The sequence below is a fragment of the Achroia grisella genome, unplaced genomic scaffold, assembly GCF_030625045.1.
Source record: "Achroia grisella isolate CSIRO2021 unplaced genomic scaffold, CSIRO_AGI_Agris_v1 utg1240, whole genome shotgun sequence".
Taxonomy (NCBI): domain Eukaryota; kingdom Metazoa; phylum Arthropoda; class Insecta; order Lepidoptera; family Pyralidae; genus Achroia; species Achroia grisella.
This window is the reverse complement of record NW_026712603.1, coordinates 813,086-957,264: the sequence shown is the minus strand read 5'-3', so window position 1 is coordinate 957,264 and position 144,179 is coordinate 813,086. Positions and strand designations below refer to the sequence as shown.

Below are 144,179 nucleotides of genomic sequence, written 5' to 3'. Positions count from 1 at the left end.
ACTTCTGTCACTGCGCTCTGCTATAATAAACGTCTCTACAAGCATCTCTCTTATTTTCATTCATTACTTAACTAACACTGTGATACGAAAATTTTGTATACATATATATATAGATTAAATATCTAACATCAGTTATCGTCATTTTAAATACAGTGCATAGTTATAAGAACAATATTAAACATTCAACTGGAACATAATAGGCGAAACGTTGCAGCTATTTCGGCTGAAACTCTCGTGGGAGAGATAAAGCAGCGTTTAACTAAATCACTAGATCCCGCTGCGATTTACGACGTTGTGAGTGGAAGCGGTATCATGTTGTTATTGGATTATACAAAATGTATTTGTACACGATTTTAAAATAGGATTTTTTATATTAAACTCATTTCTAAATATAAATATAAAATTTAAAAATATATCTAATATGAACATAAGATAAACTGCGGGAAGCCATAATACATATTATGCGCGGAGCAATAAAAGCGAGAAAAAAAACAATTAATGAAAATAATGGAAAAAGGGCATGGATCATCAGTATAGTGACGCCCTTACTGCCATAAGGGCGTCACTATAAAAAAATAACCATAAATATGCTGTGGTCGATGCACTTGGCACAGGATAGAGATGCCTGGAGAGATTTGGAAACATATACGTCGTTTGGCGATCCACTTGGATAGAGGTGACTGAAGAACATTGGTTGGGAGAAGCATTCCTGATGGTCACGATCCTGAACCTTGAGGAATCGACAAAGAAGATAGAGAAAACAAATATAATATAAATACAATATCTACACAATTGCTATTTCAGATGGGGTGGTCAGAAGTAGACTTGAAACACCCACATTTCGCTGGATATACTCGTTATAAGTCCAGGTTTCTTAAATAACATAGTGTTATTGTCAACGTTACCTACCCGAGGTAGATAAACTACTACCTCGGGTATATAAAAACAAAGAATCTCGCCGCTGTGTTTGACGTCCCATATTCAAAACGAGTAATTTTATTTTTAAGAAATATGTAATGGCTATTTGCAATTACACACAAGCATGAGTGATTGAAATATTTAAAAGCAAAGGAAGGGTACATTATTGTTTTAAAATGGCCTCAGTAAAACCAATTTAAATGTCTACAAAATACCGTTACAGTGCAAAAGATACCGATGTCCGAAATGCGATGTCTAAGGAATTTATATTAGACACTATATTGTTAAGATTATCCTTGTTTCAGTCTAAAATTGTGTTAATTTTATCCATGACTGTGAATTCGCTACCTACACAGTCATGATGCGTAATTTGTTGTAAAACCGGAATTAGTTCGTTAATTTTCTTCTTTTCCTCTAGAATACTAGGAGGGCTCAATAACTTAGTCTAGATTCTCATAACTTTGTAAATTTTACTCTTGTAAAAAAAACTTTTATTTAATAAAACTAGAATTAAATGTTTTTTAAATAGTTTTAAAGTAGACCAGTCCCTACAGGCAGCACTCGTTCCCGAGTATGATCAGTTTATTCCAGTGTTGTTTCTATAGAAATTTATAAGGATTTTTAGTCATTTTATAATATTGTTGTGAATATAAATATGAATAATGTGCAAAAGGAGTTTGTTTACTTCGCCGCGAAGCTTCATTTATCAATACAAACACGTTTCGGTATGCTAATAATATTTGAGTAAACACCACGAGACATCATCAATATTTATGTAAATGAGTTCCCCATACATAGTGAGTGGGTACCTAAAAAGCAATAACGTGTAGACAATGTCTGCTTGTGTAGTCAAAGTCAACTCCGTGTAAAGTGACTTGCCCTATGTGTAGTGAGGTAAATATCTCGACAAAGGCTTTCATGTTGCTCTATACCTACCTACTTTACATATCGACATTTCCCTACTTAAATGGGAAACATGTCTCATAAGATAAAGCCTGATTTGTATCGTATAGCCTAGAGTTCACTATGTATTCAGTATGACGTCCAGTGTCATAACGACTAGATTTTACGTATCCGAGTTTGAAGATTCTTTTTTTATTGTGTAATTATTTCTTAAAATTTGTTTCATGTGAAATTAAAAATATAACGGTTATGTTAAAATAATAAATGTGACTTAGGCTATTTTCCATGTAGTTTTAATATAAATCCACGCAGACGAAATCGCCGGTAACCAATAGTTAATCCTAATAATATAAAAAATGTGAAAGTTTGTAAGAATGTATGTTTCTTACTCTTTCACGCAAAAACTACTGAACGGATTATGATATAAACGTTACAGTAATGTAGCTTATTCGTCAGAATAACATATAAGCTATATTTTGAAACCGCAGATACAGCTGGTATTAACTAATCATTTTGAAAACCAATTGTATAATAAAATAATTACAGTAGCCTCTCTTGGATCAATAAATTTCATTTCGATTCAAATTAATAGTGAAATAAAAAGAAATCGAAAATGACTTACATTGATAAGATATCATTTACTCTTTCAATGTTATTGGATACAACACTAATGCTTCTCCCAACGTTAATTGTATGAAAAGAAAGTAACTCGTTCCACTCAGAACGATATACGTCAGAGTCGTAGTGTATTGTTCATTGCTATCTCTACGTTCAAACTCCAACCTTTTGTCTTACAACTAAGTACTTCTTGCCAACATTTGATAACTTAAATACAAGTTAATGTATATACCTCACACATCGCAACATACCCTTCCATTTAATTCTTTCTGGAGACACGCCAACTCTTATCTAGCAAAAGTTAAATGACATCCGAACAATTATTCCGCGTCCTTTCATTTTCTCTGCGTGGAACGTAGAAATTACAGTAAATCCCAGCGAGACGATTTCTGTAACTATAAACGAAATACCTATACCAAAACAGCGACGTGAAGTTTATACAGAGGAAGAAAATTTGGTAGAGATTCAAGTTATGTTACTACTACATCAATTGATTCAATAGGGGGAAGGATTGTTAGTAATGTGGACTGATGACCCCATTGCTAGCAATATATCTAGGGCAACCAGACACACGCGGTTCTCGTTGGAAACCATCGTGATAAATTCTTAGTGAATTTTTGACGATGGGCTAACTGACCTAACCTCATTCATCTTATTATCTTCCACTGGTGCCCCGCCAGAGTAAACCGTTAGTGTAGACGAGGATGTTATTCCATTACCACCCTTAAAAAAAATAAAGCAATAGGCTAAGCATAGCTTGTGTTGTGGATACTAGACAACTGACATACATAGTAGTCAAAGGTAATTCAAAGGTACTGTATCTGGTGCAATGAAGAACATAAATAAAATGTGTATCTATAAAAAAATTCATATTAATACAAGCTCTGCTTAATTTGGAACTAGGTGGCGCTGTGTGTGTTGTATTAACAAATTTTTAGAAAGTTATTTTTATTCCTGAAAGATAGACATTAAAAAGAAAAGATATATAAGTAGGATAGAAGTAGTTCCACTAGTTTCAATGTAATTTTACCCGAGTCCTTCAGCGCAGCGTCTCAGACAGCGTTTTTATCAAACCTAGTGAAACCAAAGAAGAGTCTTTGTTTTTATTAATGTGGGTCACAATAATTACACGTCAGGCAGAGCCCGTCACAAGGCGTCCCCTTGAAACAATACCGTCTCAGAATAGCATACTCCAGCCGGGCGAGGTTTGTTTATTTTGCGGACGCAATTTCAGCTTTGTGCTTTATCAATGGTACAAAAGTCTGTTAAACGGACAAAGACATTAAAAGACCCTTTTAAGCTCCCCATATTTACCAAGAACAAATAGTAGAATTCAGTTGTAATTTTGATTTCATGACCGCAGAAGGCTTTATTAGCTTAGCTTACACGGAACTGTGCAAATTGTTTTATTTCGTTGCAAAGAATAAATATGTTGTATTTTTTATTTGAAGTTTCTAAAAAAATATTATGGTACTCTACTTTTTTGATACCATAGGTGTAAACAAACTTGCGACTTACCTGATAGTGTTTCTTTTTTTTAGTGTATGGTAATGGAATGGTGTTCCCGTGCGCGTTAAAAGTTTAGGATTGGAGAGTTGGAGGATGATAAGATGAGCATGAGATCAGGTCAGTTTGCACATTGCCCAAGTTCACAAAAAAATTGTCACAATGGTTTTCAGCGACATAACGCTTGTAGCGTAACTGCATACCTAAAAGTCTATTTTCAGGGTAAACAAAATTAGTATATAATTAGGATATCTGTGGTTTGCTAGAATTGGCACCCTTGAAAGTTTTTGCCTCATAAGAAGACAAGAATCTTTAAACATTTGTTCTCCAACCTCTTACCTGATTAGAGTGATGATGCGAAACGATACACAATACACTTAAAAATAATACATATAAATTTTACTCATACACTGTAGGTCAAAATCTCGTACAAAATAATAATAATAACCATGGACAATTCACACAGCGCCATGTAGTCCCAAGCTAAGCTGCTCCTCTGTTATGGCTACTAGACAACTGATAGACTTACTTAGATACATTTACTATACATAGATTTTGGCTTTCATGGCACAAGTTTACCCATTTCGAAAGACAGGGCTGAATGTATTGATTTGTACTGTATAGCCACAGATAATATAATATTACATAGCATAGCTATCTTAAAAAAAGATTATTATTATTATTATAGACACCCACCAATATAAAAAATGATACTCATGAATACTAATGTTTGTACCGTGCGTGGAATGGAACCCGCGACCATCGGAAATAAAGCGCCGTTCTAAACCGCTACTCCAGTGGGGCCGTCAAAATTGTACGAGGGTAAAGATAACCATGTATAAAAGACTAAAAATCATATTAATAAAAACGCTGTTTGCGCTAAACCGTCAAATCACCAAGGCCGTCAGAATATGGAGGTAAAGATAAACTTGTACCTTGGATAAAAGACTAAAAATCATTATTCCCATACAGTTGGCATCCCTGATCTGTGATCTACAAGAGAAGACGTATTGTACCAACTAAGACAATAATTCCCTTATGTTGTAACAGAACTAATCTGGCTGAAACAACAAACTAGCTTACAGTTTCACGTCTTCAACAACTTTGAATCAGGTTAAATTGCTATTCTGAAACGTTATACCTAGAGTATAACGTGTTGTATGGGACAGATATAATGTTGCATTAAACTCTGACGAAATATATTACGAATGTATTTGTAGATGGGGTAATCAGAGAAAATATTAAGTATTACAAAACTACTACATTTCAAATCAAATATAATCGAAATATCTTTATTCATGTAGGTCTCTTACAGACTCTTATGATTTGTCAAATCTACAGTCAGATCGAAATGAACAAGAAACTCAGCTCTTACATTTTTCTTTCTGACAAAAAAATTCAGCTTTTCTTTGTTATACATTAAAAGGACCAATGCCTTGTAGTAGGTACACAATTACATTTTTTATAACCTAACTAGCTGACTCACGCAATTTCGTCGCATCACGTATTCTTCTGTTTTTGTAACATTTTTCATTACAGCTGCGCTCCTATTGGTCGTAGTGTGATATTATATAGCCTATAGCCTTCTTAGAGAACATTCAAACTCACAAACTTACTTCAATATAATAATTGTATAGTGAATGTGTCAGTTTTTGCGAAGATGGTTAGAAAGCCACTACAGTTTATTGCGAGACTAAGAAACATTGTCATATTTGCGGAAACAAACAACATACACTTATTTTGAAGTTGCTTAAGCTATTCTTTAGTGAGATTGACATAGCAGAAATCAGTATAGTCTAGAATTCGGAGTAAAATGTATGTGCGATTGTAGTCTTGGTATCCAGTGGCAGGATATTTCGCAGTCGATTGAGACGAAGATAAAGTATAGAGAATGTAGAGAAAACAATCATAGCACAATAATTCTTATTTAGAAAACATAACTGCATTAAACGAGTTTGTTTTTATTCTTTACTAGCTACTCGCCCCGACTTCGCACAGGTGTCCATTTATTATTATATATATAAACCTTCCTCTTGAATCACTCTATCTATTAAAAACCCGCTTCTAAATTGGTTGCGTAGTTTTAAAGATTTAAGCATACATAGGGACGGACAGACAGTGACAGCGACTTTGTTTTATACTATGTAATGACAAACAATTTCACACAAACGGTTTCTAATTAAATGCCCAGTAAGCCGAACAGTTTAGACAAATTCATTCTAATTAAGTAGTTAGCATTTTTATTCAGCGTCTCCGTGGTTTTATTACAGCGGCCACGACGGTAGAGGAATTTAAATTTTATTTTACTTTCGCTTATTGACTTACAGAACTTACAACTTTGTAGATTTCATTAAAGATATTATTCAATCTCTTTTGACGCTTGATGTAAGCGCTCGCTACCGCTACACTTATTATGTGCTGCTTTGTTAAGATTGCAAATATTCTTCTAACTTCTTCTTTGCGAGTTAGTCTAGTTATAATATTTTCTGCGCTATTTCTAACTAGACCAAGGTTTAGTTAGAAGTGGCGCAGAATTCAACAACTTTTGACTCCTTTTTGACTAATCTTAAGTCTGCAACTCGTCTTAATCAATTACATAAAAACAGTAAAATTGAGTATAGACAAATTATCATAATAATAATTATATCTCAGGATAATTCACACTGCGCCATCTAGTCCCAAGCTAAGCAAAGCTTGTGTTATAAGTTGTGGACAAGTGATATAAATACATAATTACATGTTTTTAAATACTTACATAATAAACATAGAAAACATCCAGATCGATACAAAAAAAAACTCAAGAATACAAAGGTTTTTATCGTGCGGATCGAACCCACAACCATCGGAAGCTAGACGTTGTGCTGAACCGCTAAACCATCGAGACCGTCAAATTTTAGCACTCATCATCATCAATCCGGTATTTTAAATACAAAATTACATAATCGGAATCGAACCTGTCAATCTGAAGACTCTTCACATTATTGTACAAGTAATTGCTCTCGAATTTCATCGTTTCTCCCACAATGTAAACAACATTAACACTTACTGAACTCTAGTTAAGCCTCAAGCAATATTTCAGGAAATCGAAACTTACCATGACACGGGTAGCCTCCCGTGCTCGGCCTTGCCTATAAACAAGACAATCGGACAGGGATGCCAACCGTCAGATGATTCTCATACAAATACATTTTTATATTCGTTGAGAGGTCGTCTATACCTATGTACTTATATTCATCTGAGTTTGTATGTGTGTTGTGTATAGGTTTTTTATTTTAATAAAAATAAATTGCAGGCATTTAATTATGTATAACAACATACAATAATTAATAATGAAGAGTACAACAATTAATTAGTATATCTGCAGAAGAGGCCATTTTGTTGTTTTTTTTTCATTTTCCCGTGCAAACGTGATGCGCCACAGATGCAGAATATTGCATCACAGATGTAGAATGACGAGCCGTATATGGCTATGTTAATACTATTGTGAGTATTATCAATAAGATTATGACCTTGGGAAAGTTTTCATTTTTTCACTTCCGTGAACATAAGATTCTAGTAACAAATACGAGATATTTGGTAATCATTAAAAATACCTGTTCTTTACCTATACTCCTCTAATTTTGTATGACTGTGAAGGAAGGAGATCAAGACTAGGCGAGCAAAAGAAAACGGCACCAGTTATGTCACATTTGTAAAAACAATATAGTGTTTATAAAATATATAAAAAATAAAAAAGATTTATAAAACAGTTTCCAACAATGACATTTTAACCTTAGAAATTTCAGTGGAAATATACATTTTTATGATATTTTGGATTAGCTTATTTAATTACAGCAAAAACCACGACCACGGCAACCCTCCTCAACAACTCCTGTCCCTTAACCTTTTTTTACTTTCGTAAGTAGCAAAAAAATAATGTTGCAACCCTACAATCAGATCAGGGTTCACTAACTCATCATTAATTATAATGAATGTATAGAAATGTACAGAAACCGATACCTAGGTATAAACCAATTAGCAGTTAATTTTCGAACCTAAGTAGGAGTTAATTTTCGAAGGTTCAGTTGAGGGCAAACGTTCTCGGGGTCGATCACCAACGTCATGGCTATATGGCAGTCCATTGTACAATGTTCTCGTACAGCCAAGCACCGGACCAGATGGAGGCAAAGCGAGGAGCTCTGTTGCCAAAAAGGACAACGAAGAGATATCATCATGACAGGATCATTATCACGACCATTCTGTCAAGAGTGTACGACTAAAAAAGAACCAGTTTTTATTATTTCGCTTGATTTCAAATTTTAAAAGTAACTATCCAAAAGTAGACTCAGGTTCAGCCCGTAGTTTATGAGTTAATCTATTACAAACAATCATGTTGTTATGTCAAGTTTTGCATTCACCACGGCAATACTGACTATTCCATTTGCGATAACAGTCGTGAAGGCACATTATTATTATTACTGTTATTATCTAACCTCTTACTAATACCACAGATAACATAATGTAATATTATAAACTCGGAAGTTTGTGAGTATGGATGAATGGATATTTGTTACTCTTTCACGCAAAAACTCCTGCACAAATTTTAATGAATATACAGTAATAGCTTATACATTAGAATAGTACACAGGCTATAAATTTCACATGCAGCTAGTTATTAAATAAAACATAGATTATATTTTTTTAAAGGATGATAATGGAATGGTACACTCGCCTGCGCTAACGGTGTACGCTGGCGGGGCACCAGTGGAGGATGATAATATGAACATGAAGTCAGATCAGTTAGCCCAACGTGACAAATTCACCGGGAATATATCACGATGGTCTCCAGGGGGAACCGCGTGGAGGTCGATCTGATATAGTACATTGCTAGCAATGAGATCATTAGTCCACATTACTAACAATCCCCTTCTCCCCATAAATTATATTATATTCACACACACCTAGTTACTTAATAAAACATAGATTATGTTGCAATATTTAGATTATGACAAAAAAGCTATCTATTAATTAAAAAATCCTACTTTTTATACAGATTGTCACATCACTACACCACACGCTTTTCATTTCCGTTAAGACATATAGACGTAGAGATTAAAAGAATGTGTCGCTACTTAACTAATTGAACGTCAGACTGTTCTTAAGAGGTGACATCTGAAAGCAGCTACTTACGATGTATGTTTCACGTTTTATTTTTAGACTGTGCTTGATTGTCGCTTTTAAAAAGGATTTAAAAAGCTATTTGTTAAATCCTTTTGACGGCTTCAGTGCTCTAGCGGATTAGCACGCCACCTTACTTCCGATGGTTGCGGGTTTGATTCCTCGCACGGCACAAACATTTGAATTCATTGTTTGTATCGGTCTAGGTGTTTTCTATGTATAATATGCATGTATTTACGAAAAACAATATCTGTATATTTGTATCATTTATCTAGCACCCATAACACAAGCTTTAGCTAGGTTAACTTGGGTCTAGATGGCGTTGTGTGAATCATCCTGAGATAATTATTATTATTAAATTATTATAAAAATAAGCAAACGTCACAAGTAACGGCTAGCCATCTCTATAATTAATCTCTGGATATATATACTTGTTTAAAAAATACAGTCTATTAGTATGGGCAGTATTAATTAATTTATATTATATTATATGCTCGCCCCGGCTTCGCACGGGTGTACATGTATTATATATATAAACCTTCCTCTTGAATCACTCTATCTATTAAAAAAACCGCTTCAAAATCCGTTGCGTAGTTGTAAAGATTTAAGCATACATAGGTACGGACAGACAGCGACAGCGAATTTGTTTTAATCTATGTAGTGATGTATATTATATTATATATTACTTATTATTATAGGGTTGTATTATGTAGGTAGTACATTATATTAGAAGATGGTTACATATATAGAAAGGTATAATAGAATAGAAAATTATTTATTCAAATAAACTTCCGCTCATTCGGAAAGCTTACACAAAAATATAAACAAAACTTATCATGCTCATATAAGAGTTTACGGTCTTCTCTGATTTATATATAGCTGTTGCTGCGGGTCGCTGCTCATGGAAATCTTAAATCGTCACTATAAAGCAAGATTGTGTAAAAGGAAAGTTCACAAACCGTGAAAATTTACTTCACTGAAGTAACGTCACGCATTACGTCGAGATCCCTGGACCGTTAAATTTATATAAGCAGGCGACATTTAGCAGCCAATATTGCAATTTATCATTACACTAGCACTGATGAGAGTATAATAGAATGGAATAGAAAATCATTTATTCAAATAAACTTAATTTAAGCACTTGTGAATGGACGTGACAATGTTTTTTTTAATCTACCGCTCATTCAGAAAGCTGTCTCATCACAAGAAGAGCGAACAATAAACTTGTGTGTTGCTCTTTTAAACAATCCTTGTAAGTTCACGTTATACAATTCGAAACGTCTGAACACAAACTACCAACCAGCACTAATTTATTAGGATTAAATATGAGCACACAATAAGATTAAATCAGTCGTAGTGATAAGAGCAGACCAAGCAGCACTCGTTCACGAATATGACGGATGAGCCAGCCATCACTGCGCTCGACCATATTTTAGGGAGCCCAATGACCCGGCCCACCACGCCGCCACATGACTGGACATTTTAGTGAGCATGACTACTCAATACGTATATGGTAATAATAGTACGGTAATATTGTAATCAACAAACTTGTAAAGTACATCTAAATTTACAAGTTTTCGATATATAAAGCAGCTCATACAACAGGCGTGAGTTACATACGCAAATAGTGAAGTTTATATTCCATAACTGCACTATTTACTACTTTTTTTTTTCAAATTTCGAACTGACCGCTGCGCGGCACTAGCCAGTAGGCAGGGTTCAGATTTAAAAAAGTAAAACGGCGGGAAAGCAACAGTATTACAGTTGAGTTTATTTAAAATAAAAAAAACTGTTTCAATTATTGATAATGAACAAAATATTATACATTACATAATTTGTTATTTGTATATATTATCATTATCTTTACATAGTATGAAATAAAGTCACTGTCGCTGTCTGTCCGTCCCTATGTATGCTTAAATCTTTAAAACTACGAAACGGATTTTGAAGCGGTTTTTTTTAATAAATAGAGTGATTCTAAAGGAAGGTTTATATATACATGTACATATATGTATAATACATGTACACCCGGACGAAGTCGGGGCGAGTAGCTAGTATTTTATATATTATATCATGATTTGTGTTTCTTCTGTTTTCTTCTGTTTTGAAAAGTTTATTTCAATATTACAAACACTTACAAACACTCCAATTTTATTTATATGTATATAAGTATAGATAATTTTTCTACCTAATCTGCTAAATCTACAACCGAAACACAGCTTACGGAGCAAGCTATTTTGCAAGAACTAGGTAAGACTCAAGCAGACGGCTTTTTACAGCCCAATTCTGTTGAATCTTATTTATTGTAATTTAAAATATAAACAGGCAACTATCTATAGGTAAAAGTATTAATAGCAGTTTGGAAGTCGCCATTAGCCGTAATATAAAAAAACCATTAATAAAGATTTATACATTACAATGAAGACTGATAATTAATTTATTCATTTACAATGTCAATATATCATTAAAGCTACATTTACGAACATTTTATTAAGGAAGACATCCTGCTACCTTATTTCATTTATTTATTACTTACTCAACATTAAACCGATACTTAACTATACCTTTCTGTACATGAATAAACTAAATCCCATAAATCTTCAATACAAGTTTTAATGGATAGCGTACGGATACGTTCACGAAAAGTATATATAAAAAGTCTACTTATACGAAAATAAAATATAGCCCTCATAAATCTATGTTGAATATAAGAAAAGATTTACTATTACATTCCGCTTGAATCCTCGAATCCCTGACACTAAACAGAAATATGCTATACAGAACTTTTATTTGGTAAGATATCTTATTATGGTATAGATAATAACGAATCTATAAGTGGAACACAAAAAAACAGGTAAAAAAAAACTGTCAACAATCATTTATCAACCAACTTCTAATAAGTCGGTTTTCTTTTCATTTCATGTGATATCCACTAAGTAAATATTTTTTAATCGAAAAGACTTACTTCAATATTGATAGCCAGTTTTTTTACAACGTTCTGCAAACTGTTTAAAAGAACAACGTGCAAGTTTTTGTCTCCTTCTTGTTTGAAAATACATTCCGAATGAATCGCAGATTAAAAAAAAATACTATTGAAAGGTGCTTAAATATAACTTTATTTAAATGAAGATTGTTTATATTATTTTAAGTAAATATAAAAGTTTTGTTTTAATACATATTTGCGTATTCTATAGTAGCTAATAAATGTAATACGAACAAGTAAACGAAGTCAAAGAAACAAGTTAGTTAGCTATAAATACAGTTCGTAGATTATTCATAAAGGCTGCAAACTAGTGTGCTACAATCAGACAGAATAATCTGATACATGACTAATAGTATCCGGCATTTGTAGAAACTACTAAAACGTGTAGATCTGTCTAAGAATCTAATGAATTAAGACTCAAGAACAGTCCTCTACCGATAGATAATACAAAGATTTACTGTACAAAACACCGTTTTTATTTTCACTAATCATATAATTTAGTGTATAATGCCGACGATACAGTGACCCCTCATTCTTGAAAGCATAACCTCTGGCTCACTTGTTTCAGTCATCCAGCAACTTGCTTTGTAAGCTATGTTTCAGTTGCAGGGTGAGATACTGCACTGAACTAATATGGATTATATTATCTATATTATGTACATGATAGTGTATTATATGTATGATAATAACTAAATATTTGAGATATATACACTAGTCCTTCAGAATAGCCACACATGAGGGTTTTTTAAACAAATGATAATTGTGCACTCGTCTGCGCTAACGGTAGGTTTATGGCGGGGAACCAGTGGATGATAGGATGAGCCTGAAGTCAGGTCAGTTAGCCTATCATGGCAGACTCATCAACTTATTTATCTTGATGATTTTCAGGGAGAACTGCGTAGAGTTCAACCTGACATGATTACTGGCAATGGAGTTATTAGTCCACATTACTAACAATCCCTTTCTCCCCCCACACATGAAGGATACTATGTATACTTAATGATGATGTGACTTCCTTGGTACTGTTCCAGTGTACAGGTAATAGCTACCACTTAACATCGGGTGGGCTGTCAGCTTATTTGCCATAACAGTTAAATTACATTAAAAGGTTTTTTTTATGGATGATAATGGAATGGTGCACCCGCCTGCGCTAACGGTTTATGCTGGCGGAGCACCAGTGGAGGATGATTAGATTAATATGAGGTCAGGTCAGTTTGCCCATCGTGACAAATTCACTAGGAATTTATCACGATGGTTTCCAGGGGGAACCGCGTGCAGGCCAATCTGACATGATACATTGCTAGCAATGAGATCATCAGTCCACATTACTAACAATCCCCTTTCCCCCCACATTAAAAGGGTATAAGGATAACTCTACGCACAGATTAGACAAAAATACATAGTCTACGCCATTTAGCGTTAAAATATAGACATATGGTTTAGGGTTAACATTTATCATATAAAATATAACCATTTTCTCTTCACACTTAAATATTTCCTCAATTCCCGAAGATATATCTTCTATTTCAGTGAGTTTCATAACCAATACTCCGTGTCAAAGTGGATGCTCCATCATGTGAATTTATGCGGATTATTAAGAAAAACTATATATAAGTACGTTATTTCATGTACTATTTATAACCATATATATAGTTACTTTATATACATGGTTATACATATATATAAAGTATCTTATCTAACTTACCCAGACGCATTCTATTACTCTACGTGTTTTAATACAAATAGACAATTCATAGTCAACAATAACACTATAAAAGTATTTATTTCGGATATTTATGATATATATATATATTGAAGCTTTCTTTTATATATTTAATTAAAAAGTAAATTTATTAAAGAAGTTCAAATTGAAACTGCAACAATACTTCTCAATTGTAGGTATTCCATTTACTTTATAAGTAAGGTGTACACGAAACTTCAGAAACTAGCCTTCTCAATTACAGGTATTGCACCTGACTGGACTATTTTGATAAAAACGTATGAAAAGTATTATAAAATTCCAGAGAATGTAGATGTTTCATAATTCAAACCAGATAGATATATTCCTCTTAAAAAAACTTAAGACTGTAATACTGTTAGAGCTATAGACCAACTATATATAAGAGACCATGGAAAACAGAAATTTCTATATGCCATGCAATAAAAACAAATATTACGAACTAATAAACAAATTAACTTAAAATAACTACGTGGTTAATTTATATGCAGTCGAAGTAAGAGCGAGAGGTACACCAGCGAATTCTTTTCTACAATCTTATAAAAGATCTTGGCTTGTCTACAACTGCACTAGGTTCTATATTAGAACATGTGTCTAAAGTTGCACTATCAAGCTCCCACTAGGTTTACCTGCGTAGGAAGAAAACACGAGCATTAAAGTTGCGTACGTCATCAAGGGGCCTCTTAAACTTACCACTCGAGTCACATGTCTCTATATTTAATTTTGTATTCCAAATGCTATTCACTAATTTGTAACTATTTAATATCACACTACAACCTTAAGAAGCGGACCAAAGAAGTAGAATGTATGCTAAGCAAAAAAGCACATAAGAGTGCCATGGAATTATGGTTGGACGGTACCGTGGTCAGCAATTCTTTTACAAATTATACAGAATACAGGTGAAATTTCAGTGTACAATGTATATATGTATTATACGCTATCGTACTATGTAGTTTATTGAAATTATTCTATAAATGTATTAATATTCTCATTACTTCTCATAGAAATTGAATATTCAAGAGAAAATAAGGTACTAAGACTAGACCATATTAATTGGCTGATTAATATAGGCTCGTTGTTTTTTTTTTTGCCTAAAATAATGGTAATCTGTACCCCAATAAGCGTTCAAAGCCATGAATACATTATGGTAATTACTCTTTAATTGACTGGCCCGTTTAATTCACGACAGTTTGGTTTATCTGAGCGTGACTAATTTGCACAATTTTGTAAATAAATTTCTATTCAGAAATTTAAAGATGAAAAATAAAATATTATTCCCTCAACTCTGATTTATTTTTTATTTAACGCGAAAGTCAGGTATAATTACAGGTGGTAAAGATGCTTATATGTATAAATTACAGGGAAAATAAAACGATTTTTCTGAACAACAGTTTTTCCTGTTTCTATAATGGAAAATTAAGTTTATTGAACGAAGCGCAAAATTACTGATATCCTCATCCACCTGCGTGAAATTTATAGCCTATGTGTTAGTCTGGTGTATAAGCTCTATGACTATGAAGTTTCATTAAAATACGTTTAATACTTTTTGCGTGAAGAAGTAACAAACATCCATCTAAACAACCATAGTTACGAACTTAAAATATTGATGACTCTATCTAATCTCAATTCATTTTCAACAGAGAAGTGTTTGCAAGAAACTCATCTGTTACGTACAAGTAGTGTGTACAATAATATAATACTTTGTTTGTACTAATTATACATGCACAAAAGAGAAAATTCGAAAAAAAAACCAAGAGTGACCACCATGCTATAAATAAACTAACCATACACGTACATAGCTGTAAACAGAGTTGCCAACCTAACCCATTATTCCACGTATGAAGAAATCAAAAATGATATAATAATAATAATATTATGAGATTATTGTTTATATATATATATAAATTATATATCTCCATTATTCCACCAAACAATGACAGTAAATTATGAATGAATAATTTTTAAGTGGAAGACAAAAATTTGCGGACTATTCTACAAGTGTTTAATATTACAGCTTATTATATAATAATAATAATAATAATAATCTCAGGACAATTCACACAGCGCCATCTAGACCCAAGTTAAGCTAGCTAAAGCTTGTGTTATGGGTACTCGATAACTGATACAAATACACAGTTTTTTTTTCGTAAATACATATTTTACATAGAAAATACCCAGACCGATACAAACAATCATACTCATGAATACAAATGTTTGTGCCGTGCGAGGAATTGAACCCGCGACCATCGGACGTAAAGCGGTGTGCTAGACCGCTAGACCACCGAAGCCGGCAAAAAATAATAATATCTCAACACAATTTCACACAGCGCCATCTAACCCCAAGCTAAGCACAACTGATTTAATTTAGAATCCCCTCCAAAGGAACACATTAAACAATTAATTAGTCATATCAAATCGTGACTGAAGTAGTAAATTCATCCAAAAAAGAAAGTAATGAGAAATTAAACACAACAGAGAAACAAAATTAATAAAAAAAACCACAACTGATACAAGTACATAGATATTTTTGTATTTATTAAATAGATACACAATATGTATAGAAAACACCCAGACCAATATGATTCATGAATACAAAAGTTTGTGCCGTGCGAGGAATAGAACACGCGACCTTTGAAAATAAATCGGTGTGCTAAACCGCTAGACCAACAAGACCGTCAATGATTCAACGTGGCTCTGCAACGTTGTACAATATCGTCACTTACCAATTCTAAGCGATTTGTAAGTGAATATCTCGTATCCAAGTGCAAAAATCTGGTACCTGTACGAAGATTCTTATACGGCTGGCAACCCCGATTGCGAGACTACCTTTATGTTGATGCCATTATATAAATAACCGTGGTAAACTTTGTACTAAGTCATCTGCGTGGGCAGAGACCTTTGTTTAACGTATTTCATCCGACAAGCACTTTCTAAACTGTGTTTTCATTTAAAAGATGAGACAGGGTAGGGAGTCATGACGATGTAAGGTACGTTATTGTACGTGCGCATTGCCCAATTAAAGATAATGACTTAATTATATCATGCAACACTTAATATAAGAAATATAAGAAGAAACAGTTGCAATGGACATATATTATGTTGGACATTGACTTTCAATTTTGCTGTATTGTAAATCTTCGAGTTAGTATACTTATTAAGTTGGGCTAAAAACGACTTCCACCCAGAGCCGTAAAACATATGAATAAAAAAATATATAAGTTATTTACCTTAAAGTCAACCAAGCAACTAACAAATCACTACTATCTAAAGGTTTCTTTTGAATCACATGACTTGCATATCTAGTTTGTGGTTCTCCGTAATATAATAAATGTGCTTTATTGACAATAAATATTATGTTTATATAAGTTCCTGACCTGTCTAGAACTGTCAAATAAAGCTGCACAAGCAGGCTCCTAGGTTTGGCTAGGCAGGGAGAGAAACACGAGCGGTGAAAGTTAGGTGTTGACGTCCACCAGCAAAGGTCCCTTAAACCAGGTAAACATCCAGGTTATAAGTCCCGGGAACTGCTCAGTGTTGACCTCTCTGCCGGTACCTGGACGGTGAATCCATGGAATGCTAAGTCCGTCTCATATAATAAAAAATATTAATAAGCACAGACTATATTAAAATGGAGCGTTAAATTGAAAATATTCATCAAAGGATTCCACAGCAGAGCAATGCATCGGCGAGTTTTAAAAGATAAATAATTTCCTTTGAACGGGGAAAATAAATATTCCATATTGAAGGTTTACGACTGCTTCACAACCCAACTTTGAAATAACATATAAATATGCAAATCGTTAAATTCAGTCACAAGCGAATTTTTCTATAAAATGTTAGTTAACTTTACCGATTTTTTTATGGACTTAACTCGAATGACAGGACCAGCTGACGGCCCTTAGTATGTTCGTTCTTCTAAACATAAAATAAATTAAATAATACTGAATTATTCTATTCTATTCTACATATATATGTATAGGTAGTAACAAAGTCAATAATTATTTATATAAAATTAAGTTTATCTCCTGAATATTGACCTCATTGGTGTTTAGAAAGCCACTTTATTTCCGATGGGTGCGAGTTCTATTTCTCGCACGGTACAAACATTTTTATTTATCAGTATGCATTATATTGTTAACCAGGTCTGAAGACGAATATAATATAGTAAAAAAGGTTTATGGGAGTCAGTATTAGTAAAAACTGCATAAGTATTTATATCTGTTGTCTGCCACGCATTAGATAACGCTATTTGAATTATCCTGAGGTGTTATTACGACATTATAAAGATGTACTGATGTAGTTTAGAAGTTAAGAAATTTTCAGTAATTTCCAGTACTATTGATCCGATTTTGATATTCTTATAGTCATATCAATATACCTCTTCTAAGAAGAAGGGTGTGATATATATATAACTTCAAACTACAACCAATAAGGATAATGAATGACCAATAGGAATGTTGCACATTTTTCCTATTTTGGTAGAATTTTTAGTTACTGGCTAGAACTATTACTCCAAACTTCTTAACGCTCAATTTCAAGTTTAATTTTTGAAGATAATTCTTTCTGAGTACAGCCAATGTCAAGTTTTCATCCAAATTATTCAACGAAGAAGGCTACATTCTACATAACATCAAGCTACACCAATAAGAATAATGAAAAAAAATTACCAAAACAGGCAAAATTTGCAAATGAAGTTGCGCGGTTCAACTAGTCATTCAATCACATATCTAAGGTTCTTTTTTGAAGATAACCCCATCCGAAAGCAGCCATAACACTTAATAAATGTCAAAATATCGTATCTCTAATGCGAATTTTCCATCCATCTTGACATATTTTTTCATATTTAAATTTATTTACTTGCGTAGCTCTGTTAATCGGTAAATATAATATGAAGCTTACAAATTGAAAGATCCGTCGTACTTACTAATGGCCAATTTATGTTAACGTCATCTCCCGTCAACTGAAATACTGAAGATGGCGCGACTAAGAAATAAATATAATAACAAGTGCTAATAAAACTGGCATTTCAGAGTTCCGTAGACGATTGCCAGTAAATAACCAGTTGTATCCCGACGGCGCAAAGGTACTCCAACAAAAGCATATTAGAATATTAGCTTCAAATTTTCTGTAACAATCCCAATGGCACAGAGGTATATTAAAACAAACATTTAAATATAAACAAGAAAAGTATATTCGCAGAAATAGTTAGGTAATCTGTCTGTAGTCAATCGTCTAAAAAAATATCTAACGACTGTTATCTTAGGTGGAGTAGTCATATTAATAATCAAACATCCAAATATCGATGACAACAGTAATTTATAGAAATTTTATTACATATTTAATTTATATTTGATCCTTGTACAATGTATTCTATTAGAAGACATTACAATTAGAATTTTATGTTTACAAAGATATGTAGTATAACTTGCACCTTCTGTTTCGTTGATTTTATTGACTTGTCTTAGTATTTTACCAAATATATATATACTAGCTACATGCCCCGGCTTCGCTCAGTTGTACATGTATTATATATACCTTTCTCTTGAATCACTCTATCTATTAAAAATCCCGCTTCAATATCCGTTGCGTAGTTTTAAAGATTTAAGCATACATAGGGACGGACAGACAGCGACAGCGACTTTGTTTTATACTATACTAGCTGCGCCCGCGATTTCATCCGCGTAAAATGACGATACTTACATAACTGCTGCTACACCGACCACGACAATGTACCTGTCCCGTCTACATTACGCTACTAAGGAGCAGGACATTGTCGATTATATTCGTACCAAGAGTAACCTGACATTGAGGGTGACGCTGGAGTCGAGTCACAACGCGAGTTTCAAAGCGTTTGTACTACTGGCCGAAAGGTATGTATCGATACCGTGGCAGATTGCCGTCTTCACACACAGACAATATTATTGTATTAGTTTTTAAATATTATATTATATGTATGTTAGTCTATAAGGTATTTATAATATGGGCCTAGTTGCCTGAAATAAATGAATAAATAAATAAATAACTAACTACTGACCTTTCATCTCCCCTATCAACCCCTTACAACCCTTTTTTGCATTAAAAAATAGCCTATGTTCTTTGTCTAGGGTCTAGACTATCTGCGTACTATTTTTATTTATTTAATTTCACTGAACGTATTTAATTTCATTTAAATGGGTTCAGTGGTTTCGTCGTGAAAGCTAGACAGACAGACAGACAGAGCTACTTTTGGATTTATAATATTAGTAAGGATTTTACTTTTAAAATTCAATTTATTTATTTACACTGCGGATTAAAACCCTACACAATTGATATACCAAAATAGTAAAGCACTATATTATAGAAATATATTATGGGTATTTGTTGTCATCCATGTTTGTGAGGAGAAATAAATTATTATATTTATAGGCATATCTATATTTACACCAGTAATACCCAAAAACACAGATAATAAACCAAATCATGTACCTACATGAGACAGCGGTAGACTTGCCATCTACCATGTTGGTTTCTTCATTCAAATATTCACAGCAAAATCTGGCTAAATGAAGTTTTGCGACTGTCAGAGTAATTTTTAACTGTCTGTACATTAACGATGTAGGCAGTTAAAAATGACTCTGACTGTCCCGCTATATATTTATTTGATACCTGAATAAATAGTCTTCAATAAAATATCGCTGTAAATAAATTGAATTAATTACACAAAGCTTTTCCCATTTACTTATTTGTAAAAGTTTTATAGGTAAATGCGAAATTAATTTTCCTTTGTTAGAAAGCACTTGAGTGTAAACAGATAAATTCATATATTTGAAACTGCCGAAGTTCGGTGGAGTCGTTTTTATTCGAAACTCTTAAGCTTTCTTCGACAAGGTAGAAATATTTCTAGCAATGTTTATTTGTGAGCAGATTCGATACAATTAAATTTTGTATATCGAATGAGTGCGGAAAATATAAACGTAATAGGACCATGACAATGTGTATTATCACACATGTGTATTAAAATTAAAAAAATCCTACTATGTACCGTTACGATTCTACAGTTTTTATCTAGAATAAGAACACGTACCTATTGTTACTACTTAAAATTGAAATTACATATTATTTTTAAAACAATATTTTTTCTAAAATTATATTGAGTCGCTCACATTCTATATCTGTCAAAATGTTTTTAACAAATTATTAGTCCTTTTGATTGCAAATATGAAAGTTATGAACAAGATCAATAGTTAATATCCGCTGAATTAAATTGTTTGTAAAATCAACTATTTACGTATATTGAAGTTTCTTTATGTAGTTGGAATGATAAAGAAACCGACGGCCCACCTGATCCGTGGGCCGTCGGTTACAGCACTATGGACTTTGCATTATCACGTGACGCCCATGAAACACTCTTAAGTTGCCATTCCTTTGAACTAAGATGTCTATCTATGTCTTATCCTGCCATTGCTTGGTCATTGGAATAAATATCAAATATCAAAATATCTTTATTCCTGTAGATTTATTACAGACTCTCATGATTTGCCAAATCCACCGTCAGTTCGGAGTACTTTCATGCTAAGAACTGACAAGAACACAGCTCCTATTTTTCTAATTATAATTAAAAAAGTTACTCTCTTTACGATTTTACAATTTTATTATATTTGTTCATGTAGGTCTATTACAGGTTCTCATGATTTGTCAAAAATACCGTCCATTCGGAGTGCTTTCGAGCTAAGAAGACCTGACGAGAATGTCAGCTCTAATTCAATTGGAATGTGCTCGTGCTTAAAAAATACAGATTCACTGTTAAAATCAATTACGGAGCATGTAATGACCACTAGCATATGTTATTGCATTTTTAGCTACGTAGACATCATACAGAGTCTACTTAGTGATTTCTGAAAGTTTAATGATACAGATGGATGACGAATAATAATGGATGTCTACTGAAATTCTAATATATTCATTGAAGATAAAGTTAAATAGAAAAATTCTTTATTAAAATACGCCAACTAAATAAAATACCGCGAAACGAAGCCTATTTTAGGTTCAAAAGAATATTTTTTTACTAAAAAAAATACGACTGTCAACAAAGCCTTAATAGACTAAAACTCACAGAGTACTCGATCACGCACTAATAACCGAATCGAAATAAAAAATTCTATACATAGTTGAATTTATTTTTTTGTAAGGCCGCTGATATAAAGTCGGTTAATCATCAGGTTGTAGGAATGTGAGTCGTCTGATTGGCACATTTGGTTTCGTCCTTCCCTTTTCGGAAATACATTAGTGGCATTCTGAGAACGTAACAACTAACGGACTGTATATCAGCGATCTAAGAATATATTTTTGTTCTATGTGTGTTTGGCTTAGCATTTGCATTCATCAGTATGATTGTTTGTTATTTACAAAAAAAAGTGATTATGTATTTATATCAGTTATATATGCTGTGTGAATTGTCCAGGGATATTATTGTAAAGCGCTAGAACATTTTATTTATTGTTTTTTTCTGTGGGAATGGGTTTCCCTATGGTTTAGATTTATAATTGGACTCGATAAGTGTGACCTACACACTCTAAGTATGCCCGCTACGACACCGTCTGTCAGATCCGCTTTATAAAATTACACTAAATAGTAATAAAAAGTTTTTATTCGTCATAAAATTTATACTCTTAATTTCGGTGTCGGCCGCTTTTCCGCTAAATATTTTTTTTCATTTAAACGTTTTTGTAGCGTTGTTATCTGCCAACTGCAGCTGTATTATGTAACAAATCTCCTTTAAAACAGATTGAAATTGCACATACGAGCGTTTGTGTCGACATTTGTCAGTTGCAGTTAAATAAATATTTATTTTGAAAGGGAAAGATTTTATTTTATATTGCATATGTTTAGAATTAAAACTACACTTGACCTTTCAGTTGAATATATATACATTCAAATATAGGAAATATATTAAAAGAGTAAGGTACACTTTAATACACGAGGTACACTTTAATAAAGTGTAGGTTGGTAGGGTGTAAGTGTACCTTAGACTTTGGGAAGCTTTAAGGCTAGCTTAGTTTGATGTCAATAAATAAATAAATAATTAATTTAGTCACATAATACAGCCGTCATTTTCATTACTCTCCCCCATTTCCTATGAATTAAATACAGGCTTCATCCTTGTACCTACACGGAATCTATCTCAGAATAACTAAGTATCTAATAATAGTACCTACTTACTACGTCACGTACGACCTTCCAGGAGAAACGTTATGCCGTCAAACTTCTCAAATACCGGCACGCGCCACCTCTTACAATAGACATAGTATATTCTGATAATTGACGACGCTTCATTTCATAAGTAGGCATAAACGTGCTGAAAACAATATATTAGGGAGGGCTCACATCGTCGGTTCAGACTGAACGGCCTATACCGGATGTTATCTTCAATTGTGTATATATAGTTATAAATTTAGAGTAATCATTTATGTAATTTGTAATGTTACGAATTGTCGGTGGCGCCACCGTCGTGCCGTTATACGCATAGGGTATTTAAATGGGAAGGAGAAAGGCCGATTGATCTCCCGTCCAAATCAAGAGGGATCGAAATTATGATGTTCTGAACCGACGTTCGAATCCCTAGCGGTGCCCTCAGTCTTACCGTTATGCGGGAGTTGGCCTTCAGCCGCTTCATAAGTCCTTCCAAGGGTTTGGAGTGGCATCTGCACTCGCCCCCTATCGTTCGGTAAAGCTGTAAAGGCTAACTGCGGCCAACATCATTAGAGTAGTCCGACAAAAAAGGTAAAAGGTAGGTAAGACGTGGAATATAGCTACACAATTTATGTGAAGTGTAATTTGAAAGAGAAATAAAAATACATCGACGTATCGTTTCTGATACTTCCCAATGCGATGATTCAATTCGATTGGTGTATTAGTTGGGCAATGTGCCAATTGAACAGCTATGTCTGCGCCAGCCGTCGGGTCTTAACCAAATAGTGTGAGACTACTTTTAATAGAGTGACAAACAAATTGACGGCTCAACTCCCCATGAGTGGTAAGCATCGCCTATATAAATAAATAGCACCATGGATATCACTTGACTTGTGTAACCTTTATTTCAATGCCATGTGACGTTCTCGATGGTGTAGCGCTTTAGCAAACCGCTTTACGTTCGATAGTCTTGGGTTCGATTCCACACTCGGTGCAAACATTCATGAATCTGGGTGTTTTCTATGTATATTATGTAATGTAAGTATTTCTATCACTTATCTTATACCCGCAACACAAATTCTGCTTATCGTAGAACAAGATGGCATTATGTGGATTGACCAAATAAAAAAAAAAAATATTACTCACCCTTCACAACGGCACAACTATGCAGATGCACTATTGGACAGCACAAATAGGGAAAAGAATTTACAATGTCATAAAAAATCTGCTATCACTGTATGTAATATAATGTAATTTTGACTCTGGTCTCCGCTTTTTGTCTTTCCGTCGTTAATAAACCTTGTATTTATTAAATATGATGGCAAAATGATTTAATCCTGATTCATATGAGGCAATAATCTACCAGTTAGTAGCACTCGTATATGTAGTACATTAAAGCAGAAACAAATTGCTCTTCATTGATTTATACTTAGACATATATGTGTATATATAATATGTATAAATTAAATTAATAAATAAATAACACTGGACATTTAACGCAGCGCCATCTAGTCCCACAGTAAGTAGAACTTGTGTTATGAGTACTAGACAACTGATATAAATGTTAGATATTTTGTTTTTTTTAATACATACATAATACACAGACCGATACAAACAATCATACTCATCAATACAAATGTAATTTTACTCAGACATATATATATGTAGCTATATATAATATGTATTGACATACATATTATATATACCAATATATTCGATATACGTGTTGAATTACGGCTTCTCGATATCTTGTTCACTGGTTGATTGGGGAACTAATGAAAATGGCGGACGGGAGGGCGGAAATTGGAAATTTCACCGTGTAATAGAAAACTCACTATTCTGCCTGTATGCATACATTTTATACCTATCTACCTACAGTTTGGAATGATTAAATGTTTTGATTAAACCACTATTGGATATCTGTGCAATATTGAAGTAAATAGATTTTGTTCCATAAATACATAACTGCGTACAGAACTTCAGTGCAGAATTTTCTATTTGGTTCAATGTATACTTAACAGTCAGTGTTAAGTATACATTGAACCAAATAGACAATTCTGTACTAAAGTAAACTTAAATTTAAGCACTTTTGAACAGTCATAATTATCACATTATTAGCAAAAAATGATCAAATTCAATTCACTTATTTATGTGATGACATAGAGAAAAAGAGCTCAGAGTACTTTATTACAGTAGAGTAGTTAGTAGTTATTATTATATACTACTTAAATATATTAAGGACGATTTGACAAAGACAATTCCGCAGTTGCAAATAGAATAATGTCAGCGACTGCGGAAATGTCTTTGTTAAATCGTCCTACAATCTAAGTCCTAAGAAACAATCCGCTCATATTCACTTTGAACGTCACACAAGACTAACATTAGTAGGTAAACGTGTGCTAAGGTATTTACATATTAAAGTCCGGACAAACTTACACGAAACAATCTTGGAATTTGAATAGTTCCATACTGATGCATCTCATCCTTGTTAACAGAAGTTGGACTAAGTTGCTCAGTCACCAAGTTTGTAGTGAGAGGTTATCATTCGATGTTCATGTTTCATAAATTGTTTAAAGTAACATACAACAGCTATACCTGTTTATGTAAATGAATAAGCAGTTTTCAATGTACCTTTTTTTAATAATTGCTGTTTGTTGTTTATATTGTATTTTTTACATTGTACTGAATAAAATATTTTTCTTTCTTTCTTTCTGTTATTAACCGCAGATAAGATAATCTGTAACTGTATAAATTTCCAAATAGAATTTCTCGAAATGATACTAAAAACCGTATCAAATTACAGCGGATAAACAGACGAAAAAACTTTGTCTTTACTTTATTATATACTATCTGTTAAACGCAAATTCATCTTCTTTTTAACCGACTCCAGAAAAGGATGAGGATTTCAATTCAGCTATATTTTTATATTATATAACCGTCCTTCTGACACAGTCTATCTTCACGTCAAATACCATTAAGACCCGTTCAGATATAGTAGTGACAAAATAACAAACAGGCAGACAAATACTATACATATGTTATGTATGAATATAGATACTCTTCCCATTTTTTTCTTTAAACTCAGGAACAATCATAAAACTCCATTTATTTCCATCCTGACACACCTATCTGCTCTCTGCTACCGTACAAAATGTATGTAGTGCTTGACGTCATTAATCTTCACAAAAGCATTACGCAAGAAAACCAGTGCACATACAAATATTCTTTCGCAGACTGCCACACCCCTTTTTGTTGTCGCGAACCGTGATTGATGGTAGGTAGGTAAGTATAAAAATGTCTAAGCAATCTACGTGTAGGTACGCTTTATTTGTTGTATCTAATATTTATCGATATTTTTTATGGTTGATAATGGAATGGTGCACCCGCCTGCGCTTTCGGTTTGCGCTGGCGGGAGACCAGAAGAGTAAGATGAGCAAGAGGCTGGTCAGTCAGCCCATCGTGGTAAATGTACCAGGAATATATCACGATCTTTTCCAGGAACATCGTGAAGGTGAACCGAATATGGTACATGGCAATGAAGTTATTAGTACCAATTACTAACAATCACCTCCCTGTCGATCGATATTGAATACTTACAATATATATTTTTTGATGAATGAGAATGGATCAACCAATCACTTTATTTTGCTGAATACAAGTTTATAGGAGTGGTAAATGGAATTATGCACTCGCCTCCACTAATGGTATATGTTAAAGTCAGGACAGTCAGTCCAGCTTGGCGAACTCACTAGGACCTACCCTTCCTCAACTGCCAAGGTTTACAAGAGCCTCTCTCTTGGAAACCTTGGTAGTTGAAGTGGAAATCGATCTAATATATTACTAATAATATGGTCATTATTATCCATTACTAATAATCCCTTCTTAATTGCTCAATATATTTGTTATTACTATCTAGCAAGATGGCGCCATAATTGAAGCAAAGCTTTAATTATGGCGGGAATCACAGAGCAATTAACACCACATTTTATAGGAGTTGACGCCGCTTTCACTAGATGAGAACAAAAGTTGATATGATGCAACCACCTGTGAAGGCTGTAAAAACTAAGTGATTCCACAGATTCAAACAAAAAGAAATATCTAGTGAGGTATACTTGCCATACGAGCAAAAACTTCAAAATGTATTTATGCAAATAATTACCATGCTAAAAAAAGTATTTATTGTTTCATTTTGTTTTGTTCATAATGACGCAGTCCTAAGTAGGAATACGTTATTGTGCATGGAAAACAAAAAGGTTTTTTTTTTAATCTAACCTAAATAGATTTCAAAATAACACTTTTTTGGATCGTTAACAACTTATATTTAAAGATATTATAAAAAACTGTGTTGCAGTTATTTGCACCATCTCCAGAGCTAATGTATACCACATTTCGACAAAAATAAGTTAAATAACAAATTAATGAATACTACCATTAACTAAAGGTAATTGAATTATCACTTGGTATTATTATTATATTATATCATATAAATCTTGTAAAATTGTACTTGAAACAGTCACAGCTGAATTCCTTTTAGCTGAATCTGTATTATGAATGAGATGGTAGAATAATAAATAAGATCTACTAAAAAAAGCTTAGGTAATATACTAGTTGGTATTAAGTTTAATTGTATGAAGATTCTCTATAAATAATATTATAATATAAGTAGTGGTTATTAAACATCATTATAACAACTTAATGATGATTGTAGCTTGTAGTATCAGAATACATGCTTATTAATTACTTATATTTACTTAATTGCTAGCGGCCCGCCAGCGTATACCGTTAACACAAACGTGTATAATTCTGTTATCATTCATGATGGAAAAAGAAACAGTTTTTTATGAGTAAAATATAAAAATGATGGCAATTCTAGCTCTGCCACATTGGCGCCACACGTTCTGCGCCAATACAGCAGGGCTAGATCGAGTTGTCTATTAAAAGTTCCCGGACGTACGCTGATGTGTGTCCAGAAACTAGTGGCCATGCTGGCCATAAATATATTACACAATTGGCGACATATTAAAAGTGTATCTAGTTTTTAATTACAGCCCTTGACCCCGAGACAGACTTTACACGTTTGAATAGAAAGCTTTGATGCTTAATTACTTAATATGTATATTTCATTTATGCATAGAACTTTATGCAAACACACGGTATCTCAGTAGAAAAGTTGTTGGAAACTTTTATTTGTTATGTTTAAATTTTACACCAAGCTGTGGCACACCCGTGGTTTAGAACCGGCGAACCGTAAAATTTAGGAGCAACTCAGGATATGCAGGGAGTACCTTAACGATAAATTACGTAGCGTAATTTATCGTTAAGGTAGTCCCGTTTACACAGTAATATTTTACTACCACGATGAAATATTACTAGTTACAGATATAGGTAAACGGTATGGTAATCTTATATTATCTGTGGTAAACGGTAATATGGTAGTATTTAATAATATTCTTCTATAATTGAAATTAAATATTCTATTTGCCAGTGACCGGCAGTGTACAAAAATGGTGCGAAAATGTATTACACGCTATAGATTAAGAATGTTCTTTTATCTATTGTCAAAATACATAAAAGAAAGAAATTTAACAAGTTCTTTTTTTAAATGTATTGTAAAAGAACCTTTTTGTATTATATATTTATGTACCTTTTCATTATGAATGTACCGAAATCCAACTATGAATCAAAGGCCCATTGTTTTCTTTATTTTCAATTGTGTACCGTCTTGTGATCAATTTTTAGATTATCCTTATGTCTATACAACCAATATAATAGTGTATGGACTATACGATTTTGCCTGAACAGTAGTCTCTCCGATCTTACGATTTTCGCAAACATTGTATCCAACCGCCTACCTAATTTCAGATCGGCTTGTGGCAATACCTTTTTTTTTTATGTAAATGGAATTCCAAAAAGACCGTCGCCTAAATCTGTCTATATGTACACGTTCACGTTATTATGTGATACTCGTGATACCGCTCATGAGTGCCAATTCCAGAGGACTAAAGATGTAATGCCTCCTATTCTATAGTTTTACTGCCTCATGTCACATTTAGAAACACTAAATAACAATGCAAGCTGCTTGGCGGCTGAAATAGGTAGGTAAACTTATGTATCCACGCAGACGACTTTTTACATAGTCTATTTAGTTTAGTTGCTTTAATAGTCGATAAATAATGTTTTTTTTTTTGGTGGCCTTTGTTCAGAAGTGTACGTCTTCCGGGCGGAAATTATAATAATGATATAGTAATATTAGGTCATATTCTGGGTTGGATTGATCCACAGAAGATAGAACAGATAAGTACAAATAGCATGTTATGAATATTATAAAATCACTAAAAATAATAATAATAACGTAGGGCAAATCACACAGCGCCATCTAGTCTCAAGCTAAGCAGAACTTGTGTTATGTGTACTAAATGACTGAAATAACTACTTATAATAATACTATTCTACACAGGAAACATCCAGACTATTACAAGCAATCATACTTATAAATACAAATTATTATACTTCGACGAATCGAACCTGCGTCTATCGGATGTAAAGCGCTGTGATTTTTTTATTAGTTGAAAAATATAAATAATTTATATTTTTCAACTAATAAAAAATCCACTTAGCAAAGAACTCTTCGTCTGATAAAAACATAGAGAGGAATGAGGATTGTTAGTAATGTAATGACTCATAATCCCATTGCTAGCCATTGCTAGCGTAGTACATTACCATATCAGGTTAATCTCCACGTGGTTACCCCTGGAAACTATCGTGATAAATTCAATAATTTACCACGATGATCTGGCCTCATACTCATCTCATCATCCTCCACTGGTGCCCGGCCAGCGTAAATTGTTACTGCAGGCGGATGCACCATTCCGTTATCATCCAGTAGACACAGACCACCGAAGCCGCCTGTATGTATCACATATTTTACAATTCATAAAAAAAATCACGTACCAAAGAACTCTACGTCTGATACAACCATAGAACAAAGAAGTAGGGTTAACTGTGCCGTCAAAACACCAACATGTTAACCCGACTAACTCAACTAACCTCCTTACGTGCCAATTTATCGTAACACGACAAAACGGACCAACCTATCGGGTTCCATACAGAGTTCAACGAAGGCGCTGTAATAAGATTTGCTTTGTATAACCCGCCGAGTTTAAAAGTCCACTCTTATTGAGAGCGTCGTATTAACGGAATGGACTAGTACATTTCGTCGACGACACACAAAGCAAATCCTGTTACGATCCGTGTAGAGTTTTTAGATGTGTAGTTTTGGAGAATCTTATTGACCCTCTCGTATAGGTTAATGTTAAAATACACCGAAGCAGCTATTCACCCACAGAACCTTAAGAAAGTAGTAATAGGATATCAAATAAAAGGATTTATAATGATAACTAGCGACACGTCCGGGCTTCTCACGGATGCATTACAAATCTTTGAAATTCTCGGCTTGTTCTATACTATTAACACATACATATTATATACATAAACCTTGAATGCTCTTGAATCACTCTATTTATTGTTGAAAACTGCATTAAAATCCGTTGCGTAGTTTAAAAGATACTTATAAGCGAACTGACAGCGACAGTGACTTTGTTATATACTATGTAAAAATATTTCACCTGGACAATTCATACGTCATCTAGTCCTTGGCAAGCAGAGCCTGTTATGGGTACTAGACAACTGATTTAAATTATAAATACATGAAAAACAGTTTTTTATGCAAAAATATTTGTACCGTAGAATCGAACAGTCCTACGTAAAGCGATATAAACCGCTAGACCTTATACCTTTATATAATTGTATATGCATATTGATAAATCTAATCTTCCAAATAAAGATGGGTGACACTGCATGTTGTCAACTCACCCGGCCGGCCAGCGGTGGTTCTGGGCCAGACGGATAAGGTCTGCCTCGACTGTTAGGCAAATCATCTCGGCTGGAGTTGTACAAAAATGGAAATTAAATAAATATTATAATATTAAAGTAAATTAAAAAAGGCACGAACGAATATGTCTGTGGAAAAATGTATTTAAATATAAAAAAAAAAAAACCGCTAGACCACCGAGGCCGAGGCAATGTTACAGAAGCGTTACCTAGTTAGGTATCGCAGTATATATAGCTAGCGTAGTTTCGCGAGGCGTGAATCCGTTGATATTGGTATCACGTCTGCCAAAATCTCAAAGGATTATTCGCATCACGCCTCCAGATAACTTTATCACAGTAATATCTCTTTGACTCTATGTGTCGACCTCTCTACGTAATTTATGTCTGATTAAATGGACTATGTTTCCGCTAGTAGAATGATAATTGAGCGTTTTGAAAAGAAGGTAACCGATCCAGTTAATTATCTGAAATGTAATGAATGATGAGATAGCAGAATCAGTTAATCTGGAAAAGGAAGTTGCGTTATCGCTTACTATGTTGCACTTAATTATGTTAATTGATTTCTTTGTTACTAATAAAATAATTTGTAATACGCAAACTGACTAAGTACCTTATTTTCAATATTTACCACAATTTATTTATTTAACTTCTATGCACACAATACAAAATATATTTGTACAGTATATTTGACGGACATTTTGGTGATACTTGACAATTTATACCTATATATTTTTTATAGCATAGGTAACAAACGCGCTTTGCGAATGTGATTACTGCCCACCATGATCAACCGCAACACCTTTTCAGAAGGAATAAGCTCTTTTCTTGAAGGTTTCAATGTCGTATCGGTTCAGAAGTAAACACCAAAACACCGATAGAAAACCAAAAATCTCGAGACGGCGCGGTAGGTTCGGCCCCTACCTTGTTAGATATATATACCTACCCAGCAAAATGTAGACATGTCAAATGTTGAGCTCGACCTCGACAGTTGACTATGGCTCTGACCACCCCACTGGAATAAGAGAAGTGGTGTTTTTTTATTAATAGTAGGTACATGTAGGAATAGGAATAGATGGGAGTAAATTTCAATACTGAAATAATAAAAAAAAGATTAATTATACTTAATAATTTATTTTGACTAGTCACTAGTTTCAAAGATCTCTATAAAATATTTAATAAATAGATTAATATATCAATAGATTAAAACTTCAGTCACACAGTTGGCATATTGGCAGTTGCTACCTATTATAATACATTGTTTACACACGAAACATCGATAATTGTGAAAATAGTATTAATTTAACACATTATAGAAACGGGTTATTTACAACAATAATGTTAGTTATAGTATATTACGATATTGGTTCGTTACAATGGTTACAAAACACGAGGCGTAATAGAAGAGTGTGTTAAATTCGCACGTCTATCATACGACGTTTTTCAACACACTTGATTTTAAATAAACTCAACAATAAAATTGTGATGCACGCTGTTGCTTTCCCGCCATTTTGCTTTTTTAAAATAGCGCACTGCTTCAGTTCGAAATTTGAAAAATAGCAAATAGTGCAGTTGTGGAATATCTCTTCACTATTTGCTTTTATAACTCACGCATGTTTTATGAGCTACTTTATATATAGAAAACCGGTGGAATTATATCCACTTTACGGGCAAGTGTGTTGAAAAGTATATAATGATAATAGTGACCCTCGTGAATTATAAAAATAATGCAAATTTGTATATATTTATTTTAATTGTTTTTTATGTATATATTATAATAATAATAGTGACCGTCCTGATTATGTGTCGAATCGTGGTCAGAACGCTTGAAATAGCGTTGAAATATCATGAACTCATAACTAATAGTATCATTATAAACATCCCATTTATATAATCTATACTTATTGTAAAAAATCCAGACATAATTTTTAATAATGTAAATTTTTATGTCGTTATTTATAAGGTCAGTTTTGGCACATTATGTGGTCTACATTTTTTTCACGAAATAACACCGCGAGTGCAACACGAGGTAAGCGATTAGACTTACCTGTAAAGAGTTAATTGTAAAAAGTATACGGAAAATAATTTGGAAAAGGCTTCAATAATAAGGAAAAGGGTAAAATCTACATCTGACTCCAATCTCCCCTAATCTAAGCGGTGACTCCTTGTGACTGAATGTCCAAGACTGAAAGTTGCAGTAATTTGAAATGTAAACTGGTTTAAGGTATAACAAATAAACAAAGTCATCCAAATACATTAATTATATCTCGGTTGCGTCATTTATAACGACTAATTACACTGTACAATTTTTTTTAAAGAAGAAAATAATGCAATTGTTATAAGATTTTGGCAATGACATTTCCGTAGCTTGTTCGCGAATGTACTGCAATGACCCTTGTTCTTATTCATTAATATTAAAGTTATATAAATATTGATCAATTGAATAATTGATTTCATATATCGATCGTGTGTAAACGTCTTAACATATAATATTTTGTGCGCTGCATTTTAACCCAATGCAAAATGCATGCTGTCTTAATACATCTTTGGTCTCGTTGTATACAAGAAAATAATAAATAAATACATAATAATATATGGAAAAAGACAACTAACTTTTATTTTGTATCAATATGCAAACGTCGTCTTACTAATCAGCCATAACATTTGGACGATTTATTTTAGGTAGGAATAATATTATAAATATTGACTTTTTATCTTAGGTGTTTACAGTGAACCGTGACTGCCCAGTCATAATGTAACAACCTCATTAGAAATACTAGGAAATTGACGATTTTGCAATTACATATGAAATATTTGACTGTTGCAGTTACAAATACATATAGGGGAGGTGGTGGCAAGATGGGGTACTTAAGCTTTAAAGGTCTGTAATATAAAAAATTACATAGTGAAACAATCATATTTATTTTTTAAATAACAACTAATTATTATTATTCTTATATTTGGTGTCATTAGGAACTTTAGGTAACATATTTGAGAGAAAAAAAATAAAATACAAAAAAAGATGTTTTGCCCCGTCTTGCCCCATGGTGCTGGTAAGATGGGGTGATGAGAATCATCCTATGATCTCTGTAGAACGATGATTATTCGAGCTGGCAGAACACGTAGACATGGATGACTTCATCATCATCATCATCATCATCTTATTTCTACGCAGCTATTATGAGTCCATCTTCCACTTAATGAGCATAATATCCACCCTCCAATGGAAACGGAACAAACTTCATCATAATACATACATGGTGTGTTCCCCCATCTTCACTTTCATCTTCAGATATTGAAACTCTTCATTGTTTTGCTGTTTTCAGTGATCGGCTATTCTTCTTTAATTTTTTATTTTGATCTTTTGTAGTAGTTTTCTTCAGTTTTTTTTTATATTCATATTTTCTTTTTTTTGTTTCTATTTTCTATAGTTTTTCTGTTCAGCTCTGTTTTTTTTGTGGGCGATGACTTCTAATTCTTTTTTATAGGAGGTGACGTGATAATTGCTGTGTGTGTCCATGCTTTTTAGCAACACGAGAGGATTTCCTTAGGAAGCCTTAACTTTTCTCTCTATAACCCATTTTTTCATCCAAAACCGCTTGAACTCTTCGCTTCCCGCATGGATTCTTCGGACCACGACCGACGACGTTAGTCGTAGAATCATTCTAAAAAGACAAACTCACAAAAACGAACTCATTTTTCGGAAAACAAACTAGAACCGAATTATTCTCATCTGTTACCCCATCTTGCCTGCAGAGCCCTTTTATATAAAAAAAATAAATAAAAACAAAACAGTCAATAATATTTAAAGAACACAATGCCTACTTTTTTATTAGTTTAAGCATCAATCACAACAACACCTCAACAGCTAACGTTATTTAACAAACCACAGTCACGTGTTAAGCCAAAAGAAAATGTGATAAACAACTTGCAATAAAACACTTATTTTGCATTTTTTTCGACACTGTGCACTTGTAAACCACTAAACACACGGCGACTGATAAGTCTCATGGTGGCGCGTCGCACGATGATTGAAAAAGCGAGATTGATCAATTTGAACTGTAAATTTTGGTGGGTAACCCACTACCCCATCTTACCTCCATCTCCCCTACGTCTGACAATAATGTAACTTTACAGATGAATATTAAATTATTATTCATTCATCAATTTATTGTATAGTACAACTACACGTTTAATAAATTAAATTTCAAATTATTAATCGAAATCATCATTATACCTAAAAAATCTTAAAATCGGATTATTTCGTAGAAAACTTTCTACGAATTATGTAATTACACGTGTAACACGTGGTTATACATACGAGGATTTCGTTTCGATTAACCAAGGTACAAAGTCGTTTATATATAAAACCTTCCAAGACTATCTGAGACAATAGGGTCATATTTTTATATAAATCTTAAAATTCAGTAAAAAATATGAGATTTCATACAAGAAAGTATTTTAACAATAAAGAATGAGAATAATAAAATATCTTATAGTAAAAATATTACAAGTTTCCCATAAAATAAAAAGGTTACAAATGAAAACTAGAAAGAAGTAAAAAATACTAGATAAATTGTAAAAATACACAAAAAGTTGTAAAGTAAATAACTAATCTATACAAAAAATATACAAATTTATTACCATAAATAACAGTAAATAATTTCGCGCCATTTTTAACAATCCTCATGTATAGACTTACACAAGTTTATATATGCTGAGCATTTAAATAAAACCTTTATTTATATTATTGATTCCATATTCTACAAAACATTGCATTTATGTCGAATAAACGTAATATAAGTAAAAAAAACGAAACTAAAACATATTAACCTAACCTCTTATTACATCATTATTTTTCTTAAAGGCTCTCACCAAATTTGGTAGAAAATATTGCCAACATTACTACATTAGACACATGCTACGACACTACCATCACAATTACTTCTATTGTATCTAATAAATAGTCGAAATTCTACAAAAATTGACTTAAAAGTACATACAATAAACTGTGCTTAAATAAATGCACAAAATGAGATCAGCATATTGAATTATCTCTAAAAGTTATACACGTTAAACGTTAAATATGGAATTTACAAAATATATTTTATCCATTGAACACTTTTAATAGTACTTAGACTTGTGTAGTTCGCGTAACAATGCTCCCAAAGACGTCCTAAGCGAACTAGTTAGTAAATCTTTTACTCTTTAGTTCGTAAGATAAAACGCAAAAAATCTCACAAGTAGTCGGGAAAAATATTTATGTGCGTAAATATTGACAAGCCTACTGCGTTTATTTTATTTAAGTATCGAGCGAACGAACTAAAAAAATGAACGCAGGAGAACGAACTACATTGAGCGATCCCAGTCGCAAACTATGCACAAGACTACCAGTACTTTTAATTTTTCGTAACATGACACCAGTCATAGACAGTGTCACCATACAGCTTTGGGTACAATATCAGAATCTTTTACAAGTATTCTACTAAACAATAAAAAACTTTAGTTAATACAGACGAGACGACAGTAAGGCGACAATTGCTTACTTATAGAATACCTGTTTTCAAGATTCTCTCTATAGAATACATTCTAAATTACTTTTTTAATGTAAGTGTATAAAATCAGTACTAATAAAATAGTAATTGCTCTACTGTATATAAATATATATATATATATATGCTAAGCCGAAAGACAATGATAACTCATTATAACAACTTATCCCAAGAAATAAAGTGGAATATAGAAAATATTTTTTTTAAATCTACGTTCAAAAAGCACGGCCATTTAGAAGAATTTTAGAAGATACGGAAATTTAGAAGATATACAGCACCGCGGTCATCGCATTATCATGTGACACCTGTTACACCTGAAGCATTCGTTGCCATTCCAGAGTACTAAGATATCATGCCTCTTATACTGTGATTTCACTGCCTAATTGCATTACTGCCGTAATAATTATTTGTATTATAACCGAAACACGTTTTACAAAGAAAATGCTTGGCGGCTGAATTATTTGAGGTGTGTACCTACACAGACGGCTTCTAGTTCAAGTGATTTTCAAAAATACACTTTATTTCTTGGTGAATATAGTTCAATTTCATGAGTATTCAACCTGTGTTTCGGCTTAGTATATAATAGTAGTAAAAGCTTATCATTTAATAATTATTTTACCGTCTTTGTAATATTCGCAAGACATAATACATACCTAAGAACAGCTAAATTTCTCTTAATAACTATTTCTGAGATCTTAGAAATGAGTATTTTTGAGAAAAATCCTATATGGATTCTTGCATACATACAAGTAAATTCTGATTATGACAGATAATGGAGAGATTTGGTTAAAAGTTTAAAAAGAATCTTAGTGATCACGTCCCTCAGCCTTGAGGAATCGACAAAGAAGAAAGAAGAATTATGTAACCCTGTTGCTAACAATTGTTATTCGAAACCATATTTGTTGCAAATTAATTATTCTGATTATGTAACAGATTTAAATCCATAGATTTGCATTTTTATATGAAGTATTTGAGAGTTCCCAATTGCATTTACAAGCTATGTTAAACAATTCGTAATTGAAAATGGTATATACATAACCTCAAAACCGTACAATTTATCTATTGAAAATTGGATTTTTTAGTAATTGTATTACTTAATAAATATAAGTAAACCTGATTATTATTTTAATATAAATATTGTAAATAAGATACTAAGTTTATGAATAATACGACTAAGTATATATTATAATTCTAATAGATAGGAACTTCAATTGAGTATAATATAAATAACATCTACATTTTACTACATGTTTCTAACTAAGAAAGAATTATCAAATCCCATGAAGATACAAGGCATGGATTAGAGCAATTAAATATGTATCTTGCACATTCTATGTGCTTATTTTGATTCTCTGTTCATGTCCTAATTAATCAAATCATGTTTGTTGGTTTTAAACTATTTGAATAAGCTACCCTTTTGTATGTAAAAGTTCTAACAGGCGTGTAAGTAGGTTTAGCCTAGGGTTTAAACTATGATCTATGTTAATGATTTGAAAAGTATCATAGTATTTTTTTACAACAGTTCTTTAAATTCCAGAATACTAGCACGACAACAAATGCTATGTAATATTAATATATACTCTATTTATACTAATTTTAAAATCTAATTTAGACCTTTGAAAATTGAAGGATATTCTTAGGAGCAAAAGCTTTATAATGTATTATTGCTTTTTACAGTTTATTTATCTTTTTTAAAATCAGAATATGTTTTTTTAATACATAGTTTAAAAGAAGATATTCCGATTTTAAATCAAACATAGGAAAACTTATACATTTTTAATTTAGTTAAAGATGAATAATTGTCTATTTTCAAATATTCATTACCCCAGAGAATGTATTAATAATATACAATTATAGAATACCATTTCTGTGGAATAGCGTTATTTTGTTAACATTGGCTAAACCAATCTTTTATGCCAGAAGAACAGACTACAGAATTCATAATTTTCTTTAAATTCCTTAAGTAAGATGACAACAACTTGCTATGTAATATTAATATATACTCTATTTATACTAATTTTAAAATCTAATTTAGAAATTTGAAAAGTCTAAACGTTATTACGAGTAAATAGGTCACCTCAATGTGATTACATACTTTACTACAGTTTAACCCATTCTTTTTTTAAAATCAGAATATGTTTTTTTAATACTGTTTAGTATTAAAAAAGTATATTCTGATTTTAAATCAAACACAGAATTCTAAAAAACAATACATTTTCTGATTTTACATTAAAGATCTAATTCTATTTTCAAATATTCATTCCTAGTACTGATCTACATAATAGTGGTTTTATACAATACCACTTCTGTGGCAATAGCGTCTATTTTGTTAATTTATTGCTACAGAGTATCTTTTATGCCAATGGACACAGATTCTACTAAGCATGTAATTTTTTTACTCTACTTAAGTCAAGACAACAGGTACTTGGACTCTGCTAAGTTTTATCAACTGCTCTAAGCAGCATACAGAAAAGTTGCTCCTATAAAAAAATGCTTTAAGCTTATTTGTGCGTTGTCTCAGTCAGCGCGCATCTGACGCGTATCATTGTAATTAAAACCATATTGCATGCTCAATAATAAATTACATTGAAAAACCAACTTTAAATTTATTATGATGTTTTTTTTTAGTTAAGACAGTTTATCAAGCATGCAATAAGTGGTATGCAACACCCCATCAATATTACAATGAGTAGAAAAAATATAGCACAACAAGTTTGCATACAAGATTTTTCTTAAGCATAAAATCCTTTTACCTCACCAATAATACTTTATCAATGAAAGCAATTTTTGACAATACAGTAGTAGTTCAAATTGTAGAACATACTAAATCTCTTTTATAATAACCATAGAGCAAAATAGCTCAAAAATAAAGATTACCTCTTACAAGCTATAGTATTATACCAACATCGGGAACCATGATGGTGCAGTGTTCATTGGCTTGTGGTGACTGACACTCATGCTTGGGATTCAGCTTGTCAAGGTCTACTTTTATGCCTTTCTTCTTTGCTGTTTCTATTATGTAACACTTCAAGCGGAGATCACTGTAATTTATAAAGACTTATTTTTATTTTTTATTACATATTTTACACTTTAAAAAAATCAATTGTGTTTCTAGAAAGTTCTTCTCAATTAGAAACTAAATTAAATATTAGGGATATATATATTATAATATAAAAATTTGATGTATCAAAGAAAACAAAATGACATATAACTATAAATGTTTACACCAATTTGAGAATTGAACCCGCGACGATGTGTTATGCAAATGATGAACTTAGTGTTTATAATATGATATTACATTTTCCTACTTTGACATCAAAACCTTTAGAATTACATCTTAGCTTTGGAAATTTCTATTTAGCTAACAATTGTTGGACTTACATTCTAAAGATGAAGACACATAAATATTCATCGAACTCACCTGAACTTCATACACAAACAACATAGGCAACACAATAGTGCCATGGTAACTAACACTCCCATGGTCACAATCACCATATCCAAGAGACTGACTTCAATCATTTTTATGATTTTCAGCAAATAGGCACCAATAGAATACTTAAAAAGTTTACTGAAATATAGAAAAGTTGGATTGCGTTATTTAAATTCTGCAAGTAAATTATAAACAAAATGTAGAAGAATGCTAATTTAAAATGTTGTACCTTTTGAATTGTAGTACGCACTTAAGAAAACTTGTTATTGATAAGATAATATTTACTTGAAAAGATTTCTTATTCTAAATTAATTTAATAAATATTGCTTATACCAATAATAATGACTTAAATATGTTAGAAATTCTACAAATGAGAATAGAGAAAATTGGCGACCAGGAACCAATGAAAATAAAGTAGGTCATACATTCTCAATCGTTATTGGTTATATTGGAAACATCAAACCTTTTTCTTCGTGCTGCGTTTAGAAACCAAACCATCTGAAATTCATTCTCACAATCACTTCAATACTTGTAGTAATTTAAACAATTTCATTTTAAAAAGGAAAGGCTTCTATATAATATAACAGAATATCGACCATAACTCACTAAAATATTAAGCAACATTATTCGCAGTCTAGTTATTAAAAAATAATATTATTTTTGTGTATGGTAACCATGATGAGAGGTAAATGTAAATATTTTAGTTTATTGTTTTCTTTTATTATTTAATTCCCAATACTAAACAAGATATTTTAAATAAATTTATTTATTTACATTATCACATTCATGTTAAACTACATAAACACCGGCACTTTCCACTATAACATTACAACTTTGTGATTCGGGTGACTGTGGAGGCTTCACTATTGACTTTTTGCTTTTTTTATTTCTGTTCAACTTCTTAGCTAAAGCTTTAACATCGCTTTTTAACTTGCGATCTCTGAAATGATAGAAATATTGAGTATAATGTAGTAACATTGCTAGATACCTATAGATTTCTATTCGTAAAAAGATATAGGTACCTACTACTAGAACGCGAAATAGCGGAATTCGTTATAACATTTTATTTCAAAGTTTACTTTCTAATTCATTATACTATTTAGCTATTACTTTATCCTGGACATGAAAAGAAGTGAGTGACTCATTATATCCTTGTTTCATTTTACGCCGTTCTAACAATTAAGTATGTTACTAATAAATTATTAATAATTTATAATTACATAAGTAGCTTGTCTTAGAATGATTTTTTTAATAAACAGTAAAACCATTACTTACGTGTAATTTATACGAACACAGTAAAAGCACGCTGTAACTACACATACAGATGCACATGATATAAAAATTAATGCCGACACAATAATTCCTTTGAAAACTCTTTCGGCTTCGACTTTTATATTTCCTGAAAAATAATCAAAGTTCTTATTACGGAGGAAGCGTAAGTATTAAGTGAAATAATTATAAAATCCAGTTTATGGATTCGATATAAAATGGTTTTTGTACCATTTTTCAAGTTATTGGTATATTCTTACATATTCTTGTGTATTGAAACTGTATATAAGTAATTGATACATAGTATATCTATATACACCTAGTTTGCAATGAAAAATGTCTATGAAATTGAAGAACTTTTTGAATCATAAATTCTGATTCAAAAAGTTGTTCAATTTCATAATTTTTTTTTTTTTATATCCTTTACATTTTCTATAATAAGATGTATACGATATACTGCCAAGCCGTCAACATTAAAGAACAGAATATTAGAATAGGCAGTATTAAAAAATGTACAATTAAGTTTAGTTTCAGAACAACTTACTTGTCATTCCATTATCGATGGTGCTATCCTGTTCTGTAAAATTGCGCAACACTATATTAATTATATTATGCATAAGTAAGTATAGTACATAATAAGCATATATTTCTATGTTAAGCTGTAACATAGAAATGGTACCTTTTTATAGAAAAACTTTACATAGTATAAAATGAAGTCGCGTCCGCTTTTCCGTCTTCCGTCTTTTGGCTTAGATCTTTTAAACTACGCAACGGATTTTAATGCAGTTTTTAGTAATACATAGAGTAATTCAAGACAATGTTTTAGATGTTTAATACATATGTACACCTGTGCGAAGCCGGAGCGGGTAGGTAATCTACTATACATTTTTATAATTAAATTTCTTCATAAATAATTAAACTGGAGAGTTGAATGAAACTCAAATACAAAATTGCATAGGGTCATCATATTCTGTTCGTAATTTTATTACGCTATTGACACAATTTTCACAAAAATATGATAACAAAAGTTCTACATAAAACTGTAACTTTAAGTATATAAATTTAGAATTTATATATTCAGAGGCGGGCTTCCTAAAACATACTAGTTACATAGTTAAAGAATTATCCATATTAAATTCTAAACACCGTGCTTAATTAGTATTGTTCTTTTATTTAGTGAAAATTAGTAAATGAAATTCTGACCTATTATAGTTCCTATGCTTATAAAAACAGAATGATATCTTCTTGAAAATTAAATTCCGATAAAAATAAAATCTACTCTTTATAAGCACATAAAGAATCTTACCTTTTGAATCATATTTTGTTATTATGGTTTGCATCAGATATTTTACGTCTAGAACGCATTGTTTGCTTGTACTGTTGTAATAATATGCTCTGAAAATGAATATTAAAATTGGGTGTTTTAGTGCCTAAATTATAAACTTTTACCAGAAAAGTTTAGGGAGTATAATAAAACAACAGCGTGAAAAACACTGCTAAACAACTTTCGTATATTGATAAGTATATAGCGCTAAAACGCTTAGTTTTAACCTAATTCGACGTTATTTATCTCTGTATATGTATACTTTATTTATTTATTCTGTAATAGATACAAACCTATCACAACCGCATTTTTCGCCACAGTCTATGGGAGTAGATAAGCAGTCACCATCTACGCCACATCCCTGTAACATTATAAATATATTTGTTTTTAATATAATAATACACAGTAACTTATATTTTATTAAATATATATAATATATCTTAAATAGAAAGAGTCCAAAAACAAAAAGTCTCGCTATTTGTGTTTGAACTCTTTCTTACTATTTTAGTTTGGTACCTACGCTTCTTATATGTATTTTTTTATATATTATAATTGCCTATGTCAAAAAATGGGAATGGTATGGTCACGTTAAGTATACAATGGTACATTTTAAATAAATTACTATGACTAATACATAATTCACAATCAAAGCTCCAAATACTAAAAAAAAACAATTAAGTTAGCGAACAGAATACAGATCTGTTACATTATTATTGCGCTAGAATGAGAATTAAAAATTTATCTAAGAATATAATAAATGTACAGAATAAAAGACAAACTATTAAACAAAAACTATATATTAAAAAAAAAATATAACGGTTATAAACTTACATCATTGCCAGTAGCATCCACTATAGTAACTGTAAAAAAGTGGTGATATATGTATAAAACTATTATATAAACTAACAATTATTACACTAATTGAATTAAAATATCATACTTACGAACAATTGAAGACAATCCTAAAACAATGATTTGTACAAGCTTCAATCGAGAAAACATTTGCAATATTTAATTTGTACTTCCAACAGACGAAATAAAATAAAATTCCTCGGTAATTGTATTTGCAGTTCTTCTCAAGCCCTAAAAAAACGTTCTCGAGTAGAAAAAACAGCAAGTCACAAAAATAGCGCTACTTGTTCTGAAATTCAATTGGCCCAGATTAAAATAGACCATATAATTTAAACCATTGAATTGAATTTATAATAACTAATACGTTTTTTTAGTACACCACATGAAATTTATTAGCAATTGTTATGATTTAACCAGACGCCTCTACTGAAACGCTATACTGAAAATAGATCGGCCTCACAGTCTCCGAAATAACTGATATACCTATGTATTTCAATCACACAATTTCTGTAAGTAACACGAATATACAGATGCGTATTAAAATGTATGATTGTGTTTTTTTAACTCAACCCTGAATATTACTGACGGTAATTTGTATACTTATAATTTCTTCAGATGAAAGTATCTATTTTTTAATTAAGTTAATTGCGTAGACGTTAGGCATAAATGTTGATAGGCACATAAATAAACGGCACAGAAAATATAACGGGATTATTTTCGTGGATGATAATGGAATGGTAGGGGGAAGTGGGGCAGATTGATGCACAAAAATTCAAAGCCTTTTTTAATATACTAAAAACATCACATTTTAACTTTTTTTTTGCCGTGTGCATTGGTCAACAATTCAGGTTTATGTTTTGGTACGAAATACCCGCTTAATTATATTAGATATAACGATATATTGATTTCAGTAAAAAAACAGTTTTGCATCATTCTGCCCCACCTACGGGGCACTTTGATACACGCATTGAGGCACTTTGATACAGAGTGGAAATTGTATGAATCTGGTTTAAATAATAACACTATCATGTAAAATAATACATTTATTGTGAAATAATTAATTTACAATCAGTTTTACATTTTAACAAAAAAAAAACACTTGTTTCTTAACAAAACTAATACTTCAGAATATCACCATTATTCAAAACAGGATCGCTAAACAAAAACAAATTATACTTGACTCGTTTATTAAAAAATAAATATAATAATCTAATAGGTTAACATAAATTCTAAAACTAAACTTTTCAACACGATTTTGTAGAGTTCCAGTTAGATATTTGTCATCTGCTTTCCGTACGGATAATCTCGTTGAAATAACTTTAGATACGGCCCACTTGATCGAGTCTTCACCTGTACTACGTCTTTCAGTATTTGGTTTATATGTTCGCACCATTTTCTGAAAATACAATACAATTTTTTTACAAAATTAACACTTTATTGAAGTCACGGGGAACATTGATACGTATCATTGTGCCCCGTACTTTTCTGTATCAAACTTCCCCAAAAATATTTTTTATAAAAAGCAGGTTTCACTAAAGATACTAAGTTAATTATTGTAAAACACGTGCAAAGTCCTTAATATTTGATGCCCTAACTTACCTTTGGGATACATTGATCATCACAAGATGGCTCAGCAGATCGTAAAAACACTTTTAAATCTCACGTATTTTTTTAGTTACCCGCGCTCGAAACATTTTCTCTCCTGCTAAAAGCCACCGGTTGACTGGCTGTTAGCGTAATCACAACGGTCGCGTTCAGAAGTTTAAAGACGTGTTTCAGAGTTGTCACTACTCGAATACATTTAATCGTTTACTAATAAATAATACACGTGTATCAATGTGCCCCTTGTCCCAATCTGCCCCACTTTCCCCTACGCCCGCCTGCACCTGTACTAACGGTATATTCTATCAAGGTACCATGATTAATATGACGATGAAGACAGGTTAGTTTGCCGTGACTAATTTACCATCGATCAATGACGATGCTTCTCAGGAGAACCGCGTGGAGGTCGACCTGGTATGTACAGTGATAGCTGGCAATGGGGCTTTTAGTGCCCATCATCAAGAATTCTCAACGTACTTCTCATCAATGTATCATTAAATATAGTTTAGGAAAACAAACGTGGCATTAAACTTGTAAAAACTTTGCCTCTATACCTTTGCAACAGGGTTTCGTTGCATATCATGCAATGTACATATTATGAAATTAAGAGCTTGTAAGAAAAATTTAAAACATCAGTAATTTATGCCACCTATGATATTTTTATTATTTCCACATTTTTACGGTTTCATCACATCTAGCTATAATATGTAGGCAAGTGCTTACTAACTTAGCAAGAAGAACAACAAAAGTCTTTCATTAAACATTCAGTCTAAAAATACATATTTAAAATATAATAAATATTAATTCAGTACCAATGTATTTACGCTTTTGGTACATTAAAATAAAGTAAGACAAACTTTATTAAACATATAACCGTTTCATTCAATTCTAATCATGAATATAAAATATTAGTTGCGTAGATAGGAACGTTGACTCTTGTTTGACATTTTACTTGTTTCTGTTCAGAAATTAACATTTATATATTAAGCAGTAATATTTACTTATATATTTAACAAAATATCATAAAATAATATTGTAGCACTATGGTTTTTATTATTAAAATAGTATTGTTTTAGATATTTGTTTCAGTATCGTCAAGAAATGTTTTCATTGCCTACTACTCTGTAAACTACACTATCTATGTCTTTGTCTACATTTCTAAAATGCATACGGTTAGAATGAGCACGATATACTTCGATATATTTCTTCATTCGCCGCATTGTGTAGTCCAGTCAAAGTTGAAATCAAAAAACCAGTTTATTTACCGAACACATCTACTATTGTACACATCGCGCGCGGCAATTCGCTAGCGTAATCGTGTAGTGCTTTTGGTGATTCCGTTTGCAGTTTTGTTGCTTTGCTCGTGTTTTCTCACGGAGATTGTAATCTATGAACTTTACGGTACAGTTACTTCTCCGTGACGTATTATTATTATAAAAATACGTCCAAATTCTAGTGTTTCATTAACCTTTTGTATTCTATCTACATAAACTATAGGTGTGTCGTGTTTAAATTTCGAATTAACTGCGTCCATTCAAATAAAAACAAGTGATTGGTTTCGTTTTATTTTTTTATAATGCTATTTACCTAGTGTAAAATTGTAATTGTTTAACTAGCGCAATATTTGAGTGATTTTCGTGTGATTTCTACAAGACGACATTACGAGATAGACGTGAGTAAAAGTAACATCAGAATAACTGTTCCTGTCCATTGTACGCTTTGTGCTTCAATTACCACGCTAAAAAATGTTTCGTCGAAGTTTTCTAGTGAGATTTTTATTGGAATATCGTAGTTTCCAATAAGAAAATTTTGACAACAGCGTTCGTTGTGTTTTGATTTAACATTCCTAAGCCCCCGCTTACTTTGAGCCTGAGACCGGTTTTCAATGACAGCATTGTGCAGGTTTAATGACTAGGGTTTTGCAACCCATCATCAATTTGCGATATCGGGTTTTATTAAGAAGATGCGTTAAATATTTCCTTAAAATTTAGTAAATGATATGTCTTCATATTTAAAGATAAGTGTTAAATGTATCAGTTTTAAATTAACAGTTCACCTTATTGGTGTAGTTTCCATCCAAGTTTCTTTTTAATATTATTATTTACTCATCAACAATTCTCAAATAATCATGGGTATAAAATATCATTACACAAAGCCAGGGTGAATGATATGTGGCAAATGAAAATATTTTTTATACAAAGTTCACAAAAAAATTACAAAATAATTTCTAGTTGGAGAAATATCTTTTATTTTTAGTTTTTAATAACATTATATGGCATTCTACTGTGCCTTAATTTCTAATGCCTAAAATATAATTCAATAAGATTATAGCTAATGTGAAATGATTTTGGGGACATATTAAAAATATTTAGGCTTTCCTAATTTATAAATATACTGAATAGCTTAGAATGTAATGCAATGAGAATAAATTTATATGCTGACAAGGTACTTAGTAAAATAGAGAACCTTCTCATTTCAATAGATATTGTAATGTAAATCTTTTGCCTTATTACGTAAGTAAGGTATCTTACTTCATAATTATATGAAGTAAGATATATGAAGATAGACATGAAAAAATATTTTATCCAAAATAAACATTACCACATACCAAGTAGATAGTTTTCAATAGTTCAAAGACTATAAATTAAAATATTACTAAGTGGAATTGATTAATAAATAATACACATAATAAAAATGCAACTAAGCACAGTCTGTACATGAAATAGAAGAAAAACTTTTATAGGAGGGCTTTATCAACATAATAAAATAGCAAATATTTGTTAGCTGTTTGTGTGCACTAGTGAATCTTATATATAAACATCACTTAAAATTTTGTGCATGTTAAATTTAAATTGGTTTAACAACAAAAATATTACATGAGTATGAACACTCAGGTTCTACAAAATATACTGTGAACCTATGATGCAATTACAAAAATTGTTTGTGAAAGAAATAATAAAAGACTTAAAAGAAAATGAAAAGAAGAATACATAAGACAACATATTACACACTAGTACTTAAATAAATTAAATAAGTAGAAAACCCCACTGTAAATTTCAACTTTACAATATATATATTTAAAAAAATAAAATTGAGTTTATCATGGTTACTAGTTACGTGGTATGTGAAAATATTAATCTATTTTAATATTCCAATAAATAATAATCTATATTAAAATCGATATAAGAATATTAATATGTCATATCATATCAACAGATGTACCAGATGAGGTTAAGAAGGCATCGGGCATCAGTCAACCTTTCCTGATGTCGTGTAGCCGGGCCCACGAGGTTGGCTGAGTCATGCAGTCATGGCCAACAAAAAGGCACTGTATTCTATAGCAGTGGTCATACTCGGCTTCATCTGCTTCATAGTGGGTGCTATAGCCGTTGGACTGCCAAATTGGGGATATTTTTACAGTTGTAAGTATATTATAATAACATTTATTCAATTTTATACAATAATCTTCATTTATACACCCTAATATCTGTGCTAAAAAGTCCCTGTGTTGTTGGTATTTCCTTCCACAATAGTTGGTACAATTACTCAAAGTTTAGGTGATAATTGCTCATCAATCAGTCCTCAAACACATGTTTAATGTGATGAATTTCGATTGAAGGGTGATATATGGCAGTGAAATTACAGGGTATATTTTAGTCCTCTAGATGGCAATGCATGTATGGAACCATATCACATGATAATTTGATATCTGTGGTGCTGTTCATGTGAAAGTTACTTAGATTTAGATAGAGAACTTAGATTGAGTTTACCACTTATAATGTGGACTGCCATCCTGTTTTCCATTCTAATGATATATATATAGTATATATATATAAACGGAATAAAGTGAAGCGGTACTGTCCTACCCTATACCATTTGCCACACTTAAGTTGTGTTTCCCTTTGTTATGTTTTACCTTTTATAATATTAGTGTTAATTCTGCTGTACTATAAAGCTGATGGGTTGTGTTGTGTATGTAATCCTTGTAATATAGTTTTAATTCCTTCCTGCTTTTAAACGCAATAACACAATTTATTTTAGTAGTATTACTACAGATAGGTTATGGGCCTGAAATCCTGATGGAACTGCATATACAGGTATGCAGGTTTATGAAACTAATCTTTAAGCCTCTGACATAAAGTTTAGTTTCAATGTATTGCAACTAACTGTCATTGCACACACCAAAATTTTAGTTACAGAATTGGCACTAATATTGGTACTATTACCACAAAAACATATAGTTTTATTAGATGTAGTAGTAAAAATATAGTCTCACTAAATAGAGCAACATATTACACTTTACAATCCCCTAATTAACTTCCATTTACTTTTATTACATAATATATTTTACAAGGATAATACTTGTTTTATTAACACCATAGATGACTATCTTTGTAGCAATTATTTTACATCAGATAATTAATATAATTCCAATGTTATTATATAAATATAATTTCATCTATACAAATATTATAATAAAGTTTTTATTGTGCGTTTGTAATGAGTGAACTCAAAGACTGCTTCACCGAGGTATATATAAAGGTAATAAATAAATAGGTCTTTTATTTATTTATTACCTTTATATGTACCTCAGTGAAGCAGCCTTTGAGTTTGAGCAGTCTTTCTACAAACGCACAATAATTTTTTTTTTGTAATATTTGTATGGATGAAATTAATTTTATATAACATATATTATTATAATAATTACATATATAATTAGAATTGAATAAATAATGAGTATTGTCCTTGTTAAAATATACATTTCCTACATTTAAGTAATTTGTGTATGAAAATTTAAAAGTAATTATTTATTATTACCAAGTGTATGTAAATATGAAAGCATCCGCTCTTGATGATTATTTTTTATGTATGTTTTACTTTAAATAAACCGTTGTATATTATACACAATAATTGGCTAGTTCATGCACAAGTACGTAGTGTAATACACACATTCTTTCAGATGACAATGATCTTCAACTGTCGATGCTGTCATCTTATTATTGTGAGTATCCCTTTAATATTAAGTACTAAAATCATAATATTTTGTAAAATTTGCACTGTATGTTGGTGGTGGTTTTATGAAAATTTCACATAGAAAATTAAACATCTTCTGAGATTGCGCTGCGTTTGTGTGCAGTGATTAAAGCAATTTGATAAATGATCCCTCTCAGTGTTAGATTTAAGTTTCTAATGTAACAAAACGCAATATAAGCGCATATGTAAATGATGTAACAAAACGTAATGTGCCATCTTTGTATGATTGGTTGTAATTAAAAAAAAAAAATAAACCTTTTTTTGTCTGAAAGTCAACGTGTTTAAATAGGTTATGGGCAATAATCCGTATTTCAGTAATAATAATTTAAAAACAAGTGATTATTACAGTTTGAAATAGTTGAACTTTCGTATAAATATGACTACGAACTATATTCAAAGTGTTCCGAAACTTAAGGGGAGAGAAAATTATGATGAATGGAGTTATGCAGCTGAAAATTTGTTGGTACTCGAAGGCATGGTTAATTATATTAAACCAGAGTCAGGAATCGACATAAAACCAACAGAAGATGCTAAAACTAAGGCGAAGCTAGTGTTAACAATAGATCCGGGATTGTATGTGCATATTAAAGAAACCAAAACATCTTCTGAGTTGTGGGAGAAACTAAAAAACATGTTCGATGATTCAGGTTTTTCAAGAAAAATAACCTTATTACGGCATTTAATCTCATTGCGACAAGAGAACTGTGATAATATGACTACATATGTGACACAAGTTGTCGAAACGGCTCAGAAATTGAAGGGCACAGGATTTTCAATTACCGAAGAATGGATCGGCTCATTGTTATTAGCAGGTTTGCCAGAAAAATTTTCACCCATGATTATGGCAATAGAACACTCTGGTATTAAGATTACCACAGACGCTATAAAATCGAAATTAATCGATATGGAGGTTTCAAGTATTGACAAGGATTCCAGTGGCGCTGCATTCGCTGCTAACAAAACGCATCAAAAATCAAAAAGCAAAAATAACTATCTGTCAACGTCAAAAGTGACAACCGGGAAAACTGTGATTTGTTATAGATGTAAACAAGCCGGTCATTATAAAAACCAGTGTCCATTAATGCACAAAAATAAACAATCTAATGCTTTTAGCGTGGTATTCTTAAATGGTGAATATAGTAAAAGTGAGTGGTACATAGATTCCGGTGCAAGTGCACACATGACAGCGAATAAATCTTGGATAAACAATGCAAACTTTACACCAAGTTTAATGGAGATCACTGTCGCAAATAACATGAAGGTGCCAGTTTTGTGTTCCGGAGATGTGAGGATATCGACCAATTGTGAATACGACATAACCGTAAAAAATGTGTTATGCGTGCCAAGCTTGACAACTAATTTGTTATCTGTAAGTGAATTAATCAAAAACGGCAACAATGTAGTTTTTGAAGAAAGTCAGTGCTACATTTATAACAAAAGGAATGAATTGGTGGCAACAGCTACATCATGTAATGGAGTATACAAACTCAACATAAAAGTGAATGATTGTATTCTGGCGGCTCCTGTAGTATCAAGTGCAGAGCTGTGGCACAGGCGGCTGGCACATATTAATTGTAATGATTTAAAAAAAATGAGAGATGGCATTGTTGATGGAATTTGCTATCCTTCTACCAGTGACATGAAAGATAAATGTGTGACCTGTTGCGAAGGTAAACAGATGAGGTTGCCATTTTCACATGTGGGTCAGAGGAGTATGAAAACACTAGAGATAATACATGCGGATGTATGTGGTCCTATGGAAACTAAATCCATTGCCAGTTCTCAATATTTTTTACTATTTGTGGACGACTTTAGTCGTATGACTTTTATATATTTTCTGAAATTTAAAAGTCAAGTGTTTAAAAAATTCAAGGAGTTCAAGTTCATGGTTGAAAATCAACAGAATAAAAGAATAAAAATACTACGAACAGACAATGGCGGTGAATTTTGCAATAGAGAAATGGAAAATTACTTGATCAATGAAGGAATTATACACCAAAAAACAAATGCATATACGCCAGAACAGAATGGTGTCTGTGAGAGAGCTAATAGAACAGTAGTTGAAAAAGCAAGATGCTTACTTTTTGATGCTAAGCTGGATAAAAGATTCTGGGCTGAAGCGGCAAATACAGCGGTGTACCTTAAAAACCGATCTGTAACTTCAAGTTTGGAAAATAAAACTCCCTATGAAGTATGGCATAATAAAAAACCAAACCTAAGTCATATCCGTCTCTTTGGCAGTACAGTAATGGGACATATTCCCAAAGAAAAAAGGTTAAAATGGGACAAAAAAGCAGAACAATATATTCTTGTTGGTTTTTCAGAAACAGTGAAAGGTTATCGCTTATATAATCCAGAAAAGGATATGGTTACTGTAAAGAGAGATATTACAGTGATGGAAGAGAAGATAAAAGCAAAAATAAATAATGAAGAAAATATGATTTGGGTACAAAATGATATAAAAGAAAATAATGAAGAAATAAATGGAGAAGGCATAGATTCAGTGGGGGAGATTTCAGTTAATGAATCTCTGCATGATTTAAGCTCAAGTACATCTACATCTGTATACACAAACCCAGATAATGATACTGAGGATGATACCATAATCTCAAATCTTGAGACAGACACTTCAGATTGTGAGATTCAAGAAGTTTCAGTAAAGGAAAATAAAAGGATTAGGAGAGCTCCTGACAGATATGGCATGAGTAACATGTGTACCCGTAACTTATATACAGCTGAAATTATTTTTTCTGAAGCATTACATGGACCAGAGGCAGAATACTGGAGACGAGCTGTCCAAGAGGAGTTACAGTCGTTTGAAGACAATAAAGCATGGGAACTTGTTGATATTCCTCAAAATGGATCAATTGTGCCGTGTAAGTGGGTGTTAAATAAAAAACTTGATGTGAATAGTGAAGTGCGCTATCGTGCCAGACTTGTGGCAAAAGGCTTTACACAACGAGAAGGTATTGACTATGAGGACACTTATTCTCCTGTTGTTAAACATTCCACACTAAGGATGTTATTTGCACTTGGTGTGCAATGGGATATGAACATTACACACCTAGATGTTGTAACAGCCTTTTTAAATGGACATTTAAAAGAAAACATTTATATGTCAATCCCTGAAGGTTTTTCAGGTGAAAGTAAGGGAAAGGTGTTAAAGCTTAAAAGGGCTATTTATGGATTAAAACAATCCTCACTAGTTTGGTATGAAAGAGTAAAAAATTGTTTATGTAATTTAGGCTTTAAAACAAGTAAAATTGAACCTTGTTTATTCACTAAAATTAATGACAATGTTAAAATTATTATAACTGTCTATGTAGATGATTTCTTAATATTCTCAAATTGTGTAAAAGAAACAAAACAACTGATAACTGTGTTGAGTTCTGAGTTTAAATTAAAGGATTTGGGTACTGTTAAAAGATACTTAGGTATGCACATAAATGTGGATGAAAAATGTAATACAATAACAATTCACCAACAGGAATACATAGATGAACTGTTGAAAAGATTTAATATGTCAGATTGTAGGGCTGTGGCCACACCTATCGAATGTAAACTGGATCTTGATAAGTCTGAAACATGTACAAAAAATATTCCGTATCAAAATTTAATCGGAAGTCTTATGTATTTAGCTATACTAACTAGGCCTGATATAGCTTATTCATTGAGTTATCTTAGCCAGTTTAATACATGTTACAATGAAAATCACTTCAATTATGCTAAAAGAGTGTTAAAATATTTACAAAAAACTAAAAGTTATTGTTTAAAATTTAGTAAAAATAATACAGAGGACTTGAAGGGTTTCGTTGATGCAGATTGGGCAAGTAATACTATAGACAGAAAGTCTTATACTGGCTTCTGTTTTACCATGAATGGTTCTGTGATTTCATGGCAGAGCAGAAAACAAAAGACTGTCTCTTTATCGAGTACCGAGGCTGAGTATGTTGCTCTATCAGAAGCATCCAGAGAAGCTACTTATTTAAGAAATTTATTATTTGAAATTAGTGGTAAACAATTAACTATTAAACTATATTGTGACAATCAAAGTGCATTAAAATTGGCAACAAGTCATCAGTCACATAATAGGTCAAAACATATAGATGTTAGATATCACTATGTTAGAGATGCAACCAAGAATAAAAGTATAGAAATTGAATACATTCCAACTCAAGAAATGCCTGCTGACTTGTTGACCAAGGGTTTGTTACCAACTAAACATTATAAATTTATGAAAATGTTAGGGGTTACATCTTAGGAGTAGACTTTTATATTGTTTTGATAGCTTGCTTGTTTATTTATTAAGTGTTGGTTAGTTGAGCATTAGTAAGTTAAAATAAGCTATATTTAGATTTGTTTTGTTAAGTGGGGGTGTTAGATTTAAGTTTCTAATGTAACAAAACGCAATGTGCCATCTTTGTATGATTGGTTGTAATTAAAAAAAAAAAATAAACCTCTTTTTGTCTGAAAGTCAACGTGTTTAAATACTCAGTGGGTAATTTTTGTTTAGTATTTTTAAAGTTCGTTATGATTAGATTTGGTATATGGAGTTGAGATTTTTGGAAACAAAAACCTCAAAATAAATTCAGATAAAAAGTAAAATTTTGGTAAAAACACTAACTCTTAAGCGGCGATTGCTAGTAATGAGGACGTTATTCCTCATTGCTACATTGCTAGGAATGGTCGTATTCATATCATGTTTGCCTACACGCAGTTTCCCCTGCATGCGAATGTGGTTAATTCCTGGTGAATTTACCGCAATGGGTTCACTGTCATGTTCAGCATATCAACCTTAACTAATGCTTAGCAAGCGAATATTGTTAGCGCCTTATCCTTATGCCCTATTAAACAAACGTCTAAAGGGTTACCATTCCAAAGGACTATAGTATCATGTCTCCATAACCTGTACTTTCATTCTACAAATCAATAACAGATTTTATAAAGCAACCAGACAGGCACCTGTATTAAATGACATGGGGGTAGGCAGATGATTTTGTACAAAGTTTATTTTAATGATGGAAGTCTGATTCCCAAATTATACCCGCCGAGAATCAAATCCGGAGCCTAATTAGTAGATAGGTCACGTGACCCATTGCACCAACGAGGTCGTCAAATTAGTGAAGCTATACAGAAAAATAATTGGATCTTACCTCGACGGAAGTACTGAGCGCACTCTATATTACTCTTGCGTATAGTAGGTAGTAGGATCCGCCCAATTTAGTTTAGTAGTTCTCTTGTGAACCAGTTCGTTTGCTCCCGACTCTAGTCAGAGAAAAGTTCAGCCCACGCCTTTAAATATTTTTTCCTGCAAATAAATGTTCTTATTTTTTTTTATCATGACTTTGCATTTTATTAAACGTAGTTCGTTGAGCGAAGATATATCGTTTTTGTAAGAGCAAAAAGTCGTTCGCTATGTTCGTCTTTGAGTACTCAAATACGAACTATTTTTCGCTCTTGCGATCTAAATCGTTCACGAACTACACAAATCTTCGAGTAGTCTTGTGTATCTACTCGAAGTGGGACATATCGCGCAATCACACTTCGTATACTGTTACCTTTACCTTTCTCATCTAGCAAGGTACTAAGGGAGCAACTTGTTTGATAGTAATCAGATTTCTCGAGATTTACGATAACAATCGACTCATCCAGTTCAGTCCAATCTATTATATTCCGTCCAACGGTTTCCGTTTTAAATAGACCAACAGATACGCAGACAATTACCTCGCACTTATTGTTAACTGAACTGACTTAGCCTTTTTTTATGTAATTTGAATGGCAAAGCTGACGGTCTGAATGGCAACTGCCAACTATATACATGGAGAGCACGATCAAAATCATGTTATCATGTAATCACTATTGTTATCGTCATATGTTACCAATAGTATCACATTGCCGAGGATTAATATGTCATGCTTCTTAACAAAGCAAGAGGCTTCATGGCTGAAATAGCTGTCCTAAAAGACTCAGACAATTTTATACAAAATTTATCTCGGTCAATGTATATTTCATGGGCTTTAAATTTAAGAACCTTCTCGTCTGGGAATCTGATTTATAAGCTTTCACTCTGAATTTTGTCAAAGGCTGCGTAGTCTGAACATTTTTCTACAATATCACCATTGGCTCACGTTGTGTTTTGTACAAAGTCGTCTATACATATATATATATATATATATTATACATATGTATATATTATATTCTACTATGCTATTCATACCACCTACCATTTTTTGTCACTTGCCTCTTTTCAAAGGTTATCTGCAAAAGATTGCTTGCTTGTGATAAGAACGCATTTTGTTGATCAATTTCTTTTGCCAGTATAAATTTTGTAAATATTTGGTGTAATAAAGAGTTCATAAATAAAGAAACGGTCTTTTCGTAACGTATTTAATTTATTTATATTTATTTGATGCTGTCTTGTGTTTAGCGGGTCCAATGAAAATCAGCGCTGTGATCTAAGTTATATTAGTATATAGAGTAGATAGGCTCAGTGGGAGTCACATTCAGCGTTACCAGTAGGTTTTAAGATAAATTTAATATTATGTTTTCTATACCCTACTCTATCAGTAGTATGTAATACTGTATAAATGTATATTATATTATGTACCATTGTATAGCCCATAAATTTTTGCAACTGACAGTTTGCATTACACACACATATAGTTTATTCATTACATATGTATGAAAAATCTAATCATTTATTATATTAGTATAGATAAAAGCTAATGAAATGACCTGATTACATATTTAAACACATATAATGTTGTATTTAACTGTATTGTCGAAGTTTGTGAACACTTTGAATACTTAACATATTTTATGTCGCACGTCATAAAAGTCACGTTCGACAGATACGTGACTATATTATTATTAGTAATTTCAATATTAGTTCAAGTTCTTTATAATACAAATTGTTGCAATATTTTATAACGCCTGTTTAGGCTGTATAGAGGCTTGCTTTTGCTCGTCTCTGATGCATTTAAAAATGTGGCACGCCCGCCAAACGGGTCATCGACCCCGGGACCTTTGTGACAAAATTTGTGGGAGATGTCTGTAGTCGCGCTTTATGGAGTTTTTATTAATTCATGCAGACCACAGTGCATTCAACTTTTGCTAAAATATACAATATATTTTTTAATTTTATCACGTCTATGATGTTCTAAACATTGAATTCTGATCAATATTCAACATTCGTTCACAAAATAGCATGTTTTGAATGTCATTTTACGTACCAATAAATTATCGGTATTTGAATAAAAAATGCTGTTGCTGCCATCTTGTCCACCATTATTCTTTTTATAAATTTATATTACTTTGATATATGATTTTACGTCATTTTTGGACTTCTCTTTGAGCCCTTTTGAGAAATACAAATTTATTACAATTACGATTATAAAACATTTTTATTAAGTCATTGTAGGAAAACAGCTTCAGCTCCAGTCAATTATTAAAATAAAAAAAGAATTTTTGAACTGTTAACAACATAAATACTTGTAAATGTAATGAATGTACTGTACTATATTAACATCACCGTTGAACAAATTATCACTGTTTAGCGTCAGTTTTTACTTTACTGTAGAATTAATTTTAATATTACTGTACATTAATTTAATGACTTATATGTTGTCATTTTTCGCAATAATTATTTATAGAGTTATATACGCCGTCCCCAAATAAATGGGATAAAGAAGAAGCAGATTTATAAACTATTAACTACACTAGAAAACTAATATGATAATAAATATGGACATACTTATACCCGAATTTATTACTATCATACTATTAACTATTAACCGCATTTGTATAATTTGGGCCGCAATGCAGTTTGTCCATAAACATAGTCGAGGTAAATTTTTCAAGTATTCGTCTGCGTAGGTCCCTGTGTCTCACCTATTTTAGCCGTCAAGTACTTTGCTAAGTCGTAAGATGTGTTTCAGTTGCAATATAATATGACGCTATGATGACTTAGACCTCTGGTACAGAGTGTTTTTTTTGGACGACAATGGAATGGTGGAAGTAGTCGCCTTCGCTAATGTTTTACGCTGTCGAGAATGATAAGATGAACATGAGGTCATGTATTGTGACAAATTCACCAGGAATTTATTATACCATCATAATAAATTCCAGGGGGATCTGCGTGGAGGTCAACTTGACATGGTAAAATGTTACTTGCTTGCAATATTACGCTACTTGATAGCAATAGTTCATTCATTCAGTTATTACCCTTGCACCTGTCACACCTTTTTCGGCCATCAAGTACGTCGCTAAAAATGATGATAGAGTATGATGTCGTGATGGATCTTAGTCGTACCAGTTTGTTTGCCATACCACTGACATAAAAAAATGTACAGATTTTTTCTTTATGAAGTGCCTATGCTAACACTGCTAATAAACGTTCGTATTCTCAATTAACCTCCTATATAATGATGTAATTAGCCTCTACCCGGACGAGGAAGGTACTTTCGTACTCGCTCCCACGCGACTAACGGAATCATCTAGATTTATAATAAATGGCGCTTCCCATTAACTTCTGATCAACTATAGCAACTAGATACTATAGATACAAATATATTTGAACTCAATATCGATGACCTCTGTACTCTACATAATATCATATAATTTTTATATTTATTATATTTGTGTGAAACAAAATTTATAACTATATAAAATTTTACTAAGCGTAATATAACAATTTAATATATGTATATACTATATATAAAATATACTATTTCATGTACATGTACTTCTTCGATTACTTGTATGAAGATATTCTTGAAGTAATAATAGAATTGTTAGAACAAAAATACAAACAGAATATAAAGCAAAAAAAAGTAAGCGGAGAAACAGATACACGAAAACTAATTTTGCTTTGTACTATTTTGAAATAAACAAAGCACAATAGATTAATATTCAATTTGTAGATATAGTTACAATACTTGTAGTACCAAATCCAATACATTAACAATCAGATGCAGCAAATTCATGTCGACATCACAATAGAGTAACTGTTATTGAGGTTTGCCTACACCTATCCACTGCCATCAATGGTCACCGTGACAGTGCCGTTTTCCGACTGACAACCAACGACCTCGTCTACATGCCGTGCTATTTCGGAAGGTCTCAAGAAAAAGCTTTTTTTCTAATCCGTTGTTTTTGTACAACTCATCTAAACATCATCAATGCCCATGACATTGATGCTTAATGAAGTGTTGTTACTTATAAATCGTTAACTGTTAGTTTTTTAACGCTATTCTGCATTTTTTATCCACTGTACTACAGTGTACTGACTATGACCAGTAATGACTATATGCACGCATGGTTTTTGTTAAATTGATCTTCTTTATTGTTATTCTGACTTCTTATTTATTTTAGAAAGACTAACGGTGTAATTTTATAGGTTACTAATCATCTTGAATTATCCTATACCAATTAATAATCTTCACCAATAGTATTACTAAATAAATATTGCTCACGATCATATTCGAAGTAATAAACGTTACAATGTTAAGATATATAAGAAAATATAATATTACACCTATAAGTAATCAATGATTCATCAACAGACATAATCTTATACATATAAAGCATAGCTATGTACCATTAAAGAATTGGTTACACATGAGTCTTCTAACTGTGTTAGTACTGGAATACAATAAGCCAATGTTGTGTGGTTCTCGTTTAAAAGATTTACATGCTTTCTTACTATTAATCTTTTTTATGAAAATAAATCTATGTTACAAATTGCTGTTTTCCTCTGTCTATTAATAGTCACTAAAGACGATTTTGAAAGTTTACATGAAGACAATAATAGTTAACGTTGTTTCTTACTTACGTTTCGTTAATAAATCCTTTCATTTTGGAGCGTTGGACAGTCTCTCTACGCAGCTCTAGAGGGTAATCATTAGTTATTACCTGTATTATTCTACCATTAGTTTCTGAATTGATTCCAAAATCGTCAATGATCGGAAGACCTTAGAAATATTTTGCATGAAAATGACAAGATGGAATGATAACCTTTCAATGTTCGGAAAGAAGTGTGTTAGTTAGTAAGCTGTGTTTCGCTTGTATGTTTCACGACAAAAGGCATGACATCTTAGCCCTTTGGAGTGGCAAAGTATGAATAGCATCACATATTGGCAAAGATTACAAGTATTTATATTATATAAAAAACTTTTACTTCTTTGATTCTTCTGCTTGATTTATTAAACAAGATATATTAAAGATATGAATAAACCATAGAAGTAGTAGCCAATTAGTTTTCACTTTAGAAAATATGGCTGTATTTGAAGCGATTGCATGTCTACCAACGACATAAACAACATGCAAATCAAGTTTGAGAAAATTTATCTCATATTAGGGAAATTGTTTCCGTAAAGGTTTTATTTGATTATTATTTTCTGACTGAATGACGTGGGTCAGCCCACATCATTCCGTCTACATCATATTTTCCCCGCTATTGCAATATTTTTCATAACAACTTCGCTCCTATTGGTCATAGCATATGTTATAAAGTCTTTCGCATAATTAACTATGCAACACTAAAAGAATTCTCATAATCGAATCAGTAGTACCGGAGAGTCAAACCACGAATATACAAACTCGCAAACTTATGTATTATAAATGGCAGTCGTTGAGATCTGTCTGTTTTTTCTGTGAACAACTAATAGAAAATATATTTTATTTCTTTTACTAACAAATTATTAGTATTATATATATTTCTTGTCCTCATGTAACCATCTATTTTATATATCTAAACTACTGGAGTAGTTTGATTTCAAATTTCTTTTCTTTGATTCGTCTATAGAGTAATAATCCGTATACAAAAATCTTCGCCAATAACATTCTAATTTGATTTTCTTTGTTAATGCATAAGAAGCAATAACTAGCGATTCGTAAAGCTTGCTTTCAATACCTACTTATTTCTTTCAATACAACAATAATCATACAATACATTACAATGGAGTAGATCCTACAGAAACAGTGCCCCACATCTGAGCTATCAGTTTACTTCAACCGGCTGCAATCGTAAAATTTATCGCTACACTTTACGAGTTATTGTTCAGTGTTCTTTAACGATTAACAGTTACGGTCCTGAAACGGTGTTACTAAGTTCGCCCTTTAGTTTTTTTTATTGGAGATTTATTTCTTGTAATTGGAATGGCAAACAAATTGACCCACCTGATGATAAGCGTCGTCTATACGCATGAATAGCACCACCGGCATTACTTTAATCATATCCTCTCCTCCTCCTGTGATACTCCTGTGATAGCACTCATGCGTTGTTATTCCAGAGTACTTAGTCATGCCTCTTATTCTCTAATTTCACTGCCTAATCTGCACATTTCAACTGAAACACATCTTACAAAGCAAGCGCATGGCGGCTTAAATTGGTGAGACTGAGGAATAGTCTACCTTTAGTAAGGTGATGGAATGGTGCGCTTGGACGTCATTGTAAATTGATAAGATGTTTATGAACTCTGGTCAGTTAGACCACCGCTACGAAATCTCCAAGAATTAGGATGGTTAGCAAGTTAGGGGATCACTTGTAAGTCGACCTGACTAGCTAATATACTCGTACCATATATTAGCTAGCAAGCTAATATAGCTCCTAGTTTGTATTAAGCTTTAAAATATTTTGGATTTGATTAAGTTATTTTTTATTCGTCTAGTACCTACCGTGTATGTTTAATTTGTTACTTAACCGAAAATGAAAATCTGTTAAGAGTTTAAGTTTTATTGTTACCAAACCGAAAATGAAAATCTGTTAAGAGTTTAAGAAAATTCTAGTTTCGATATTATTTCTTTAGTCTAATGCTGTATTTTATTTTGTAGTAAACTACTTAAATAGAGAATTAAGCAGGCATGTTACATTCAGACAATATTTTGATAATTATTTTAAACAAATCGATAGTGCTCAAAAACCTAAAATTCAGTTGGAACACTGACCCGGAATTGCATCGCTAAGCTGCGAAAGGATATCCAAAAACTCATTGTCTATAGTTTTGTATAATCTGTGAAATCTGTGAAAAGACAAATTCACATAGCACAGAATGTTAAGCAGCTTGTGTGAACATGTCGTCTTCAAATTTGGTGCTATGTGAATTTATCTTTTCACAGCAAACACAGTGGTTTGTATTTAAGATAGTGATCAAAGGAAGACGATATTTTTAAATGCAGGTCATAGAGAACTTAATTCTTCCTATTCTATATATATAGGTATCCCACTTATTTTACTCATACATAACATTATATGTAACTACACGTATATCGACTATCTGGATATTAATTTTATAGAATAATACAAGGAAATTTGTAATTAATAATCTGAATATTTGACAATTAACTATATTCGATAAACGTTTAACAAGTTCTATATTCTAGCTCTATTTCATTTTAAATTCACGTTATCATTTCTATGTCATCGATCCAATTGCCCTGGGGAGTTAAATTGCTCACTAATGCCCTTCGTTCGACCTTATGCGAATCGTAATAGGATTCACATCGTGTAACCCTCCAATGTAACTTTAATATTACATCCTTGCGCCCTCGCTATTAACTTTGATATGTAAATTTTATACTAAGTTGCAAACAAGTTGTTAGTTGATTGAGACTTAGTAGAAAATTCTATACTAATCTGCACTTTTCAAAAACTATACCTTTAATAATGAATAAATTTTTAATGTTTTTTTTTATGATACAACTAAAATAGTAAGGAAGCTGACCGTTCATACGAAATAATAATAATATCTCAGGACAATTTCACACATCGCCATCTAATTCCAAGCTAAGAGTTTGTAATTGGATACTAGACAACTCATACAAATACATACATAATATACATAGAAAACACCGAGACTGCTACAAACAATTATACTCATGAATACAAATGTTTGTGCCGTCCGAGGAATCGAATCCGCGACCTTCGGAAGTAAGTCGGTGTGCTAAACCGCTAGACCACCGAGGCGGTGATAAAATCGAAATATATCCTCTAATGAGTCATATTGAGTTGTTTTTAACCTCCCCGACATCCTGTACAGTTTGTTTTAACGTAAGGTCAAAATTACAACGTTTAACCTCTGTCCTTATTACCAATAGCATGTAATTGAGACTAGGTGAATGTCGGTCACAATGCAGTCAATTGACTCATATGTGACTCATTTGGTCACTAATGAGGTGCATGCATATGTCACACCTCGGCCCGTCGTGCAGATTAGAACTTTCTTTAGTCTGTGCCATAATTTATGTTCATTAGTTTCTCGATAGACTAGCTACAAGCCAGTTTTCTTTGGAAATTTCTATGTAGTTATGTGTATTAAAAAATTCACACTTTCCCTACTTTTGTGATAATGTTACCTAATAAAACTTGTTAAGACAAACACTGTAACAGGTAAACATTATGGAATGCAATAAATGTTGAGTGTTTAATATTAAACTCATAGTTTAGATTACATTAAAAATAATATATATCAAAAGAGTTCTAGCGTATGCTAATTTTCTGAGGAATTTTTGAAATTCAGCACGAACTTCACCATCTACTACGCGCCAGAAACTAAAATACCATCTCACATGAAATACCATCTCAAACAATATTATCATCGTGCTCCTATTGTATGAGAAAACAGACAACACATAACATACAGTTTTCCTTGGAGAAAATATTGTACTTCTAACATAGATAGACTCGTGTAAACTTGAAGTCATGTTCACCTCAGTAAATGAAAGGGTCTGTCGAACCTAAGATAACTAAATGAACGATTGAATGTATACTGCTCAGTCATGCAAAAGGAATGGCCAGTGGATTTAATTAAAATTGTATATGGGAAATCCAATGGTTTGGAATAACGCATCTGCTAGTTTTGTTCTCAGAAAATGGCAATCGAAGTAACCAAATGTTTAAAACGAGACCTGTTTTAAACATTAACCGCCTTAATAATCTATTTTTTTTACTAAAATGGCAATGACGAATATGTCTCATTTGATTGACAGAAATGGCAGCTATTGCCTGTATACATGAACAGCACCTCGACAACACTTCACCATATGCCCCGTGGACTAAGATCTTGTACATGTTTTTTCAAATTAGTTGTTATTTTGTGGGAGTCAATTTCAGCATTTAACGGATTTATATTATTTTGTTTAATTCCCCTAACACTAGCATTTGTAAAACTGCAAATATTCAGCATCTACAACTATATTGTGACTATTTGCGACACGTGTTACGCTCTTGAATGCGGCATCGTCAGGTAATGAATAAAGCACGTATATAGTTTGGATGCCTAATAATTTGGCCGCCGAACAGTCGACACTAGGCTTCCAAATTATGCTATTAAATAATATGTTAAACGTACCTACCTTCAAAGCCTTACTTCCAACCGTTGAGCGTTCAACGATACAAACATTTGTATGGATGATGATTATTTTTATTGGTCTGTCTGTTTTCTATCAACTATGTCTTTATAAAGTATAAAAATGTATTAAAATTATCCAATATATGAAAATAAATTAATAAATGCCGTTCAGTTTAGTCCTCTATTTACGGTTATGAGACAACCATATATTTAGTCATTAGTATTTATAGATTCCGCAAAATATGTTCTAATTACTACACCTTAAGTTGTATAATTACTTGTTAACGATACTTATTACCTTTGCACCTGAATATATTGATATACAAACACGTCTTACCATACATTACTCCCACGTCAAACATCTTTACATATTTAATCATATGATTAGTTGGAACACGATGAACAGATATTCGTGTTAAATCTCGGTCAACGACAACTACTTAAAGTTCCATTGATCTATCATCATTTCATTTACTTCTTAATGTGGATGACTAATTAATTACGAAATTTCCCACTTTTGCAATGCAGTGACAACGGGAATTAAATGCACATGGACAGGACTGTGGGAGTTACCTACTAATATTTTAACTGCATATTCTTATAGACGAAACCTTATTAATAAAAACATAAAAATATATAAACTCAAACGTTTATTAAAAAAACATCAAAATAAATTTGTAATAAACTTATTTTGACTTAATTAGACTTTGTACAAAATTGTCTGCGTGGGTTTCTCTTTCTTCTGTCGTATCTATTTCAGCCGCCAAGCAGCTTACTTTACTTATAGTAAAGTAGGCTGCTAGATGAGTTCCCATTGAAGGTTTATCCTTATAAAGTATTAAAAAAACAGGGTACGCAGGCATGACATCTTAGCCTTCCGAAATGGCAAAACTTTTCATCTATATAGATGACAGTTACCATTAACCATCAAATCGGCTTTCTTCCTTTTTGCGTTTCATAAAAAAACAATTTAAGTTTGGTCCTTTTCGAACTATTTTCGTAATTGGGAAATAGTGACAACACAGTAATATTTTAAATAGCTTTTTTGGTTTTTTTTTTTATTTTAATGAATGTGTTAATATTATTCTATAAGTGAACAAACTATATGTACTTAGAATACAAACGAGCATGGTTGAGAGAAAGAGAAATATGAGAGGTTCTTTATATTCTTTATCCTGTACTTACATTTAAATTAGAGTGAGCATGTTTTTGAAAATATTAAATATCTAAACATGAATTCGTAACAATATGTACATTGAGTTACTAAATCTGCCGCTAAATATTTTAAACCGGCGATTTGCTGTGTTGCAATTAGCGACCAATTCGCAATACATTACGAATTCAATTAGAACGTCAGGAAGTCGTGACCGAGCCCTCTCTTCTCTTAACGCTTCCACGACCTTCCTGTACCTATAGTGAAACCTTGGTGCTTAATATACTTCTTATAAACTGCATACCACTAACCCGAGTTTTCCCATATTTGCATTGGTTTGCAGGGCGTTGAGGTCAACTTAAGCCACGACTTCCAAGTGCCGAAAGCCTTGAATAACAATGGGGATTATGGGGAGGAAAGGGGATTGTTATTAAAGTGGACTGATGACCCCTTGACAGGTTAACCTCCAGGCGGTTCCCTCCTGGAGACCATCATGATAAATTCATGGTGAATTTGTTACGATGGACTAACTGACCTGGCCTCATGTCCATTTTGTCATCCTGTACTGGTGTCATGGACTAAATTTGGACTAGTTTCTAGGGCACATGTGGTATTGGATGAGATTGGTGCTACTCATATAATCACCTCCCAGCAATCGCTAAGGTCTTTAAACTCCCTAGAGCTTAAATGGCCGGCAAGTCACTTGCAATTCCCCTGGTATTACACCTGCTCATGGGCGGCGCTGTAAACTTGGATCAAAATAAATTTAAAACAAAAATGGTTTACTTAAAATATATTTCTAACTAATACTTCGGTAATAGAAATACCAAATCCTAGAACGCCGGTAGGTCTCTCCATCTCAGTTTGCATTAGAACTTTGATGCATTCCATACAATATCTACATTTGACAATATCACTGATCAGCCTTACATATTATTATAGTCGTGAAAGTGCATTTTTTTAATAATTGCAGGGAATATAAACTTTTTAATGTAATGGTTCGAGTATTGTATACATTTATTTAGACAATGGCCGCTCTGAGTTACGTATATTGAAAAATATCCAGTATTCATGAGTGCGACGGATTTGTATGGCCAACAATAAAAGTCTATTAACGTTGCCCTACATACATTGAATGGAGTGTCCGAGATTATGCAGTTTAGCTCTCTCTTTACAGTGTAATCAAATGATTAATTCAAACTTATATCAACTCATTACCAACAGTCTATATTTAGGAGGAAGCGAGGATAAATTCATTATTTAATTAATAACAGTTAATTTAGTACGACCCTTTTGTAAGTTGAAAAGGCGAAGGTCCCCTTTGAACTTTAATTATATATATATATTCAAATAAACGAAATTAAAGTGTCTGTTTGTAATTGCAACTGCAATGCAATTTGAAGGGGCTATCACTTGAAGATAGATAATAGATAGCTAAAGGAGTAACTTAGACTACTTCTATTTAGAAATTTTATTTATTTTAATAAATAGTAAGGTAAATTCCATGGAGACGAAGTCCGCGACTTCTAATAACTATACTAATTTTCTATGAGTACATATATTGAGTAACTTTATCAACATAATAAAACCTATAACAAGGATTTTAAAATTTTTGTCCTTTTATGCGCGTTAATGATAGAAGTGACTTAACCGATTTGGGTGCGGTTTTCACTAATAAGTATAATTAGTAAATCACGGGATTTTACCACGTTTTATTTTTATTGAGTTCCCGATATTTCGGCAGTGTTTCAACCGCCATGATCACGGGTAAACTGAAAAGTAGTGGATAGATGGTAAATAAATCTTTTATGGGCCGACATATTCGGCCCAAATCAAATCGGTTCACTAACGAATAACTTAAATTAACTAATACGTAATCTTAGTCGATTATTAAATACTTGAATTGTAAAATTTAGGTTGTAACAACACAAATAGTCGGAGGTACAAGTGTTACAGCACCTATAGTCAAACAAGTTTACTATCATATTGTCATGCCCAAATAAGTGTGTCACAAGTTACTCTAAGGTCACACTTGTGTTGCTCATCCAATTCAAATATTGTGTCAATGTATGTATTATGTATTTATACGCAACATCTGAAGTACGGGGGAAGGGAGGGCGGGTGTATTTATGTATCTAACATAATTTCCATTGTTATTTTCATACTCGAAAAACAAGTTTTAAAGACGCAATTTGTACTTACTAAGTCATGTCCGTGGGGTACTGTATGTACAGACGACTGTACATATTTCAGCCCCAAAGTAGCTTGCTTTATAAGCTATGTTTCAATTTGTAGGGTGACATTATAGGTGTCTCATACACCGTCATCTCATATACAGTCATTAGAAATTGTTTTTTTTTGGTGTCGGCCAGATTCCTATAGTAAATCACTATGTCACAACGCTGTAACGTGATGTTACATCTTAATCATAAACGCGAAAGTTTGTGTTTGTTGCTCTTTCACGTAAAACCTACTAAACTAATTTTGATGAAATATTACAAGAATATAGCTTTTAGATCAGAATAACAAATAGGCTACAATTTAATAAGACAGTATGTAAATTGGGCCAAATATAATGATAAATGTTAAGTATGTGTAATACAGACGAAGTTGCACGGGTCAGCTAGTAATAAATATTTTTACTATCAATCATTGCTACTACGTAATTTTTATACTTTTTGATTCTGCAAATTTCATAATGTTACTTTAGATCTTAACAAATTGTATTAACGTTATTTTTCCTTTGTTCGCAGTGGTAAACCCTAGCTACGAGCAAGGCTACTTCGGACCATGGAACATGTGCAAGAAAATGTCATACAACAGGGAGAAATGTGGCGCAGACGTCTCCAAGTTCCGACCATCCAGTGAGTACAAAAAACTAGTGTGAAAGTAGAACGTGCTAGTAGTATTAGAAACAGGACGGTATTGCACTGTTATTTATGGTTCCTTTTTGTGGTACCTCTTGTCCGTTGTGCAACGTCGTAATGTATTTGAATTGACTTCATCATAATGGTTATTGGTAATATTTTGCTATTCATTTATAAGTTCTACATCTTTGTGTATATTTAATTAAAATTTGAGTTATAATGAACCATCATAAATATCATATTGCCGTATATCTACATATATTCCTGTACATGAATAGCACTATGAACATTACGTTGTCGTTTCCTTCGTGATACCACCCATTCGTTGCCATTCCAGAGAACTAAGATGTTATGCCGAACTCGATCGAAATACAGCCTATAAAACAAGCTACTTGGCGGCTGAAATAAGTGAGACTGAGGTACCTACTCATCCAGACGAGTTTTTTTACAGTCTGTCTTGGGTTAACTGTTTCGATCTATAAATTGTGGATTAATACAACATACTTATAAATATTATGAAAGATTGTATGGAGAAGTAATAGTGACTCAAGTAAGGATGATGATGTTGATATAATCCCGACCGATTTCGGCCACGGCAACTGTTTACAACTACGGTTTTGATGTTGACGTAGGCTTAAGTAGCCAATTTTGTTTATAAAAATCCTGGCACATTGCGGGCATAAGAGCACAGAGCATACAAGTAAGGATAGTACTAATACTAATGGGATATTATGAACGAATTAATCTGTCTATCATTACAAGGAAAAAATATTTTTAATGGATTCTCCCAAGACCACCAAATTCGTTTAAAAACAACGTATATATTTAAATACGAATGAAATCAATCAACTCGATTGCAAAATACTGTAGTACAGTGGGTAGGAGGCAGTAAACAAATATTACGGTAGCCCTTGAACTAAATAACTACAGAATGCTTCAGATGTATGTTTCATGTCGTGGAATGTAACACCAATGTATACCATTTGGTATTACGTTGTATATTCATTTTGAGGCTCCCGGTGATAAAATGGTTTAGGCTACTGCATTACTTTCGAGGGTGGCGGATTTGATTCTCGCATGCCATGTGAATTGTTTTTTTGGTCTGGGTGTATAGAAAAAACCATTATATATATTAGTATAGTATATTGGGTATTTAAAAATAAAATTAGAACTAATGTGAATGAATGAATTGAGTTTTTATTTATTATTCTGATCGGGTTAGTTATTCTCGTTTCATAATAACTATTCGGTATAGTAAGTCGGCTGAACCAAATATGTCAGGACTTTGTCTCACAGATAGCTAACGTTGTAAGGAGTAACTTGAACTACTTTTATTTTAATAATTATGGTTATTTTATTCCACGCAGACGAAGTCGCGGTTGACAATTAGTTTATTAATAAATTTGTAAGTGCTGTATTATAAATATTTATATAATCAATTAGGTATATAAATATTTTTAATACATCACCTTTTCTTTCAGGGGTATTTTTTCAGTGCCTTTTAGTCTGCATGCGTTTTTTTTAAGTCTTTATTATAGTATTTATTTTATATAATTCCGTATTTAAAAAATAATCTACAACACTATCTGTTTAGTCCCATTACTGATATTGTAATACATTTCGTGGTTCCCCGCCGTTCCAGGTTGCGTTTTGTTTGTTGCTACCACTCACAAAATGTTACCGGTGACCTATTTCCATGGGTGACGCCCTAACTTTCCATTGTTTTCGTTAAGGTTCTTTTATTACAAGCCATCTTGCTTTTAAGCAGGTTTTTAAGGACCAATTTTTCCATAACATCATATAAAGTACGCAAAATCAGTCACAAATAAATTATTATTATTATTTTTCTCCTTGACTTTTATCGGTATTCTTGCTATGTGCCTACGTCAAGTACATAACAATGTATTATTTTATCATTATTATAAAATTATCAACTTTATTGAAGTAAAAATATTAGTGTAATGTATAATAATAATAAATAGCTGTTGCATCAGCTCCTTTTAGATATAATAGCCATTTAATCTTGAAAAACTAACACGCGGATAGACAGACAGACACATTGCATTGTTAATATTAGTCAATTCAGAATTAATAAAAAAGTTGAGTCTAATTGAATCATCTTTTTGAAATCGGTTAAAGATATTTTTTGTGTAATATAAAATAGTCTTTAATACTTCGCCTTAAGTAGCAAGTTCTATATTTATATTTTGTGGGATCGGATAGCGACACCGACCTCCCCCCAGGAAGTGGATACGAAGCAAGTGCATTAACATAACTTCTTCATAGTATCGATTTCGCCTTTTGCCAAGACTTGTGTTACACGTTGTAAAATTCTTGGTAAACAACTCTAAATTACAAACGAATACGTAATGTAGCTTATGCAGTAGACGCTTTTTAACCGATTGCCGAAAAGAGGTTGTCGTTACGATTTTTAATGTATGTATGCTATATGATATTTTCTCCAAACATAACAGATTTCTATTTGGTTTGTGAGTCCTTTGTGTTGAGCATATACATATGTATAGATTTTTGTTATTAAATAACTACACGTTCTTGTTACATTTATATATACTAGTGTTCGCCCAATGATCGAAATTCGACCATAATTAATTTAAATTTTAAGTCGTGAATTGTCCTGAGATATTATTTATTTAGTGCTTATTTAATTGTAAACATTTTACAAACAATATTATCAGCTATTGTTGATCCGAATACCGTTGGTACAAAGTCACAGGATTAGAGTTACTTTCAACTATATTTCTTTAAGATTTTCCTTTATTCTTATTACAAGTGTTGAAATTGATACTATTGTTAAAATAAATATTATATTACTTACAATTATGACTATCATTCACGAAGGCACCTTGCATCTTAAAATTTTATTATCAGAAAAAATATTATGTTTTATCCATATATAATTTTATAATTTACGTAATCCGTTCTGGTAGCCAATAAAGCTTATTAAAATATTTACACGATGAGTACAACATTGTCTGTCTCTTTCTTAATGATAGATTATACGAATCTTCCGTCTCATTCAGAAGTCGTGAGGTTAAATCGATTGGGAACTCCTTTTAAAACGTGTAGTTTTTTTAAATATAATCAAAAGTAAATTTCTTTCTTAGTTAATGTGAATAATAAGTTCAGTACAGAATTTAAGTTCTCTAATGTCGAAATTAAGGGAATAGTATGTCAGAATGAATGCTCAAATTACTGAATTTATAGTATTATTTTTTACATATGATCCGCAGACTCACGGTGTTTCAGCAAACATAAATGTTTCCGTAAACATGTATGCCTAAACATGAGCGAGGCCGTCCTCGGCGATCTAGAGGTTGAGCTGATTTACTTCCGATGGTCGCGGATTAGTTTCTTCGCACGTTACCTAGTATCACGCTGTGGACGTGTGGCGGAGTAAGGATATAATGTATCGCTACTACTTTTGAATAGTCATATTTTTTTGATACACACTCATTCGGAAAGCAGACTCATCAGAAGAACGGAAAAGAAACTTTGAGAAAGGAAAGCTAGTTGCTTATTTAAATAAATGTTATTTGGCATTGTAGTAATATTTTGTGTGAAAACAAACTGCCAAATAGCAAGATTAACAAAAAGTAAATAAATACAATAGTTACTTGAGGAGCACAGTAAATCAGTCACCGTTATCAGAGCAGACCAGTCCCTACTACGGATGCCAGGTCGCCAAACCTAATAGCCGGAGAGACCAGCCATTTTGACCGGACATTTGGGATAAAAGGCCGGACACCCTACATTAGGGGGAAAGGGGATTGTTGGACTTTATAACCCATTACTAGCAATGTACCATGTCAGGTTGACCTCCACGCGGTTCCCCCTGGAAACCATCGTGAATTTGTGATGGGCCGACCTGACATTTGGGCCAAAACCGTTAGCGCAGGACCATTCCATTAACATCCTTAAAAAAAAAAAAGACATACATTATTGATGATTTTGTGTCTAGCATCAATAGGTACGACAAAAAATTTTTATGTAAAATGAAACTTTTTGGTCATTACCATATATTTTATAAATTCTAACGAAAGACAATTGCGCAAGTAAGTCTCATTTACTGGCTGCTACTTTTAAAGGAAACGAAATTAAAAAAGCAATCTATACACAACAAAACTTTTCCACTTTAAATTAAAGAATAGAAAGATTTTTTTGTTTTACAATTTCTTTTTTTCTGTATCTTGTGCAATAAAGTGTAAAAATAAATAATGCAAGAAGCCGGACAAGCAAGCCGTAGGTCGAACACGCCATCAAAAAGACTAACTATATCCACCTTTATCCGGACGCTTGGTAACGCTAGTCCCTTCAATAGTACTAATGAACTAAATACTTTTTTTGTGAGAAGAATGTCTAATAGTCGGGTGATAATGTATTGACATGGAAATGAATGGTATAATATCATAGATTCATTAGTGTAGGAACGTTTGTATAAATATTTATCACAATTCAGTATGAAGACACATAAAATAAAATAGTGAATGGAAATCCTGTTCGTATATTTATTTAGGATTATCGCATGGGAGATAAAAAAAGATAGTCAACTGCTAACCCATATTTCCGGTTATGAGAATGGGCCATAGATAATAGATGCACAAGTGTCATTTTTTTTTAAATCACTTTAATAAGTTTTTTGTATTATAGGTATTATGTCTTTAATTATAAAAGATAGAATTTTATGAAGCGGACTTAACACTGACAAATAGATACTTAAATTCCTTTTATTTTCTGCTTCAGCCATCTATAATATAGTTTAGTTAATGATATCCAATGTCTTCTCTAACAGGGAATCGATTTTTAATGATTAATTAAAATAGAGATATTTCTTATCAAAATGAATGTATTCGAAGGTGTAATACAAACATTATAATACATAATAACAGCTATTAAGAAAAAATGATTAAACAAATCCAATTAATGTTTATAATTATTCTATATCTAATATTTTAATAATATAATACATAATATATTGTTCATAGTTAAAAATATTGTATAATAAACTTACATATGTACAGCAACTACTTTAATTTTAATATCTGGAGATTCTGTTAACACATCCTAGAATGCACAATATTTTCAATAGGTTTTTTTACTGAAAAAAATATACTTATGCATGGCAACGTTCACTAGCACAAAGGACAGGCTTAATCTGTTATAACGAACCACACCTGTGTATTCTACGCAATGTAAAAGTAAAGCCTTGTTTAGATTTGCCGTTTTTATGTACCTGCAATGACAAAAAAAAGCTAACGGTTCAATTGGGGATAAATTGCATCCGTTATATATACTCGTAACTCCACGAACATCAAATCTCGAAATCATTCTGAACTGACATATCATAAGAGTCTGTAATAGACCTACATGATAAAGATATTTTGAATTTGAAACTCCTCCGATCGATCCCAATTCAATTCAAACGGGAATTATGACGGCCTGAGTCGAGGTTCGAACCCTTACCGGTGTCAGTGTTGCTAGACTAAAGTGGTATTCATCAGGCAGGAGTTGGTCATCAGCCGCTCCATAAGTATTTCTGAAGGTTTGGAATATATTCAGGTTAAAAACAATGTAATGGTATAATATTGATGGTGTTATAGAAATACCATATTGCTACCATGGCAGTATAAAATATTATTTTTGCGTCCACTTGAATCCATTTAGCCGTTCAAACTTAATTAAGTTACAAACATACTAACTTTCACAAAATTTTAGTAGGATTATTCTATCATTTTATTGCGTACCTTTATTTATTTAATGGTTTGTAAAATTTGCCATAAACCAATAAATAATTTCAAAGAAATTGCAGTACAACAGATTTCTTCATTGTGAATGCGAAAGAAATATCAAATAGTGAAGATACCGAATAATCATCATCAATATCATAGACTTGCCTTTATCATATCTTTAGAATTTCTCTGTATTTCTCATCTTCTTTTAAATTCTTTATTTAGAGCTTGGCGTATCTTGAATAAAATAACATTGCGACTATAAATTGACATGTAAGCTATCCTATTTTTCAAGTTGGATCAAATTGCATACAATGTGCAAATCAAATTTGCAATCGATTCAGTAGTTCAGGAGTCCATCACGGACAAACAACGTCACACTTAATTTTTATATAAAAATATGTTATTTCATTAAATGTAAATAATAACTAAATTAAATTTTGTTTAATCTAAAACATACCCTTATTTCTCATTAGCACTTAACATATTTGACACTAACGTGTGCGAATGTGGACATTTGCCATGTCACGAAACAGTATATCGTTTGTTGAATTAAGGACTGTGTTAAGGGTAAGTTATACTAATATCATTAATACGAACATGTCTGTCTGTTTGTTATTCTTAATTACTAAACTGATCGTACTTTTTTGCCACACACAACCACATTGTGGAATAATCTTCCAGCAATGGTATTTCCGAACCGATATTGAAACCTTCAAGTAAAGAACTTATTGATTCTAAAAGACCGGCAACGCACTTGCCTTTCCCCCGGTATTACGAATGCTCATGAGAGGTGGCGGTATGACTTACCATCGGGTGAGCCACAAGCTCATTTGTCCCCTATACTAAAAAAATCTTAAAGTAGTAGTGATGATAAATACTAATGATAAAAACTATAATGATGTAATTATTCCTCCTTCTTAACAACCCCACCCACCGCATCACATAAAAATTGACTATGTGCTGTTCATGTACTTAGTTTTTTTTTTTACTTGACTAACATACATATGAAAAAATAATATAAATATAAATTGTCTCTGACTAGTCAGGCATTGGCGACGACAATCTGCCACTGTAGCGCCGATATACCACCGCTAATGATTATCCCCTTTTCAAGACAACGTTAATCACATCCCACAATTATTTTTTTACTAGCTACTCGCCACGGCTTCGCACAGGTGTACATGTATTATATATATAAACCTTCCTCTTGAATCAGTCTATCTATTAAAAAAAACCGCTTCAAAAAGCTTCTTCTGAGAATAAAATAATGAAGAAAGAAAAAATACCACCTGAACTCTACCAGTTAATAACTAATACCTAAATAAAAAGTTCTGATATCAGTTTCTAAACTGAAGTTAATAGTCGTATTTAGACTCGATTGGAAATTCAACTGTTAATATTCAAATATCTTATACCGTTACATCGAGATTTGTTGTGGTAATAGCATTCCTAGATTATAACGTCATCCTAAAATCGTATGCAAAATGCACACGTATTCGTGCACTTACTATACGAATATCTCCTGTATATTTATATATATAAAGTAAGTAAGGAATGTGTATTTTTTTAATATATTTCCCGATATGATATATGCGCTATCTACTATAAGTTAAATCAACGGAGCAAACTTTATTAAGTCCAAGATGACTAGTCTCACACTACTTAGGTTTCACGGTTAAAAGGATGCTCATCAAACGGGTGTAATGTAATATAAATCTAGCAGAAAACGGGTTTTATAGACAAGAAAAATGATTTATTTATTTATTTTTATATTTTATTTACATTTTATAGTATATATAATAAAGGTTATACACACGGGGCGGAAATTCAGTCGTAATAGAGCCGAGTGTGTTTAATATAAACTCGGCTGTTGTACGACACTTTTCAACACACTTGAGAGGAAACAGAATAAAAATCATGATTTTATATTTTGTTCATTTGGATACTTTCCCGCCATTTTGCTTTTTTAAATCAGCGCTATGCCCACTGGCTGGCACCGCGGCGGTCAGTTCGAAATTTGAAAAATAGTAAATAGTGCGGTTGTGGAATATAACTTTACTATTTGCGTTTATAACTCACGCATGTTTTATGAGCTGATTTATATATCGAAAACCGGTGAAATAGCGAGTTGAAAGATTATTTTCATATTAACATGCAGGATTCTCATGGCCATACACTGACGACTATCCATAGAAAGCTAATTATGAAAGGGTTTGTTTGTTTTTTTTTACTATTTTTAACTTAATACGAAAACCATGGTACAGTGCTAGTATAAATATAAAAAAAGAATTAAAACACTCTGCCTTAAATAGGGCTGGTCTCATTAAGCGCATTGCGTTGTCCGTCAATTTCCTCAGTTCAACACCCGGTGCTGATAACTAAACGTGTTAAGTAATTACTTTGTTACTTAGTACCAGTCGTGGAATGTGATCGTAATAAGCGTCAATGGAACTTTTTACTTAATCGCTAAGTTCCACGGAAATGGTACGAGATATTGTTAAATACGTGTGATTTTGAAAGTGGTCACAACAATAAGTCGAGAGGTTGGTATGCATGCTTCCGATCACACGCGCCATGTATGTGAGAATGCAGATCCAAATAGATAAAGGAAGATATAATAATAATAATCTCAGGACAATTCGCACAGCGCCATCTAGACCTAAATTAAGCTATCTAAAGCTAGTGTTATGGGTCTAGTACCTATAACATATAACTGATACAAATACATAGATTTTTTTTTCGTAAATACATATATAGTATATTATACATAGAAAACACTCAGACCGATAGAAACAATCATGAATACAAATATTTGTGCCGTGCGAAGAATCGAACACAAGCGGTGAGCTAGACCGCTATACCACCGAGGTCTTCAATATTCAATATAAATTATAAAATTACAACTTTTTATTTTTAGTTAACTAAAAAAATGGGATAATGCTCAAAATACATAAAGGAGTGTCTAAATTATTTTACAACTTTTCAGTTAAATTAAAAGACGACGATGATCTGATTTGAATTAAGTTTGTATTTTCAATCTGTGTCACGTTTAAAATAATTTATATACATGGTGTAACGGAAAGGCTATACTATAACCAGCAGGTCACTCAACTTCGTTTACATAATAAACAAAATTACTCTTAAGTTACTCATAACATTAGCTATCTGCTATTGAAGTAAAGTTAAAGTCGGCCAGCTGTTTTAGAGATTATAAAGAACAGACCGACAGACAAGATTTTAGTAATTTTTTTTATGTATGTTCCGTATATAATAATAATAATAATTTTTATTTTACATCCAATATTTACAATTTGAATTGTTCCCTGGTACCTAAACTAAGTAGAAACTTGTATTTTAGGTACCTTAGATTAGGATTAGGTATATTTAGATGTACTATCGAATGTATTCAGTGAAAATCTGGTAATTACAAACAAGTACTGCATTTGTATGTATTATGGTATTTCATTGATTTGTATAGATCATAGATAAAAAAAAGTACTCGACCGTAATTTTAAATAGTAATCAGCTGTATTTAATCTTGGCTTGTTCTCTTACTATGTTAGTTTTCGTAATCTAAATTCTGATATGAAGTCTCAATATATTAAATTAGGAAATATTTAAATATTTTTACATGTATATCATAGTAATATGTAACTAAATATTCTATTAAGTGAACCATTATGCAAATTCAATTATAATAATAACAAATTAATGGATTCCTATTAGTTTCTCATTAATGTAATGACACATGTTTAGAGTCTAACAACGGAATGCTATATTGGCATTTTATAGCAATTCACTCGAGTTTCTTGCCAGTTATGCTCAATGAATCTGTATACTTAACTTAACGTTCATAAGTGGCTAAAATTACCTGCATAAATAAATTATCTTTGATTTCATTTGATTTGATTTCATATAACAAAAAAAGCTAATCTTAATAGAATATTCTTATCTAACAACATTTTTGATGCAGTCTGCAAGTTGATGTCATTCAAAATTAATCTTTAATACTTGCTGATAATAATTAAAATCACAGATGAGCTGCTTCATTTACAATATCACGTGGTTAACCAATTAGATCAACGCGATGCTAAAACAATGTCATTGTGAAAATATAACTATGGCAACACTCATTGTTTTCAAAGCATCCTTCGACGGGATCAATTGTTGATTTTACGGAGCGTGGAAAAGTTAATATGGACATGTCACAAGCGACAATTGGATATAACTTTAATTATAACGTTTTTAAATTTTACGGCCGTGGAAACGATGTTGTTAATTCGAGAAAAGTATTATTAAGTGTTTAGAATCATCGTCATTTCAGTCATTGTCATTGTGGAATACGTTCTCATTGTGCAGTTAACATTAGGTTGTTTTCTGATTATGTAGTACATGAAAAGCAACACGGACATTACGTCATCAAGATGCTCCTCATCCGTTGCTATATACAAACTCTATGTAGTCAATACATGTTTTATAATCAAATAAATAATATCTTACACTTTAAAGCGAAATACATTTTACAAACCAAGCTCCTTGGCGGTGGTAATAGGTTAGTCAGAAGTATGGAGACGTATTGTCATTACATAGTATAAAACAAAATCGCTGTCGCTGTCTGTCCGTCCCTATGTATGCTTAAATCTTTAAAACTACGCAACGGATTTTGAAGCGTTTTTTTTTTAATATATAGAATGATTCAAGAGTAAGATGTACACCCAGGCGAAGGGCGAGTAGCTAGTACAAAATATACCTCAATAATTCTTGACAAATAAATATTATTCTTATGTATTTAATGTACAACGACCTCAGTAGTCTATCAGTTTAGCACGCCGTCGTGCTTTAGATGGTCTCGCTTTCGATTCCTCGCACAGTACAAACAATTGTTTTCATTAGTATGATTGTTTGTTATATAGATCTGGGTATATTTTGTATGTTTATTATTTACAAAAAAAAAAGTAAGTATTTGTATCAGTTGTTAGTTGGTATGCTTAACTTGGGACTTATTATGACTATATTACTTATTCATGAATACGATTCTTTGGATTAGTCTGGATGTGTGTACGTATATTATGTATATATTTACAAAAATATATAAGTATCAGTTGTTTAGTATCCATAACATAATCTCTGCTTGTGGATAGATGGCGTTGTCTGGATTGTTCAGGAATGTTTTATTAATATTGTGGAATACAGGCCATTTATTTAGTCTATGATCTATTTTATAAGCTTCTTATTTCGAATACCAAAAGTCTATTCTAAATTGTCACTGCTTTCTATTGTTCCTATCGGTTTTCCTTCCTGGGTCTAGTTAGTAGTGTTTCTTTGTAATATATTAATAATACAATTCCCTGGTTTCCTTTATCGCCATTTATTGTATGTAGTAGTCAATTGGTATGAACAGTACATATTAGCTGCACCGACTTGGTACACAGGTGTTCATCGTATTGGAATTCATCGTGTACACCGTTAACCATATTGAGAAGTTTATTGTTGTAGACTATTGTATTAACTGCATTTGTATGGAAATGCATTGGTAAATCCGTTACAAGTCGCACCATATATGAATGTGAGGGAACAAAATAGAATCTTTTGTTATGATGCGTTTTATAAATGCTTGACTACATGGGCTATTCACGAATTTATTGTTCTGACTGGTCTAATGTTGTTAATAATATAATATTAACAACATTAAACGGGTAGATAAGGAGAAAAATATATAGTATTAATATATTTCGCTCCTTATAGTCGCTAGAGTTAATTAAAATTTGTTTTATTTTATTATTGGTATAATTTTCAAGAAGAGTATATTAAAGTTTCTCTTTGCCGACCCTAACAACGCGCAATTGACACCTATGGTGATCAGGCGCCCATAGACTACGGTAACTATTTATTATCAGTTAGGCGGTAAGTTTGCCACCCACGTGACACCATCTAGAAAAAAAACTATGCTGGTGACAATCAACATTTTTCTTTCTTAATGTATCTTTCTGTAGTATGACAAAATTAAACTATTGTACAATATTTTCCTCTTTGTTGGCAATAACTACGATGATTTCAACCTGATTATAAAGCGTAAAGTATGCCTTTACCTCTTTACCTTTGACTATTGCAGTGTAATCAGGTTTTAATAAAACATTAATTTGAGTCATAATTTTTCCTCTTGGCCGTTTTCCTTGTCCTTGCAACTGACACGACAGATTCCGTGCCTGCGACAACCAATGACTCATTCAATTATATAAATGTACTCATGTGATTACAGCTCTATCTTTCATGATCATCAATGCATCCATTCAGTTTATTGTGCATCAATGTCGGGTGTTCTTTTTATGTAAATGGAATGGCAGACAAGCTGTCCAGACCACCTGACGATAAGTGGTGACCGTCGCCTATATATATGAACAGAGCCACGTAAATAGATTCATGATGTAATAACAGTGGTCATGATGTTATGCTCGTGTGTTGTATGCTCATTCCATAGGACTAAGATACCCTGTAATTTCACTGTCGTCTATACATATAAATAAAATTGGAGTGTCTGTTTGTAATATTGAAATAACCGTTTTTACACGTTACATACATATGAATATAAATACGGTACATATACCAAAATAACATTTTTTACAATTTTTGACTGTTTGTTCCGGCTAATCTCTGAATGGCTGGAACGATTTTGATAGTACTTTTTTTGGTAGGTAGATGATGTAATAAGGAGTAACTTAGGCTACTTTTATTTTAGAAAAATAAAGTTAAATTCCACGTGGACGAAGTGGCGGGAACAGTTAGTATTAACATAAAAAGATTAACGTTTTAATCGAAATACAGGCTTATAAAGCAATCTGCTTGGCGACTGATTGTCTGTGGCACTGAGGTACGCAGACCACTTTCAAGTTTTAAAAGTCTATAGTAATCAATAGTAGTAGGGAAAAGTTTAGTTTGTTTCCCCGAACCCCGCATTTGCAGCAATTGAATTCTTGTGAAAAATATATAGGTTTACTTAACAGATAACAAACGAATATATAGAAATATAACATTTCTTGTAACTATTTACTTTTGATTTCTTTTTAATAATTTAGGGACTTTCGTCATGAAGCTCAAGACAGGTTACTTTATAAGTTGTTATTGAGTCCATACTTGCAATGTATAGAATAGAATATTATTATTGCTACTATAATATGTGTCCCATGACTGTGTATAGGGCGCTGGGGTCTGTGCAGCTAACCATGGTAGTAATTAAAGGCGCAATATGAAAGAGTAGCAGTATATTATTAAATATATGTCGTAATAAAACTATGTACGAATGTTCATGTAAATTTATAATATAAATATTTAAAAATAAGGAATTGTCGTGCCAGCCAGCGACCCGATTGTGAGAAATCCTGTACAATATAATTAACATATTATTGCATTGCGAGTGTTGATGGAAAATAGCAATTAGAGTGAGACGGTATTTTATAGCTTCCTAATCGATAATGCCATAAATATGTAGGTTTATTACGAAAATGTACGTAGTATTCGTGAGAAAATATAAAAATTATGTATGCTGAAAAATAAGTTCGTTTCACGTCTTACTAATATTATAAGCGCCAAAGTTTGTGAGTATGGATGGATGTTTCTCTTTCACGCGAAAACTACTCAACGGATTTCGATGCAACTTTGCAGTAATGTAGCTTATGTATAAGCTACATGTACTACTACACATAGGCAAATTTAAAAAGATATTATGTAAATTGGGTGAAATAAATGTCAAGAAATGTGATGCAGACGAAGATGCGCGGGTCAGCTAGTAATTTTTAATAAATCAATTGCGCACTAGGAATGACGTTAAAAAATATATATACTTCACCTACCTATGGATTAAGTAGGTAGCTGGACACATGGTCTGAAGAATAATAATCGGTTATCTAATCTTTTGATTGTGTCCAACCTAAGACGGATATTTCTCAAATGGCGATCCTTTAAAAGAAAATAAACTTTAGAACCTTGGATATATTCCTCAATACCTAGTACTATTATAAAGGCACTAATTAATTAGTTTGGTTGTTTGTTACTTTTTATCTTTCCTAATTGCTAAAGTGTTCATATTGAAATTTAGCATATATTGCACTAGTTACCCGCATCTACATCTGTTTTTTTTTTTAAATTAAAAATCGTCTGTATCCGTCATCACAATACCATCTATTATAGCCGTATAGTCGTGAAAATACAGGCAGATATAACTTTACAGTTATAACAATAGTATATTTTTAAAATAGAGATCCTGTAAAGGGATACTCGCGTGAAGATATAGATAGATCGGATAGAGAAGTAAGTACATAATCTATTTTTTGTTCTGATCAATCATCATCACCTAAACGAAGTCACGGAGAGTAGCAGGTAGCTAACCTTTAATGAAAACAATCATCCATTGGCGCTTAAATGTAACAGTGTAGTATAATACTAATACGGTATGAATCAATCATTTTATACTATAATTATATAGACAATGATTAATACGGTAGGCTCTTAAATACCATGATAGTAAGATGATTAGCACTGTTGTTCTGTACTTTATAATTATAATAACTATTAGTAATAACGTTGCTATTTTTTGTATATAGTATAATAATATATACTCAATATACAGTGGCAATATTAAATTCAGTTTAAACATAGGTAGAAAAACATTATAATAAAAAAACTCTTTATTGTGTACACAGATGAAAATATAAGAAAATACAGTGATTAGTAAAGAAATAACAAAAGGCGGTATTATCGCTAAAAGCAATCTCTTACAGACAACCTAGATGAGAGGACTTATGTACATAGAAGAGATTTATTTCAGCCAAGAATAATAGTGAAAGGATAATATTAATGACAATTGTAATGTTAAAAAATTACACTAACAATTTTGTCGTTTAGTTAACAGTTGTTACTGGATGAAGGTTGCTTGTTCACCCTACGAGCGTTCCGCACCAAATGTCTTCTGAAGTGTCCTCCAACTGCCATTATCTCCACTACATTTATTCCAGAAAGGTAGTCTCGGAAAGAAAATGGCGCTACTGATGCGTAATACAGTGGCGCCCTCGATCAACTTTCTTACGATAGTGGCGACAACCGACATTTCATTGCATTTATAAAACAATATTGATATAAAATCATGACAGAACTAACAAACTGACAGCCTCGGTCTAGCACATCGCTTTTCTTCCGATGGGGAATCGGAAGTAAAGCGGTGGGGAATGGGAATCGCGGGTTCGGACGGTGCAGCATTTGCATTCAGGAATATGATTGTTTGTATCAGTCTGGGTGTTTTCTATGTATATATATTATATATAAAATTCTCGTGTCACAGTTTTCGTTCCCTTAGTCCTCCGAAACGACTTGACCGATTCTCATGAAATTTTGTGAGCTTATTGAGTAGGTCTGAGAATCGGCCAACATCTATTTTTCATCCCCCTAAATGTTAGGGGTAGTCCACCCTTAAATTTTTTATTTTTATTTTTTAGACAAAATTTTTAGCTTCTATTTTTTTGTGATACAACATACAAAAATACATACAATCCTTATTTTTTTATAGCAATTTATATGGCAAAACAACGTTCGCCGGGACAGCTAGTTTTATATATTATTATATTTACAAAAGAAATCTAAGTATTTATATCAGTTGTCTAGTATCCATAACACAAGCTCTGCTTACCGTGGGACTACATGGCTCTGTGTTAATTGTTCAAGGTTATTTATTTACTTAAATTATAAAATTAACGGGTTAAAAAAAATTATAACCGTTAGAATGAAAGAAACTGCTCTATCTAACAACTGCTAATTACTAGCAATAAAATAGTGTAGTAAACAAGATTTTCTACCATATACATTCATTATTATATCTCATTAGACAGATACGTCTATATATGTGTTGGCGCCATTTTTTAAATTCCATGCATAATTGCAAGTAATGCAACGGAACATACAAGGAAACCATTTAGAATTCTGATCTGATATGTCGTATTATTGTTGATTTTTTTTTTTATTATCTTCACATGCGGCATATAATAAGTATAAGAAAGAAGAAACTATACTAACATTAGAATATTATAATAACATTACAATATTATAAATGTAAAAGTGTGCTTATGTGTTAGTTCATTTTTTACCTGTTTGCTTCTAAACAGCTGAACGGATCTTAATAAAATATTATAGATATTATATAAATAGACGTCAAGATAGACTGCATTATGAGAACATCACGTATTTTTTATCTAAATACATACCAAGTTATGAATATTAGTAATCTATGAGGCACACCAACTACCTTCATTATTCATTTTTGGTAGATTTTGTAAATATGTAATATTGCTCATTTTAAAAACAATGTAGTATTATGTATAATTTCTTATTATTCTAAAGACACTAGGCTTTATTATTACTAAAATATAGTTATTTTGACTTAACTATAGAATAGGATATAATTTATATACTATCTATCTAGCATACACAGCTATAAATATGGTTTCCAGTGCTAATTTTCAGCGCGTTATTAATTAATAAAAAAATCATCTATCTGTAAAAATGTGCAGGTACCAATCATGACCACAGTTTTTGACGTCACATCTATAGCTTGTAGATATCTATGGCAACGACAGGATGTAATAATGTAAATAATCAAATTAAACTACTCTGTGGTTGGCAGAATGATAGAGGAAAAGTAATAGGCTTGACTATGTGACTAACTTGATGGGTATTCCATATAACAAAATGCATAGATGCAATTGTTAATTAGAACACAATTCATGACTTGGCTGGTTTAGAAGTTAATATACATAGATAGATAATATATACGACATGTACTTTAATTCTTACAAATGACACAATATTATATTTATATAAATTTTTACAATTCATGGATTCATATATTGAAATAATATTAACATTATAGTTTGATGACGTGTGATCTGCAGCAATACGCAAGCTCAGTGTGGGAAGATTGTTCAGGGAACAAAACTCAGTTAATATGATAATACATGAAGATAACAACTCAGTTAAACACAATATATGTCAATATAAAAAGTGAAATAAGTTTTATAAATACTATAAATAGTATTTATAGAAACTTATTAACTTTCGGACAATTATTAACTTAACGATTGAGGCTATTTAAGTGCTTAAAGTATATATTCTATATTTATGAACTTTAGCACTTTGTTATATTAACATCATTGACAGTTGGAACTGTTCTGACATTTTTAACTGAACATTTTAAAACTATTTTCAAATGTGATAGTGTTTCAGAAATGTTTACATGTGACTGCACTAATGCACTAACATGCATACCTTTTACGACTTAATATATTCGAGTATATGTTTCTATAACTATAGTACTGTTTTTATGTAATTCGAATGTCAAACAAGTTAACGGCACTAACTAATGGTTTGCAGTAATTATTTTAACCTTAAAAATATGAACGCAAAAGTTTGTGAATAAATGTTTGTTACTCTTTCACGCAAAAACTACTGAACGGATTGTGATGAAACTTTAGAGTAATATAGCTTATTCATGAGAACACATAGGCTATAATTTTAAAAGTTATTATGTAAATTGGGCGAAATATAATGATAAATGTCATGTATGTGTGATGCAGACGGGTCAGCTAGTCTCCTATATACGTGAACAGCACTACGGACATTACGTAACCATGAGACTCTCGTATTACCACTCAAGCATTGAAATTTTTGTAAGACTAAGATAAATAATAAACCAGGACAATTCGCACAGCGCCATCTAGTCCCAAGCTAAGCAATGCTTGTGTTGTGGATATCTTATCCTGTAATTTCACTACCAAATCTGACTGCGAAGGTTGTATTCTTATATAATGTAACAAAGGAACATAATATTATAAAACACGATATATAGATAGAGATCAGGCATGAGTCATAACCATGGCGAGTTATCAAACGTGCAAAAATGTCGTCAGGACAGTACCGGTTGGATATGCAGATTGCAAATTTGCAGTAAGTTTTATTTCAATCGCTTTGTATAATACGTAGCCAGCTCGTTTTGTTAGCATAAACTGTTTTAGTGTCTTGGAAAATGAAGTTTTTCATCGTATTTTCTTTACGTGTATGTTTATTGATTTTTCCTATTAGTGTTTGAAGATTTTCTTGGTATTGATAGGCTTGGAATCACGTTGTCAATAATAGTGTTATTAGTGTTTTTTATCTAGTCAGGACACTTAGATTTACAGGATACTTTCAATCTACGTATAGTATATTATATGTTAAGCATCATCATTTGCTTTTTCCTTATTCCATTCATTTGGGGTCGGCGTAATCTGTTTTAGTCTCTCATTCATCTCTGTTCGCAGTCATCTCGTTATGTATTCCCTGGCTATATCATCTTTCACACAGTAGGTACATCCATTTCTTTTTCGGCCTTCCTCTGCCCTTATAACCAATATTGAAATGACAAAGATGAATAAAACAAATTTATGTATCATCTCATAAAAAATCATTTAAAGGAAACCTGAAATTATGCATGTTGCCACTTAAGATGATTGTCTATTATTATAGCAATTGGATGCACTTTTCAATGTCACATTATTGTTTGTCACGGTGGCGACTGTTACATGACATCATAGTATTGTTCTGTAAAATGCTATATTGTAGATGGAAAACTTGGGTACTTTAAATCTGTTATAAACCATGAGTTAAACTACAAGTACAATAGTAGTCTTGTTTTTAATGAGCACTTATATACTTACTAGCAGCCCCAGCCACGCGTTGTTGTGGCTAAGGTTCTTAAATATAATAATATTGCGCCTATAAATTGAGATGTAAGCTATCCTATCTTTCAAGTTTGATCAAATTGCACACAATATGCAAATCAAATTTGTAATCGGTTCAATAGTTTAGGGAGTACATCGTGGTCAAACAACGTGACACGTAATTTTTATGTATGAAAGAAGATTACGGGGCGATTTTTTTGTGATGTACGTAATGCCATGTAATCAAATGTTCATGCTTCCAAATCTAAATTCAAAATATCTTTACTCTTGTATAGGTCTATTACAGACTCTTATAAATGTTAAGGGTAGGACAGGTATACCTATAGAAGACGATGTTCCGTTTCTTACCCGTGGCACGTTAGTATTTGCCATTCCATTCTGTTTTTATATTCTATAAAATAACTGTTTCATATTGCGATATCTATACTAATACTATAAATTTAAAAGTAAATATGTCTTTTTGTTACCTTTTTACGATGAAACGGCTAATGAAACTTGAAATATAAATAGATTGGATCACGTAGACGATATCAGCTATATTTTATCTAAAAAAGAAAACAACGTCGCGGGTAATAGCTATCGAAGTTACATTCGTTAATACTTCAAGAATAATGTTTGCTTAATATTTATTACGTAATTTAACAGTAACAAGTTCATGTTATCAAATTTCTTCGAACAGATGTCACTGTCCTTCCGGTGTAAAGCCGCATTCTGAGAGTATTATATTAAATTGTCCTGTAGTCTTGCGTATAATAGTTTGCGACTGGGGTCGTTAATTTAGTTCGCAGCTCACTTAAGAAGTGTTCGCTCCCGACTCGAGTTGAGAAAGGTAGAATACTGGTCGACCTCGTCTAGACCTATAGATAATGGTGTGTTTGTTTCTTTTTTTAAATTTTATCAAACGGACTAAGCAGCGAAAGATCTTCAAATTAGTTCGCGTCGTTTTTGGGAGCGAACTTCTTCCGAACTAGTTCGTTTGCGAACTATTTCGGAAGAAGTTCGCTAGAAGACAAGCCTATTGTCCTGTAAAGAACCGGTGTGAAGTTAACCCAAGTCTCACAACATATGGCATGAAATATAATACCGAAGAATGTGGACTGTTAGGCGATATGAGGTATAACGTACGTTTTACATATTATAGGTTTATTCTGTTGGTACGTGACAAAGCAATATCTAAAATATTGCCATATAGGTAGCGAGGAAAGTTCTGTATTACCAGTCATGACTAGCTAATGTAATGAACTGTTTGCTTGAGGAGTTAGGAATCTGCAATACCAGTGTTATATGAAGCGAGTTATAATACTGAATGTTAATGATATGACAGAATAAAAGAAGCAAAACAAAAACCTTTGAGAAAAAATAATGAGCAGTGTCAAAATATTCTCTCCGTTCCACTGTAAGGGTGTAAAAATATAAATACATAAATTATATGACGTTTGCTAAAGAAATTATAAAAAAATTGAAACTTAACTTAAACTTTACTCTTTAGTCGTAACCAACAGACAGAGACTTTTTTGTATTTGACAATATTAAGTAGGAACACTCAGTACATTTGAGTTTAATATGGATGTTTCATATTTTTAAATAGGCCTATATTAAACATTCTATGCGGATAACGGTGTTTATAGCGTTCTATAAAAAAATGTGGCGAATGAAACGCTTGTTCGCTCACAAAAACCGTTCCCCACGACTTTGACAAACGGAACAAATAACTTTGTCCGCCCCCTGCCGTCAAGAGACGCGACTTATAAAAAATATAATAAAGACTTCATTTTTTTCGACTGTACTACGAGTCTCATTAGTGGCAGAATGTTTTGCTTCTCAAATTTCGCACGGGGCGTTCAGTTCGTCGACCGAGGCATGGATTGTGATGGATGGGTTTGTAGGTAACGCTGGTAGTGCATTGTCTTTTGTCTTATTGTATCAAACAGGTATTGTGGTAAGCGTTTTATGGTGTAGTAATGTTAATATGAATATACAGTTAACACTAATATATGTAAACACGAGCACCACAGCTTCGGCGGTCTAGTTGTTTAGCACACCGCTTACCTCCCGATAGTCGCGGGTTTGATTCCTCGCACGGTACTAACATTTGTACCGGTCATATCATAAGTATGATTGTTTGTACCGGTCTGGGTGGGTTTTCTATGTATATTATGTATGTATTTACAAAAAAAGTATCTATGTATTTATATCAGTTGTCTAGTACCTATAACACATGCTTTGCTTAGCTTGGTAGGTACTAGATGGCGCTGTGTGAATTGTACAGAGATATTATTATTATTATTATTTGGATAAATATCAATTGCTTTTTTCACTATAGTATTTTTTACTATTCACATAACGTTATCTAGTCACAAGTTAAGCTTAGCTTGTGTTATGGGTACCAGATAACTGATACAAATACATAAATATTTTTTTAAATACATATTATATATAGAAAACACCCAGATTTATATGTATATATTTCTGCCAATCTATGCCACAATAATAAAAATATCTATAAATATTGAATTGTATAAGCGACATTGTATTATTCTTTATTTTTCTGTAATTACATCTTAATGTCTAATATTAAATTGAACCGTCCAATTATCTCTGACCAGCGCGAAGGTTAACTGCGATCAGGCATTAAGTCTACCATGTGTACAATTTTGTATACAAAAGAATAAATAAATATCTATCATTTTCGAAATATAGTATATAATTCGAATTCAGCAGAGTAAACCACATGTTTGGCTATAACTATAGTCGACTATAAATACGAGTGTAACAATCACATAACTATTCAACATTGTATGATGTTCACAGTTTCAGCGTTGGTGTAATTAGGAGAACAATACTTAGATAGCTACGTAGCCACATATTCGGGTCAAATTTCAAGGCTAGCGTTTACATGTGCCAGGTCATTTGAATCCATTGAGGCTCGTCTGCTTAACTAATGGTCACATTAAATATAGTTTTAGTAATATTTATACATCATATTACAATGTCATGTTGTATGATTTAAAACCGACTTCAAAAGGAGAAGGTGCCCAATTAGATTACACTGAATTTTATGCGCAAAAAGAAATGCACTAGACATTTCTAATTGGGCTACTTCCCTTAGCTAGGGATCTTATTGGTCCCCTACCAATAAGATCCCTAGCTAAGGGAAGTGTCACATGAAGACATGATATCCGTAGTGCTTTTCATTTTGTTTACCATTCCAATTCCAAAAAAAATCCAATGTGCCAAACCCCGCGACCAAACAAACCTTGAGGGCTAGTGACTGATAACATTCAGTCGAGTAAATAGTATCTATAGTATGACTGCCTTGGTGATCTAGCGGTTTGACACACCGCGTTACTTCCGATGGTCGCGGATTCGATTCCTACGGGCACGGCCAAACACTTGTATTCATGAGTGTGATTGTTTGTTTGTTGATACAACATCCAGACTGATTTAGAGACAGATTACATCCAGACAGAATTAGAGTGTCTGTTTGTAATATTGAAATAACCGTTTTTTACTACATGCATATGAATATAAATATGGTACATACACCAAAATAACAGTTTTTACAATTTTTGTCTGTCTGTCTATTTGTTCCGGCTAATCTCAGAAATGCCTGAACCGATTTTTACGTGATTTTTTGGCACTCTACTCGACTTCGTACAGGTATACTAATGAAAATGAAACCGAACTACCACACCACCTAACCATAAATTCGCAATTGAGGTTTTTGTTTATGTAAACTTTTAACTTTTGACTTTATTCCGTACGAGTTTCTTTCATACAAACCTTAACCTCACAATTACAACCGGTTAAAATGTATACCACAATAAAAATTGAATTAACCAGATAGATACCAATATAAAGTGAGACTTGTACATTCCACAATAGATTTTTATTTACAAAGATATCATTACCATGTTCATAACATGTCGGCACTTTATAATTCGTTTATACATTTAAAATTTAGTTAAAGATCTATACCTGCCCAAGGAGTACAGAATCACTTACACTCTCAACTCCACTCCATAGTAACTAAAGAATTACATGAATGTACACAATTTGCATAAATAAATTCTTCTATTTTGAAGACTCGTTAGTTTTTTGTTCCAAGTGATGATACATTTAGTGTACTCGAACCTATTTACCGAGTTATGTGGCGGTTTGTGAAACGAAAGTGGCGTGAGTCAGTCCAGTCAGGCATCGCCTTTATGTCACTCACATGTCTAATTTGCGAAGTATATACAAAAGTTTTGTTCAGTGAAAAGTGAATTTCGGCAGTGAAATTAGAAAGGCATTGTTTGTACACGTGTGTTATACAATTGCTGAGATCGCTCTGCAACTGTGAAGTGGGAGTTTTGTGAGGAAAAACTTAGACAGTTTCATGGTTAGCTTAAAGTTGTTAGCGCAGAGGCAATACAGAGTATCCAGGTATAATAACTAAGTATTCGATATTCTGTAATGTCCTAACTTACCTCGTTCCATCAGGTAAGCCAATGTACTAATTATCTACCATGTATTTAAATTATACACTGGTATCAATAATATAATTATTACAATTTTCACAGCCTCAACACAGTTCACATAAATAGTTTAAGTAGGTACATACACAACACAATTTAGATTTGAAGAAAGAACAATAATAAGCCGTAGACAGATTTTTGTAAATATTTTTGTAGAAGAAGATAGATTTAAATTATAACAAAAGATTAGTTAGTAGCGAAGTAAAATGAGTGCATCATTTGCTGTAATTTGATTTGGTGAATAACACCAGGAAATTCTACAATCCATTGCAATTCTACAAAGAAAAATTATGTAACTATTTCTTCCGTGAATCAGCAATACCTACGTCACTTGATGTGTATTATCTGAAGTATAAGGTTCAGATTATGACGCAAAAGGCATTAGTTCTCAGAAATGACAGCGTAGGGGTGCCATGAGACAGTAATTCCTGTATTACCTCACTCCACTTGCACTAACTTATCATGGTACTTGTCAGATGTAAACGCAGTATACATAAAGTTTTCGGTTACATAGGTTTCCTCATAAAATAATTTCTGTCGTCCATTCTCATGAACTGACACTGCTTGATGAAACTGGTGTGTTCATTAATAAATAAGCAGCTGATTGAATTATTTTTGTTGACTGACATTATTTAATAGGATATGATCACCTTAATCACGCTTTAATGTTTTGATAGTATATGTACAGTCTCACCTGAAGAGTAAAAGCTTTTTTTTGTTCTTTGTCTATACAAAGTATATTCCGAATTAACTGATAGATTTGCCTTATTGTGTCCGCACTAACTAGACCTACATAAATTAATATATTTTAATTTAAAAATATATTGTCTAATTACATAGATAAGACTACTCAATTCTATTATTCAAACTATTATATATATACAACAAACAGTAAAATTATAGAAATTACAAGAAATATTTTGCAACTGTTAAGAAAGTGTTGTAGTAATATATTTTCACACAAGTAAGTGTAGCCGCAATGCTTTTAAATCGATTACATTGTGCCAACTTTTACTAAGTCCCCTGATTTCGAATTTGTGTGGATAAAGAAATATATTGTGACTCACCGTGTGAATTACAAGCCGTCTTTTATATTTCGGCTTTAAATGCTTTTAAGGGGGCGTCGAACATTTCAAGAATGGGTATTTTACACTTGTAGTGTTAATTCTGAAAGCCTTGACTGCCAGAGCAGTTAATACATCACTTTGTTCGTATATGTCTTGCCTCCAGCCACTTATTCCTCCGACGAGAGCAAAGGGAATAACTGCAGTTCAGTTGGAATGAAGACCTCCAAAAAAAAACGCCGATAAATAGTGATCTCGTAGTCAAATATTTTGTTTGACTCCAAAATGAATAAATTTTTATGATTTCTTTGGGAGTAATACAGGAAGACTTGGCACAGCTTTTTTTCTATTTAGCTTTTCATTTGTCAATTTTACTTAGGAGTCGTCTGATGACGACAGTTGAAATCAGCAAATATGTATTTTTCAAGTCCTTATTTTTAATAAGGATATACTAATAGTAAAAGTATATTTTAAAAAATTATTTACATTTAGTGTTATTAGCCATGCGGAAAAAGGGAATAAGTTTGTATAAAACAAAAACACTGCCAGCGTTACTACTTTATAACTAAAGACATAATCAAAAAGTAACGTGTGAACGTGCCCATACGGTTGGACTAATTTTAACACATAATTATATTACTTTCATAATTACTGTAGTATATATCGAGCAAGAATAATTGGCTTTGAATGTTCACTTACCTGTGTTAAACATAAATAACATCGCATGTGTGGTTTAAGATTAAATCGTGGTATTAGTTTTGACCGACATATGTGTATATCGATTTAAGAGTTGAATATTAAACATATGTGAACTAGCTTTTTCTCGCGGCTTCGCTCGCGTTAATTTATCCCTTTAGGGATGGAATTTATCAAAATCTCTTAGGGGATGGCTACATCATAGTAGCCCGATTGGTTTAAAATTGACGAAGTTTCATATAAACTTTCATCCCCTATTTTATCCCCTTGGGGGTAGAATTAATCAAAATCCTTTCTTAGCGGATGCCTACGTCATAACATCTACCTGCCAAATTTCTGCCTGATCCGTTCAGTGGTATGGGCTGTGCGTTGATAGATCACTATGTCAGTCACCTTTGAATTATATATATTTAGATGTGGATTTACAAATAATGATACTAATGAAAACCTACATTTTACAGATGTTTTATGTATAGCAATTGCGGCTTAAAAATAAATTAAAACACAAACACCGTCTATTAAAAATATCACATGTTAAAAATATCACATTATAGAAAAGAAAAGTAAATTCAGATAATTACACACAAATTGTTGTCTTTGTTAAATTGTTGGTAATGGAACAAATAATACATAGAAACAAACAACCATATTCATAAATACAAATGTTTGTACCATGCAAAGAATCGAACTAGCGACCATCGAGAGTAAAGCGACGTGCTAGACCGATTGCCACCGAGGCCGTGAAGTAATATGCAAATACAAATAATGGAAATGTATTTAAAAGGAAGTTATTAAGTTTTACTTCACTTTCATCACTGATAATGCAATCGTAATTAACTTTTAAAGTATTTAAGTATTTTACTGGTGCCGTAAAGTAACGCATAAACCTGTCAATATGTACATATGTAAATATTGTGTTATTTGGTGAGTAATGAATGACCATGCGACCTTACAATATTTAACCATTTCATGTAACTACCGTGTGTTTATGTATCAGACGATCTCTATTTATTAGTTCGGTTGGCCCATATCATGACATGCTCAATTAACATTTTTTATTACACCACAATGGCTGCGAACAATCATATGGCCCAACTGATGTTAAATGGTTACCGTAGCGTACTAGCTATTCATGTACATGAATGGATTTCACAATATGGTGGACTTATTTGTGTAATTATAAATATTATTGGATTGATTCACTAGGAAATTATAATAGAAATGTGATATAGATATAGATAATAATGTGTTTGTTATTTACTTTGCGAACTGCCTACACGACATTTTTTGTGACTGAAATTGCAATCTATTTGGCGACCCATCTAAGAGTTAATGGTTAAAGTAACCGTTGCTTATATACATGTACAGAACCACGGTAGTACCCTTCCGAATGATCCCCCGTCCAATTCAAACGAGGATCGAAATTACGACGACCTGAGTCGAGATTCGAACCTCGAAATTCGAAGTTTAAAGTTGTAATCAGGCAGAGGAGTTGATCTTCAGCCGCTTAATAAGTCCTTCTAGGAGTTTGGGGTGCCATCTGCACTAGCCTTCCATCGTTCGGTGCACTAGAAAAGCACCAGGACATTACTTTATAAGTGGCACCAAATATTGCCATTCCGGAAGGCCAACATGTCATGCCTCAGAATCCTGTAATTGAATACATCTCTTAAACCTAAACACATCTTACTAAGTAATCTATTAGTCTGTTGAAATAGAGAAGACAGTTACCCTTTGTTTTTCGAACTGTAATCTGAATATAATGTAATTTGGACTCTACTCTCAGCATTTAGCCTCCCATCGGAGCCAAGACTACTAAAATAGCCAGTCAAACTCTTCCCAGAAGCGCAGAAGCATTCTGTTGTTATCTTCAAAGGCTTCACGGAGCTACCTAACCGTTCCGAGGAATTGGAGAATTTGATTTTCGAACTATTCAGTTGTTGATGGCCATAATTAGCTGGTCTCTACAGCTTCACCAAAAAGGGAGGAGGTTGAAGGGTAGGGTAGGGTGCGAGTGCAGTTGGAACTCTAAACTCGCGGGAGGATTTATGTGTGCGGCTAAAGGCTAACTCCTGCCTGACGGATACGACTAGTCTGAGGGCTCCGCTAGGTGTTTGGATTTCGTTGCGGAAAACTGCTCGCGTATTCCCTAAACCCTCACAGAAGGTGAAGTGAAGGAACACCTTGGGGTTTTTAGCCGTTAAGAGTCCGGCAGTACCCGTATGCCTTCCTGGAGTGGGCGGGTATAAGGATTTTCTCCAAGAGAAAAAAGAATGGGTTCGAATCTCGGCTCAAGTGTAAACGACTCAGTACAAAGCCTACCTCGGTAAAAATGGAATGTAATTAATAAATAATGTTTCTATTACAGCGGCCGTGTATATAGCGGGTGTGGTCGCCGTCATAGGAGTGACAGTGCTGGGTGTGTTCTGCGTACTGTCAGTACTTCAATTAGCCATGATATCGTCAAAGGAGCGTGTTGGATTCAAGTACACGCACCTGGTGATGATGAAGCTGGCGCTCGCGTTGTTAGCCGGTAGGTTTTTTTTATTTTTATGGTCGCGGGTGCGTATGGGTATTACCTCATGGTACGTGCCTACATACATATGTCGTTGATGATTATAATATTGTTTACATATTATAAAATAAAGTCTCCCTCCATGTCTGTCTCTATGTTCGCAATAATCTCAATAATTAATGCATTTATTAACAAACTTGAAGTTTTATACATATGTATGGGGGGGGGGGGGGTGTTATTAATAAGGATAGTACCCCATTCCTAGCAACGCCGTCGCCCCTGGAAACCATTGTGGTCAATTTCTGGTAAATTCGCACGATGGCAAACTGATTTGACATCGTGTTCATGCTGTCATCCTTCACTGGTGCCCCGCCAGCTCAAGGTCCAGCATTCCATTATTATCATCAGGCCCGAAAAAACTCCATATGTATTTTTGGATTTATTCTTTCAAACTAAATACTAAATACCCTCAAAATGCGTTATGTGATTAAATTAGTATGAAAAATCCAAACTAAACAATGACGCTTTTATGTTTTCAGCTCTACTGTCCATAGCGGCAGCTGGCCTGTTCGCTGTCCAGGGCGATGACAGAGGATTCTACCTTACCAGAGGAGAAGCTTTTTATGTTCAGGTAATTTTTTTATGTAATTGAATGATAAGCTGACGGTCCGCCTGATAGCAAATGGCAATCGATATAGGCGACGGTTACAGGTATAACACCTGACAATAGCCCAAAACCACCAAAAAAATAATTGATATCCCTTATAATTATTTACTTTGAAATATATTACTATGCTCCACTTATTTACATCATTTTTCTTTTCCTTTCTGGTGTGTGTATGTGTATATGTATATGTATGTATATATGTATATGTATGTATATTATTGTATATATATGTCATTGCGACGCGTATTATTTATTGTACCTGTTTCCACCACTCCGCAATTCCTCTCAGTAACTCAAAGGTTGACTGGAAGAAATCCCTCTTCTGGTATAAGTCCGCCATTGTGTCCTTTTATTTATAATATTATTGTACAATAAAGTATTACAAACAAACAAACTATTTATATTGAAAATATCCTAATGTAACTTTGTTTGAGTTGACATAATTTGAGAAGTACAGTAATTTAGTTAATTATTACTTGTATGCGTCGCATTAAGAGTTCATAGTCGATTCTCTCTTCATGACTTCCTCTAACTTAAACGCTCCTTGAGCATGTGGCAGTTTATCTCGGTGGTCTAGCGGTGTAGCACACCGCTTTACTTCCGATGGTCGAGGGTTTGATTCCTCGCACGATACAACCATTTGTATTCATGAGTATGATTGTTTATCTGGGTATTTTCTATATAATAAGTATGTATTTACAAAAAAAAATGTTTATAACAGTTGTCTGTATCTATAACACAAGCTGCTTACCTTGGAACTAAATGGCGCTGGCTAAATATATCTAGAGATATTATTATTTATTTCAGTATGCAACCTTTGATGGGGTGTTAAATTTGACTTTTATTATTTGTCCGAATATAGGACAATCTTTTAATAGCTGTACCTGTGTTTGAACTGTTGTGGTGTGGTGGATAGATTGGTATTGATCATAATATTTATATATTTACAGATAGTATGCATAGTTATAAATGCACTACTGTTCATAATGTCACTGTACGACGCGTTGTTCTCGCGGCGAGTCGGCGGCGACCCAACCAACGCTGGTGACGCACCAGAGGGCACCACCATCAACAATCCTGGTTTCAAGGAAGGAAGAGGTGAGAAATATAAAAAAATCAATACAGTTCCTAGTTGCTCATTATAACATTAGCTATCTGCCATGTCCCGTTAAAATCAGTCCGTCCGTTTCAGAGATTAAAAAGACCAAACAGACAGACAACTTTTTTTATGTTAGTACTATATATGCTTTCAAATACATTTGAATGCACTGTTTATTTGAAATTACAAACAGACACTTAAATTTTATGTTTGTATACATGAAGTTTTCTAAAATATATATGATGTTTACTAACGCAAAAATTTTAATCTGTACCTAAGTTCCTATCAGCATATACAAATAGTCGAGTCATCCATCACCTTTGTTTAAAAGATGATCCTCTGTATGACTGTACATTTAATACTTATAAAATGATCCAGATTATACTGTTTACAAAGATGAGCTAACTGGTTTTTTTAAACTAATTTAAATTAGTTGAGCGTTGAACAAACTAAGCTGTAAAAGCCACTTTATGAAATAGGACTGTGTACTTATGACTTATCGCAATTGCATAAACATTGCGACGGTTACCGTTTATTTTTATTATCAGACGAGCCGTATGCTTGTTTGCTACCATCTTAGTAAAATTTTCAATTGTCCACTATGTTTCTAGTTCAATGTGGTTCAGTCTCATTAGTTTTATACCTAACCTTGGGTCTTTTACCTTCACTTTTATTCCTATATAAAAATGCAGATATCACTTCATCTTCTATTAGTGTAAATCTGCTCCTTATATAAACAGAATGGATCCCCTATCCAATTTAAACGGGGATCGAAATTACGACGTCCTGAGCCGAGGTTCGAATTCCTAGCGGTGCCCTCAGACTACAGTCGTATCCGTCAGGCGGAAGTTAGCCTTCAGCCGCTCCATAAGTCCTTCCGCGGATTTGTAATGCCAACTGCTCTCGCCCCCTATCGTCCGGTGAAGCTGTAAAGGCAGCTGTGGCCAATGCTTAGAGTAGTCCGGAAAAATAATACATAAATATAAAATATGATATTTCAGGAATCTCAATGACAGACGCGTCAGGGAAACCATACAGCACGAACGGCCACGGGAGCGTCGGCTCAGTCAACACCACCGCGACTACACTAACAGGCTTGTCAGACGCGAGCACCATCACCAGGTCACCACTCCGATCGTCGCTGAAGAAACCCAGGCCCCGAGAAGGAGAGCCAGGCGGGTTGGGCATCCAGAACCCTGGGTATTCCGGTCATTCGCCAACTCTTAACCGCAATGGGAGTCAGAAAAAGGTGCGCATTCAAACGCATAGTACTGAAGTATAATTTGTAGGTTAGATTAAGTTTGAAATGTGTCGGTTGTGGCTCTAAATATATGGATGGGTTGTGGTATACGGGATCATATTAAAAAGAATATCATTCCATAAATTTATCGTACCAATATCGCGTTCAGCAGAGAAACGAGCAGGCCGAAGTAGAGAATACGGTCGTAATTTTAGAAAAGTTTACAAAAAATACGTATTTCTGTTTTTTATTTTAAAAGGCACAATTATAACTCCAATTAAATGTTTGTATTATATATAATACATACCGTTTATTAATTATGAAATAATCAATAAACGGTAGGTATTTAAAAAGATATGACCCCAGTTTTAATGGGATGTGAACTACATACATTAACATTGCAGTAAAATCATGTATATCTTCACACGATATTATCACGGGGTATGAGCAAGAACTGCTAACCTCCAGGAAGTTGCAAAATACCTCTGTAGATCTGAGCAGTTCGTAATTTTATTAAATTGGATGATCCGTAATATGTTGCTGTATAATTTAAGATTTCTCTCAGTATTTTTAAGAAGAAGACTAAATAATATTATTCGACTGATTTCTTGCTTCTCCTATGAATCTCATTTGTTAGTCATCCAAACAATGCTCCTTTACCTCATTAGTCTTTGAGAGAACTCAAATTTATACTGCTGTGTTGATGTCTGTACAAAAGAAAATGTTTTTAAATTAGTTTATGAATATTAATACTGGAATCGTTTAGTGATTACTTATTAAAGTAATAATATTAAAAAAAAACAATCTTTTAAGTGGCGTCAGTTGTTTAGCGGATAATTCACTGCCTCTTGTTATAGTCGCAGGTTCAATTTTTGCACAATATATCTGGCTGGGTGTTTTTCTCTATATATTTTATATGTTTCTACTACCACCACCAGTGAGTTATTCACTTTCATTTATTCATTTTCAAACGTACAAATATTATAAAGTTGCAAAAATTAAACCAAACATACAAAAATTATACATTGGATCTCGCACTATGCGAACCTGTATCGCGGGAGTCCCCAAAACAATTACCAAATGATTGTGGACTATTAGAGATCAGTGAGTAGAGTAGATTTGACATATCAGACGAATTAAGATATTTTAATTTGATTTCATAAAAACATACCAGATCAATTGTTGATTACATAAAATTAGATAAACAGAAAACAAAATAACAAGAGATTGTACATGCACAATTGTGATGTACTGTACATTAAATATCAAGTATTATTTACTTAATGTTATAATTAACATTCGAGTTTAGAGTCTCGGATTAAGTCTATATTCACATTATTAGGGTCAGTTTGAAAGAACCGTGCCAAAGACGCAGTTCGATCGAAGTATTTTAAAAAAAACGCGAATCCTTAACTGACCATTCGCCAATATAATGTCACTAAACGATTCTTGAGTACTAAAATGTATTGCAATAATGTACACATTATAGAAGTTAAGTTTTACAAACAACTATTTGTATAATATGTGACACATAGACGCGCAGAAAATATCACTAATGATTATTTATAGATTAGTAGAGAATTTTATAAAACCAGATCAAGGAAATAAGAAACCTGTCCTAACTGCGCATGTAAAGTTGCCAGTTACAAAAATTATTATGTAACTGGCAACTAAAGTTTTTTAAATTATTCTTCTGAACTATATAGAGTCCAAGGCCTACTTACGCAGAACAACAACCAAGAAACAGCATTACAGTAGCAACTAAGTTAAATATGACGGTCTTGGTTATCTATACTTGTCATTTCAAAATAGGAAACTACCAGTAACTAAAAGGCAGTTTTTATTTCCTTGTTCAGGTTTTATATATTATAAGTATTTACAAATTGTATTATGTTACTACTCACATTCTATGTATATTTCGATTTGAACAAAGTTCTTTAAACATATTTTAACACGTGTATATAAGTCAGCACATAGTGTTGTGTAAAAATAAGAGGAACATTTTTTTATTGTTATATACAGCTTGTTGTGTATTTTCCTTGCAATTTGATCATTTAACATTTTATTTACAATTTAGCATAAGAATAAATTTTAATTGCAATATCATAGTGATAGATCATTATTATATTATATTTTTTATTAAATTAGACGAAGTATTGTAAATACACGTTTGTATTAAAACATAACCCACCAGGCAGACATGATCATCAATTTAGATGTATATTTTTATTAATCAACTTAATTTACTATGTTGGTTTTATGATATGTATAGTTTGAAATCGCTAAAGGTGTTTCAGTCGATAATAAAACGTAAGTTATGGTATTAAAGTCGACTGTTTAAATAATATTAGGGGCGTTCGCGCACAGAAAGAATTGTTGTAGTAATAAAATGAGGCCACAGACATTAATTAAAAAAGTCAATTTACTTTGTTTCCATATAATCAGATACTATTTTTTTCGGACTACTTTAATAGTATTTGCCGCAGCTGGCCATTACAGCTTCTCCAGACGATAGGGGACGAATGCATGATGGCTCTCCAAACCAAAGGAAGGACTTATGGAGCGGCTGAAGGCCAACTCCCGCCTGACGGATACGACTTTAATCTGAGGGCACCGTTAGGGGTTCAAACCTCGGGTCAGGCCGTCGTAATTTTGATTCCCGTTTGTATTACACGGGGGACGACGGATCGATCGGAAAGGTCCATTCATATACTGTCCAGTATATTCCATATACTATTTTATGAAGTAATATAGATGGTTTCTCTCACTAAAAAAGTTGTTATAATTGTTATGTAGGAAGGCTAAACACAGTCATATATTCGTAAAACGGAAACAACTTTTTTTCACAAAGCAATGACAAAAAGTTAGATTTTCATTTTAGTGAAGTCACGATCTGTATTATTTAATATCTGTGTGCCTATAAAAAAGTTTGAATCAGCACAAATTCTTCAAATATCAAGAAAGTTGCCTTACCTGTCAAATCTAGAATGTGCCTTAACCTATGCCTTTTCCTATATTTTACATGGTTTTTACCCACAAGGTATAAAATATAATTAATTATTTATGTTAAAATATAAAATAAAATATTATTATTTCTCCGTCCAAGCTCTGGTCTTAAAATTAGTGTTAAAATTACTATTTAATATTATAAATATTAGTAATTTAAGAGGAAATAACAATGTTATTGTGAACTGTATATTTCGTAAATCCTGTTATAAATTTCACAATGTTATATGTATTAGGAATTTTCCCTGATTATTTTTTGATTTATTTATATTTGTGCTATGGAAATTTACTATAACTACTCTTTATTGCCTATGGTCCAACTATGTTAGTAAATAAGTCTGCCGTAAGCATGCATAGTATCTATATATAGTTAGTGGCAGTATTTATATCATAACATGAATTTAATTTGAAGTTCCGAAGATACTGGCAGCTTTCCCCCTTTAAATAGCTAGACTAATCCTGTATCCGAGGTCGCTGCCAGCACTTCGGTCTTGAGGATGCACATTTTACTAAACATATATTAACAGAACCGTCATTTCATATTTTGTAGTCAATGCATGTACCAATATTTTAAGTATACAAAATTGTGTTAGTCCAATCCTATTTTGTACACTTAAAATATCTATTGTAATATATATATATATTCATCAATATTGGGATCATATTCAAAGGTAATTTGTAAATTCTCTGCATTATCATTCGACACCAAAAAACTAAATGCTTTTAGTTACACTTGCAAGAAGAAAAATATCACTACAATTAATAATTATTGTAACTTTTGTTATACTTTAAAACTTTGTCATTCTGGCCATTAGAGATGTGCATAACTATTTCATGTAAATAATTTATTTCATTAAATTATTATTGTTATTATTAAAAGTAACTTCCGTTGTGTTCGAATCTAAAATTAAATAATTTCACTTTATATAAAGCGCACACATACAAATCATTGTCAATCATTTACTTTTCAAATTATAAAAAAATTGAGGTATTGCTTGGCAATCAGTACTGTATTGTGTGTAACGTGTTAAAATACTTAGTTAATAGCGTTTCCACCCAGAACAGAGTATATTATAATTTATTTTATTTTATTTTATTTAGAACTCGATTTCCTTTACGCTCAGTGTTAATGTGACCACAGTAATGGCTTCGAGATCTAAATGAGTTATCACTACTTCTTGCAAGAATACAATATAATTGTGGACAAATCTTATTTATTTATTAATTTCATATTCTATTTCTATATTTTGTGTATATTCCAAATAATCTCCGTCCTAATTCGAAGATCTGCTTTTATTGGCAATAAGCTAAGTTTTAATAAATAAAGATGATTTTTAAAACCTGCAACAGTATTTTACTTATATTATCTTTACTACATTAGGCATTGTTTATGCATTAAGCTTTAAATACGTAAAATAACGCAGATAAAGTATTTGATTACACTATCAAAATACCGTCCTTTTGGTACATATTTAGAATTAGCCTTGGCAACACTAAATATTTTTTTACGAAAATGGCAGTTAATTTTCATATTTGTCAGTCTTGTATTAAGCAGTACGATCTAAAAATATATAAGAAGAAAATAAAAAATATGAAGACAAGGCTGTATGGCCTCAGTTTCCATTGCCTTACCGTGAAAAAAAAAAAAAAATACTTACTCTGTGGTTAACTTAGACTCTTTGCCTTTCCATTACGGATAATTAAAACAAAAATGTAATTCTTACGTTGGAGGTTCTGTTCATCCTTGGATAAAGAATCACTATGGATATGACAGCGAATAATAATACCGTGATAGACCGAGATCACAGCATACGAAAATATACAGGAATAAAAAGGACAACATATTTTTTTGCTGTCCTTGTCTGAGTTTCGTTGGGCACAACCGAAGTTGTGACCAACAAAAGTTTGTGCCTTGCGATTTTTCTTGATTATTGAGTTATTTTGAGCCAAAAACATTATAGAAAGAGTGTCGATATATGTGATTTATATAATATTTATCGAGAAACATGGTGATATGTTATATCTTGGGCTGTAAAAGCCGTAGTGAGCGAAAATGTGAAAACATAACCTTTCATACGTAAGTACGACTTTTTATGGAATAATATGTTCTGATTTACAAAAATATCGATAAGGTTATCTTAATGGCTTATTAATACGTGAGGAATCGTGTCTGAATTAGTGAAATAAAGTGTTTAAAATATATTTTGTATTTACTGCGATGGTACTATTATACGACCAAATTCAGATGCTAAACATTTTAGTGGCTGCCTAAGTCTTTCATTACTTTTAATTTTTATAGGGTTATACGATTTTTAGGGTTACCAGTTAATAATGGGGAAATTACCCAAATGTTATGTATTTATTTTATTTATCATAAAATACGCTAAGGATAAATGTCTTTTTTTATTTTTCTTCTGATGATCTGAGTATGTGCATTTAATAGAGTTAATTATTTTAGATTTCCAAAAGATTCTACGATCCGGCAAATATGGATACGTGCAACAAGACGAGATAACTGGATTCCAAGTAAATATGCAAGAATATGCTCCAAACACTTTGAACGAAATTGTTTTAGGAAAACTTCTCGCAACGTTTATTTGAAAGCGTACTCGGTTCCGACGCTACATATTACTGCTAAGAAGGTAAAATATTATGATACTTGCTAATATTTATAAATGTGTTATTGTGTACATATCATCAGTGAAAAATGGGGACAAAATATAGTAGCAGCCTTGCTAAAAATTGAGAATCTTAGCCATGATTTTGTACTATAACAGTTCATGGTTATGTTGAAAAAAGTGTTCTGAAATTGTCTACATAGTTCCTTAATTTTTACCACTTTAAAAAACAAGTACAAGTCCTTTTTGCTTTGGGATGGCCCAAAGCAAAAAGGACTTGTACTTGTTTTTCAAAGTCCTATTAGAAGTTAAGACAGCCTGAAGTGTCCAGAATCTAAATATGGTTCTGGTGTTTTAAAGTGTAATATATTTTTGTTATTTATAGTGAATGTTAATTATAATTAATAAATATTATCATTTTATTTCAGAGTCATGATGTTATAGAAATTCCAACCACATCGTCTGCTGCGATGGAAATTGACAGAAATCCTGTAAGTAGCTGGATTTATAAGTATTTGTATATTATACGTGTATTTTCTGTTATTTTAATTATAATTAACAATAATTTCAATATTAATCATTTCAGGTCGATACTGTGACACCGAGAAAAAAGAAACTTATAAGGAAATTAGAGTGCCAAACAGTGTTAGCCGAATCGCTAAAAAATAAGCTGGCTATACTGAGATAAAAAAATAGTCGCCTCTTGAAACAAAACGCCGAGCTATCCGCTATTATTGAAAACTTGCTAGTGAAACGGTTGATTAATCAAGATACTGCGGACTTATTAACTACTGTCCATCCAGATGGAAACATTTTAAAAGTGAAGAAAAGTAAATTTTCACCCGAAGCCCGAAAATTTGCATTAACATTGCATTTTATAAGTCCGCGTGCATACAATTTTGTGAGGAATTATTTTGATACTTGTCTTCCGCATACACGCACACTTGCACGTTGGTATCAATCAGTAGAAGGCGAATCTGGATTTTCTTCAGAATCATTTACTGCACTTAGACTTTTAGTTAAAATTTCATCAAAGAAATTTCTATGTGCATTGTGTTTTGACGAGATGGCCATTCGAAAGTCAGTTGAATGGGACGGCAAAAATTTTGTTGGGTTTGTCAACTGCGGTAACCAACTTAATAACGATTCTCTACCTGTCGCAAAAGAAGCTTTAGTTTTTATGTTGACCTGCCTAAACGGCAGTTGGAAACTTCCCGTCGGCTACTTTTTGATAGATGGGGTAACTGCCGAACAAAAAGCATCTTTACTTAAAACATGTATCAATTTAATAACTGAATGTGGTGTGGATGTTGCATCAGTTACTTTTGACGGATGTCCTGCAAATTATTCTATGGCTAAGTTATTGGGATGTCAATTAACAGGAGATGTGATTAATCCCATATTTATACACAAAAATAAAAAGATGGTAATATTCCCGGATCCATCTCATATGTTAAAATTAGTGCGAAATACACTAGGCGACAAAGAATGTCTTACAAATGCGGAAGGTGAAACTGTTTCTTGGCGTTACTTAAAACTATTGCATGAACTTCAAGAAGACGAGGGTTTTCATTTAGGAAATAAATTAAGAGGTGCCCATATTCTTTATAGGAAACAGATAATGAAAGTCAAATTAGCAGCGCAACTCTTCAGTGAATCAGTGGCCGATGCACTACAATTTAGCCACGAAAGTATCGGACTTCAACAATTTGATAATTGTGAGGCAACTGTAGATTTTATTAGGAAATTCAACACACTATTCGACATTTTGAACACGCGTAATTTGAACAGTTATGGTTTTAAAAAACCTCTCAAAATTAGTAATTATGAAACTATTAAACAATTCCTAGAAGAAATGTTTGATATTATAGTAATTTTATATAGATAAAATTACTAAAAATTAACAACAGAAATATCTTAGATACGGAGAGGAAAACAGGATTTTTAGGTTTTTTACTATGTATTAAAAGTGTTTTATTTCTTTACGAGGAATTTGTAGTCTCAAATAAATTGGAATTCTTAACAACTTATAAACTAAGTCAAGACCACACTTATGTTACGGCGGGCGATATTTGCCTTTTAAAAATATATTTTATTTAATTAAAACAAATGAAATTATTTAAGGTACAAAATGTATAATTATGTCTAAAGATCGAACAAGACTACTGTAAAAAATATAACAATTAATAATTGGTGTTAGGTGCCGATTCGTGGTAATTTGCTGTTCCTGGTAGCGGTGTCAGCTTATTGTGCCACACACAGCAATTTACCAGGCGTTACGCCATGGTAACTCCTCCCTCCTTTAGATAGAACAGCGTCTCGCTGTTCTTCTGCGGGGATGGTCTAGCAATCTGGTCTGCGGCCATCTTCTTCCTTCGGGTAGTTATATATGTAATTAATTTCCAGCTCAAATAGCCTAACCCAAGGAGGTATAGGGCGATGGTAGTCCAACTTGGTTTTAGTGATATGAAAGTCTCATTATTATCCACATCATCTTGTATATAATGCGCTGTTTTTATGAGTTCATGTATATTGTCTAAGGAGATGTCTTCTAGTTGTATTTTTGCTTGAATTTCATCTGTTCTTATTGCCTCCTGCTTTGGTAATGGAATAATGTCTTCAATGGTTACAGTATTGCTATGAGTTTGTAGAGTTTTATTTAAAACTTGCACGTAACACTCGTTGGGGATTGCGATGAGATGTACTCCGTTGAGGGTGTGATACGTTATTTCAGTACCACATGTTGCTTTCAGGACCTCTTGAGTGTTGGTGATAAGAAGCCAGCTATTAGGACTAATATTTTGTAACTTTCCCTTCTTTATCATCATTTTTGCGTATGGACAAGATTCGTGGTTGATTTTATGTTCTATTGTTGCTGTGATACAATCTCCAGCGTCTTGTAAGGATTTCAGTAACAACTGCTTGCAGATGTGTACGTCTTCGGTGATGCTGCGACAATCTTCATCTATGTACGTGTACTCTCCCTTTCCAAGTACTAGGTATTTGGATTTGGGAATAATGGTAAGGTTGTCTTTGTTAGGAATAGAATACATATGGATAAGGTCATAGGTAGCTGTTTCTACTGAGGGTATTTCTAAAATGAAATTTAATGATTGTTCTGTACTATAAGCTTTAACCTCTATAGACTTTTCTATTTCGTGAATATTTTCTAGATAGATCGGTGCCACGGGATTGAAGCTATATTTACGTTTCATATCTAACATTTCAATAATTAAGTTTTTAGTATTTATTACACTGGGGTGCATGATACCTATTTGTGCGAATGCCATAGCGTCTTCTAAGATCATTAGCTTATCTAATATTAACTGTAAACTAAAATCTATTTGTATATGAACTTGTAATAAACTAAACTGCCTAAATACTATATTAGAATGCTGAGTTATATTTTGTATAATTAAACTTAACCTATTTTGATTTTGATTTATCTTATCTAATTGATTCGCAAATTCTGCAATAGTCTTTTGAGCTATTACAATAGATTTTTCTTGTATAGAATGTATTTTATTATTGAGATTAGAAATTTGTTGCTCTATTTTTACTGCATCATCGTAATCTAGATTGCCTGTAACTGTTTTTACTAAAGAACCTAATCCGTTAAAAATTCCGCGTCGTACTCTACTATGTGGTATAATAGCTATTATTTTTCTTTGTATCATCTGTATTTTATACTCTATTTGATCTGTATACGATTTATGCAACTCTCCTGGAATTATCTTATCATCATAAAACTTGGTACTTGCATATAGAGAACTCAGCTTTAATGTAGTTGTATATAAATAACTAATGTTGTAGGCACATACTAAGTTAAAAGTATCTATTTGTCTAAGGACTGACCCCTGCTTTAGCAAAAGTATACCATTAGAGTTATCAATGGGAGTGATTTTCACGGTGGTTGCTGATGTGAGCATGAGGGCTCCGGAGATGATCGTCCTGGAACAAGGTGGGGTCTTCGTAATAACTTGAAATGTACTCTTATAGATTTGGAATTAGGGTGGTTACCTATTATTTCAGCCACATTGTTAGGGTGTAAATGAATAATTTTATATGGGCTTAAAGGCCCATATAAAAACTGGTTTTGTTTTGTCGTTTCTCGCTGTTTTTGCCACCTGCTTATAAACGGTTTCACCTACCTTCAGACGTATTTCCTCTGCTTCCTGGTTTCGCTTGTTTATTACCTGTTCTTTATTTTTAGACAGATTGGCTGCCACAGACTGTTGCACTGCTTCTGCGTTTGTCCTATGTGTAAGTACAAAGTCTTGGTAAAACTCTTTGTTATAATAGAGTTCTAATGGGTTTCCGTATGTCCATAAAGTAATTCGTGTGGAGTATAACCTGTTGTGGAATGAATGGAATTGTTATATGCGATAACTGCATATCTCATAAGTGTTTGTATAGTGTCATCTTTGTTAGTCATGCGTTGAATGCGTATAATTTCGCCGATTGTTGAATGGAATCTTTCTATAGGGGAATTTGAGTTGGGGTTATATGGGGTAGTGAAGTGTATGTCTATATTATGTGATGCACAGATTTCCTTTAATATGTCGTTGTCGAATTTAGTGTCTGAGTCTGTCGTTATCTTTAGAGGCAAACCTAGTATAGCAAATATCTGTAGTAGGCCATCTGCAACGTGTACGCTGCTGGAGGCTTGTAAGGGCACAGCTTGCGCAAACTTCGAGAAATTGTCAATGATAGTGAGAAACGTTCCTCCGCCAGTAGAATATAGATCCATAAATAAGTGTTGCATAGGTTTAGTAGGTGTTTCCGTTTTCATCAATGTTGGTCTTAAAGGATTGCGTTCGTATTTACCTTTTAAACAAATGTCACATTTATTTACAAAAGCCTGAATTGATAGGAGCATGTTCGGCCAGTGATAATTTCTACGTAGATGTTTATACGTTTCCTGAATACCGCGATGTATATTTTTACTTTCGTGATATTTTTTTATAAGATTTTGTTGTTCTGTCTTATTTTCTACTAATGTGACACGGGTTGTACACCTAAATAACTTTGGGCCTCTTTCATTAAAGACTGTGGTGTATATTTTTGAAAATTCTAAATAAAGGTTTTCGTCGAGAAAGTAACAGTGAAAAACTCTATCTGCTACAGTATGCTCTTTTAGAAATTTTATTATTTCGCGTTCAGTATTGTTAATTGGTATAAATACATCTTTAATTGTTGTTTTAGAATTTGTGGACCTATCCTCTACTCTATATACAGATCCTGGAGTGGACCTTATGTAGAATTGTTTTTGCTGTCTTTCTATAGCGTCTTCTATAATTGGAATTCCTATATTGTCGTTATCTGGTTGGGTGTGTTTGGTAGATATGAGATGACCTGGCTCAAATGAAGTTGTACTCATACTATCGGTTGATGTATGTGTTTGTACTGTAGGTGGGTTTATTGTAGGCTGTACATTTAAAGGGTTTACTTGGTTTTCAGGGGGATCAGCTTCAGCAGCTTCAGATTCAAGTTCCCTACGTGCGTTTTCAAATATACGTGGGATAATTTCGTCGTCATCGTTGTCATCGAAATTTACTAACAGGGATTCAATGCTATTATGAAATATTTTTGCTCTGGATAAAGCATCCGCATTAGTGTTCTGTTTACCCTTTTTGTATATAACTTTATAATCATACTCAGCTAATTTTAACCTCCATCTTGTTAATTTTGAATTTGGGTCTTTGAGGGACATCAGCCATGTTAGTGGTCGATGATCTGTATAGATAGTAAATTTACGGCCGTATAAATATGGTCGGAAGTATATTACCGCCCATACTATAGCTAGCAACTCTTTTTCAATAGTTGAATAGCGGGTTTCTGTTTCAGAAAGTGTCCTAGATGCATATGCAATAGGTTTGTCTGAACCTAACGAGCCTTGAGAGAGGACTGCTCCGAGAGCAAAGTCTGATGCGTATGTGGTAAGTATAAAGTCCTTGTCAAAGTCGGGGAATTGCAAGAGTGGGTCGTTGGTTAGTATTTGTTTACATTTATTAAAAGCATCTATGAACTCAGGTGTATGTGTAACTTTGTGATTTTTTTTTAAACAAATAGTCATAGGCTTTGTTAATTTAGCAAAATCTTTAATGAACTTTCTATAATAACCAACTAAACCGAGGAAAGACTTAATGACTTAAATCCTTCTATGTTTTTGGGATAGGGAAATTTAAAACAGCTTTTATTTTATCTTTATTAGGTTTAAGTCCGTCGGCTGTTAGTTCATGTCCTAAGAATTGTACATGTTTCTGTAAAAATTCTGATTTATCGAGTTGAATTTTGAGATTATGAGTTTTTAAACGATCAAATACTTGTTTTAATTTATTCATGTGCTCTTGTAGTGATGTAGAAGCTATTATAACGTCATCTAAGTATGTAAAGACGTTATCGAGTCCACGTAAAATATGATCCATTAGTCTCTGGAATGTACTTGGAGCATTTTTGAGACCAAACGGCATTCTTAAGAATTCGAAATGTCCCCTTTCGGTTGAGAATGCTGTTTTCTCAATATCACGAGGGTGCATTTCTACCTGGTGGTACCCACTTGCTAGATCTATTGTACTGAAGTACTGTGCACGTCCTAGTCTATCGAGTATATCGCTAATGTTCGGCAAAGGATATTTGTCTTCAATAATCCTATCATTAAGTCGCCTATAGTCAATGACTAATCGCCACTTGACTTTGCCAGAAGCGTCAGGCTTCTTAGGGACTATGTGAACAGGGCATGACCATGGTGATATACTTTCGCGGATAATGCCTTGTTTCATAAGGTTATCGATTTGGGATTTAATTTCTAATCTTTGTTGTGGGGCTTGTCTATAACTACTTACAAAAATCGGGGTGTCGTCAGTTAATCTTAGTTCGTGTTTAACAGCGTGAGTGAAGGTTAAAGGGATGTTTTCGGAATAAAATAGATCTCTATACTGATAGCACAATTTAGTTATCTCGCGTTCCTCTTCTTCGTTCATATGGCTAGATCGAATTTTCTTTAAATTTTCACATAGTTCTTTATCAATATTTATATTACTTTGCATTGAATATGAATAATGAATCGGTTTTTCATTTTGCTTATATGGTTGTAATTCGATTGGGGATTTGTTTGTAATAATTTTTTTTTTCTGTATTTGAATTAATGATTGATGTTAGGAATGTCCCATTATGAACTTTAACTATTGCCGCGGGAGATACTAAACCGGGTGTCCAACTGTACTCGTCATGGATATACTGTCCGTCTGTGTAGTTACATTTAATTTTAATTATTTTTTGGCACATCGGTTCTAATCGAATATTCTTTTTGGGGTAATCGAAATAAATTGGTATGTCAGTAGTATGGGTGCGAAGTATTTTATTTTTTAAATCGATATTACTCGAGAGTGATTTTAATAGGTCTAATCCAATTAATCCTTTATATTTATTGTCAAACTCGAAAATGAGAAATTTGTGAGTGATGTTCGAGTTAAAGACTGATGGTAGGGGCAAATGAGCGACATATGCATGTTGCGTCACCGCGTGAGCTGTCTTTACCTCGAATGGTTCGTAATCGATGCTATAATTTCTCGATAATTGTTCGAGTTTCGCGTATTGAATGACATCGGGCGATATCATAGAACGTGAGGCGCCAGTATCAATGAGAAACTTTCCATTAAACTCGGGGATTATTATGTACGGGAGATGATCTTTATCTTGGTGGTTTAGTTTTATCAACTCTGGTCGTCTTCGTCCTGAGTTTCGGAAAAATCCTGAGATGTTTCAATTTGTTCTTCTATTAAGTTAGTGTTAGGGTAGTAATTGTTATGCTGTTCGTCATGAGGGGAATAATAATCTAACGGGTTGCAATAATACTGAGGTGTGTCGGACTTACCTTCGTACGGAGTGTAGAATAATTCCTCGTATGCGTATTGTGGAGGTGTCGGTTTGTTAACCGATCGCATAGTGACGTCAGATGTAAGTTGAGTCGGACTTACCTGTTGTTGTGGAACGTTCGGCTGTCTTTGCTGGTTATTGTTACTCCTAAAGTTGCCTGAGTTTTGCTTAAAATTACCGGGGATTGGTCTATTCTTCCAGGGTAATAATGAATTAACTAACTGTTGCCGTTGTTCCGGGCTGAGATTATTTTGTTGAGGTACATATTGATTAAATGGCAAGGGTGAAAAATGTGGCTGCGTTGAAAAATTGAATGGTGTACCTACTTGACCATGAAATTGACGTGGAAAATTATTAGGTTTATAATTATCTATTTTTGTAGCTTTTTGCTGTTGGTTTTGGGAATTAAAACTAGAATTATTCTTATAAGTAACTGATTTCGTCTCCTCCTGTCGTGCGGTTACTATTGCAAGTTCCAATGTACCTGGCATCATAATTCTTACGCCTATTGATATATGGAAGTCCAATTGACTGATATATTGCTCAATAGCCATTTTCTCATAGTACGATTTGTCGGTGTGTTGCCCAACCATATACAGAGTATCTAAAAGGTCCCTAATCCTTTTACCGAAGGATTCCGCATCCTCGTTTTTATTCCGACGGATACGTGTGAGCTCTTGCATAACTTGAATCTCGTTCCTAGGTTCTCCTAGACGTGTTAGTAGAACGCGTTTTATATCGGGCCAACTGTTTAATGACTCCTCATAAGCTATCGCGTCAATCGCCGCACCACTAAGGCGACTTTTTATAAGACAAACTATAGCTAGAGAGCCTGCATCCGCTGTTGGGTGGATAAGTCCCATTAAATTATCAACTTCTCTTAAATAAAAGTTTAATCTTTTAGGGTTCCCATCGTATTTGGGCATGAGGCAGTAATCATCTTATAGTCGGCTACGAACTCCATTTTAATAATATTTTATATTTATGATAATAACTATACTACTATTAATACGTGTATACACACAGAATTCAATTGATTTTAAATTGACTTGTGAAATCTATAGCGATACGAGCCTATAGACAGATACACATTAAAGTTCACTTATAATTAAATACGAAAGGAAATAGAGCATAGGATGTACTTGGAAAGTAATAGAGTACTCACCAACACAGCATCTTCTGCATCTCCGTTTCGGGTCTCGTCGATCACAGGTCTCCAATTTTCCGGATTCCCGCAAGTCTTCAATATGCCGCCGTTATAGTTCTTATTATGAGATCGCCGATAGTTACGATTAGCACCGTTCACTCTAGTTCTCAACACACGAAGAGTCTATTCGCGCGAGGACTTCTATTTGCAAAGTCCTAGAGTGCCGCGATCCTACCGACTGCGCCACTTATGTTACGGCGGGCGATATTTGCCTTTTAAAAATATATTTTATTTAATTAAAACAAATGAAATTATTTAAGGTACAAAATGTATAATTATGTCTAAAGATCGAACAAGACTACTGTAAAAAATATAACAATTAATAATTGGTGTTAGGTGCCGATTCGTGGTAATTTGCTGTTCCTGGTAGTGGTGTCAGCTTATTGTGCCACACACAGCAATTTACCAGGCGTTACGCCATGGTAACTCCACTTAGAAATTTTTTTTTGTGCTATTAGGGCAAAAGGTGGTTTTAATAATAATCCAACCGCTAGGCAATTTAAAGCTGCTTATAAACGCATGCTAGTTCATGGCGAGCTAAAACACCTGACTTCAGGTAATTGTTTGCCTTTGAGCGATATAAATATTTTAACGTACAGTAAGCCGGAGATCGCAATTAATAATACGACAGATCGTAATCGATTAGTAGAAAATGATACAGATCTTCTACCGTCATTAGAATCTGAGGTAGTTTTATTACAAGACCATGATTATCTGGCAAACCCAACAAGACTTACCGAATTCGCAGGACATGTAATTGTATACATTGCAGGTTTCGTCGTCAAAGCACTACAAAATCAAATTAAGTGCGAACAGTGCCTAAATGCATTGATTAGTAATGAAAAATTAGTTCATTCTTTACAGTATAAAAAAGACAAAGGTGGGTTGCATTATCCTTCTGAAGCTGTTGTTAAATTATGTAAAATAGCTGAAGAAATTTATAGAAAAAATAAAGTACATAAACTGAAAAACCCCTTACATTACCTCATACAGGAATGTTAAAAAAAAAGCCTTGGCCTAAATTTATTCTCCGAAGATCATGAATTTGCAGAACGGTCAATTTTAGACAGCCATTATCCGCTTTTGATTAAAGCTATATGTAAAAAATATCTAAATGTACGTATTCATTATGCGACTAAATCGGTATGTAATAAAGGCGAAAACATTCGCAATTTTTACAACAAATTAATATTGTTTAAAGGTCAATAGGAATTCACAAGTGTTTTTTTTTGTCAAACTGTTAAAACAATAAAGATATTATGTTTTATCGTCTCTCTTTATTTGACGAATGAAGCCCTTGACTTTTGGAAAACCTATACCTATATATAGATGACGTACTATGAATACTTCTCATATCTCCAGGGTGGATGATATATATACATATAGACAAGTACAGTAAAATAATATATGTATATATAAATGCAAATATATAAACATACTGACATATTTATTTATGTAATTAAAAAATGTAAAAAAGTACATACAAAAAAATATAATAAATTATAATAATATTATATATTTGTGGGTAAATTAATTAAGTTCATATCATCCGGCAACACCATGCGTAAGATGTACTCTATATCCATCCTTATCGGGTGTACGCGCACGTCGTGTCCATTTGATACTTGGTCCTAGTGTTCATCATTTATTTTGTTATAATTTTCAAGTTGCAACTATTATTTTTTTATAAATACCGTTGAATATAGCACAAGGGAACTACTGTACAAATACGTAAATCACGTAACTGAGAAAATTGTTAATGTTGGTTTGTTAATCGACGTTATATGTAGATTTTGTATTCTGCTGGGTAAAGTTCTGCGTGGGTGCCTCTGTCTTTCTTCTTTCATTACTCCGCCAAGCAGTTTGTGTTGTAAGATTTGTTTTGGTTGAAGGATGGAATGAGGCAGTGTAATTATATAAGCATGATATCTTAGTCATTTCGAGTGGTATCACGGATGTGATATGATAATCTTGGTCCTGTTCATATATGTAGGCGACGTAGCGATAGAGACAAATTATAAAAAACTAACGATGATTAATACCTCCAAATATAACTGGTAAATTTGAAATTCATACAACATAAAAATTGTGATAATCCTTTTCAATTCTATCTTAAAGTCTGCAAATGCAAGTACCTACATATATTTCTTTTTCCCTTGTCTAATATAATTGAGGTTATGTTATTCATTGGAACAACTTTTTCTTCATCTTGATTGGAAGCTCTTCCAATATGATGTTTGTATGTCTAGATTTGCAAATAATTTTTCCATCAGGTACCTTAATCTTTTCATCACCTACCTCCAAGCTCTTATATTAATTGGACCACCTGCCCTTTTTTGGGTCTGATATATTTGTAAATACAATGCTGCCTCAAAATTCTTATTCTCAATTATTAAAATACTCATCTTCATAAGGATTTTTCATTGATTATCTGGTGTCCACAATTCTCTTTCAATAACAATGCATGTTATCAAACTTCATTTGTGTGTTGCCTTTCCCAAGGAACTTTTATGTAATGGTTATTCTGAAGTTGAGTAAGGTGTTGAACAATACCACATAAAGGTTTGAAACAAATTGACTCAAAAAGTAGTGTATATATACAATATATACAGCTTTTATTCATGAAGTATATAATAAGTATATACTTCATGAATAAAAGCTTTGAAGCTAAAAAAAGTGACTGTCCCTATTAATTAAGCAACCCACTGTATACAAGAAGGCAAAATGTTACTAGAAGCCGATATAAGTATTAGGACAGTAATAACTTTTTTCCAGCTTTGTAAGATTTTGTATGCATTCTTGTATCCTCTTGACAGTCTTAGTTTAGGTATATAAAACTAGTTTCGTCACCGTTGAATATTCTTCCAGAGTTGATATAAAATACTTATCTCCATTGAGTTCTTCCATTAAGATATATTTTGATTTAACTGGGGGTTGTTCATGAATTCAATAATTGCAGGTGTGGTCAAGCTTACTACTACATTATATGAATGTACATACAGTGTCTTTCAGATGCATTATTTGCAATATTTCATAAAATAACAGAGTTGTATATTAGACTGCTCCATTTGAAGTCCATATTGTTCTGTTTTTATAACATTAAATTTAGTTATGTTACTCTTTTACACATCACCTCAGATCATTTTACCAAAATATATATATGGGTATTGATCTATAGTTGCTAGATAGATAGATAAAATTTTTATTCATATCCACTGAGACACACACAATATACTTATATTTATATACATAAAAAAATAAAAAAACTTTTGCCACTTGGATATCAAAGTTATATTTGAATAATTAGGGAGTGGAAGAAGTTTTTGATGAAGCAGATATGAAATGTTTATACTTTGTAGGCAATGATATGATCTGGAGGTGAATGTTGATAACTCTTAGAAAAGTGGCAGTGGCAGCTGATCATGATTTACAACACAATAAGAGAAGATTCCGATTTAGTGGAAAATGTTTTGGAGAAAATTTTGTTTCTTTCTGGAGGAATTATATATTTTGTTTCTCTTTCTTTGATTTTCATTTTTAACTCTTCTGCATGAATAAATCAATTATGCTCCAGCTCACCTTCTAAAATTTTAATTTTTAATAAATCTATTTTATTAATATACATTTCCTCTAAACAACTTTTTTTGATAGCGGTTTTCGTTATACTGGGACAAGAGATGGATGTATTTTTCATCTCTAGTTATGATTATTTCAACTGTTTTGTCTATGTTAGAAGTAGTTTTGAAACTTTCACAAAAACTATTACTATATTTAACTATTAGCCTGGGAATTTACAGGTATTAAATTTAAATCAATATTCAGAATTTCAGTTCTTCTTTCAAGCTCCATCATTATCGTCCCTGGTGAGGTTGTCACGATGGGACGATAATGACGAGCAGACTGTATTGTAAAGGAGTTAGTGTAACAATGACTTGTATGACACGGTATTGCCAAAACTAAATTATGACTGGAACGAAGACGGTCATCAGTCCGTAACCGGAATCTTTCCTGCAGGTACATGGGCGAACTGGAGTTGTAAAGGATCTGATATAAAAGGGTAAGCAAATGGATGTTACGACGGTCACGAATAGGAAGCCAATTAAGTTGCTTATGATAGACAGCGACATGATCAAACTTACGTAAACCGAAGATGAATCTTATAATAAACTGGAGCGCTTGCAAAACCTCTGCAAGCGCTCCAGTTTATTAACAGTTTATCCGAAAGCAGTACTTTCGGACACACCGCATGCACTTGCTTTTTATGACTATGCTCTCCACAGTCGCCTTTAAATCACACAGTTTAAAGTACTTATAAACATTGTAAATTATGCGTCTCTCTGCGCTATGGATTTTTTGATCCACTTTTATTTTTTCGAATTGGTGAGATATTCATTTTCAAAATTTAGTGTTGAACGAGTCACGCAAAATACTCGACCATTTTGTTCGAAGGTTTGACTTCAACCGGTCACTGTGAACTCGACTTTCTAATTTGTAGCATTTTAATTGGCTGGGGGGTGTGGCCAGGCCGGCGACAATGATGACTCACTATTTTCTTAACGCGAACGGACTGTAGACCACCGAGACTGTCAAATAATCAATCCTTATATACTAACTTAACTAAGTACATTATTCATCCTTACAAAATTATGTCTGTTGAACGAGGTCGCGCGTCTTGCATTCGTTGCTTTTGGTGGTCTAATGGAAAGAGTTAGGTTTCTTTTAAAAAAATGTCGGTAAAGCTTTACCAGCCTTACCGTGATGGTGGAACGTTTTGGACACTACATTTTGTCGCACATTGGTATACCAGTTGTATAAATTTTTAAGGTGCAAGGCCAAAGTAGATAGATGCAATTTTTTATATGAATCTCATATAGACTATAAATTTAAGCTGTCAGGTAATTAGGTAGGAGAGAGGGGGGCGTTAAGAAAAATACACAGTAAAATAATCCACGTAATGTATTTATTAATTAAAACTAATCACAAAACTTTGGTAACTTATTTAACTATCATTTGGCATAGAATTTGGTGATTTAAATAATCATATGACGTAATAATTTTAATTTTTTGAAACTATAATGAAAACTCCATCGGGCCCCAGGGTAGGGGTAGTATGGGGTATGTATTTATTTTGCGTCATAGTACAAGCAGATGTGGATTTCTTCTGTATTGTCGTCGTCTACACCAGCACAACCTGTATGAGCCCACCGTCCACATAGTTGGCAAGCCACCCAACCTTCCGAAGACTTTAAATAAGTGTGGTTCACGTCAAGGCAGTACAGACACATGGTATCCTCGTCGATATTCATTCCAGAGGGAGCTTTTTGGGTCTTCTGTTTCTTAGAGTTCTTCTTTAACTTGGGGTCATTTGAATTAGAACACTTCTTCGTTCTCTTAAGCTGTTCTCGTTCTTCTAACTCAATTTTGTAGGGGGTTGTCAGAACAACAGTTTTCCCTCGGCGATAGTTTTTTCTCGTTTGGTTTCTTTGTTCGACTGTCGGGATCGCCAGAATTTCTTGAGGTGAAGCATTTGCAAACGAAGTTGTCAAATCACGACATACTTTTCGAATCGGAGATTGGATTAGGCTATGTTCATTAAGTGTTGATGGTCCAGGCTGAGGCTGAGGTGTTGTTAAAGCAGGCAAATATGCTTCAAGGGTAGGTGATGGCGGTTGTTGCTGGATTCCGACATTTAAAGGACCTGTTTTAGACTCATTGTTTGCTAGCGGTACGTCTGTGGTTGATGCAGCTGAAAAATCTGAATCTGTAAAGTTATTCTGATTGAAAGGCCATATGCCACATTTGTGGAAGGCATTTATTGCTGTAGACATTGTTGCAGCTTGAATATATGCATTTGCAAATATTTCGCTTATTTGAAATGTTGTTATTATTGTGGGTGTGATCTTAACCAATTAGAGCAGGATTGGTCATAGTAAACACTTAAAGGTTTCATAAAGCCAACATCTAAGGGTTGGAGCCTATGGGTGCAGTGCGGGGGAAAGCAAAGCATTACAACGCCATTTTTGCGTGCACATTCAATAACTGATATGTTTTGCGTATGTGTTACATGAGACCATCTAAAAGAAGCAACGCTGGGTTAGTTATTGACGCACCAGAAAACTTGTAAACCGTTGGAACCAGCTCAAAAATATTTCAGTTGTAATCCATCCTTTAGCGTTGCATTCTGCTGTCGTCCCTGGAGGAGCTCGATCCAGTAACTCTTGCTTCATTCTCTGTCGAGGAAATATTAGCGTAGGAGGCATGTAAGTTCCTGCTGCATTAAAACATACCTCAACCGTAACCGTCTGCCCTCGTTCTGCTGAAGAAAGCGATCCTACCTGTTTCCTACCCTTTTCTGCAATAATTTTGCTCTTAGTTTTTGAGACGCATGATATGCCAGTTTCATCGCAATTAAAAATTCTGTCTGGCGTCAAATTATATTTGTCATATATTTCCCCGAGCAGAGAATAAGATTTACCCACAGCCACTTTATTAAAGCCCATTGCTCGAGCTGCTGATGTAGCTTCCGGTTTTCGGATAGATAAATCTGAGTGGCGCTTCAAGAATCCCTTTAACCAATCTACGCCTGCTATCTTTTTATCATGATTAAATTTGTGAGTTTTGCCATTTTTTTCCGCTAGCTGATAAGCTAGCTTCCGTAGGACGATAGTGGTTAAACCGAACAAACGTTTCTCCATTTCGATAATGTAGCTTACCAGCTCCTCTTCTTCTTTTTCGGAAAACACGGGCTTGAAGTTACCTAGAGTAGAGTCAAGAGACAGCTCGCCTTTCCTTATTTTAGCGACGTGACGCTTTAATGTGGTCTGTGGTACACTATACAGGTGAGCTGCTTTTCTATAGCCAGCAGTTTTGCTCAAGACTGCATCGATAGGCTGTTTCATGTTTTCCATGGACCAACTAAGTCTCGAACTTTTCTTCTACGTCCGTACCATTTTTATACCTAAAACAAAATATTTTCTATTATCGAATGAACAAGAACGATCCCTCATGTAATTTACAAAACAGGCGCATAAGGTACCCCATCGTACCCCGTAGCCATGTCCCCGTTATGCCCCAATTCTCACATTATTTAAAATAGCCAACCAAATAAAATAAGTGACGGTTAGTATTTTTGTTCAAAAATACTCTAACCGTCAATAAGTAACTTATCTCCAAATACAAAATAAATACATGATAGTAGCGACATAAATACTTACCTTTTTATATGCCTATTCGTAGTCACTCAAAATTACATAATATTGCGTTGAAAATACTTTTTTGTTTTGATAATCAAACGCGCGCAGTCTAGTCGCCGGTCACTGTCAAACTAAAGAGAGATACAAAATGGCTACCTATTAGCGAAAACAAAACACATCTAGAGCGTATAGTTTTTTGTAAGTGTGGATGGCCCCGTCGTGCCTCGCGTCCCCGTTATGCCCCCCTTTCCCCTATGCATGAAAAAATAAAATGTAGAAACCCGAAAAGTGGAGTAATGATACTTACACTTGCAGATATATGTAATGCCATCAAAAGATACGAGCTCGCCTCTTTCTGCTGCAATTTGTCCAACTTGTTTTTGACATCTTGGACTTTGGGAGTATCTAGAACGGTAGATACACCTGATTCGTCGAAATTAAAGATTCTGTCAGCAGTTAATGGATGTCGCTCCAACACTGTGGTAAGTTTGTGGGTTAGATAGAGAAGTAAAAGAGTCATTACTGAAGCAGTATTTAATACCTGATAATTGCAAAACTTTGCAAGCTCCTAAACTCAATCCAGAAATCATGGCCACAATTTCTGATACTGGAAAAAGACGAGATAAGAAAATAGAGGCTGATCAACAACAGTTAGGTCAGGGGATATCAGCTTTGAGCAAGGCACTATCCTTAACAATTACTGACACAGGTGATAGACTAAATATAATAAAATATTAAGTGATGCCTCAAAAATATTAACCGACTTACATTGTCACATGACATTGATAGAGATGAATATCTCTATGGAGAGAATTTGTCAGAAAAAATAAACGCCTTGAAAACTGCACAAAAAACTGGACAAACAATTAAAAAAACAGACAATTTCGTTTTTAAAAGGTTTCAAAATTGTTTTAATGAGACACATTTTAAATATGCTTTAAGAGTGCTGAAATATTTGTATTTAACAAAAAATCTGAAATTAACATATCGCCAAAATAATATAAATAATGATGTAATAGACTGTTTTGTAGATGCCGACTGGGCACCTGCCCAGATATTATAGATAGAAAATCCACAGCAGGCTTTGGCGTTTATTTGGAAATGTAAATTTTGGAAATCTAAGAAACAAGTTAGTGTGACAAAATCATCCACTTTTGCTGAATATGTAGCTTTGTCAGATGGGGTAACAGATATATTGTTCTTATTGAATTTAATAAAAGATGTATTTATGAAATTGCAAAACATGGAAATTTGACTAAGAATTCAAAACATATAGAAGTATCACTTTGTACATGAAAATTGTGAAAATGGAACAATTCAGGTTTGTAAAGTAAATTCAGAAAATAATATAGCAGATATTTTTACTAAGTCATTAGGGACAGTTAAATTTATAAAATTTAGAGAGATGTTAAATTAAAAATAAATAAATATGAATAATCTATAAATAGTTTTAAGTTAATTTTATTTATTAAAACTTTAATGCACAAATACATAAATAAAGGTACACATGGCGGACTTAACACCTCGAGGCATTTTCTCCCAGTCAACCATTGGGCAAACAGAGATTCATGTTGGCGGTGCATTAACAAATTGAAATTCTAATCTAAAAAAAATAAAATAATAAGAAGATCACTTTAATATGATTAAATATAAATACATATGCGAATATACTTATAAACTATAATACATAATATGAATAAATAATTATACATATATAAATATAACTACATAGACGTACGTACCTACACACATACATACAAATACACATACAATTATAAATTTATACAAATCAACAGGGAAATTCAGATACATAGAGGTGGTTGGGTGGAGGAATAATACTACAAGGATAACAGGAGCCTACACTAGTTCTGGGAAAGGTGTTTGCGTAATTTGGATTTGAATGTGAATTTTGAAGAGCTGGACCTAATGTCAAGGGGTAACTCGTTCCATTGTTTAATGGCCTGTAAAGTGAAAGATTTAGAAATGAAGCTCGTACGATGAGCAGGAACGTGGAGAAGTAAATTCCTAGACGGACGAAGGTTACGATAAGAGATGTCCCCATGAAAATGAAATTTGGTATTAAGATACTCGGGTGAGTTAGGATCGTATAGTAATGAATAAAGAGTACACAAGAGACGAACAATTCTTCGTTGGCGGATTGGAAGCCAATTAAGCTGAGAGCGGTAAAAAGAGATGTGGTCGTATTTACGGAGACCGAAAATAAAACGTATGCAATTATTGAGAAGACGATCCAATTTGTTTAAAAGGTCCTCATTCATGTCCGAGCAGCACACATCTGCATAATCAATAATGGGTAGTACCAGGGACTGAATAAGTAAGATCTTAGTACTGGTAGGAAGGAAATTTTTAAACCGGTATAAATTGCGCAAGGTGTACGTAACTTTACGACTGACCTCATTGACGTGATTATTCCAGCTAAGGGTGGTATCAATCGTGAGGCCAAGGTCTTTGACATGCGTGCAGTAAGGAATAGACATTTTATTAAAAATTATCGGAGGAACAGACGTCAGGTCCGTTTTTTAATTGATTGATTTTAATTGATATTAGATATTTAAAGATGTTATAGTTATATAGGTAAAGTTAATAAACATAAATACGTTAGTATATATATAAATAAAAAAATGTAAATATATAAATAAAAAAATGTAAATGTAAGGAGGCGTGTTAAGTATAAATACATATAAACAGGTACAACTCAGGTTAGCTAATATCCAAGGCATGGATTCAAGCAGCGTTCCCTGTCAATGCAATAAGCGGTTTCGTGGCAGTGCAATATACCCAGTCGAACCAAATTCTCTGACGCTGAATTTGCTATATCAGATCTTGCGTTGGGGGAACTTGCGCAGGAACGAGAATCTAATCCTCTAAATAATCAAGTACTAGGCGTTTCTAGAATGTCTGCGTTAGAAAAATACTCAGAAGATGCTGAACAAAGTTTTGTGTTAACCCTTATCGTGGCAACATTGCTTTTTCTTTGAAAAAAAAAGCAAAAAAAAATGTATATGTAGGTCTTTGGGTTATAAAAAACATAAAAAAAAGAATAAAAATATCGTGATATGATAATTTTGGAAAAACAAGGTGTATACTATTCTATAGATTGCTACACGTGCAGTGATTAATTAATTAAACATTATTATTAATAATATGATTTTCATCATCATCATCATCATCAGCCCACTGCAGTCCACTGCTGGACATAAGCCTCTCCCAAGGCACGCCACTGGGCACGATCTTCAGCCCATCTCTTCCATTTTTTACCCGCAACCCTACGTATGTCGTCGCTCCACCTAGCTGCGGGGCGTCCTACACTACGTTTGCCAATTCGCGGTCTCCACTCTAGAACACGCCTACTCCAGCGAGCATCGGTTCTACGACAGATATGACCAGCCCACTGCCACTTCAACTTGCAAATACGAAGAGCTATGTCGGTGACCCTAGTTCTCTGGCGAATTACTTCGTTACGGATTTGATCCCTCAGAGAAACTCCAAGCATAGCCCTTTCCATAGCTCGTTGAGCGACTTTGAGTTGGTGGACCAGTCGTATCGTCAGTGTCCACGTTTCGGCACCGTATGTCATAACGGGTAGGACGCACTGGTTATAAACCTTGGTCTTAAGGCTTTGTGGTAGCGACGACGAGAAGACTTGACGAAGTTTCCCAAAAGCCGCCCAGCCTAGCTGTATACGTCTCTTGGCCTCCCTCTCAAAGTTGTGTTTACCTAGTTGCAGTGTGCCCTAGATAAATATACTCCTGAACAACTTCGAGAGGAACTCCATTAATGGCAACCGGTTCCGGACGAATGCGATCATTGAACATGATCTTGGTTTTGTCCAAATTCATCCGAAGACCGATGCGTTGAGACGACTCAGCCAGGCCATTCAGCATCTGCTGTAAGTCCTGCAACGATTCAGCCATGATGACAATGTCGTCAGCAAATCGTAAGTGAGAGATGTTCTCGCCGTTAACATTAATGCCGTAATTTTTCCAGTCCAGCATTCTAAACATATCCTCCAACGCAGTTGTAAACAACTTCGGGGATATGACATACACACGTTTCAGGTGGATATGCTTAGTCTGCTGGTTTTGTACTTGGACGGTCATTGTTGCAGCGTTATAGAGACATCTCAGCACTTCGATGTATCGCCAGTCGACTTGGCATCGCTGCAGAGACTCCAGAACAGACAAGGTCTCGATAGAGTCAAAGGCCTTCTCATAGTCAACAAAGGCTAGACACAGAGGTTGATTATACTCTTCGGTTTTCTGTATAATCTGCCTAACTGTGTGAATGTGATCTATGGTGCCATAACCACTTCGAAACCCGGCCTGTTCCGGGGGTTGAAACTCGTCAAGCCTTCGCGCAAGTCGATTCGTGATGACTCTTGAAAACAGCTTGTATATATGGCTTAGCAATGAGATGGGCCGATAGTTCTTGAGTAGGGTTTTGTCTCCCTTTTTGAAGAACAAAATAACAGTGGCCCTACTCCATGCCTGTGGAGTTCTCCCAGTGAAGAGAACCGAGTTGAAGAGTTCCTGAAGTACTGCAAGTACAGGAGTACCTCCAGCCTTCAGGAGCTCAGTGGTTATTCCATCTTCACCTGGGGCTTTTCCATTTTTGAGCTGTTTAAGAGCCATCACGATCTCGTCACGACTAATTTCGGGCATCTCCTCAGTGTAATGGCGAGTAAGAGGAGCCCTGGGATCTCCTGCATATGATTTTAAATAAAAATAACTGTCTTGATGGCAGTAAAAATGTTTATTAAAAAAATATTTCTTGAATAATTTTTTTTTATTTGTGGTGGTACACCTAAAAACAGTTACGATTCTTCACAACAAGGTTGAACCTTACATTTTGTGCACATCGTACTTGCCTGGCTAGCTTTGCAGTACTTGATACCTCTGATATCCGGTTATTTGCGGCCAATCATACTTGTCATACCGGACATGATCACATTTTTATTTTTGCTTTGTCGGGAATTGTGTCTAAATTTTTCACTGAAACGTTAAACGTTTCAGTAGACCGCTCTAAATTTCATACCTAAAATCTTTTAGGCAATCCTGCTTTCTATTGGTGTTGGTCATTTTGTTATATCTCCGACGTAAAAGTCAGGCGAGGCGTTGTTGATGCATATATCCAAAAGCTGCGAGAAAATATTTCAGCTCCATGGAAGTAAAACATTTGCTTTATTTTTTATAGATTTAGATAAAGCTAAAACTATTATGCTACCAATACCCACAGTCTCTTCTTCAGTAAATGTAATGTCTCTAAAAGTGTCATCTCACGCGTAGAGCAAGAAGTCGTAAATGATGCCAGATACACTAGCCCTGACTAAGTTCTTGACGCCCCATTTACAAGGGCTATATTGACGACGACTTCCTGCTTTCTTGCCTTTGTACGGTATAAACATTTCGTCGATAATAAAAGCGTTCTCTTCTATCGATACACACTGTGTATGTCAATTATAGGATGTAGTCTATAATATCTATCTGAGGCGCGAGCACGAAAATCTGCAAATAAGTATTCGTATCGTCGTCGAATCCTATTTGCATGAAATTCCGTACAGCGCCTCTATCGAGCGTAAATGGAACTAATTATGCGAGCACAAACTATTTTCCTTACTGCCGTATCGAGTATCGAGAATTACGAGAGACGTTTGTATGAAAATTGGAAGCACAAAACTTTGTTTTGACGTTTTGACTATAAAGTTAAATTTTATAGTATAGGCAGTAGTCAATCATATCATGTAACCGACTATCCTTTTTCTTCACGTTCTTTGTGCTCTATCTTTTTATGCCAATGGCTCCTACCAGAGATTGGTGGGTATGGATAAATATCTAGGCCAAACCACAGTCAGTAAATGTGTAAAGGAAGTAACTGATGCTCTTATCAACCCTGCTATTCTGAATTATTTTATAAAATTTCCTTTAACAAGTGTCCAAAGGAATCAAATAAAGCAGAAGTTGGTACAAAATCACTACATTTAAATGAGGTCATCCAACCTACATATATATGTATATTAGTGATGTAACGAATGTTGGATTTTTCACATTCGCGAATGCGAATGCGAATGCGAATATTCATCTTCAATATTCGCGAATGCGAATGCGAATGTTAAATTTCAAATAAAGCGCGCGCAAAATGTTTGACATTTCGTGTCGGCCATGTTTAAATTGAACATAGCCGAGCCGATACAGGTTGAATGAACGAAGTTAGTCACAGAAAGTTCATTCGAAAAGTATTGTTTTGATTTGAGGTTAGTTTGGTGTTATTGCATTTCCCAAATTTAACTGATATTCAAGTGACAAAGTGGTATAAAAACTTGAGTAAAGCACGTGTTAGCGAAGTTTGGACTTATTTCACAATATATGATGCTGAAAATGTAAATTGCAAGTTGTGTGATAAAAAGTACTCGCGCAAAGGCAGGACCACTAGTGCTATGCGAAATCACCTAGAAACTAAACACAAAAATGAATATGACGAATTGAAAAGAAGAGAGCATGAAAAGCGAGGTGCTGCTAAAATAAATTCTTTGGCGTCCTCTTCGCGACAATGTACCAAAACCGACCTTAAGCAAATATCTTTAGGTGATTGCATCGAAAAAAATAAAAAATGGGATAACAACAACACCAAGTCTTTGGAGCTAGATAATTTAATTGGCGAAATGATTGCACTGGAGGACTTACCATTTAGTTTTGTGGAATGCCTTGGATTTGTGAGATTGATTAACCAAGTGTGCCCCTCGTATAATTTAAAATCTCGGCAATATTTTACTTCGTTTATTTGCGAAAAATTATATGGCAAGGTAAAAGATAAAATTCTGGAATTAATCAAATCATTTGAAAAACTAGCGTTTACAACTGATATCTGGTCTGATTCTTGCTCTGGGGTATCGCTGATAAGTTTCACTTGTCACGGAATTACCAAAAGTTTTGAAAGAAAAATGATTGTTTTGAAATCTGAAGTATTTAATGATGGGCGACATACAGGAGAAAATATAGCCGTAAAGCTAGAAACTATGTTGTCATCATGGGGAATTCCCAAAGAAAAGGTATTATGTATTGTTAGGGACGGTGGCACTAACATGAAAAAAGGTATTTCTTTATTAAATATTAAAAACATTGATTGTTTATCGCACCAAATTCAACTTGTTGTTAAGGAAGGGCTTAAGTCACAAGAATCTATCATTGCAGTCATTAACAAATGTAAAAAGATAGCAACACATTTTCACCACTCTAATGTAGCTCAAGATGAACTTGCTAATCTACAAGAAAAACTTAATCAACCAAATCCCAAGAGTGTGTTACGAGATGGAATAGCAACTTTTACATGTTAGAACGAATTTTAAAAAACAAAGATTCACTGTGCCTTTATGCTTCCACTAACAACAAAATTTCACAACTAAGTTCAGATGAATGGATAGTTGTGGAAAAATTAATTACATTGCTTAAACCTTTTGAAGAAATAACACGAGAACTAAGTGCAGCCAATGTTTCCATATCGTCTGTGATTCCGTTATTGGCCACCCTGGAAAAGGTGATTGATGAATATGAGGCATCTGAAGAATGCATTAGAAAAACTATACTCGTTTTAAAACAAGAAATGAATCACAGATTTTCTCACTTGGAAAACGACAAATTATTTGCTACAGCAACTTTTATTGATCCTAGGTACAAATCGAAATTTTTCAAAAATCCTTCAACCAAAGATCAGGTCGTGAAAAATATTTTGGATTTAATTGGAAATGAGGACTTCAGCTTTCCTTCATGTTCAAATTCAAAGCGTCCTAAAACGACTAATCAGGTTAAGGAAAACTTTGGCTCCAGTGCCAGTCTTTCAGAAAAATCTGTATCACTAAAAGAAACTATGAAAATGATGATGGACTCAAGTGAAAGCGAGGAAGAATTAGAAAATGAAATTCCAAATCCTGTAGAAGTTTTAATTAAAAAAAATATTAATGATTATGTATTGGATAAACGTATTGAAAATGAAGAAGACCCACTTCTTTGGTGGAAAGTTAATAGCAATAAATATGGTATTCTTTCTCCTGTAGCCAGAGAATATTTGGTAACTCCACCCACAAGTGTCCCCAGTGAAAGAGTTTTCAGTGGAGCTGGACTTCTCTACACACCTCACCGAAACAGGCTGCACGGAGAAAGAGCTTCAAAACTTTTATTTTTAAAATTTAACATTCCTTTACTTCAATTTAATTACTAAGAATTTAAAGTTACAGCGAGTTTAATTATTTTAATAGTCAACTGTGTCAACTTGTTATTAGCAAAACTATAATTGTGTAGTTTATATTTGATTATTTTTAATTCATAGAAATAGAAAATTAGTGAAAAAATGTGCAATTGAAACCAAATGTTAACATTATGAATATTAGAACTTTACTTTTGTTTTAAATAGAAATAAATATTTTTTGTTTTTGTAAAAAGCTTATTTACAAATAGTCAAGTATTCATAATTTGATTTTTTAAGTATATATTTCATTATCATATTTAATTCTTAGAAAATATATAGTGGGATGGAAAAATATATAATTAAAGCCAAAAAGGTTATAAATTAATATTATACTTAGATTTGATTGGATCTCTGAAGTTCTGTTTTCGCAAAAGATACTTGAATTTAGAATTAGATTTTTTTTCAAAATATATGTAAGGCATGGACATTCATTATTTTTTCTGTGGTGGAGTTAAGTTGTGATTTTGTTAATATTTTAATTAGACTAACAAGAACAAAAGAGAAAGTGTTTCTAATTTAGTTGCTTACCAAGACTGTTCCATAATATTTTTTTTTTAATTCAAGTATGGTTAAATAAAAATATATAAATCTTATCAGTTGTGTTATCATTTCATATGCAACCATATAATAATTTCCTTTTTGTTTGTTAAATACATTCGCTAAATATTCGCATCGTTTTTTGCGAATAGGAATGCGAATGCGAATATCGAAAAATATGCGAATATTGGCGAATGCGAATGCGAATGCGAATATTCGTTACATCACTAATGTATATTGTTATAATTTTAGATTCTATGAAAAATTTGGTTTTCCTGGGGTTATTAGCTGCATGATGGATGTCATTTTCACATTTTTACACCTAATAGAGATGTCTAACATTTATTTGAGTCTGCAAAAATCTGTTTTTTACAGATGAAACGAGCACTTGGAAGTGGCTGCTGAGGAGATACATGAAATAGGTACCTCAGGTCAAATTAACAGTTCACCATAAAAAATATTTGCACATTACAAATTATAACACTAATCTCCTTATTCAGGGATGGGGAGGGAGAGGGAGACACCCTCTTATGGTGAACCGTTAATTTGACCTGAGGTACCTATTTCCTCCTTCGGTACCTCTTGCTCTGATAACTGATAGCATCCTCGTATTCATAGATCTCACGAGCCAAACGATGAAATCTTGGGGAATTACATTCCACTCCTCTTCAATTGCCATTCAGCTCTGGAAGCCTTGTTGGAGCAGGTACCCGGGCTCGAACCCGACGTTTCATAAGTGTTCTATAGAGTTCACGTCCGGGCTTCGAGCTGGCCAGTCCATCGTTCGATGCCAACATCGCGTAGATATTGGGTCTCCACATGAGCAACGTGAAGCCGTGCATTATCATGCATCAACTGCATATCCTGCATAAGGTACCACATGATCTGCGAGGATTTCAGACATGTAGCGATAAGAAGTCAATCCACGTGTACGGCCCGTGGTTCAATGAAAACTAAAGCTATATGTGCAGTTAATGAGATGCCGCCCCACACCTGTAACGGTGAGAGAATAAAGAAACTTGTTTATGGATAAACAAGTTTCTTCGATGTAACACTGAGAATAATATTCTCTAGGGCGATGATATACTCTCTGACGTCGATCACTTTTATGTAGACTCACTCTTGTCTCATCAGTGAAGAGTACTTTACTCCACTGCTCCAACGTCCAATGTATATGCTCTTGAGCAAATTCAAGTCGCGCTCGACGGTGGGCTACCGTTAATGCTGGGCGTGTTGCCGCTTTTTAGGAGTCAGGTCCCGTTTCGGCAAGTCTCCTAACAGTATCTGAACTTATGAACACTTGGTGATTTATCACGCAGACTTTGTTGGACTTTAACTGCGTTGAGTCGACGATTTCGCAGAACAGTAAGATCATCTGCTGCTGATGTAGCCTTAGGTCTGTCCGTACCCGGACAGCGATCGAATGCTCCAGTCTCTAAGTATCGTCTGTAAACTCGTTGCACTGAAGATCTGTGGTCCGTGGCCTCCTTGATATATTGCCACAGCTTGAGCGGCTTCCTGAGGACTTGTATCCATTATTAACTAAAAGAAGTTACAAAAATACACGCGTCTATGTAAATGATGGAACACATTTAAAAAAATGATAAGAAATATCGGACTACCCTCACTGTAGAAGAAAGAACGCTGAGCGCGAATTCTAGCCAAAACGGAGCAAATCTTAAGCATTGTGTTTGTTACTTGATTGCAATGTCAGATGACAGTACTTTGAATTAAATTTTAGACAAATGGTACGAGTGAGAAAAAAGCAGGCATGGAATAGAATACAAGATGAATTTAATTTATCTCCAATCGTTTCGCATAAAGTAAGTACCTATTGTACATATAACACTTTATGATTTATTTTCTCCTACAGTATCTTACATTCTGTACGTCACAAGCCGCGGATATAAGCTTGTACTAACCTATAATAATATTATAAAAGCGTTGTGACACAATATACAGACTTATTATGAGTTCGGGTATGTTTGTTTGATTGTTGTGTTTTGCACTAAACTACTAAATATACTTGGTTGGAGTGTCAACTAGACTTAGATGATACACTAATACTGGTGCTTGTTTGCTGAATTTTTCTTTGCCTAGTGAAGGGTTTTATAAAAGAATATAACAGTCTGGGTTGTAAATAATACGTTATTTAATTTTTTATTATAGCACGACAATATAAGAACATATTTCTACGGCGGCGCAGCAGAGAGAGAGAGACTTATATAGCGCCCTCTCTGTTATACAGTTTTAAGTGTGGCCATTATAAGAAAACTAAATTGACCTAGTGAAATAACTGTTGCCATATAAAATTATATTTAACACACCCCCTCAACAGTTATTTTACTTTACAAAAACTTATACCTATAGATAGTATACATAGCTAACAATTGTGAGGCACTTAATTTCTAAATACTGAAATGAAAGTTACAATATTTAAAACTTACTTAAAAACTTATGGATTATTACAATAACAACAATAACAATGAGTTACTCTAATACAAAACTTCTTAGTTTTTCAAATAATAATCTACCTAGTGGTTTAGTAAACATATCAGCAATGTTATTGTTTGAATTTACATATTTCAAAGTTATACAACCATTTAATGTATTATCTTCAATAAAACGATACCTAATATCAATATGTTTGAGCCTCTTAATATTTTGACTACTATAAGCAAGTTTTATGACACTCTGATTATCTTCTAACATCTCTAAAGTTATATTACAATAACCAAAATCATTTAATAAGTTTCTAAGCCATATACCTTCTGTAATTGCATTACTTAGAGCTATGTATTCAGCCTCACAAGATGATAGAGACACAGACTGTTGCTTTTTTGTACACCATGATATAGGGCAACCAGACATGTAAAAAATAAAACCTGATGTGGACTTACGGTCCCTGGTGTCACCAGCCCAATCTGAGTCACTATATCCCTGTAGATTAAGTATGTTAGAGTACTTATATACTAAAGACAAATCTAGGGTTCCTTTTATATAACGCAATATACGTTTTAGACATTTAAACAGAGCTTCACTAGCACAATGCATATATCTACTTAAAAAACATACTGGTACTGACAAATCTGGTCTGGTAGAACAAGCATATAATAAACTGCCTAGTTTTTTATATGCTTGTTCTACAATTATAAAATAAATTGTAATTTTCTACAATTATTTTCTACCAAGTCAATTTCAGGTTTATCCCTACATAATATACCAAAATCAAAGTTTTGTTCTAATGGAGTAGCAACAGGATTACAATTTAACATGTTATACTTTTCTAACAATTTTTGTAAATATTCCTTTTGGTTAATTTTAGTATAGTGACATTTAATATTTTGTTCAATATTCATACCTATATATTGTTTAGCTACACCAAGGTCTTTCATTTGGAAAGTTTTAGACAACAAATTTTTAAAAATATCTATATCTTTATCATCACTACAAAAGAATAACAAATCATCAACAAACAATAATACATACAGGGTGTCCGGTGGCAGAATTAGGATTTAAAATGTATATAACAAAAAAACTACGAAAGATATACATTTATATTTTTAATCATTATAAAGAAGACAAATGCGGGTTTTATATCTTAAAGATTATGTCGTCTAAATGTTGACCGTGACGTCGGACACATTCTTGGAATCTGGCTTCAGTATTTCTTGCCACTCGCTGGAGAAGTGCCGCCGAGATGCCATGAACTTCGCGAACGATATTTTCTTTTAATGCTGAGATAGTCGCCGGGCTTGTTTCATAGACTTTACTTTTGAGATACCCCCACAGAAAAAAATCCATTGGTGTAAGATCCGGGGATCTGGGTGGCCAAGGATGTCACCGAAACGGCTTATCAGTTTGTTAGGGAAGAAATCACGAAGTAGCGCTATGGTATCCCTAGCAGTGTGAGGCGTGGCGCCATCTTGCTGAAACCATGTCTGCGAAGTGAAGAAAGGATGTTCTCTCAATTTTGGAACAAAATAATCATTAAGCATTCGCCTATAAGCAACACCGTCTACAGATATTGCTTGCTCTTGATGATTTTCAAAAAAATACGGCTCAATTATCCCCCTGCTTGATAATGCACACCAAACCGTCACTTTGGGACTGTGAAGTGGCTGTTGATGTTTTAAGCGGGGATTTTGTCGTTTAGGGGACCAATAACGACAATTCTGCTTATTTACACTTCCATTTAAATGAAAATGGGCTTCATCACTCCAAACAATAGTGTTCACCGTGCGAAATCGCTCCAACATTGTCTCACAGAAGTTTTTACGCATATTGTAATCATTAGGCTTAAGCGCTTGCACAATTTGAATTTTAAATGGGTGAAATTTAAGATCCTTCTTCAATATCTCGTGCACTATAGTTTTAGGAAGCCCCAAGGCAGCCGCTCTCTTGCGAACTGACTGACGCGGATTATCCCGCAAACTGGACGCGACGAGTTCAATGTTTTCATTTGTTCTCGACGTCCGGCTGGGCCCCGGTCGTGAGTTGTTTTCTGCTGAACTTGTTGCCCGGAACCTTCGCACCCATAATCGAATCAAATCTTCACTTGGGGCGTCTAGTAACCGTCGAATATTGTACCGTGAACAAAATCTTCGACGAGCAATTGCACATGAATCATTGGCTTTGAAATACGCTTCGATTGCGAAAGCACGTTGTTCACCTGTCCACTGCGACATCGCGACTAAATAACCCGCACGGATGACGAAGCCCCGCTCCTCCGCTCAACGGTTACGGAGATATTCGAAATTCAAATCCTAATTCTGCCACCGGACACCCTGTACATATAATAATTACTACTCCTTTTGAAATATAAACATGGTTCATATTGAGACCTTTGAAAATTAGATTCTAGCATAAATTTATTAAATTTTATATTCCAATATTTTGGTGATTTTCTTAAACCATATAGAGATTTATTTAACTTACAGATTGTCCCATCATGTAGTCTCATATATACCTCCTCTTGTATGTCACCATTTAAGAATGCACCTGTGACATCCATCTGATATACTAATTTTTGTTGTAACGCTGCAACTGCCATCATAGACCTGAAAGAAGAAAGTTTAGCAACCGGAGAATATATGTAATCATCACAATTGGTTTGTTCAAAACCTCTGGCAACGAGACGAGCCTTGTATAAGGGTTTTCCATTATTATCTTTTACTTTAAACACCCATTTGCTACTGATGATCTTATTTCCTTCTGGCACATTCTGTACCTCTGTCCATGTATTATTTTGTTTCAAAGTTTCCAATTCAGTTTGGATAGCCTGTTGCCATTTTATTTTATCAGGTTGTTTTAATGCCTCCTCATAGGTGGTTGGCTCATAAGAAAAAAATACTTCCTCATCCGTCTCATATGCAGACTGATATTCATCCATCCAAGCAGGTTTTCTTCTCTGCCTTTTACATTGAATTTCCTCATGAATTTCACTTGGTAATTGGTCCGCTATTTGAAATTCCTCATCTTGACATGAAGAACTGTCTCTTTGTTCTGATTGTTCAAGGAATGAATGAATTGAGTTATCTGATTGTATCTCTTGATTTTCATTTAAATTTTCATACTGAGTTAATTCATTTGATTTCTCATTTTCTTGCTCTAAATACACATTTGGACACTCATAAACTGGACAATGGGAATAACCTTTTAATACTTGATTATTTGGAATGAAGATGACATCCCTTTTAATCTCCACGGTTTGTGTGTTTGAAAAATAAATTCTATAACCTTTTGTCTGTTCTCCGTAGCCAACAAATATTCCAATAATAGACTTCTTATCCCATTTTGAACGTTTTTGTCCCGGGATGTGTACTGATACTTTCTGACCAAATATTTTAAGTTGACTGATGTCAAAAATTTCCTTATTGTACCAAACCTCATATGGTGTTTTATCATTAACTCGACTTGTACTTGTACGGTTTATTATGAATACAGCTGTATTAATGGCTTCTGCCCATAATTCTTTATTTAAACCACTGTCTGCCAGCATGGTTCTGGCCGATTCCACTATGGTTCTAATTTCTCTTTCAGCCCTGCCATTTTGTTCAGGACTGTATGACACACTTGTTTGATGCTGAATACCATGTAAATTTAATAATGTTTGTATACTTTCTGACAAAAATTCTTTTGCATTATCACTTCTTATTATTTTTATAATATGTTTATTTGTTTTTGTTTGATTAATATATTCACTTAAATACCTTACACATTCACTTTTATGTTTCAAAAAATATACCTTTTTCCACTTACTATAGTCATCTTTAAGAAGTAAGAAAAATCTAGCACCCCCTATAGATACATTTTCCATTGGACCAGCAATGTCCATGTGTATAATTTCACCAGGCTTTTCTGCCTTATTTAAACTAATTGGAAAAGGTAGTCGATGTTGTTTTCCTTGTAGACATGGTATACATAATTCATGTTTACCTTGTTCATAGTTAATTTGATGTCTTTTTAGTATGGTCTTGACTTGTTCTATGTTCTGATGGCCCAATCTTGCATGCCATTCATTTAATCCACTTTCTGTATGACCCACAAATGCTCTTTCCATTTGTCTAAATCTCATAATGTACATTTTTCCTACTCTGTGTGCCAATGCACATACTTTATTATTTCTTATGAACTGACACTCTCCTTGTGTTGTTATTGACTTATAGCCTTTGTCAAGATCTGCACTCAATGAGAATAAGTTGACTTTCAAGTCCTGTACATATAAAACATTATTTAAACTTGTTTCGATCCATTGGTAACCATTATATGCTTGTAAATGAACTGTACCATAACCTTGGGCGTGTATTATTGTTCCATCTCCAATAACTATCCTTTTTTGTATTGACAAGCTTTTATATTCAGTAAAATATGTTTTATTTATACACATGTGTTCTGATGCCCCACTATCTAAGTACCATACATCTTGGCTTTCTATTACAGTTGACAATGCAGTTATAAAAAATGCATTTTTATCATTTTTCTTCTGATTGCTTTTGTACCAACAACTTGTTGTCGAATGACCCTGTTTATTACAAATTTTACAATATTTTGTATTGGTATTGTAATTTATATTTTTATTACTTGTCAGTTTTGCATAACATTCCGACTAGTAATGTCCTAATTTATTACATCGAAAACATCTTCTAGTATTTTTACTTTATGTTGGTAAGGCTATGTGTAGTGTTTCATTTTCTTCTTTTTTATGTTCATCATTCCTATTTCCTCTATTAACAATCTTGCTGTTAATGTTGATAATTTCCTCTCGGATACTGGTACGGAGTCCCAAGCTGATATGAAATGCCTGTAACTTTGAGGTAGTGATGATATTATTTTAGTTATTACCATATTTTCTGAAATTTCACCTCCGATTTGCCTGATTTGGTTTACCAAGTCTTCAATTTTAGCCAAGTATGATGACATATCTTCATCGTTATATTTTATGTTATAAAATTTTTGTTGTAATAAATGCAGACTTATGTCTGATCGTTGTTCGTATATTATCGTTAATTTCTCCCATATCTGTTGAGCGCTCTCACAACTTGTTACTTGTAACATAACATAATTTGACAATCTGGTAACTATTATACCTTGCGCCTTAGCATCTAGCATTGACCACTGATGCTTTTGTTCATTTATATCCTGGATTGATTTATCATTGTCCTCGACCGGACACGTGTTTGAACCATCGATGATGTTCCATAGGTTAAGTGATTTTAATAAAACTCTTACTTGGAACTTCCAGAACGACCAATTTGAAGCCCCTTGCAATTGGATGCTGCTAGAATTTGCTTGATATATTGCAGTGGTAAAACAATTCGACTTGACCGCCGACACGCCGATATTGACCGCGTGGTTCAACTTTGTAATGCCTCTTCACCGAGGTTCCCAGAAACGAATTTAATTTGTATTTGTGCTGGGCCCATAACCTGAAGGGTTTTATAAAAGAATATAACAGTCTGGGTTTTAAATAATACGTTATTTAATTTTTTATTATAGCACGACAATATAAGAACATATTTCTACGGCGGCGCAGCAGAGAGAGAGAGACTTATATAGCGCCCTCTCTGTTATACTGTTTTAAGTGTGGCCATTATAAGAAAACTAAATTGACCTAGTGAAATAACTGTTGCCATATAAAATTATATTTAACACCTAGATTTGTTTTGTTCTGTTTACAGGCCTCAGTTAAATAACTTACAAAGCTGTGGTACAATATGAAGGCAAAAGCTCGAGAAGCAAAAACTAGAGAAAATGTTCGCTTCTTGACAGGTGGAGGTCCATCAGTGGAAGACATGGACACAATTGATGCTAAAGTTATAGCAATTGACAAAAATATTTACAAACAAAACAAATATTGAAGTAGACATTGACAGTTATGTAAATGGTAAATATTTTCAGTTTTATAATCCTATATTATTATAGTCCCTTGCAGCTTCAAACAAACCGAACATAAGTGTTACTGAGTAAAATATATATTTTATGTATAAAATAACATAACATCATATCCGTTGATGTGCTAGATCGATGGAAAAACGACATGTTTTGTATAAATAGTTTATTTTATTAATATAATATTATGAATGTACAATGTAGTTTTTTTACAATATATATTTTTTATATAAAAGCGGCGATCGAGTGAGTAGTGATGTGCCAGTGTCATCAACATCCGTATTCCCCGAATAGTTAGGCAGAGGTGTATAGTACACCTCTACCGTTATCACCATAATACAGTATTTATAGTATGTATTTATACAACACAATCATCTGTTTTTGCCCTGCCTAAATAAATATAATAAAGCATTATTTAGTATGTTAATAATTCATTGTTTTACAGATTCAAATATGATAGTTGGGGACGACAATGATGAGGCTTGGAAGGAAAACTGTGAAGTTCTGGATAATGATCTAAATTTAATACCTGAAAATTCTCAGACTAATAATAGTAGTTTTTTGTGAAAGTGCGAAGACTACTTGTAAGATGGACAAAACAGTTGAAAATCCATGACTAAAGATGAGATACACATGAATAATACACTCATCTCTAGTCCCAGTATAATGAAAAGTGCTATAAAAAAAGTTGTTTTGGGGAAAAATATATTAGTAAAATAGATTTATTAAAAATAAAAATTTTAGAAGAGTTGGAGCACAGAAGACTTATCCACAATGAATCCAATCCAAAATATTCCGAAGAATTCAAAATAAAAATTAAAGAAAGAGAAACCTTGGCACTTAGAAATAAAGGAAAATGATAAAAATTTAATAATGGCTAATTCTTTATTTTTATGTTTTTCTTTCGTTTATCTTTAATTAATTTTCATTTGTAAATGGTTATCGCCTGTTATTGCTTAATTAATTAGTAAATAGTTAATAATTATAATTAATATATAATTAATTAGTTATGACTTATACCAAAGATTAGGTAGATAATAAAAAAAATATATTTTAAAATGTGTTTAATTTTAAAGTAAACCTAAAACAAAAAGAAGTTTTTAATTATTACGTACAGTAACAGCTTATAAATTCAGTAAAATCTCTTCAAATTATGTTTGCTCGAAGAACCATTCCATCACTGGTTGCAACTGTTGTTGCTGCAGTAGTTATATTGTGGTCGGCTACATTTAATTCCTCTAAATCTTCTATAAGGTCATATATAGCTTCCAGAGCTATGTTATGTAAAACAGCACATGCAATAATAATATTAGCTGCGGTTCTCAATTTGGTTGCCAAGCCTTTGTGCAAGGCTGGGAATCTCCGTTTTAATACTCCAAACAATCTCTCCACAGAATTCCTCGTCTTTATTTGGGCCTTATTATATCTTTCTTCAGCAGCTGTTGTAGGATTAGACACTGGAGTAAGTAGGTGCCTTGTGCATGAATAACCAGCATCTGCAACTAACATGCCATCAAATTCATTGTTCTGCAGTCTAACATTTAGTCGGGAATTTCTAAAAATCCGACTGTCATGTGTGCTTCCAGCCCATCGCACTACTATGTCCTGTATTTTTAAACATGGATCACCAACAACCTGTACATTTATAGAAAAGTACCCATTTCTGTTCCGATACTGTTCTGTATGCTCAATACCTCTTGGCTTACTTATTTTAACAAGAGTACAGTCCAGTGCCCCTATCATATTCTTGAAGCCACCATATCTGCCTATACGCCCCAGGTATTCAAATTCATCCTTCACTCTCTTGAGGTTCCTTTCAGAATTTGGAAATCCTATAAAATTGTGCATCCGAGAGACTAAGGCCCAACTTACTCTTTTTACAATATGACACACTGTTGATTGGGATATATTAATAAGATCTCCACATACTACTTGGAAACTAGCCTTTGTAAGTGGTAGAGCAAGCTGTATGGTATTCTGGGGTGGGCAATACTCCGCTCAATTTGGCCAAAAGGAAACCGAGCAAATCTCCATCGACATTTCCCTTGCTCATAGTCAGTTTTTGCATCATCAGGGGAATTCATTCCAATCTCAACGCCGTTCACCACCACCTAGAGACGGCGAGGCCGGCTTTGCTCTTCCTTACGGAGACGCAAATATCCTGTCCCGACGAAATTTCGTACCTGACCTACCCTGGATATAAATTGGCACACCATTTTATTCCACGGGCCGGTGTGTGCGCTTATGTCAGAGAGGATATTTGTTGTCGCCGTCTTGGTACACTTGAAGGTACTGACCTGTCCATTTTATGGTTGCGTGTAGATTGCGATGACCACCCTCGCATCTATGCATGCTTGTATAGGTCCCATAGCGGTAACACCGAAACTGACCAACTCATTGAACAGTCCAAATGGCTACAGATTTTTTGCTCCAACAGATTCCCTCCGCTGAGGTCGTGATTCTAGGTGACTTCAACGCCTATCACGCTGAATGGCTCGGTTCACGTACCACCGACTATGCGGGGAGATCTGTTTATGGCTTTGCTTTGGCGTATGGTTTGACGCAACTGGTATCCTCGCCTACGCGAATTCCTGATGTTGTTGACTATATACCTTCACTGTTGGACCTTCTGCTGACTTCTCATCCGGACGGTTATCAGATCTCTGTGGAAGCCCCACTGGGATCCTCTGATCATTGTCTGATACGGAGCGAAGTGCCTCTCACGCGTCCTTCTTTGCCACGATTTTTTGGTCGACGTCGTGTTTGGCATTTTAAGTCGGCACATTGGGATGAGATGCGAAGTTTTTTTGCATCTTACCCATGGGGACGAGTTTGCTTCGCACTGGACGATCCTGATGCAATAGCTGAATCTGTCACCGATGTGGTACTTCAGGGAATGGAGATGTTTATTCCAAATTCCCTGGTTCCTGTCGGTGGTAGATCTAAGTCCTGGTATGGCGGATCCTGTAGATCGGGGTCTCGCCATAAGCAGGAATGCTTCTTTTTTTTTAAACCTTCATAACTATAAAAAAAATGAACATGGATTTTTTTCTGTATTTTCTGATTACCCCCATGACGACGCCTATCGCTGGTTTCCGGCGGCGCTGGTTGACGTTGACTTCTGAGACCCTGTATATATATACAGGGTTAATATTTATTATGGTCGTTAATATTTTACCTTTTACCTTTCGCCTTTGTTGTTGTTAGTTTGGACCCAGTCTTTGCAAGAGATACATTGAATCCAATGACCACCTGATAAATCTTCACTATATGAAATACCGCAAACAATACAAAGACATTCGTCTTCTTCAGAATCACTACTTTCTTTTAATACTTTTTTCTATGCCTTTTATATTTTCTCGTTTTTATTTATTTTTCTATCTCCCATTGCTTTTAGCCTGTCCGTTATCCTTTACTTTATCTTTTTTGTTCTCTTTGTTCTGTTTTTTTTTTCTGCTATTTTCCTCTTTTTCAGTTTTTTAATATCTTCCAGAGCTTTTTTTTTCGGGCGTATCGTCAGATTTTTCGTTCTTTTACGAGTAGATCGTGGTGGAGCTTTTGGTAAAGATCTTACAGTTTCAAGCGAGAAATCACCATATCTCTCTACATACCTGATGGTCCAGCAACCGGCTCATTAGACATGTGTGAAATCACATCAGTTACGATATGTCTAAATTGGGCATATCGTTTAAAATTTCAGGATTTTTTATATTTAATGACAGATCATCATCATTAACCTCATTCTCAACAAGTGACTGATTTTGATTGCTGTGATCTGGACGGTCCGTGACAAATGATGGAGCAAGGTCAGATTCTTGAAAGACATCTTCGTTGCATGGCCAGATGCCAGATTTTATGAAGGCGTTAATTACATAGGGTTTAATGAGAGATCCTTAACAATGGTAGGGAGATCATATATGGACATAGTTTTTCCGGGGTTACTACTCATCCTAGAAGTTTGTGCTTTATTAATATACTTTTTCAGTGGACCATAGACTCCAACATCGAGAGGCTGTAGATTATGAGAGCAATGCGGAGGAAATGACAACAAAACAATATTGTTGTCCTTTGCCTTGTTTACTACTTCCACATTTGCATGTGATGGAAATTGTCGAATGCAAAAAGATGGATTCTTTAAGTACTAGAAATGAAGTATTACGCTGGCATGAAATAGCCGATGAGTTTAATGCCACATCTACAATCCATCATCGAAATTGGGGCGTATTGAAAAATTGTTGGGAAAATTAAAAGTGAGGTGACAGTTCGAAACCAGCACTATTTGGGAACAGGTAGGGGAGGCCAGGGCAAAATTAACAAAAATTGCATTTTTAATTGTACCTCCGAAATTATCCAACGTTTAGACCTGATCTTTACGTCGCATGATGCTTTAACTATTCAGGTATCATATTTTTTTAACATCGAGAGGTAACATATTCGACGTAAACAAAATAAAGTGAAAAGATTAAATTGGGCAAAAAAACATAAAGATTGGACAGTTGAATAATGGCCCACCGAGGTCTGTTCACCGATGAATCGAAGTTTGAAATTTTTAGCCGACAACGGCGACAGTATGTTCGTCGATAGGTCGGCGAGCATATGAATAATCAAACATTTTTTTTTTATTTGTGGAAAGGCAGGACATATGAAGAATGCCTGTTGGTATCGTAATGCAAATCACATGTCTTTGATTTGCATTCGGATTGCATGCATTGCATTCGGTTGCATGTCGGAGGATTCTTAAACTATGGAGTCGTAGTTTCTTAAGTTATCGTAGGACATTTAATAAAAGTGGAAGTCAAAAGAATGATCAATAGTGCATGCAGATTTAAATGGGCCACATACAACAACAGTATAATAATATGTACATGAAATGACTGGGACAGCGGAAAGATTTAATAGGACAATAACAAGAAGCAAAGGTAGAAAAAAGTTATTAGCCAGAAGTAATAAACACTGCTGCTTATTTAAAGAACAGAACATTGGCAAATACAATAGAGAACAACAAATTTAATCATGAATAAGATAAATAATATAATCTTACCCTTTGTCTTTCAATAAACAGATGCGGATATCAACATTTTTCACGTAAATCCAACATACGGCGGTGCTACACATGACAGTTTTATATTTATATATATATTCTATTAAAATAATTTCTATTATTTCTCGAAAAATGTTATTTAGAATTACATTATCACTCTGTATCGGATCGATATAATTCTTATCAACTAATTAATTTAATAGTAACAATTAACTTTTTTCACATTAAAACCATTTACTTTCATGCTTATAGAAGTATGAAAGTAAATGGTTTTAATGTGAAAAAAGTTAATTATTTATATATATTAATAATAATTTGTTACACTATAAAGACTTTATAACAACTAAATTTAATTGTAGACAATTCAATTAAATTTAATCACTTTACTCTTATTTAGCGATTTTTGGCCTACTAGTATATCAATGGCCACTCTATATTCTGCTAGCTAATATGATTAGGGTAGGGTGGTATAAGAGCACGGGCGAAAAAATTGCGCACTCGTCGTAATAGGTCAACGGAGTGAAGTTCGCGCCTAACCTCAGTCGTGTTTTGTTTACCATTGGAACCGGTGGGCTAATTATGTAACACGATATGAAATTGTTTCTGTTGAAGTTGTGATGCAATATAAAAACATTTCAATTAAAAAAATGCGATCAAGTAAGGTCGAATGACTGCAGCATAAATTATTTCTATCGATAAAATACTACTATGAAGTTGCAGCGAATGTTGTTAATCCGACCAATTTAAAAAGTGAGTACAATGCCGTAGATGGACGATTTTTAGTCATTCGAATAACAAACAAAGTGCCTACTTACTTGTAGTTTATTTATTAATTGATATTTAATAAAAAGTGTGATATTACTAAATACAGGTATATTTTATACAAATAATGGCATGGCATTCACTACTTGTCTATTTTCTTTACACTTATTGCATACAAATAATCTACTTTTTTTTGTAATATACGCAGAATTTGTGTATAATATGCCGCCAAACCGCCAAATTTCGGGTCGCCAATATGAGTTGTTGGTACAGTTTGCCGAAACCCATCGCGGTGTCGCGATGGGTAATCTCGGCAAAGGTTTCCTTGGCCAACAAGAAGCCAATAAAGCGTGGGAAGGTTTAGCCGATAAGCTAAACTCTATTGGTGGAGAAGTAATGAAAACTCTAGAGAAATGGAAACGTGTAAGTATATTTCCCTTTTATAGCATGGCTAAGGAGTGTTTTACTATTATACATCAAAAACCTTTTTGTTTGACTCATTAACCTAAAACTGCTTGCATGTTTTTTGTTTTTAAACTAATAAGTACTGGCATCTCATAAAATGCCACACGAAAGCGAAAGCAGCCGATATTCGGAGAAAAAGAATGGCCACAGGTGCCGGACCTAACACCATAAATCCTCTCTCCGATTTGGAGGAGAGAATTGCGG

The 144,179-nt window shown here is 33.3% G+C and overlaps 6 protein-coding genes across 8 annotated transcripts; 3 read left to right on the top strand and 3 right to left on the bottom strand.

Annotated features, from left to right (window-relative positions):
• Positions 1–40,620: 40,620 nt before the first annotated feature.
• LOC131854587 (uncharacterized) lies at positions 40,621–43,880 on the bottom strand. Its single transcript, XM_059205707.1, has 8 exons — positions 43,792–43,880; positions 43,401–43,539; positions 43,288–43,316; positions 42,750–42,817; positions 42,439–42,527; positions 41,677–41,709; positions 41,139–41,262; positions 40,621–40,803 (listed from the first exon to the last, which is right to left on the bottom strand). The coding sequence occupies exons 2-8, from the start codon at positions 43,456–43,458 to the stop codon at positions 40,653–40,655; spliced, it is 552 nt and encodes a 183-aa protein (XP_059061690.1). The 5' UTR covers positions 43,459–43,539; positions 43,792–43,880; the 3' UTR covers positions 40,621–40,652.
• A 4,252-nt stretch (positions 43,881–48,132) lies between these two features.
• LOC131854581 (uncharacterized) lies at positions 48,133–99,567 on the top strand. Of its 2 annotated transcripts, XM_059205699.1 has the most exons (7): positions 48,133–48,332; positions 49,871–49,912; positions 68,199–68,309; positions 95,466–95,630; positions 96,152–96,243; positions 97,230–97,377; positions 98,380–99,567. In XM_059205699.1, exons 1-7 carry the CDS (start codon positions 48,221–48,223, stop codon positions 98,658–98,660), a joined length of 951 nt encoding a protein of 316 aa, XP_059061682.1. In that variant the 5' UTR covers positions 48,133–48,220; the 3' UTR covers positions 98,661–99,567. The 2 variants fall into 2 exon arrangements, with proteins under 2 accessions (XP_059061682.1, XP_059061683.1); XM_059205700.1 differs by lacking the exon at positions 49,871–49,912.
• Positions 99,568–103,373: 3,806 nt separating this feature from the next.
• Positions 103,374–104,930, top strand: LOC131854601 (THAP domain-containing protein 2-like). Its single transcript, XM_059205722.1, has 4 exons — positions 103,374–103,701; positions 104,083–104,266; positions 104,671–104,733; positions 104,829–104,930. The coding sequence occupies exons 1-4, from the start codon at positions 103,631–103,633 to the stop codon at positions 104,928–104,930; spliced, it is 420 nt and encodes a 139-aa protein (XP_059061705.1). The 5' UTR covers positions 103,374–103,630.
• Positions 104,931–119,424: 14,494 nt separating this feature from the next.
• Positions 119,425–121,563, bottom strand: LOC131854602 (tigger transposable element-derived protein 6-like). 2 transcript variants are annotated; one of them, XM_059205724.1, is made up of 2 exons: positions 120,542–121,563; positions 119,425–120,285 (listed from the first exon to the last, which is right to left on the bottom strand). In XM_059205724.1, exon 2 carries the CDS (start codon positions 120,233–120,235, stop codon positions 119,426–119,428), a length of 810 nt encoding a protein of 269 aa, XP_059061707.1. In that variant the 5' UTR covers positions 120,236–120,285; positions 120,542–121,563; the 3' UTR covers position 119,425. The 2 variants fall into 2 exon arrangements, with proteins under 2 accessions (XP_059061707.1, XP_059061706.1); XM_059205723.1 differs by having other exon boundaries at positions 120,828–121,563.
• Positions 121,564–127,864: 6,301 nt separating this feature from the next.
• Positions 127,865–128,752, top strand: LOC131854600 (zinc finger BED domain-containing protein 4). Its single transcript, XM_059205720.1, has one exon. The coding sequence runs from the start codon at positions 127,865–127,867 to the stop codon at positions 128,750–128,752; it is 888 nt and encodes a 295-aa protein (XP_059061703.1).
• Positions 128,753–138,824: 10,072 nt separating this feature from the next.
• On the bottom strand, positions 138,825–139,563 carry LOC131854603 (putative nuclease HARBI1). The gene has a single exon (XM_059205725.1). The coding sequence runs from the start codon at positions 139,553–139,555 to the stop codon at positions 138,854–138,856; it is 702 nt and encodes a 233-aa protein (XP_059061708.1). The 5' UTR covers positions 139,556–139,563; the 3' UTR covers positions 138,825–138,853.
• Between the last annotated feature and the right edge of the window lie 4,616 nt (positions 139,564–144,179).

Bases quoted from the DNA above. Each gene is read 5' to 3' on its own strand.
- LOC131854603 (XM_059205725.1), bottom strand. From the start codon at position 139,555: ATGCACAATTTTATAGGATTTCCAAATTCTGAAAGGAACCTCAAGAGA.
- LOC131854587 (XM_059205707.1), bottom strand. From the start codon at position 43,458: ATGTTTTCTCGATTGAAGCTTGTACAAATCATTGTTTTAGGATTGTCT. The intron at 42,818-43,287 runs GTAAGTTTATAA...ATAATGTTACAG, and splicing joins TGGATGCTACTGGCAATGAT to GGATGTGGCGTAGATGGTGA. The intron at 42,528-42,749 runs GTTTGTATCTAT...ATTCATTTTCAG, and splicing joins GAAAAATGCGGTTGTGATAG to AGCATATTATTACAACAGTA.
- LOC131854602 (XM_059205724.1), bottom strand. From the start codon at position 120,235: ATGGAAAACATGAAACAGCCTATCGATGCAGTCTTGAGCAAAACTGCT.
- LOC131854601 (XM_059205722.1), top strand. From the start codon at position 103,631: ATGGTGATATGTTATATCTTGGGCTGTAAAAGCCGTAGTGAGCGAAAA. The intron at 104,267-104,670 runs GTAAAATATTAT...ATTTTATTTCAG, and splicing joins TACATATTACTGCTAAGAAG to AGTCATGATGTTATAGAAAT. The intron at 104,734-104,828 runs GTAAGTAGCTGG...TAATCATTTCAG, and splicing joins TGGAAATTGACAGAAATCCT to GTCGATACTGTGACACCGAG.
- LOC131854600 (XM_059205720.1), top strand. From the start codon at position 127,865: ATGTTAGAACGAATTTTAAAAAACAAAGATTCACTGTGCCTTTATGCT.
- LOC131854581 (XM_059205699.1), top strand. From the start codon at position 48,221: ATGGCCAACAAAAAGGCACTGTATTCTATAGCAGTGGTCATACTCGGC. The intron at 49,913-68,198 runs GTGAGTATCCCT...CTTTGTTCGCAG, and splicing joins GATGCTGTCATCTTATTATT to TGGTAAACCCTAGCTACGAG. The intron at 95,631-96,151 runs GTAGGTTTTTTT...TTATGTTTTCAG, and splicing joins GGCGCTCGCGTTGTTAGCCG to CTCTACTGTCCATAGCGGCA.